We start from the raw sequence: 114476 nt of genomic DNA, 5'->3' as shown, positions 1-114476 counted from the left end.
AAAACTCAATTCTACTTGAGCTCGAGGTTCTCCGGTTATTCCAATACGCTGGACATACAGAGAGATGGAGTTTGCAAACTTATTTAAAATAAAGGCTCTTTGCTTTTACATATGGGACTCTGTCTCCTTTGTTGGCTTTTGTGGGGATTTGGGCATAACAATAAACAGATTAAAAAATGGAATAAAGGGAGTGGTAATCTCAGGGCAAGATCCCACCCAGTTAAATTTCCAGTTAATGAAAAGGAATTAAAGAAATGTTTAGGGCTGAGTGTAGTGGTGCATGCCTTTAATCCAAGAACTAGGAAGGCAGAGGCTGGTGGATTTCTGAGTTTGAGGCCAGCCTATTCTATAGAACAAATTCCAGAACAGCTAAGTTTAGGCAGTGAAGGAAATTATTGAAAACAGAAAAATGGTGAAAATGTAATTGAATGAGGGGACCAGTAAGCAACAGAACTCGGCAGCTTCAGCTGTATGGTTCTGGCTTTAGAGTTAAGGATAGAAGAAAGGATTATGGAATACTTTTCTGAGAATAAGGAAAGTCACTGAATCCAGGCATAAGTTAGAGGTGTTCCTTTATGGAGGCCTAGAGAGACCACATATGAAGCTGTGAAATTGAGGTCTGGGTTGCCTTGGAGACTCCAAGATGGTGGAGATGCCAGAGTCATGGGATATCTGCCAAGGAAAGCTACAAACAGGGAGTGAAACCACCCCAAGATAAAGAAGTGTGTAGCAGGCAACAAAGTGGAGTTGGAGATCTTGAGAATGCCTGGATAAGACTTGGAGATGTGCCCAGGTGGTTGTTGGTCTTTCTCTGGTCCAGTATTTCCTCACTAGGATCTCTTCCTTATGTTTTGGAACAGTAACATATATTCTGTGCTATTTTATGTTGGATGTATGTGATCTGCTTTTTCATTTTGAATTTTCATGGGGTTACAGTGTTAGGGTCTGTGAGGAGTCCCCATAAAAAACCACCAGTCACATATGCAATAATCAAGAACACCTTATTATAATTTTAACATATTAGGGTGCCACAGATCATTGCATTTTTGCATTATGATATGGTTTTTAATCCTTTGTGACCCAGGAAATGGAATGTCGTGGTTTGAAAGAAAATTGTACTCAAAGGGAGCATCACTATTAGGAAGGATGGCCTTGTTGGAGAAGGTGTGGTCTCTTTGGAGGAAGTATGTTACTGTAGAAGTGGGCTTTAAGGTTTCATATATGCTCAAGCCACACCCATTGTAACAGACCACTTCCTGTTGTCTTTGAAACAAGATATAAGAACTCTCAGCTTCGTCTCTAGCACCATATCTGCCTGATACTGCTTTGCTTCCTGACATGATGATAATGGACTGAACCTCTGAATTGTAAATGAGTTGCCCTAATTAGATATTTTCCTTTTTAAAAGTTGCTGTGTTCATGGTGTCTCCACAAAGTAGTAAAATCCCTAACTAAAATACCGCACAATGCATGCTTTGTCATCCTAGCTTTGGGGAGGACAAAAAAAAAAAAAATCCTCAGTGTTTGCTGGCTAGTCAACTAGTCTATTAAAGTGGTGAGTTTCAGTTGCAAAAATAAAAGTGAAATCACTTGAGATGTCTCATTGGGTAAATGTTCTTGTCAAACTTGACAATCTGAGTACCGTCATCAGGACCCACATGGTGGAAGGAGAGAATTGGCTCCTGAAATGTATCTTCAGGTATCCACACATGTGCTACAGTATGTTCATGTCCCGACATGCATACACACATGTGCAAATACAAATAAATACATAAATATAATTTAAAATTAAAACAATGATGAAAAGCAATTCAGGAAGACACTTGATCTTGAAAGATTTTCAACTATACCCAAACACACATGCACATGCTCACATATGCACATACAAAAACATAGTACAGTCAATGCTAGACTATATGAATTTTATATTATTAAGTATTGTATTTCATTTCACTCAAATACCATATTCTATTATGTTATTTGAAGAGTCTTCCTTTGGAACATGGTATAGAGTCATATTTAAGTCAAATCCATAGTAGTGCTTAATGTAGGACTGAGTATACTATATTTGCTGTCACCTGCTCACTTTTATCATTTAATATTCTTTTTTTTTTTTTTTTTTTTTTTTTTTTTTTTTTTTTGTTTTTCGAGACAGGGTTTCTCTGTGGCTTTGGAGCCTGTCCTGGAACTAGCTCTTGTAGACCAGGCTGGTCTCGAACTCACAGAGATCCGCCTGCCTCTGCCTCCCGAGTGCTGGGATTAAAGGCGTGCGCCACCACCGCCCGGCTCATTTAATATTCTTATTTGGCCTACTGTTCAATGTCTAAACCAAATTTCTTCTATGCATTTCTATTCTCATTTCTTGTGAGAGAGCAATGTCAATTATTGTTAATACCTTATAAACTGTCTCAAAGACTCAGACTTTATTACCAAATCAACATATCTATAGTGGTTATGCCCTGTGCTATGACAGCTGAGAGTTTGATTTTCTGTCTTTTCACATTAGCATATTTAGTGTTTACACATTAAACAAAAATTTAGCAGGAAATAGTGGAGATTACAAGTTTAACAGAGTAATTATAGAAAACTCTTTAGCAATATAGGACCATAATTTCTAGATGATCATGTTCCCTCAAAGAGAAAAATCGTAAGCACAGTTAATATTGTAGAGGAAACATTGATCTGTCATTAAAATACAAAAGTACAAAACAAAATGAAACACACAGACAACATTGCAATCAGACAATTACTTGAAAGTCCTATTTAATAATGCATAGACAGTATGTCACATTTCCATTTTATATTGAGTATTTGCGCAAAGGTCAAGAGTTTTGTACATGCAGTGTATTCGCTAACTATGGGATCACATTTTTTTTCATCCTAACCAATAGTGGCAAAAGTTTAAATAATCGTGCTAACTGATATATATCCACAAAGGTGTGATATTTAAAATCAATACATATCCTTGATTTGAAAAATAATGTTCTATAATTTCATCTTTAATAATAAAAAATAATATAATTATTCTGAAGATACCTGATAGTTATTTCAGGAAGGTGTTTGGAGCCACTTGATATTTCTTGTCATTGGTATTAAGAAAATAAATGAGCTTTCATGCTGCTTCATCAGACATACCTCAGGCAGGACTGAATCCTGCTCCACATTCACTACCCCATTATAAAGCAGGTTCATGCTAGCTGCTTTGGCTTCTTTCATTCTCTGGAGTATTACTGTGGATTTCTGAAACTTCAAAAGTTTCCAAATTTTGGTTTAGTGTTGCATTTTTTGATAATTGCTCCAATATACAGCAGCATTCTGCAGAGAAAAATGCAGGTCAACTCAAGCTAATGCACATGCAATCAATGCCTTCCTTGCAAAGCTTTTAATCACACCTTCTTCCTGTGTAGATCAATAGCTAATGAAGGCATCCAGTTACTTCCCTCAGAATGTATTTGGGAAAAGCTTTAAGTGAAGAGAGCACAGAATGGCCACCTGTTTATAACTACATTATTTATGAGACAATTTCTGTGTCCATGAATGTTACTGCAATGGATGGGGCCACAGAGACCTTGGCTTAATGAACTTAGGCCACATTTCAATAGAATATTTGCATGAATTTTCTAAATCCAGAGCTTTCTTGAGCAGAAATTGAAGTGAGGTCATTGCAATATATTTAACCATTTTGTAGAGAAGAAAAAACAGCACCTTAGAGATAAATTTTTGCCACTTCCCGTGACTTAAAACAGCATGCCTCCTTTAATTAAACTAGCATTTATGTTGAGGAATCTTACTTGTCCTAAATATGTTAGAGTTTACCTTGATTTGAATGTATATCATGCAGTTGGAAGAACAAATAATTTTTCTTGACTTGAACTACCAAGCATGACTGAAAGAGCAACTAAAAGTAATTATTTAACAAATCCTAGAAGTTCTTTCACATATGATAAGACATCGTGTATTCAGGGATCAAAGGATAGTATTGCAGGGGTAGATAGGGTGTCACTTGGAAAGCAGATATAGGAAAACAACCTTCAGTTCAAGGCCTACCTTGGCTAGGTAGATTGCCACCACTCTAACTGCAAAGGAAGATCCTGTCTCAAACATAACAAACAAAACAAACAAATGCACAAACAACACTACCTGTGGGGTAGGATGGCAATCCTTAGGGCATGTTGAAAGCAGTGATACAACTTTGAAGATTTATTATTGACTTAAAAAAATTCCTTGCTAATTTTCAGAGTTGCCATGCCAATTCATGCCAGGTTCTCTCGCAGAAAGGGCAGGGACAGAGCTGGGTCTGCCAGACTTTCTCTGGAAATGAGTGGGATGGTGAGTGTTGACAACCCAGACCTTCTCCCTGGCCACTGGGGAGAAGCACACACTGAGTCAGGAGTCTGTCAAAGGAGGCTCTCTTTATTCATTGTATTAGGCAGGAACTTGTATAGGTTGTGATGGGGGTGGAAGTCTTGGGTCGGGGTGAGATGGAGTAAGAATAAGGGCCAATAATATTCTGCCACATCAGCAGTAGCTGGGCAGAGGCAGATTTAGGTTGGGCTGTGGTGAGTCACTCACAGGTGGAAATCATGGCCAAAGACAGTTCTCCAAACTAGAGTTTGGCTCAGGAAGTTACACTGGGCCTCACACCCAGGTCTCATGAGGACCAACAATTTTATAATGCAATTAACAGTGAATTAGAGTTCCCTCTCCTCACCTCCTCACCAGCCAGCATTTGTTGGTCCTTGTTTTGTAGGTCTTGGTCATTCTGACTGCAGTAAGATGAAATATGAAAGCTGTTTTACATTGCAGTCTCCTAATTGTTAAGGTTAGTGACTGCTTTAAGATAATTCTTACCCATCCTGTCTTCTAGTGAGCATTCTGCTTGGTTCCATAGCCAATTTTTAACTTTAAAGTTTTATTTTATTTTCTAAATTTTAACTAAAATTTCTTCTCCCCTCTCTTTCTCCCCTTCCACTCTTCCCATGTCACCTACATCGCCTTCTCAAATTCACAGCCTCTTATTTTTAATTACTATTGTTACATCTACATACATGTAGCAATAACAATATTCATACAAATAAATGCATAAATACAACCTCCTGAATCCATTTAGTCTTGCCTGTATTTTTGTGTTTCTAGAACTGATCACTTGGCACTGGGTAACTATTAGTAGACTTAGTAGACTCACCTCTGGGGAAGGTTAGATTCCACCCTCACCTGTTCTCAGTTGCCTATAGCTCATTATGTAAGGTTGAGACCCTGTGGGATTTCCCCCATCCATGCTAACATGGCAAAGGATGTGACTGTGCACATCTTTTTAATCAGCCATGTTGAGACTCCACGATTATAGTTTCTCTGTCGCATCTAGAAAACACAAGCACAGTAGACTTCTTGGTCCTCTTCTTCTAACAACCATTTCATCTCTTCTTCTTCAGTGTTCCCTGTGCCTTTGGAGCATGTGTTGTTTTTTAGGTAGATCAGCTGGAGCTGAGAACCTCACAGTCAACTGCTCTTTGCATTTTGTCGAGTTGTAGCTTTCTCTAAAGGTATTTGCTGTAGAAAGAAGAGTCTTGGATGAGAGCTAAAGATACAGCAAATACCTTTATAGAAAACTACTACTCTGAGTATAAAAGGTATTTATTTATTTACTTACTTACTTACTTACTTACTTACTTACTTACTTACTTACTTGGTTTTTCAAGACAGGGTTTCTCTGTGAAACAGTTCTAGCTGTCTAGGAATTTACTCTGAAGACCAGCCTGGTGTCAAACTCACACACATCCACCTGTGTCTGCCTCCCAGTGCTGGGATTAAAGGTGTTGCCACACAGGGCAGGGTAAGTATTTATAATTCATAGAGGAATATCCTGGTTGAAGAAAGTGGCAGTAGTCAGTTCTCCTTTAAGATCCATGTTCTCACTTGACATGGGAGGGTGGCTGGGTTATGGTTGAGGATACCCTAAATCTAAACAGATACCCTAAATAGCAGTTGATTACCTCTAAGACATAAGTGCTGCTATTGCACTTTTAGTGACCTTTTGCCATGCTTGTCATTGTTGTGGCGCACAAGCATCACAACTGGGTAAAAACATTGGTTGCTTTCCTCCCTTGGCAGCATGGATATCAAGTTCTAAGAGAAGAAGCGCTAATCCTCAGAGAGGTGGCTTTGTATCAGCTCCATTCCTCCAATGTCTCTGTCCTGAGTGCTTGCTGTCTTCAGCAACAGGTACCTACCTTCAACTTCTAGGAGGTAACAAAGAACACCAACAATAGCCTATATGTTATGAGTATCTTGGGTTCCCATCACCAACAATACAAAAGCAGGCTTGCAAGTCTGGTACTTGGGATTTTTTGTTAGATAATCTACAGTTCTCTGAGAAAGCATTATCACCAAGTGGCATAGCCTCATTTGGCATGTGAATTATTGATAAATTGTAATTGTATGTCTTATCAGGGAGGCTTAGCATATTCCCTAGCATCATGGCACCCACCTGAGAAGCAGGCTACCCCTAGTTCTACTAGGTTAAAGCTTTGAGAGCATTAAGATTCAATCAGTGTTCTTGATAAGGTTAGTCATGTATAATGAATAATGTTTCAGAGTAAAGATTAATAAAAATTAATGCTTAAAGCACACACACACACACACACACACACACAAATTGTCAAGTGTGCCATCTGGGCTTTTGCAATAACAAAGCGATTTTCTGAGGAAAGGATTTGGAAATTAGAAATTGAAGTGACAGAAGAAAAAGATTTGGTGTAAAACTTGTCAAAACTATGTTCACCTCATTTGTATATAGATGTTTAGGATGTGGTCAAAGACTGGGACAAGTTCAATGTGTTTCCAACACTGCAGTTGTAGTATGTTTAATTTTGTTAGTAATTAAGGTTGAACTATTTTCTATCACTTTCATGAGCTGTTGGCTTATTGTATAGCGACCTTTTGAGGTGAGAGAACTTGCTGTTCATAGGGTTCTGCTTGTTGTTGTTCTTGGTTTTTTAAATCAGGATAATATCTAGAAGTGTGGAGAAGCCAGAGGGGATTGAGGACACCAATAAAATAAAGCCCTCTAAATCAATCATGAACAACGTTCACAAGAACTCACAGAGAAGGAGGCAGCAGATACAGGGCCTATATGGGTCTGCACCAGGTCCTCTGCATATATAAAATTGCTGGCAATTTGGTATCTTTTAATGGAATTCCTGAGTGTATGCAAAAGAGTGGGTCTATTATTCTGTGTCTTCTCTTAGGCTCTTTTTCTTCTGCTTGTTTTTCTATAACTCTCATATGTTAGTTCTTGTTTTGTCATTGTATAGTATAGTCTTTTAGAAGCTCGTTTATTTTCTTAAGAGAGATAGAAAGGGAGTGGATTCAGTTGTCAGGGGATGAGAGAGATTCTGGGAGGAAAAAGAAAAGGTAAATTATAATTAGCTACATTATGTAAAAAAACTATTTTCAATATAGAGGAAATATATTTTTTAAAAAAATAAGATAAAACAAACCTTTAAAAATAAATCTCTAAAAATAAAGTGTTATTTCCATTATAAAATATAATAGCAGGTAGACTGATATGGGTTTCATTGATTCTATTCTATAAACATTTTGATACAGAAAGTTTAGGACAAACTCTTCCATGGTGGTCTTCTACAATGAAGAAGTAATAATAATCCTTTGTAAATGCTTTTTAAAAAACTAAGTACAGCAAATATTGCCAAATTTATTTAACTCTGCCAACATTTCTGATATAAAAATCAGGCAAAGAGTACAACAAAAGAAAATTATACATCAATGTCTGCAATTAAAAGGAATATAAGATTCATCAATGGAATACCGGCAGCCTTAGAAGGACAGTCTACCCTAATTAAGTGGAGTTTAATCACTGAACATCAAGGTCAAATCAACTTTTAACCTTCTATCATTAAGTGTGGTGTTGACTGCCATTTTGTCACATGTGGTCAGTATTCTTGACATTCCCACACATTCTTTTTATACAATTTATTGAATATTTTATGACAAAGGATGTTGAATTTTGCCAAATGTTTTTTTTTTTTTTCTGTATCCACTGAGTTAAAATGATCATAGTTTTAAACTTTGTTCTTTTTATGGGGGAGAAATGGTTCTAGACAGGGTTTCTCTGTGTAACAGTCCTAGGTGTCCTGAAAGTACCTGTTGTAGACCAGGCTGGCCTCAGACTCACAGAGATCCCCCTGCCTCTGCCTCTGGAATGTTGGGATTACAGGTGAGCACCACCACTGCCTGGCTAGCTTTTGTTCTTTTAATGTGGCATGCCATATGAATAAAGTTATGTGAAAATCCAATGGTATCACTTCTGAAATCCCAATGAAATGTTCCTCCAAACTTTGTAAAAAAAAAACTTTCAAAATTTCTATGGGTCCACAAAAAATATTGAAAATAATCTTCAAGGCTTTTGTGTGCAAAATTCTAAAAGCTAGAACATCATATTAACTAATCCTAATGCCTACTTGAAAGCTGTCTGCAAGGTGTTCAACCTTTTCCACTGTAGCATGACATTGGGTTATATGTGATTGACCACAACCACAGACATTCTGGGATGTATTCAGTTCATAGGTTGTGTGTTAGACACACCTGTTAGTGACAAAATACAATCATATTTGCTGTAAAAATAAGACTAATCGGCCAAAAAAATTATAGCGAGCACAGAAATAAACCCATATACTTATCATCAATTGATTTTTGACTAAGTTGCCAAGAACACACAGGAAGTCAGAAGAAGAATATGATCTTTTCTTAATTAGACTAAGTAAAATATTTCTCTGTGATAAGTGTGATGGGGTAGCTTATTTCTTTGAAAAGACACAGGAATTAAAATTTATATATTGGATAGAGATTCAGCATCTAGAATATATACATAACCAAAGAAAAGTGAAAATCAAGAAAACAAGTATCCATATTAAAATGGAGTATAGAGTTTAACAGAGAGTTCTCAAATTATGAAACACTAATGGCCAAAGAACAGTTTATAAATGTGGAGTTGGGTGGATGAGGAGGTGGAAAGGATCTGGGAGGAGTTGGAGGAGGGGAAAGCATGATCCAAATATATTTTTTCAGTAAAATTGTACCAGACTATATTTTTTAATAAAAGAAGAAACAAAAAGAAGCCGGGCGGTGGTGGCGCACGCCTTTAATCCCAGCACTCGGGAGGCAGAGGCAGGCGGATCTCTGTGAGTTCAAGACCAGCCTGGTCTACAAGAGCTAGTTCCAGGACAGGCTCTAGAACTACAGGGAAACCCTGTCTCGAAAAACCAAAAAAAAAAAAAAAAAAAAAAAGAAGAAAAACTAGCAAGCTGATAATGTCAATCTTCAGTGCTAAGAGATCTATAGGTAAATGTTAACAAGTCAAATACAACAAGCCAACAAAATGCTTCTTATAAGAAACTTCCAACTGAATGGTTTAGGAAATTGGCAAGAAAAATGGTCAAAAGACACAAAAAGATTTACTAAACCAAACTTCTAAAAAAGTAGCACTGGTTATATCATCTGAAGTTAATTTTAGAAGAAACAATTATGAAGGGTATTATACAATGATGAAAAGAAAGCTTATCAAGGCAAAACAGCAACCCTTAACATGAACGTGTCAAACAACAGTGCTTCAAAATGAACCAGAATTCATTGAAAAGAATAGTGTACCGGCAGGCACCGGCGGAAATGTACATGAGTGTAGGGAGTAGCAAGATAAAAAACTTTTTTTCTTAAAGCATATTAGTCATGAAGAAAGCATACAAATAAACAATTTTCTACTGGACAAAAATGAAGAGGAGGAATAGAATGATGTAAAGTGAGCAGAAGGAAAAAAATCATCATCATAATAAGAAGAAATCAATTGATGTGGGACTTCCCTTTATATGGTGTGATTATCACAAAGGAACTGCTTTGGGCCTATAGCAGAGCTATAGGGGAACAGAGCTAGGTGGGGAAAACTAAGCTGAATGCTGGGAGAAAGGAGAGGCGGAGTCAAGAGAATCCATGGAGCCACTGCTGGAGACAGATGTGCTGAAACTTTGCTGGTAGGCCATGACCTCGTGGTGATTCACAGATTACTAGAAATGGGTTAAATTAATATATAAGAGTTAGCCAATAAGAAGCTAGAGTTAATAGCCCAAGCAGTGTTTTAAATAATATAGTTTCTGTGTGATTATTTCAGGGCTAAGCGGCCGGGAACCAACAAGTGGCCTTATAACAACAAAAATAAAACTCACTAAAGGAAACAGGGAAATGAATAGAATAAAAATTGTTTTCTAGAAAGCCCTTACAATTGATAAGCCTCTAATTAAAACTGAAATACATCCTGTGTTAGTAAAACAGAAGACTAAATACAGAGATTATAGTTAATGAATCTCAAATACAGTATGAGTCAGTAAAATTCTAGTTTGTTCTTTCACAGATTTGATAGCTGATCATACACTGTGACATAAACATCAGAGATCCACAGGCAACCTAGTGATTTTCAGTCAAGACATGAGAATGAACAAATGAATAAATTACTGTGTAAATATTACATAAACATACTAATCAAATTTGCCAATCTGGCTTACAAACCTATAATATAAAAATGAACAAAGCCAAGTGTGTTTAACAGGTGGCATTTATTATGTTCTGCAGTATCACAAAAGTAGAACATATGGCAACTGTCCTTCACATTCCTGCAATTTTGGATGATTATTGCTTACCATTCTTTATAAGTAATAGCAAAATGATATTAAACTCAAATTAGTGTGTTGTCTTCATGGGATTTAAGGAAGCAAGTCACAATTCAGTTTTAGTATCTGCAGCAATTTCCATATTAAGGCATTCCCAGGAATTGGAAATCCGAGAAGTTGAGATAATACACCAGCTGTCACCAGTTAAACCTCCCACGCCTCTCTTGTCTCCACATGACAGAGAGTGAACCATGAAAAGGAAATACTTTTGTCAAAATAACCCACCAGACTCTGAAATTACATTTACTTAGGTGATTGTTCAAGGTATGTTGATAAATTTACTAAGTTTCTGAGGATCAGAAGTGAATAACAGATGTTAAAGCTGAAGACCGTGCGTTAATCACAAAATACAATCTCCAGGACATAATTGCACCAAGTGTCATAAAACACATTTAAAGCTTGCTTTGTAAGTCAACAGAGTATGTATTGTTTTCTGTCTAATTCTGAAGGACTTCATAGGCACAGTGAGATCAGTTTTCATATAAATGGAATAAATATCAGAGTCTGAAACTACATGAAGGGAAGTAAACAATTTTATGAATAAGTAAAAATCAACTGTTTATATTGATAATGTCAGTAGTAAAAATTAATCTTTTATTTTACAGATTCTCAAATATAAAACATTTTATGAGCACTTATATGTATGATAAGATATAAAACAAATAACAAGGGAAAGATAAATGAGCAATTAAAATTAATTTACATACAATGATGTTATAAAATACCAACTCAGTTTTGTCTATTATTTTATAGTCCTTATTCTTTTAAGGATCACTTTCCTTTTTAAGTTACAGGAAATACAAAGTGCAATGAAAGACCTTTCAATTGACCAGTTTCCTAATTAAGGGTTAGGGCACTGAAAATCCCTAGGCACGCTGATTGCCTTCAACTCTTCTAAGATATACGATAGCATGCATCGGCTATGGATAAATGGTAAAAAAAAAAAAAAATACATCAGTTTTTATAATGAGGTGAAGCTTTAGTCCATTAACCTTTATATCTATTATATCTATTTAGTAAATGTGTACTTTTTTTTTTTAAAAAAAGTATAAATGTAAAGAAAATACAGAAAATGTAGGTTCAATGTGTAGATTCGTCTACGCTTCTTGCTCTGTGAATTTAACCTGTTGCTGAGCTGGACCTCATACAGTGTGACCTCATACAGTGTGACCTCATACAGTGTGACCTCATACAGTGTGACCTCATACAGTGTGACCTCATACAGTGTGACCTCATACAGTGTGAGCCAGAGTGGTGAGGGACCAGGAGCCCAAGAGCAATGAAGCAACACACTAACCAATGAGCCAAACACACTAATCAGAACTAGACAACCGTTGTGAGACCACCACGACCACCACAACAGAACCAAGCAAGCAAGCATACGAAAAGCGAAGAAGAAAGAAAAGCAAAAAGAGCTGTTCAGCCAAACTTAAGAAGTATATGTTACAAATTAGCCCCAAAGTCTATGACTGAACTCAAAGGCACTTTCTGAAGAACTGCATTTTCCCTTACAGCCAGAAGCATCTATTTATACAAGTTTCTGATTTAATCCAGCACTTCCTATTTCTGAAGCACAATCTCATTTTAAGGAAGCATCACATATTTGAAACTAAGTTCCAGGAGTGGTGACCCAGCCTGTAAAATCACATGTAAGATAGAAAAGGAAAAGTATTGAGCGCTGAATTTTACTGTCATTTCTCCCCACCTTCCACTGGAGACAACACCAGACAAGCCATGTAGAAAATAACAGCCAAATGGCAATAGAAATCTACTTTAGCTAACTGTACCACTATTGAGGTGCTGTTGGCCCTGATGTATAGGGCAGACTGAACATGGACATGAGTTTGGCCTGGAGATGAGATGTGTGGGCACACAAACATGTCATCATTTTCTCTACTCTGCAATCAGTACTCATACTTAGTTAAACTTTAAGTGTTTGGGAGATGTGGGAAGAAATCAGAAATGAGAAATGAAATTAGATGTGGGTTTGAACAGATGTTTTTTCCTCGATTTTGTCAGAACGGACACCTTTAGAAGCAGAATCATCTCTGTCATCATCTATTACAGGGATATCGGATGCATCTTTGTCCGTTTGCCTTAAGCGGTAACTCTTATACGCACGCTGGATGATGGTTGCCGAAACGGCCTCCTGTTTGCGTTTCAAAGTGGTTGTAATTGGTTCGTATGTGATTTTGAAAGGGTTTGCTAACATAAACCCCGACTCTATCTCTGAAAGAATTTTCTCCACTCTCTCATCTTTTCCCATCACTCTTTTTGTAAAGGCAAGTAAGATGTCAAGGCAATGAATTCTGTCTCCTGCAGCCATAGGGAGATCCATAGCCACAAGCTGGCCCTTGTTCGGTTTTGCCATAAAAAGAGGCGGATCTAGAGCAGCTGCAAAATCTGAAAGCTTGCTAGAGTCTATGTACTGGGTCCTATCAGGGTCAAACCTGTTCCATACCTGGAAGAATTTCTTAAAGTCATCTTCACTCAAGGTCCTATTTTTTTTCTTAGAAGGAATGCTTAGAAACTCCATGATCAACACAATGTACATATTAATAATGATCAGCCATGATATGAGGATGTAACTGACAAAATAAAAAATCCCAAGAGAAGGGCTCCCACAATCTCCCTTGACCTGAGTGCCAGGATTAATTTTATCAGGATCACAGTCAGACCATTGACTGCTGAAAATTGCATATAGCATGCCATCCCAACCAGAAAATATTGTAACTTGAAAGAGACAGAGCATACTGCTTCCAAAGGTCTCAAAGTTGGATACATCATTAATTCCAGCTTCTTTCTTAACATAGGCAAAGTTGTACATTCCGAAGATGGCATAGGTGAACATGACCAGGAAGATGAGAAGACTAATGTTCAGCAATGCAGGGAGTGACAGCATCAACGGTAGCATCAGATCATACAACACCTTTGGTCCTTTCCCGGGACGGAGGATGTGGATGACCCGAGAGAGAAGTATCAGTTGCACAAATGAAGGAGGCACAAAGTGTTGTCCTATTGTCACAGGCAGCAACAATCCTTAGTGTGAGAAGAGATACAAGTAGGCAACAAAATTACCCAAATGCAACCATGTACAGAAAACATCATTTATTTTGCAAGCACTCTATTTTTCTATGGCTCATGAATCTACTGTCAATCCCTCACTTAACCTAGCTCACGTGACAGCATGTTGACACTGGGTGAGCTAAATATTAACTGTAACAATGACTAGGCTACTTACCAAATTCTAAAGACATTTTTCCACACTGTCATGATAAGGTGCTTCTGAAATCACAGATGACCAAATGTAAACTTTAGGTCAATCATCAAAATTTTTCTGAATATTGCTGGATTAAGGAATTTTGCTAACTTTCATACTGAATGCGTTAAAAATGTATCATGTAAATATTGGGAGATGCATAATATAATTTGTCTCAAAGATTTCATAATCCATTAACTTATGATAGCTATGAACGATGCAAGTCAGGAAGACATTATTGATAACTACAGGTATAAAATGTGTAACATTCAGCGAATCATAAATTGTAATCTATTTTGTTTCTTTTACAAGTAGTATTTCAGGCCAAAGAACTTTAAAAATGAGTAGAAGTTGTAATCATTTCCTTATAACGTCACACTGGGTTTTGGTTGAGAAGTGTCATGAGGCTTTGCTCTGGTTTTCGAGAGAGGGGATCATGGCTGACACTTTTGTTAACATGCCGGCTCAATAAGATGATATTTTAGTGAGGTTCTGTCATGTCTATATTCCCTCTAAAGTATGTTAGTGACTCTTTCACCCTAGCCAAAATCCCCTTTCTTCCCAGTCTCCCAAGCTCTTCCTTCCATTATTCAAAAAGCATCTCCATGTAACCATGCGCAAATCATCCACATGCTCATCACCAGGAAATTAAACCCCTTATCTAAAATCTGTTCTCCTGATGACATGATTTTCCACGAAACACTGTCAAGTGAAGAAGGCATAATCTCCTTCCCTCTACATTTCTCAGGCCAAAAGCGGAATAAGGATCTTTGTACCTTCTCAGTGGGACTCGCAGGCATATTTTGTTCAATCTTGTTTATGAAGAGGTCAGATTCTGACTCTCTGTGGATCGTGCTGCTCCACTCAGTCCTTTCGTATGCCCTGGCTCTGTGAACCACACAATCCTCATCCTTTACACCCAGACGAAGGCTTTAGTAAATGGCTCCAGCCTGTTCACCTCAGCCTCTCTCAATAAAGGACTCCTCCCAGGCTTCCACAATCTCAACTCAACCACTCTTTACTTGACTACAGATGCCTGCATCAGTGCCTGGGCCAGAAGAGTGGAGCATCAGGCTTTAATCGCTTTCTCTAGGGCTGACTTCCCCTTCACTGTCGTTCTGTAATTCAGTTGTCTTCTTCCTGTTGCCTCTTCCAGCTCTATGTGTCTTTCTATCAATCTTTGCACAGTCTTCTCTCAGTAGTCAGTGGCATGAATTCACTATTCTACCGAAAGAACTGACAATTCCCAAAGTGCTCATGTGCTTTCAGGTGGGTAGTTTGTTTTCTGTGATGAAAGTCATGGTTAATATCATTAGACCTTTAAAAGTTTTTTTTTTTTTTTAATTTTTGAGGTTATAATCTAATTGTGGAGCCCAAAACTGTGAGCCTATGTCAACAATGACCAAAGGTCAGAGTTGGGACTTACTTAAATTCCTTCAAGGTTATTGGGTTTCTACCTCAAACAAAGGTCCTACCTAGATTTAGACCAGAGAGTTCTTTTCCCTCAAGGGTATTGTCAACAGGTGTGGCTAATAGCCAGAACTTGTATTTCCAGAATAGAGAAGCAGATGGTTCTACTTCAAACAAAAGACTAAGGTTCACGTTCCTTTAAGGAGATAGCATTGGATTCCACTCAGGGAGAGGTTTGCTTACAAAATGTTTTGGTCTAGGGTGGGAGTGTGAATTGTTTTGTTCTAGCAACAGAATGTTTAACTATGGACATAGCCGGTGATCTTCAACTGGTCTATTCATTTCCTTGTATCCTGTTAAAGCACTTTTTTGTCTTACTCCTACCTTTTGTGGTAGGGGGACTTTAAGAAATTGGAATTAAACATGGGTGATTTCAGTATTCACTGGAATTCCCTCCCAGAATTCTATATGTTTCTATATGTTTCTGTTTTATTATTTTTAAATGTGTCTTCATATTCTTTACCATATTTCTAAATCCCAATGCCCCTACCCTGGCAAGAAGTATTTTTGTTGAGGCTGGTCCCTGACATCTAATCACATCAGTTTCTCTTCTCTTTCCTTCATCTAAACACTCCCATATATATTGCCTTACTCTCTTTCAAATTCATGTCCTCTTTTTACATTAATTGTTACACACACACACACACACACACACACACACACACACACAAGTAAATAAATAAATATAACCTGCTCAGTCTGTATAATGTTACTGCGTGTATGTTTTCAGGGCTGGCCATTTGGTATTGGGTCACCAACTGATGTGCTCTTCCTTAGGAAAGACTACTTCACTCTCAACATTCCTTAGTTGTCTGTAGTTCTTCCCATAGGATCAAGATCTCCTTGACTTACCCTCAGAGCATGTCTAGCATCTTTGTTCAGCCATGTTTAGGCAGTCACAGTGGGGAGACTTTATGACATTTCTAGGAGACACAGCAAACTTTCTGATCCTCTGGCTCTTACAAACTTTCTGCGCCTTCTTCTTAATGATCCCTGAGCCTTAGGTGCAGTAGCTGACATCATTAACTCTTAAACGTTATCTACTCTCATGGAGTTCACATTCTGGTCATACAGAAGCAAACACTAAATAAACTTTATTCCTGAAATAATTTTGTCCTAAACTCAGTGACTGTCTATGTCCTTACCTAGTATGTCTTTGTTTAAATTTGCTTCTTATATGATGTTTTCTCTAAGCATCATTTACTGACAAGGTATCCTTCCCTCTTTATGTGCTTTAGCACTCCTGCTTCTTACATAACAGCAGTATGAGAGTGTACTGCTGTGCAAATGTATCCTCTGAAAGTCTGTAAATTATGTACATATACAAATTACAAATTCTAACCTTTACATCCAGAGCCCAATCTATTTGGCAAGAGGATTAATCTCACTCAACAAAGAGTGAGATTTTCCAAGGAAGAGAAAATTAGAGAGAAGTTCATTAAACCATAAAACTATGCACTAGTGACAAAAATCCTTTAAATCCTAAAATTCTAACGCTGCAAAGGTTGGAATTTTTTTTTTAATTTGGAAGCAAGAAATCTTAGTGATTGCCACTTTAATACACAGAGCTCCTTCTCCTTGCAGCCTGGACTGTCACAAACTACAGATTACCAAGCAGGTATCATGTGTTTGTGACAGCTACTTTAAGCTTTCTAACACATGAAATATATAAAGAAAAATATATATTACAAACAGTAATTCACTCTTTTGGAGAAGAAAATAGTCTCATCATTTTGCTTCTCAAGGGACACTATCTTGGTAGGCATTGTGATTGACTGAATTAACTCTATAAATAAAATTTGACAGAAACAAACTCACCTGTAATGGAGAAAACAATCACTGTAAAATCATGAACATTCCACACATTGGTGAAATAGTGGCAGTGGAAGGCAGTGAGCTTCAGTATGCATTCCAGAGTGAACAGCACAACAAAAACGGAGTTCATCCAGTAGATGGCAGCTTCCATTTGTGGACTCTGCTCATCATTTTGTATCATAATGGTTGTTGCTTGGAAACAGATAAGAACTATGATGATAACATTAAAGACACGATGTGTTACTAGGTCAAAAATGAAGCCTTGGAACTTGTTCTGTAGGTGAAAAAAGGTGCAATATCTGTTAACAGGTTACTTATATAAGTATATACATAGTTCTGGATTCTACAAGTTCCCTCTCAAAATAATACAAAAAGGAACACGTGAATTCTTTGTCAAAGAATGCATTTTATAATTGTGTCAAAAGATTATATACATATACACTGTATTTATCTCTATATTTTGAGACAGGATAATGTGACCCAAGCTTGTCTTAGACTAGCTATGTTGTGAAGACTGGCCATGACCTCCTCATATTCCTGCTTCTACCTCCCAAGTGCTGGGATTACAGGCATGCCCCACTATACTTAACATATTTTTTAATAAAACACATTTTTAACTTTTTAAAAAAGATAATGAATAAACTTATATTTACTTATTTTTATTTTTTGGTAAAGAGGTTTACTTATTCATGCTGATAGGGATTGAGCATCATGGTGATAGGGTTAGTTAGGAAAGCACTCTATCATTAAGATATATGCCAAGTCTGATTACAATGAATTTTTTAAATTTATTTATTTAATTTAAAATAATATTTTCTTACTATGGGACGGGGTGCTGGTCTCTGAGAGTCTTCATACAGGAGCTTCTTGAGTGCCCAGTACTGTTTTTTCTGTTTTACTGTTATAAAGATATTTGACCCTCCCTGGTAAAAATATAAATAAATAAAATATATGAAAATCGAATTGCATTTCATCTAATTCTTTCCTTTACTGATGTGTACTTCAGAGACCTGGACATCATTCTTTACTTAGTCAACTTTTGATATTTTTATATGAAAATTCATATAAAATACATTAATTCAATCATATATGATGTTAAATCATCTGTATTACATTTTTCTATTTTCTGTTAGAGATAAGAAAGACCCACTGTAAGAACTGACTTCAACAAATAACATTTGAGTCTTTTAACAAGAAGGAATAAATAAAATTAGAATTGGATCAATTTGCATTTGTATAAATTCAGTTATTGTCATATTTTACAAATGCAACTGAAAGATTCTTATAAATAATTCTGAAAGTATAGCACTCTTATCTAACAGCTGATTCATTTTTGTGTTTCTAGTGCTAATTTCAGTATCTCATAAAAATATATAAAGTAAAGAGTATCTTTAATCTAGGAATAGTCATTGTTTATTTTCTGAGTCAGAATCTCATCACTAGAACTGGCATGTACCACCATCATGAAACCCAGAAATAAACCCTAATATGTTGTCCCATTGGGAAGACAATCCTAGGCTGCTGCAGCATCAAATCAAATCATATGTTGCCATTTAGTTTTCTGTTCCCCCGAGTAGCAGACCCATCTGCTAAACATGCCTATACATCAGTTTTATGATCTGCAACTTTCTCTACTTACAAAAGGGCTTTCTAACTTAGGCTGTATCCATGCTAGTTATGACTCTAGAGGTTTAGAACACATTGATGTACGGAACTCTTCTAAGGCTAGGGAGATGCCTGGGGCAAGGCGCTTGCCTTGTAAACAAAGGGATGATTCTGAGATTCTGAGAACTGACATAGAAAAAAGCCTGCATGAAGACCTCACAGGTAATCTCAAGGTTGCAGGCAGAAGCAGAGACAGATCCCTGGAGTGCACTGGCTAGCTTGGTGAGCTCTGTCAAAGTTAACTTTTGATTTCTATATGGATAGGCAAATGTGGGTACATACATAGGCATATACATGTACACACACACACACACACACACACACACTCTCTCTCTCTCGCTATTTGGACAGAGCTGATGATGACTGTAGGTAGAGAGAGAAGTATCTTGAAATTGATCCAGTTTGGCCAATTAGAGCTCATTGATTTTGTATATTTCTGGAAAGATTTCCGTATTTGTGCAATATCAAATCTGAAATACATTTAATCACCATAAATCATCATTTGTGTCTTGTACTTGATCACAAAAATGACAATGTATCTTAACAATGCTTTGAAGACTATCAGCTCCTTATACCAAACAATAGTCAGACAGAATTTATTTCAAAAATACGACTTTTTTTTCTGGATGTACACATATATTTGTGTATAGCCATAGTAAGGTCATTACACTATTATTTATGAACACATACATAAATGTAGAAACTTCTTAAATTTAGCTCTTGTCTGACTACATTTTGAATACTGCATATACAGTAAGGTTGGATGTTTTATAAAGTTTACACTATATCAGTACATTAGTTATCGTTCACTTATATTTTTAGCATGTAAAAATGACATAAATAAACCAATAAGACAATTCTTGAAGTATTTTGTAAAGCTGTTTAATTTTAAGCACATACAAAGAATATTTATACTTATCTTAATTTTCTGCTTGTTGAAATTGCTAACAATAACACCAACCAGCATACTCAGAGGGAGAAATAGTCCAAAGATGACAAAAATGATAAAATACATGTACATGTATAGGTTGTGTTCATAAAGAGGCTGCATATATACCTAAAATTGAACGTGAACAAATGAGTAAAACATGCGTACTAATTTTCTAAAACATGAGACAACTGATGGCAAGAAACCCAACCCCAATACATAAATCAAATGCTTTCCTAGCTTCTTGGTGTAAGGGTATCATGGTTTTATTCATGGCTTTGCTCATTTGGGCTTTGAAATGTGTTTATTTAGTCCAGTTATTGCGAAGAAAAAGATAACAATCTTTCAAGAGAAATAGCTGAGACTTCACTTGCTGATGTGTTATTGGGAAAATATTCAGGGCCCATGAAATGCCAACTCTGAAATTCTCAATCCTTATAAATTTACTCTTGTGATCTGTGCTTAAGTTATCATCTTGATAATGACATTGTGAATGTCAGCTACTTACATCAACAGAATCAACTGCTGAATACATAATTCCCAGCCATCCATTAAACGTTGCCTGTCGAAAGTAAGATAAATATGGATGAATTTTATAGAAAACTTTTTATGGTAAATAAAAAGCAAACCTTAATTTTTTTTTTTTTGCTTAGTGCTCTAAAACTCTGAATGATGAGGCTTGCCACACTTCCATAAGTTGTGGAACTAAGACACTTAACGTGTCCAATTTATTTACCTAATTATTAATATTCATAAACTATTTAACATGGTTTCAGTAGAATAAGAGAGGCAATAGGAACTAATTTTGAATATATGCTAATAATTACTTTTGGTCTTATTCACATGACATGTGAATGGTGGACCCTTCGTATTTGTTGGTATCAGACAACCAAGTACCCATCCCTCAGCATGTTAATTAGTATGAAGACAATTTAGCAAGCCAATAGACCAAAACGCTGTGATCCCGTTCCTAAGTGAGCAGTGGTGGAAAGAGCCAAGTCCTGCCATTCCTTGCTTCAGTCTGCACTGCTGTTCCCACTTCCTCTCCCACATGAGCAAGGACTGTGTTTTATTAGATCTTCAAAGAAGGCTAGAACAGCATGAATCTCATTATTGCTATCAGTTAACAACTGCTCAGCTATTTTATGACCAAATCTATAAATTACCCAAATTCTCTTCAAAATACAAGTTTGAACTCTAGATTGAAAGTAAGTTTGATTTTCAATAGTTCAGAAAGTATACTCACCACTTGGAACAGAGAAAGAAAACCATTTCCAACATTATCAAAGTTCAGTTTGTCATTCTCCCATGGCATTGATTCATTAAATACCAGATTTTCACACTGACTTTTATTCATAACTTCATGTATAGGGAATACTTCTCCGCTTGTTGGGTCTATGCATTTGTAGAACTTGCCAGCAAATAAGTATACTCCCATAATACTGAAAAGTAGCCAGGTCATTAGGCAGATCAGAAACACACTCCAAGTGGGTGACGTTGTTTTTATCAAAGCTGTCAGAACCACCTGGAGAATAAACAAGTGAAGGTTTTAGATCAGGAAGGGAAAAACAGTCTTAATTTCTAATCACATTAAAACTACTCATTAATATAGTGCCATAGTGAATCATATAAAATGCATATCCAGAGATTGAATAATTCATATACAAGTGTTGGAATTATCTAAATAGTTGATTTTAATAAAAATATACTAAAAGGCCTTAAGCATAAAAAAATTGGTACATCATTGATAGGCAACAAAACTGATTAGTTCAAATACTAGACTAAATTTTTTACTCAGTGACCACACTCATTCAATGAGATTGTATATGATGTTAGAATGGCTAAGATAACTTAAACTTAATGCATTAATTAGACTGTGTAGAAAGTATATAAAAAGTGATAGGGAATGGACTGAGAACTGACTTGAAGCTTATGATCTTTGAAAGGATGGACTTACAAAGGAGACAATAAATGAAAGGCCCAGGAAATATGAAGCTGAAATGGATATTATTGGTGATGGATTGCCTCACTGACCATGCAGCCCTAACTCCCATAAAATGAAATTATGGGATGTCTATGTAAATGGAGTGGGCAGGAAACACTGTGGTGAGTGAGGTAATCCGGATCTAGAACTACCAGCATTACATGTTCTCTAATACTTTTATGTGATCTTAGCCTGGAATCTTTGCATTGTTTAATTTGAACTAAAATGGGTCCATTGGTGGTAAAGGAGAAGAAGGACCTTAAGGGAATGGGGGAGGTGACTAGAACATAGATGATAAGAAGAACGAAAGAGGCGTAATTGGGATGAGGTTTATGTGGATAGGAGCTGGGGGAGGGACAATTAACACATAGGATGTTTCTAAAGCCATATGGAAACCTACTATTTTACAATCTCTCTCTATCTATATATATGTATATATTCATATACATATTCATCTACACATATTCATTTAAAAGTTTAATTGCAGACACCCTACATAGGGATTATGCTTATTCAAGAAGCTATGGGCTGCTAAACAAAAAGCCTACGGCATGTGTGGGATACCTCCTCTTGAGTAATTGGACCCTGAGGGCCCCAGTATTCTCATTATTTTTTGTCTCTCACAAGAATTTGATGAGGAGACCCTATTGCAGAAGACACCACACACACTGGTCACAGGATCTGGAGAAATCAGGTGGGCACTGAAAACTGCTTCTGTACTAGCTTTCATCATTAAATCAGAGTGTGCTACGCAGACTGCTGGGGGGAGGGAAAGTCTTTAAAAATCTTGAGAAAAAGCTGCGAGTTCTGGGAACTGCAGTCATGAATGATGAAACAAGATGTACCCAAGGTGCAATAGCTGTAAGCATTATGGGGATCATTGCCTGATTTCTGGTTGGATATCAGGTATCCTCCTCAGGAGGAAACATGGTTAGTGCTGCAAAGCTGCCTGACCAGGTCCTAGATGTAAATCTGCTACTATTATTTTGTTAAACGAACACTGTATCAAACTATCTTAAAAATTTGTATTTCTCTTGCTGTAGATTAGTCCAATTCATAGACATGGCCGAAGAAGTCTCTCCATGCCTCGGATAACAGTTAATGCACACACAACAGGAGAATGTGAGGAGAGTGGCTAAGTGACTGTGGCATGTTCAGCCATGAACGGAACATTCAAACCATTCTTCCTCCCCAAGGCTCAGGAACCAAGGCTCAGGAACCAGGGCAGAAAAGGGGCAGAGGGGCTCTAAGATCCGCTGGTCAGGAAAGACCAGGGTGAAACTGATTTTAAGACATGATAGGACACCTGCACTCAGGAACTGATAGCAGCCACTGTTGCCACCACAGAGTAAACAAGTCAACATTCTAAGAGGGAGTGGAAAAAGGATCAAGGGGTTCCTGAGCCCGTTACTGAATGGAGAGCTGTGGATAGTGATGTCTTCCGGTGAATGAGGGTCAGTTTTCTTTTAAGGTGTGGCTCTTGGTGGGTCAGCAATACTCCCGTGGATTTCTCACACCCAGAAGTATACACAAATTAGAGTCAATGAGTTATTAAATAAAACACAGGAAGAAGACACGATATGGGTAGGAGATGTAAGGAGATAGGGGTGGATCTAGGAGAAGTTCAAAGAAAGAGTTGTGGGTGAATGTGATCAAAACATGCATAAAATTAATAAAGAATTCATTGAAATATTAAACAGTTAATGAACTGACTGAAGTTTTATTTCCTGGTAGTTACAAGCACACACCACACACACACATACACACACACACACACACACACACGGGATATATATATATATATATATATATATATATATATATATATATAGGTTAGAAATACATTGTTTCTGAAACTGTATTTAACCTGTCAACTTTTAACTTATCTTTATTTATACTGTTAATTTTGTATCTTATTATCAACTACTAAAGTCTTTAAAAGAGTCACTAACAGAGCTAGAGCTTCTCTATTTGCATGAAATGTGATATGTTATTTTTCTGTTTTAAAAGAACCGTTAAAAGCAATAATAATGTCTATAAATTCGTGGAAATGTAGTGGTCCCAAATGAAAACTCCCGGCCCAGTTTTAAACCTTCTGTCATACCTTCATCCTTTCAAACTGAGAGAGAACTCTGAGTGCTCGAAGGAATTTGATGGAAGTGAGTGGTTTCAGATCTTCTCGAGTTTTGCCTATTAAGCTAAGACAAAACACCTGAAAAACGTTAAAAAAGAGTGTGATCATGAACTTTGTGCTTATAATAAAAGACACATCAAAACCTACCATCCAACCTTTAAAACACTTAAATATACATTTCATAATATCTTAATAATACAAACTGTAAGAATATCATTTTCATTAAAATCTTTTTAAAAACAATTTGACAGTAATCATTTCCAGAAATGAATGCCATTGCCTATATAAAAATTTATAAATTTGATATTCAATATAATCAAGATTAATATTTATATTGCTTTCAGTTTAAAATAAGATCATCTTCAATATGACAATGAAAATATATTCATTAAAAAATATAGAATATACTTACATATTCACCTCTGAATTATTATGGTTAAGGCAACATATAAAATAAGAATTCAGAAACCAGATATGAAGAAAGATATAATTTAATTAAACAAAAGCATAATTATAAAATTATAGTTATGAAGTTACATGATTTGTAAATTTATATTCAGAAAATCATCAGGACTTAATATATGGGACTTAGAATTAAACAAGATCGGTATAGATATAATCAAACTTTTATTATATCTGTATACTTCTTATATTTTCAATACAATATAGAGAAATAATATATTTTTGTTCTTAATTCTGTACTATAAAGATGGTTCGAAACACATATGTACATAAGCGTACAGGGAGCATTGATGTGCAGTGTGCAGATGTGCAGTGTGCAGATGTGCAGTGTGCAGATGTGCAGTGTGCAGATGTGCAGTGTCTTTTACTGTTGTTTTATGGAGTATAAGGCTAATGGTAAGAACTGACTTCGATGACACAGGTTGCGTACTACAAATCATTAATTATAAGTAGAAAATCCTCCATAGTTGTTCATAGTATAGACAGTAATCTAGTCATTGAGTAAATGTTATTAGCTCTATGGAATGCCTAGAAGACATTGGAATAAAGGAGGGAAAATAATATTCAGAAAAATTCTGCCCTAACAGCACTTATTTTTTAGTGTAAGAAGACAAACTGAAAATAGAAACAAGAACAAAAACCAAAAAACAAAGAAGCAAATAAACTATATAATACTCCGAAGTTTTATTGAGATGAAAAAAAAATGACAAAGAAAATACTGGGGTGGTTGTAGTTTTAATTAGGTAGCAAAGGATGATGGGACTTCAAAGGTTTCATTTTAGCTGTAACAAAAATGCTACCAAAATCCCAGATTGTGGATGATTACCGGCAATAGGACAGAAGTCACACTGGCTAATCTGAAGCGTTTCAAAAGGCAGTGCCGGTAGATGAGATGTCAGGGGTGGAGAATAATAGGGTGGACGGGAAGTAGAGTAGCAGGTGAGCTCATCACACGTAGGGTCTAGAAGAATATTTGCTCTGAGGAGGATAGACTGTTAGAGGGTCCCACAAACAAGTGCATTGAGTGACATCCACCTTGCACTTTCACTTTGATTTCTGTGCAGAAAACAACAGAAGCTACACCTTGACCAGAGCAAGAATGTCAGCAAAGAACCTGCACGAGAAACCCCAACACCTTGAAGGAGGATGATGACGACGCAAAAGTCAAAGTGTGGATATCGTATTTAACAGCCAATTCAGTAGAATTTAAAGGTTTTTTTAGTGATATTTCCAATATACTGTTCAATAAAATTATTCTCGCCAGTAATTTGGCAGGTGAATTATTAAAATGATCTAGAATTGTATTGTTGAATATTTCAGGTTGTGTGCAGTGACAGGATATGAATAGGCATTAAATATTACAGATGGGGAAATTATAGAAAGTGAGATGCTGATGTTGAGGCTGTGTGGGGGGAGAAGGGTGGAACAAGCAGGTGAAACAATGAGAATGAAAAGAAAACAGTTCTTAAAAAATACATACGAGGACGACCATGAAGTCCAGCTTGTACCAGGTGTTAGAGAAATAGGCTTTACAGCCATAAGCCACCCACTTGAGAAGCATCTCCAGAATGAAGATGTAAGCAAAGATCATGTCTGCATATTCCAGTAAGATCTTAATGGTTTTTCGCTGATCAATATATATATCTTCAAGAGCCTGTAATTAAAATTTTTAAATGTTAATATGCAACAATTCTAGGAACTCTGATTATTAAGAATTAAATTCAACTTCAAGTGCATTGAGGCATAAACTAAAGGCATTAGTAAATTGGGAGCATGGGGACATTGGGAGAGGGTTGAAAGGGGAGGACAGAGGAAGAGAGGGGAGCAGAGAAAAATGTATAGCTCAATAAAATCAATAAAAATCAAAAATAATATATAATACATTAAATCTAGTTTATCGATTTCTACTTCCTTTTCCCATTACAATATGTAATTTTGAAATCATTGTTTAATTTTGATACTTAAATTTAATATCAATGTTTGTACATATTATAAATATAACATTTACCATAGGTAGACCAGTGATACAAAATTCCATATTATAAAATAGTATTGTTATTAAATTTAATATTGAATCATTTGTACTCATTGTTTAATAAAATGTAGGATATTTTCTAGTGATAACAAATTGCAGAACATTAAATCTGGAGCTATATGAAGTGTTCTGGACAAAGCCATCCGGCATAGTGATGATCTTGAAATGATAATCTTATAGGTTATTTTCACAAGACGTCTACTGAGGCAGAGTGCTCACCAGAGTGCCTGTACTGAGCAGAGTGACCGTGCCAATGAAACACGTGAACCAGCTGTTTTCCACTATCTTGCAGCAAGTTTTCCTTATGTTCTTCCAAATATTTCCATTCCGAGATTCCCTACTGACATGACCTGGTGAAGATTTTCGTTCATAACCTGCCAAGAAGGAAACTGGTAGAAGTAAATATATAGAAACTCACACAGAGCAAATGTCTCAACCTTTTGATGCCTTATCAACGACTTGTTGACTGAATCAGATAGAGATGGGGTGTGATTTACACACAATAGACTTTTTACTGCTGCTCAGTGGCCTGTGACCAGTGAAGAGCAAAGAAAGAACTGAACTTGTGGGTTTGGAGGAGGAGGAAATAACCCAGCAGGTAGATATAGCAGAACCTCCTTCAACCCTACACAGAAGAGAACTAACACAGATCAAAGCACTTCCTCCATGCTACCCTAAAATTACACATACATGTGGTAACTTGTGAATCACACTTTGAACACTCAGTGTCAACCTTTAAGACATTTACTTATATTAACACATATCATATTAAGTGAACTAAATTTCTCTGAAACTGATTCTTAGGCATGGTGGAAATAGGAAAGTTGAGTGAGACAATTTAAAGAGACAGTCAAGAATGCCAAGTACTTCATGGGTTGAGTATATGCAGCTGCAGCTAGCCTGCCTTTTTGCCAGAAAGAGCGAGAACAAACGAAGCTGTAGCTTGACAAGGGGATGGTTACTGGAGGTGTTGAGTATATGAATGTGAGTGGAATGTAAAGTTAAAAAATCATTTTAGTAGTTTTTTTATTGTCAAATTATGTATCTTTCTAAAAATGGGATATATATATATACATATATAAGAATAATGTACTCAGTTGCACAACTATAGTATGAAATTAAATATGAACATTAGATATATTCTTAATACTATGTATAGCAGGAATACTACAATATTATTCTAGTAATAGACAAGTGCTCAGAGTTCCTTTCTCTATTATCTATGACAGTCACTACAGGCAGAATCGGTGAGCTAGGATAATGGTGATACTGATGACATTATTCAGTGTTTGCATGGGCAAGCACACACACTAACCTTTTAAACCAGATTATGAAGTGTGTCATTGTTTAGATTAAGGAGCAGTGAGAGGAAGAGAAAACAGACAGTAAAGAGGGAGGTGAAATCAAACTTGATGACAGAGACAGCTGTCATATTAGACGATACCAAACAGACTCTCTTTTCCCAAAGATGGATTTTTCCTTTATACTTCTTGATCTATTAAGTTATGGGTCGGTGAATGACTACACGTTTCAACATGAATACAACCCTTCTATAATTAAGGCTAAAAGTAAGTATTTAGATTCAGAGAAATTTAGTCTAATTTTGAAAAAAAAAATACCAAAGAAGCTTCTACTTGCCATTTTTGTGAATCTTTGGCTTTTCGTGTTGATAGACCATTTCTTCTTCTTCAGAGATTGCAATATCAACAGTGCTGCATTCAGATGAACTAGATTGCTTTATTTTCTAGAAAAATATAGCCCCCCCCCAAAATAGTTACAGCCAAAGTTTAAACTGATAATTGTAGGTTTATTTCATTTTCAAAAGTAAATATCATATACAGTAATATTATCAAAGTTAAAAAACATCAAGTTAATTTGGGAGCTGATACTGAAACTCATTTTGTAAATAAGGATTTGTTTTTTAAATTGGTTTGAAATACTGAGTGAATAACATTAGATAAAATCAAAGATTAGCTAAAAAGAACTTTAATCATAGTTTAAAAAAATAAGGGAGTTTGAATTTTAAGGTTTTCACTTGGGCTACCTAGATGAAGTTTTAATTAGATAGACAGCATCACAATAAGTCATTATATGCTAATGTTAAGCAGACAAGAATGCTTTTCAATATAATGTTAAATCCATTCTGAAGAGTCTGTGTTCACCAACTTTGGATGTGAGCTTATCATGATGGGAAATGAGAAAAACACACAGTGATCAGTGCCCAGGACAGAATGGGGCAAATGGACAAGCCCTGGAGGAAGATCCTGGGGAAAGAGAGGGTTCTTCCTTCTCCTTGCCCTTGACTGAATGAAGCACAAGGCTGCTGGGTCAAGGTGACATTTGCTTTATTCATCTGACAAATGCTTCAGTTTACCTTATTTTAATATGGACATATCATCCTTTAACCTTGATAGGATCCTGTGAGTAGCATCAAACAATATTTCCTAATTAACACAAATCAAACATGAGTATATAAAAATAACTTTATTGATGTAGGCTTATTTAGGTAGAGATTGGAAAAGGACCTTAACAATGTTTAGTCACTCCTTTTGATCATGTGCAATCAGTATAATGGGAAGCTTTCTTTGCTTTAGTCTTTACATGGCCAGTTGTCATCTCAGCAAAAAGTGTTGCTTGAGTAAAGTTACAAAGTGTGCAGGAAATATTACACACACACACACACACACATATATATATACATATATGTATATGTATATATATATATATATATATATATTACTGAAACCTTTCCTTTTAAATTTTATTTAGTTTGGTGAAATAAAAAACTATACCAATACATTTGTTTGGTTAAAGGCACTAAGCAATGGAAAATTAATGTGCACAGACTCAGTTGCTGAAATAATAAACCAGATATTTTTTAATATTTCAATATGTATACACAGTCTATAAATATGATATTTCAGCAGCTTTACTTTATTATATAACAAATAGAACAAAATATAAGTTATAGTAACAATTTACTTTTTAGATTATTAAATATAATGAAAAATTGGCAAAGAACTATATTATAAGTGTTATAGTCTTATACGTAGTTTATAATTTGTACACAACTAAATATTTTAATGGAAGGATAGATTGAAAAATAAAAATATTAAACCTTTTTAATTAATGCGTTTTACATAATTCATTTGTTGTATTTTTAGATGAATGTATACTAATATTATTGGACTACATAATAAAGTACCTGACTAAATACATAGCTAAACATATACATCCTGGAATAAATCTTTGAGAAGTCATTTAACCAAGTAAAGGCACAAATAATTATACACTATATTGACAGTTTCTGGAATCCAAATATTTACAGTTATTTTACATAACTGTTTTACTCTATATTTTGTGCTCTAGACAATCTAATGATATTATTAAGAGTTTCCAAGGATCCACTAGTTAGAACTAGTATGGTAAATAATGATTTTATCTAGAGATACATGAAAGCCAAGTCTTCAGATAAGACAGAGATGTGTAGATGTGTGATGAATAGGAATTTCCATCACCCATTGGATAGCTATTCTCATATTTTTAAAATGATAATGCATAAGGAATTTAAATCTGCCAATCACACACATCGGTTTCTCAAACTTAGGTACCTTAAAGGGGTTTTTCATCACCACAGATTGTCTTGTTTTTAGTTTATAGAATTTCACAGTTATAGCATGTAATATCTCCAACATGATAACTAAATACTTGGCAAATTCTCTCCACTACTATGGTATTTTTCTTGCTTCTTACTTCCAAACGAAATTTATTCTCGTTTTCCAATGAGGAAACAACAACTTGGACATTTAAGTAGTTTGGTCAAAACCATGAAAGACAGTAGTTAGGGACAGTGGAGTTGGTGTCAAATGTACAATCTTACTCTGTAATGTCAATATGGATTTAATTCTTAAACAGAATCACAAACCCATACTGAATAATGAATATAAAAGAACTGCTTACCTCTTTACTGTCTCCATTCCCAGACTTGCTTCGAGTCTCCTTGTTATTCAGATTTTCCATATCAGATTCTCCTGAAGCAATTGGCACAGTTTCTGAGACACTGGGACTGGCAATCAGTGACTGACTTTCAGATTCAGTTGCTGGGGTTTTCTCTGTGCTACTGTTCTTTTCCTCATATCTCAGGAACGTTTGGGTATCGCTCAGTTCAGAAAGAGTGTGGCCAGAAATATCTTTAACACTTGTATCACATAACTGGTCTTTTGCTTCAGTAGGAACTGTTCTTTTTGTGCACAATATTTTAAGAAGCACACAATTTATTCCTTTTTTTATCCTGGCCATGGCAAGCTGAAAGTTTTTGGCTTCTTTGTTTACCTCTGCTGTTGTAACTTCATAGGAACTGAATGAGTACACCAATGCCACAAAGAGGTAAAGTACCTTTTAAAAAAAAGGAAAATTATACTTACTATATTTTGATTGTTTCCTTTAATACAATAAAAACAGGCCTCTAATAATCCCGATCTGAGATATGAAAACATAAACACATCACAGGGCTCAGTGTCAGGTGTGGTGCTAGCTCGCTATGTGTGGGTTGGCATCGTTGAAGTTGTTTTGGTGAGAGAGATTGAATATGATGCCTTGTGACTGCTAGCAGACATTTTGCCACTCCACCAAACAGAACTAATTTTAAGTTCACAGCACCATCTATGTGATTTGATTTGTTTCCTTTTTTTCGAGTGGAAAAGATAAGGCTTATAGATTTCAGATCCAAAGGCCACTCTAGTTTGTCTTATGCCAAAGCTTGTTTCATCCTAGAGCCAGGTTTTTTCAAAGTTAGAGAGCAGACACTATCTTAGAAATACCTAGTGTCACAAGTGTTACAGCCCAGTATCAGGAAAATGCACAAAGACCCTGCAAAACAACGGGCAGACTCCAGGGTGTTAGCCTTGGTACTGAGTTCCATATCTAACACTTTTTAAACCACAGAAACATAGTTATTATGTAAATTATTGTCTCATAGTAAATTGATACACTCAAGTTATAGAAAGTAACTCAAAAATCATTGTATATTAATTATCAAGGCAACAATATCATGTGTTTTGACTTTACGGTCACTGAGAAATATAATCAAGCCCTATTTAATTTGCAGAGAACAATATTTTAATTCTGCTTTCAATTGTTACATGTATATAAAACTTTTAGATTATTGTTTTTCCGCTTTTTTCCAATTCTTTTGGGAAGCATAATTGATTTTCATGACATATATGACAAGTAATTCAAGTCCACTAAGTCCACTTTCATTCTGCAAAAAATACTTTGAAAAATTTCATGCCATATCATTTTCTTGGAAGCCGTAAAGATTCCTTATTCAATTTATTTGGCAGCAGTTCAACGATAAGGACATTGAAAAGTAAAGCTTTCTCCCTTATAGAATACAACTTGTTTACCCATTGTTTTACAATAATTGCTGTGATAAAAAGGTCATTCTGATGATCAGGACGAAACTACTTATCAATAACCTCAGAATCTCTGAACGTGGATTCGAGGCACGAGTACACCATTAACAATTCCCCAGGTAATGCCAATATGCAGGTAGATTTGACAGACAGCCAGTGTTAGATTTAAGCGCTCTTGAAAACCTAAACAAGCAAACAAATCTTTGGGAATAGAGTTACAAATGAATTATAGTTCCATATGCCTGCGTGGAATTGGAGACTGCAGATCTAACCCTTTTCCACATGACGTCAAAGCTACTTTTGACCAACAAGATTATGAACTAGTGCAAGTCAATAGAAAAATGATGGAAATCACTCACACATGCATTTATAAAGGATATACTAGTGAATTTTATTAAACTACATCTATTTTAATACTATTAAAACATAAATATAAAACTGCTAATAACATACATTCTTTTGGATAAAACTTCAATTGCAGTTTGTATTTCTCAGCTACTGCATATGTCATATTGGGTCAATAGTATTTCAATTGATAATCACCAACTACATACTCTGTTAGACAAGCAAGCTATAAATCCCTGGATCCCATCAATCCTTCACATACAAATACATACACTATACCAAGTGTTTTTTTAAGAAAAAATATAAAGGCATGAAATACTTACCAATAAATTTCCAATTAAAATGACCATCATGTAGAAAGGAATACACCAAGACAGGCCTGCAATCTCCATACAGTCCCATAGCGTCTCTATCCACTCTCCACAGAGAATTCGGAACACGTTCATGTAAGCATGGATGAAGTCAGTCATGTGCCAACGGGGGAGTAGACAGTCTTCGTCTATTTGGCAGACACAATCTTTGTAACTTTGACCAAACAGGTTCATGCCGAACACAGCAGAGAAGTAAATGAATAAGAACAGCAACAGGACCAAGTCTTTCAGGGCCATCAATGTGTTACCAAGGATACGTACCAAATTCTCAAATGGTGGACCATATTTCCCCAATTTAATAAATATCAACTAATAAACAAATGTAAAATAAAAAAACAGCAACAAAGATCAGTGTTGATTATAATAAATACTTGCATACTAACATGTTTCATCAGAATTATATAGTCATATATATATATCATTTCAATTAATACCAGTTTCATTAATAATAAAATCAAGTGACTATTTGACACTCATAATTCATCTTACACACTTTATAATTTCATGCCCTAATTCTATGCACATGTTTTTAACCTACTTGTAAAATCCCACCCAGTATTGCACACTTTATTGGGACACTCAGTATTGCACACTTATTGGGACAGGCTTGAATTTTAATTTCTGGTAGGGCAAATAAATATACACTGTTCATTTTTTATATATAACATATTGGATTTTCATAATATATTAGATTTATCTCACAGTTAGATACACAGAAAGCATTAAAGACTAATTTTATGATGGAATGACTTTCACAAAGGATCCTAATATTTCCCTTTTAGAATGTTTCAACTGTTGTCATTTTACGTTCAAGAAAATAAGATAGACTACGATGAAATAAAAATTAGTTCTTAAATTCTACTTACCGGGTATAAAATAAAAACAGTTAGCTCTTCAATACTTGCTAGGAAGATTTCTGTTAATCCAAAAAGGACAATGATACTGTCAAAAATGTTCCAGGTTACTTGGAAATACCCATATGGATGCATAGCAATTATCTTCAAAATCATTTCTATTGTATAGATTCCAATAAAAACCTAAAAGGAGACCAAACAGAAGGTAAGAAGGCTTCCCCACAGCTGCACCTGACACGCGCATACAGAACTGTGAAGTGGAGTGAGCTCTATACTCTTGCCTGCTGCACAGCTCTTCTCAGATCCTAGTTGGTTTCAAGGTCTGTAGTATGATAAATTAATACATTTTATTTGGTTTTCAGGACCTAGTTTATTGAACAAGGTTATTTAACAAATGCTGTTCTGAATAAAACAGAGTATTTGAATAAAAGTGGCTCTATTTTAAATGGTTCCTTCGGAGATATAGTGTATATATTAAGACAACCATTCAACGCATGAAAGACTATAAGAAGTACATATGCATGCATGTGCATAGATGCATGCAATAACGATTGCTGGAAAAGGAAGAGGCTGTAAAATTGGTGGAGGGTGAGAAGGGTCATTTGGGAGAATTTGAAGGGGAAAAGGGAAAAGGGAAAAGGGAAAAGGGAAATGCTGTAATTATAGTATAGTCCAAAACAGTACATACATGATATAGAAAAACTCCAGAATAAATTTATGGAAATGATCTTTTAAAGGTTAAATTAGATGTACTTACTAAGCTATTATTTTAACAATTTCATTAATTTTTTTAAAAAATGTGTGTGTGTGTGTGTGTGTGTGTGTGTGTGCGCGCGCGCGCGTGTGTGCAAGCACGTGCGTGCGTGCAGAGACCAGAACAGGCAGATTCTTGCTGGGATTACAGGCAGTCATGAGCTGCCTGATGGGGATACTAGGAACTCTAGGAAGTGAACTCGGGTCCTCTAAAAGAGTAGTTTGCACTCATAATTACTGAGCCAGCTCGCCTGAATCCTGTAATTGTTTTAATATCAACAAAATATTTAGTTGGAAATGGCCTGTCGTTTTGTTTTGTATTTAGTACTTAGCAACTAAATAACAAAAGGAGTTTAGAAATTTAGGCAATATACATGTGCTTGAGTGTTAACATGTTCATAAATCCATAGAAATCTATTTTATCTTTTTGTATTGTTATGTGAAAAGCCATACGTGAATATCAAAATGTGTTGTTAAAATGATAAATTCCAGTGTAAGATGAAGAGAGGCTTTGGAACAAATGGGGCCTTGTACTGCTGTGATCACACACCCTGCTCTATGTTCGTTATAGGATAGCGATACCTAGAATGTATGCTTGGGAATAAAGAAACAATAAAATAATGAAACCCATTGAATTTCATTGCCGGGGGCAGGCCAGGATTCCAAATTTAAATAATAGAATTCTGAACTCTAATCATAAAAATTCTGATGAAAACAATATTTACAATGTAGGGACTGGATGAACATAGTATGAACACAGCATCTAATTCAAAGCAATACAATCTACAGTTAGAAAAACAGAAAAGAATCAAAACATTGTGTGATGAGGTCTTACCAAGTTTCCAATGCTAAGGAGAGACATGATTTCCTCGCTCATTGGAAAATGTGCAATGGCCAGCAAACATATGTTTAAAATGATACATATGACAAGGAAAAGATCAGCAAATGGGTGTGCTATAATCCCATCAGCAAACCCGCTCAGCTTTAGCCAACAAGGGCAGCAGTCCCAGATGAAGCAGGTTTTAGTAAACTTATGCCAACACAGTGGGCATTTCTTCCTGGATGTTTCTGGTTCTGAAAAGAATGATAAGGAAAGCTAATATCTGAAAAATTGCTAGATTCTTGATAGTCGGCAAATTAAACATTTTCATGCAAAGGGCGCTACAGAACTTGATTTTGTATGTGGAATCAGCAAATAGAAATAGTCTATACTAACACATAACAAAGTATAATTCATGACCCCTATTTTGTTTATGATTATTGAGCTAAAAATGTAAATGTAAATGAAGCAAACAACTTATTAGTAGGAAAGCATAAATTTCTAATAAACAAATTATGGGTGAGAATAACATGATTTTCAATTTCTAGATTTACATGTTTTACATTATATTAGCTTCCGAAGTCATCGGTGATAAAGAACCATTGGTTAGATATATAAACAAAAATTGTGGTTAGATCTAAAGTACCCTGAGACATCATGATTATACAAGCAATCTTTGAAGACCATGGTATTAAGGCAAAGACCTCTGCAAAGTCCAGATATAACTTCTATTGGGATCAAAAGAAGTACTAGCAATCGGAAGTTTCCCAGAAGCCTTTCTAACAGAACACAAGCAGTCAGTTAACACACTCATTAGGTATTGTATTATTTGTGAGGAATATCCGGGAACCATGGAAAAATGCAGAAAGCAATTGACTGAAAAGACAAACTGCTTCTGTGGCTGTGATTAGCAATGTGTGGATGGACTTTCAGAAGATCTTCAGACTTAACCCATTGCAACAGCAACAGGAAGTGGCTACAAAATGATTATGTTAAGTACTGAAAATAATACTGTACACCTGGAATTTAGCTCTACCTCTTTACACCTGTGTCTTTTTCTCTCAACTTCAACTGGTACCACATGATGTTTGGGGTTATTTCTTGGTACATTTTAAATGACACTTTCTAATGTTGAAGACACCTTATTCTGAATGTTTCTATATTGCTCATTCTAACAGACTCATGTTATTACTTGTATTTTGCTTGTTCCCACCTAGATTTAAAAAAAAAAAAAACTGTGCAGTGATGTAAGAACAAGTTTTGCAAGTAGTTCCTTCATTACTGAGTAGAGTTCAGGTAGTTTTTCAATTTACCTTCTTTCCGTCCAACGGTAGTCTCTTCCAGGATATCCAACGCTGTGCTCACAGAAGTTGGTGATCTTTTCTTCATTTCTATTTCTGTCGTTTTCATCTGAAAGAAGTTCAGCAGGTTTTGTAGTAATTAGTTCCTCCCCCATACACACACACCTTTAAAATGGGGCTCTAAGAGAATAGGGAATTTGACCTTTCTACAGCTTCCTGCCTCCAGGGGCCTTCCGTTTCTACCACTACTCATTTCCTATGGCACTGGCTGTATTAGAATCATTTAGAGTTAGTTGGACAATAAATGCTAAAATTTGAAGCCGGTCAAATTTTCTACTCTGAGCCGAACAATAAATAGGGCAGAGTTGTAAAGGCTAGCAGTGGTATTTATAGATAAAAATAATTTAATAAAGATTACAGGATGATTATGGAATGTCGAGTTGTCAAATATTCTAAGTGATTAGAATATTTCCTTAAAACTATAATCCTCTTGCTCAGGGATATACTAATTTCCTAACTTGGCCAACTCTCTCAATACAATTAATACTATTTGGGAGTATGATTAAATAACTCTTAACAAACCCAAGGTAGTGGACTGGACTCGAAGGGTTGTTTGAATAGAGTATATATGAAAGTTAATGAGTGGAACTTGTCTAACTCCACGAAGATATCATTTCTTCCAGTGTCTCATGTACCTTCAGTAATGTTTTCAACATATCCTCTGCTATGGTTACCTTCTGTGTGTTTTTGGTTTCTTTATTGTGTATTTGTGTGTGAGTGTGTGTGTGTATGCATGTGTGTGTGTACATACATGACACAGCACACATGTGAAAGTCAGAAGACATTATTTTTCTGGAGTCAGTTCTCTTTCTGCCATGTGGGTCCCTGGGATGGAACCACTGGTCTTGCTTGTGTTTTGCCAACCTTTGAAACAAATTTAAAGTAATTTTTGCATTAGGAAGCTACTCTAAAATCCCAGGCTTTGGTATGGATTCCTTAGTTTTACCCAGTCATAACGAGAGCAGGATGAACCAAAGAAATCTTCTGGGATGGTATGCCGACGTGCATACACAGTACTGTTAAAGCCATCATGGGGATGCCTATTGCATAAGTCTACTGATATAGCAGACCCTGCTTGGCAGAGTCTGCTCTTTGACAGATTCTGATATTGTACATCTGATGCAGCTAGAGATTGCAGAGATCACTGCATTCACTTCAGTATCTGTTATGTCTCCCCAGGTTTCCCAGTGCGTAGAGGCAGAGGACGTTAAGAGCAACCACATCACACGCCTACCTTCATCCAAATGAGACTCTGCAGAGCCACAGAGCATAATCCTTACTTCATAATTGGACTAGAATGTAAACTAAAATTTAGGATGCCGGGTTAGTTGTTTACTCAAACTAGACATAATTTAAGGAAATACTTCACCTGAATTGCAAGGTTATATAAAACTGATGTTATGACTCATACAATTTCTAGGAGACAAAATTCAAAAACAGAGAGAGAATTTCGTTTTGTCCTGGAGATAATTCTTGGTTTCTGACAGTTTCATAGATTTTTCTATTAGGCCAAGAGTTTCATGCAAAGATAATACTGCTAGCTAGCAGGGGGCAGCAGATTAGAGGTTACTGAAGATGAACGACTCAAACATAGAGGGTTTTGGACTACATCCCAGTTCCCCCAGTAACCATAGAAAGGCCAGCTTCACAAATGCCCCTGAGATCTTTAAAATACCAGATGGGAAGGTGGATTAAAGCTTCTCTGAGGCCAATCAGTGGAACATACTTCTACCTGGTCAAAACAATGGAACTTGAGTTCTACCTCTGCCTCTAGATGGGGATGTGACATTCTGAGTGGCCTCCAAAATTATAACATTTCAAACCTTTGTGTTCTTCATTAAGAGCTATGTTTCATAAAATTAGCATTCTATACTTATGAACTAGTTTACCTATAAATGTGAGGTATTTTTTCCCTTATAAATGTCATGTGTTCCATCTGAGTGGGGTTGTTTATGCCTATGGAGCCTTGGAAAGGAGGATGATTTTTTTTTTTTTTTTTTTTTTGGTTTTTCGAGACAGGGTTTCCCTGTAGTTTCTAGAGTCTGTCCTGGAACTAGCTCTTGTAGACCAGGCTGGCCTCAAACTCAGAGATCCGCCTTCCTCTGCCTCCCGAGTGCTGGGATTAAAGGCGTGTGCCACCACTGCCCGGCTAGGAGGATGATTTTTATGATCATCTTGGGCTAGCTACATGATTGAGTTCTAGGCCAGTGTCATGTACACTGTGAGACTCTATGTTAACAGAAAAACAAAAAGCAAAGATCAAGCGTTATTGATAGTTTGCGATAACATGGCATAGTTTGCAATGCTGATTATAATAAATCAAAACAATCTTTTATATGCTCTATGAGACTGACATTGACCTTCCCGACATTTATCCTCATAGCATGTAACACATAGCCTTACACAGTGTTATGTGTGTGTTTCATTTGGGTTTTATACCACCTCTGTAATAGGTAATACATATGATCCATATTTTATTGATGAAGAAGCCAACGTTTCTCAAGACTTATAGATTTGGTAAATAGCATGCATCTACTGTGTCGCTAAAGTTAAGGCCATGTATATCTGGCTGTACCACTGTGGTTTTAGTCAACAAAATTCTCAGAATTCCTACAATATGAAAATCTGTCTCGTGTAGGCCATCTCTTTGCAACCCCATCTTTAGAACTGAAACTTGACCCATTTTGAAAGGTCATTTAGTTATTGAATACTTCTCTTCTGGCATGTTATTATGTATGAATACAAAGGAAAAAGAAAGGAGATCTTATAAAAATGGACTTTATTTTCATTTGCTAGCAAACTCTACATTGGAAATGTTCAAGGATTTTTCAAGAAAAGAAATTCTTCATAACTTGATGATTTTAATAAAAACCAGAAAAGCTTTCTTAAAAACAAATTTTACCAAAGTAAAAAAAGGTAACTGGGAAATACCAATGTTCTTTCATAATCAGAGCTATTTCATAATCATAGCTAATGGAACACTTCATCTAGGAATAAAAGAAGTATTGTTAAGTTGTTGGGTACATTGGGATGTAGTGGCAAGCTCTTGAGATTCTTAAATTCCACTTTAAAACAAATTACACAGTCAACATTTCCTTCAGACCCTATGAGTTCAATCTGAAGTCTTGGGACTTGGAGAGACAGAAAGCTTTTGTCATTTTCTGTCACTTATGAGTGATAATAGCCTTTTTTGTACATGTTTTGTTCATACGATCTATAATTGCTTCTTGTTCGATCGCATGCATGTTATGGAAACAAGAGTCTATGAAGTCACTGGGTACATTCCTACTTCCTGTTATTCAAGTCCCATTTAGGGTAACTTCCCAGAGACTGTTCAGTGTTGATCACTACATGTATGGAGGGTCTAGTCTTCAGCTGCTTTTAACTCAAAAGTGATTTTTGTAATAATGAAGCTCTCAGCTAGTCTTCCTAAAATTTCTAGTTAGTGTAAGACAATTTGTTGGCCTTCTATTTTCTGCTACCTATTTTTCTTTCTATAGAAGAATTCACAACTTTTGTTTTCTGTCTCAATTTTGAAGAATTTCCATTCTTCCTAAAAAATATTCAAAGGAAGAGGTGTGATCACTTGCAATGCCAGCATCTACTTGTTTCATTCTCCAGTCCCCTCATTCCTATTCATAAATGTATATTCGTTTTCAAAAATGATTTTATACAATTTCCTTAACATCACTCCAGCTAATACTTTCAGATACACAGACTGAATTTTTGTAGGAGGCTAGCGGTCTGGGAAATTATTTAATTATGAGACTAGTGAATTTAAGTTTATAGTCAAATATTACTAGTTTTAATATCATGGATTTAATCAACCATGGAAAAAATAATTTCATATATCATGATATCACTTGTTTCTTAAGCAGGCCAGAGGTTAATTTCTTCTTTTGCTTTTCTAACTTTGGCACTTTACTTTTTAACCATTATCTTAAGTACTTTTTAGCAAAAATTGAGAAAGTCATCATTTAAAATTGAGCACACCATTTAAATCTAATTCTGATGTGTTATCTGAAGCTAGTTTGTATTAATAAATTATATCTCTACCAGGAGAAGTCAAGTTATAAGAAGGCAATATACCAAGGCTTTCTCAATATTAGCAATGCAAATTTGGGTCAACAGTCACACATATGATACATTCAAACACATCGATCATTCTTGACACATATTAAGAAAAAAATAAGTACATAAAAATAGTGATGTAAGAAAGCAAAAGTGAATACTTCTTAGTGAAACCACATTATGAAATACTTATTTTTTTTTAATGAAGTATTTGTGAGTTCATATGTGAGAGTATGGGCATTTGATTGTTCATGTGTGTGTTGTTTGTGTGTATTTTTGATACTTGTGCCTGTGGAGTCCAAAAGAGAATGTCAGAGTCACTAGGACCTGTAGTTTCAAGTCGTTGTACTGACTGATATGGATACTGAGCATCAAACTCACATCGGCAAGAGCAGTACATGCTTTTAACTTATTTATTAGCCATCTTTCCAGCCCCAACAAAACCACAATTTTTCCCTGATAGTATACTACACAGAGATATGATCACATGTCAGAAGGCCGAATACTCTAAGACTTTGAGAAGTCCTTCTAATATTATGAGTCTTAAAATGACAAACTTGTACCTCAGCTGCTTCATTTCCTTCCTCGTGTTCTTTCGTGGTCTGCTGAACATTGGGTTCCATGTCTCTGGGTTTCTCGGAAACTCTCTGCTTTTCCTTTTCATAGGTCATAGCAAGTGTACCCAAGAACAAACTTGCCATATAAAAGGCAAACCAGAAACTAATCACAATAAAAAATACCATGTAGACCTTTCCTGAAGCATAAAGGATCTGTGGAGATGCGGGGCACAGAAGGAAAAGAGAACTATTATCAATCCTTTTTTTCCCATATTTTTCTAATTTAAGATGAAAGATTAACTTTTGTTATAAAAGTAATTTAGTCATGAATTCAAGAAAAATCAAAACCTAATTTATTTCTTTAGGTATTACCTGAAGAAATAAAAATTGCTTCAACTTTAAACATATACATATGCTATAAAATATATGTTATCAAATTAGGACATGAAATAAGGAATGCCTTAATTTAGGGTAAGTATTTGATTCATGTCTTTATTACCAGAGTAAACACACCAAGGGAAAAAAAGTTGATCCCATGCAATAAAGAAGCTAAAAAATATCAATACAGAAAAAGTTTTCTGCCCTTAAGTATAGGAAAATTTCAAAATGTGTTGCAAAAATCATTTTCTCTGATCATTAATTTATGGGAAATTCACAATGTGCAATTCCTGGCTGAGGGAAGAGGAGTTTCTCAGCGAATCAGAGCACCATCTCTGATGAAGTTTTTATAGAAAACTGATTAGAATACATGAAACTAATGTGACATAATTACAAAAAGAAATATTTATGGATATTTGAATAGTGAATTCTATATTTTTGAACTTAACATAATTATTTTTGATTTCATAATAATTACATATGATAGATCAAAACAAACAGAAAATGTAGGTAAAATATACAATAGAATTATGTCCAATGACTAAATGTATATGAATACAACTGAGACAATTTTTTGATTTCTTAAGCATACATTTGAATAAATAAAGATATTATCTAAAGAAAATATTCTAAAGGCTAAGGAGGATGGTTTATTATTTTGAATTATAAGAAGTTCCAAATTCATTCTAGAAACAATGTCTTATTTATTTAGAACATTCTAGTCTTTAAAAGTGATTTTTAATAACCCGTTGGTACATTGAACCAATTATTTATGATTTGATTAGATATTTCTACCACTTAAGTAAGTAACTGTTAATACACTAGTAACACTAATACATTCAAGTGCCAGGAGTGAACAGTCTAGCATTTGCAACAGGTCATGAATAGTAAGGACCATAGATTTATCTTATCCAGTAACACATGTATGTAATACATGTTATGGAATTCTATTCTTCAATCATAACTACTGTCATTTTTTACCAAAGCATGAGTGACTATCTGCAATAGACCCTCACTATCAGACCTGCTGACTCTCGACACTGTAGATAGGGATGGTAATTGGAATCTCACCTGAGACTCTATACATTCTCTATTGTACCGCACACAAGCACTCTACGTATAATTCTGCCATAATGTGTGTGGCCTAGTAGACTCTGGAGGTTTTATAATATATGAACTGTGGATTTTGGTCTATCATTGGCAGCCTATTTCAAGGTTGTTTATGTTGACCCAGTGAAACAACTCTCTCAAAACAACATGTTTTTAAAAGAAGAATATTCCCAAATTAAAAAAACTTAGAATTCGTGGTAAGAACTCCTTGTTCTATTGTCTTTTGATATTAACTTTACTGCTTTAGTAACAACATCATTTAATTCAAGGTAGTGGGGATGAGATACTGCAATACAAAAAGTAGCTGTGAAGTCAAATTTGGATATTGTGTTTATAACAATAAGACTTCTGTCATGTCAACTGGAGCACTGTTTAAGTAGAAAGCATAAAATAGAATAAAACTAGAAATTTTCACTTAATAAATTATTACTTAATTTGTACCCATATCATAGGCTAATAACATTTGGATTCAACAATTATCAGCTAGAAATGCTCTTTGTATATATCACATTTATCAAACAAGTCACCATTATGGCCTTTGGGGCAAGAAAGTGAGCTCCAGCGGGTACATTTGAAAATTTAGAGACGTTATTCAATCCATTCAACTTTTACTTTCTTATCTAAAAAGTAAGTCAACAGATGTTCTCAACAAATTCATGTTGGAATGAAAGGGTGTGCATTGCAACTGTGCTTACTGTGTCTGACCAGACAAATAACATAGCTCAGTATGAGGCACACAGCAAAGCAGATGGCTGCTTCCACTGGGCGTGTCTGGCTGGTAGTGCTGGGGCTGCTGTCAGAAGGAAAATTATGAGAATGCAAGGGGCAAGATCAGACTCTGAAATCTAAGGTGGCTACTATTGAGCTCTATCACTTTGGCTCCATTCTAAGGCTGGGATGTCCAAAGTGAAATGATGTGGGAGTCCCCTCTGTGTACTGTGATTACCATTAATGAATACAGAAACTGCATTGGCCTGTTGATAGGGCAGAACTTAGGCAGAGAGGACTGGACTGATGCTGGGAGAAAGAAGGGCGGAGTCAAAGAGACGCCATGGAGCCGCTGCTGGAGATAGACGTGCTGAAACTTTGCTGGTAGGCCACGACCTCGTGTCAATGCACAGATTAATGGAGATGGGTTAAATTAAGATGTAAGAGATAGCAAATAAGAAGCTAGAGCTAATGGGGCAAGCGGTGTTTTAATTAATGCAGTTTCTTTGTGGTTATTTCGGTTCTGGGTGGCCGGAATGACCAAGCAGGCCCTCTTCCTACAGTGAAACCCTTGTAAAGCAGCATCTATGCCTTGATCTTGGGACAGCATTGTAGATATGAACTATTAAAGGCTAAACACGGAGAGGGTACAGGAGTTGATGGAGAGTTTCACATTTAGCAGCTCTGTTCTTTGTTTTTGCCCTTGAAGTTTTCTTCACACGAATCCCCCCATAAACACCTCCCCCCCTGTGTGTAGTCACGATTTCTTTTTAACAAATAGACTTACATTTGGGGCTGTATTTTTCAAGGGTGTCTTTAACATCTGCAGTTATGTTACCTGCAGAGTATCTCAAATTAGCTGTCTTTACCTGTTGATAAAGCAATTCAGGATAATCCTGGTTCATCAATCGAAACAAAGCAAGTAAGGCCCAACCAAAATTGTCAAAACTTGTGTAGCCATTGTCAGGATTTGTGCCCTCTTTTACACATACGTAGCCTTCTGGACACTGGCTAAAGAAGACAAAAAAAGGGGAGGGGGGAGAAATGTTCACTATCAGGCAACTATCACTATCAAGTTCACTATCAAGATAGATAAATACTATCTACCCTCTGCCCAAGAGCAAAGAGCTATTCCCTGCACAAAGGTCAATAATTGTCTTTTTAGATAAAACACTAAATATCAGTTATATTTCAAGTTGATACACATGAAAAGTGTTGAACAGGAATTATAACTACTCTCAAGATGACTTTCAAAAAGTTGTTTTAAAGATTGATTTAATTGACAAAAATGTATATATTATTCACATATATACTTTAAAGGTTATACATTATTGAATGGCTAAATAAGGCTAATATATGCATAGTTCACATATCTATAATGACTGGCACGAATACTTACCAATTTCAAGAAAGTAATGCAGTGTTATTATTCATAATTCTGCTGTTCAAAATCAAACTGGAGATGATGAAAGTGTGACTCAGTGGTAAACTATTTATTTAGCATTTTGAGTCCTTAAGTCTAAGCAATAATACCATAATAGTAAAAGAGAAAGGGGGAGGGTGAAAGTATAAGTATAGAAAGTATAAATAAAGAAAATATAGTGGGAGTATAAATATTGGAAAGCAGCACTGATAAAAATAAACTACAATCTTTGAGGACCTAGTTTTCAAGTGATCTCACCTAAGACCCTCAGTTCCCATATTTGAGGGTGAGAAAACATTTGTCACATTAATAATTGAAAAGCAGAGTTAGAACTTGTAGAAAAGAGCACATTAAATATTTATTCCCTTCCCTTTCAGGGAGTTCTCCAACTTATCTTTGTAAGGTTGGAGCGATGCGGTTCCTTACGGTATTGGCTTAATAAATGCTATTTTCTTCTATATAGCCTTGTGTAGTTTCTCCCCGACACTATTTTGGGGCTGGTAATGTTGTGTGCTTTAGACAAACAATGGAACAATCAGTGGTTTAAAAACACTTGTGCACCGAGGCCTGCTAGTCCTAAGAGTCAGAGCAAAGGCAGGCTTGTTGTTACAGTCATCTACTAAATAGGGGTACCTTACCATGCTGATGACTATGGAGTTAGAGGTGAAACACAATATGGTTTTTATTTCTTGCCTTGAAATATAGCATTATTTGCTTAATATTCATAGTCAGATGCCTTCAGAAAGCATCTGGATTATATTTGAAGTGGAGGATTCCTTAATAAGATGCTTTAAAGAGAAAGAACCAAAAACTGGATTTGAGGATAGAAGGGAAGCTAAGTGATAAAACTTCTGAATTACCCAAAGTTATATAAACTGTGCTGGTGAGATTTCTCTTCCTTAGTGCTTTAGTCCAGTCCCCGAATGTAAGGGGAAAGAAAGAATAAAAAAGGAGCCTATGGATGGGTGGCACATCTCAACTGAGAGCAAAGCAACGAGGACAATGCCCAAGTCCATATGGCTGACAGTGGCTTGTTACTTTCTTATTCGCTCCATTATAATCTACGGGACACAGCCAGTGAGATGGTTATGTGGGTAAGTCACTTGACTCCCGGCCTGATCACCTAAGTTTAGTTCTCTGGACTCACACAATCGAAGAGAGAATAAGCTTCCGAAAAGTTGTCCTCCATCTCCATGTGTGTCATGGCACACCCCCCCCATATATACATAATAAAAAAGGAGTTCATGTTAGCAACGCAGGAGAATTATGCTACCCTGATGAATAATTATGTACTAATAATTTAAAGCAATTTTATTAATGTAAAATGCGTATAGACACAAAAGAAGTAAAATAACAGTATGTCTTTAATGTTTCTCTTCTTTAAAAGCTTACAATCATATATGCAGAGGGCCTAGGTCCCACACAGGCTTCCTGGTTGTTGGTTCAGTTTTTGTGAGCCCCTATGAGCCCAGGTTAGTTGATTCTGTGAGTTTTAATGTGGTGTCCTTGACTCCTCTGGCTCCTACAATCTTTCTTCCCATCTTCTGCAGGATTCCCTGAGCTCAGCCTAATGTTTGACTGTGGGTCTGTCCATCTGTTTTTTTTTCAGTTGCTGGTTGAACCCTTTCTATGTAACTATGTTACAGTTGTGTATCTTGGTCTTCTTATGGGAACCTGACAATGGAAACAGGGAATGTCTCTGATTCTTTTACTGGCTTTGGTACCCTACTGCTCATACTGGGTCTCTTTGACCAGCCTTAAGACATGCGGAAGTACTTAGTTTTATTGCAACTTAATATGCCATATTTTGTTGTTGGTAATGGTAGATCTGTCATTTCCTGAACAGTAAAGGAGGAGGAGTGGATTGGAAGGTGGGAATAGAGGGTGTGGTGGGGGAAGGGCTGGAAGGAGAGGAAGGACGAAAACTGCAGCAAAGGCATAAAATAAATAAATAATAAATAATTTTACCAAAAAGACAAATACGTTATGTATTCACTCATAAGTGGATATTAGATATAAAGCAACTAGAATACTATCCAGTTTCAGAGAAGCTAGATAACAAGGAAGACCCTAGGAGGAACACATGGATTACCATGGGAAGGGGAATTAGATGAGATCTCTTAGGTAACTGGGGGGAAAGGGAGCAGGAGAGCATGGGAGATGAGAACTTGAGGAAACAGATGGTCAAAGGGGAGAGAGACGAGTGAAAGAGCAATGAAAGAGATATCTTAATAGACAGAGCCACTATGGGGTTAAGGAGAAACCTGGTGCTAGGGAAGTTTCCAGGAATCCATAAGAATGACCCCAGCTAAGACTCCTAGTAATAGTGGAAAGGGTGCCAGAACTGGCCTTCTCCTGCAATCTGATTGGTGAATAACCCAACTATCGTAAAAGGGCCTTCATCTAGTAAGTGATGGAACCAGATGCAGAGATTCACAACCAAGCAACAGGCTGAGCTCATGGAATCCAATCAAAGAGTGGGAGGAGGGAATATATAAGCAAGGGAGGTCAAGGTCATGATGGAGAAATCTACAGAGACAGCTGAAATAAGTTCATGGAAACTCGTGAACTCTAGACTATCAGCTGTGGAGCCTCCATGGGACCAAACCAGGCCCTCCATATATGGGAGATAGTGATGAAACTTGAGTCATCTGAGAGGCCTCTGGCAATAAGACCAGGATCTATCCCTGGTGCATGAGCTAGCTTGTTGGAGCCCATTGCCTATGTTAGGATGCCATGCTCAATGCTCAACCCTAAATGCAGGGAGGAGGGGCTTGGTCCTGCCCAACTTAATGTGCCAGACTTTGTTAACCCCATGGAAGCCCTGACCCATTGGGAGGAGTGGATGGAGAGTGTGGGAGGGAGATGAGGGGACAGAAAGAGGGGTGAGGTGGGAAGACTGTGGTTGGAATGTAAAATGTAATTTTAAAGAAAAAAATTAAAATTAAAAAAAATGAATAAGTTACGGGAAATATAAAATTTCACAACTTATGACCTAATTGTATATTATCCTTTGCTAATTGTTGATGCTGGGACTCACTGATAATAAATCAGATCTTCGCTGGAGTTCCATCCACGCAATTTCCTAGTTTCTTAGGCTAGAAGAAGTCACTCTCTTCATGTGCCTGTTGCTTTTCTTTAATTAATGGTATTCCATAACCACACACTTCTGCTTTTGTTTAAAGTCATTATGTTGGAATTGTGCCTTTCAAGGTGATGGTATTAGGGGATGGGGCTCTCGATGACAGAATGGGTCAAAATGAAGTCTCCTGTGTATGGCTACTACTTTTACAAAGGTGATCAGAGAGACTGTCCTGCTTCAGCTATGAAGATTCAGATGAAAGGCACCTTCTAAAAGTCAAAAGAGCAAGACAGCAAATTTTCAGGAAATTGGACCTGAAGATTTAGGTCTGCCTGACTGAGCAATACCTTTCTGTTGTCTCCAAGATATGTAATCTACAGAATTTTGTTGAAAACTTCTCAGACAACATAAGACACTTCTTTGGCATAATGTTGACAACAAAGTAAGGAAATGAAGTCAACTGAGGATAGCAGGAAATCATATATCATTCAATGCATATGTGATAATTTCATGTTACAGGAGAACATTACTCGCGCCTACCCAGCGTCTGTCCTATTGCCGCAGAGCAAAGCATATCTCTCGCCTTCCAAATAGTAGAAGTTCGCTCTTTCTGAAAAGATAAGAAAGAAAGGAGGGTCTATGTTTAATCCCAGGTCAGTCACATGTAGCTCATCTGAATTTCCATAGGATTCGTGCATTTGCCCATGTCCAGATAATTTGTAATTTTGATTACAAAGAAAGAAAAACAGATTCAAATTAGTCCCTGAGTATAGTTATAACGTTTATAATTATCCCAGAAATGGAGGGTCCATTTCTCTAAAGATTTCTCCAACATTTGATGGAGCCCCTCTCACCTGGAGTATAATACTGGCTTCCAGTTCTGTTGTACAGGGTTTCATTTTCATTCTCTTGCGGCCAACGCAGACATTTGTGCTTCAGATTACCCATGAAGAGACCCATCCCCAGTAGAGAAAATACAGTCAGAGAAAACAGAGTTAGGACAATAGCACCAAATAGTTTCTTCAAACACTGGGCCAGTGTTGCCACAATTGACCGCAGGCCTGAAAAAAAAAAAAAAAAGACACATATTTATAACCTAAGAGAGAACGTATTTCCAACCAAACAGTTACAGCAAACCTCGTGGCAAATATCTGTCTCTTTGAAATCATTTTCCTTCATTCTACTTCCGATTGCCTGAGACTAACAAATATTGGGAGTTAAAGTAATAGCTAGAGGGTCCTGTGACACTGGTAGTTATGATACTCAATGAGATAATGTGGAGATAGTATTTAAAGTGTACGGCTGTTTGAACTTTGTCATGTCGTTGCCCAGGCTGTTCATATAGAAAAGCAAGACAAATCGTCTTTGATTCAAAGGATTGTGTCTGGATTATCTAGTAAAACTACTTTTCTGTTTCTAAAGGTTTCTTTTTGTTAACAACTCAAAGAAGCAAACTCTAATATTTTTGGAAAGCCTATATCTCACATTTTCTCGGTCTTTTTGAGGGTCACCAATCATTCAGAACACGGAATGTGGTTTTCTAAGTTTTGCTAATACACCTCATTATCAGCTGAAACAGAACCTCTTTACTGTTCCCTCGTACTGTGCCTTTGTTTGCTGCACTGATAATAACACATTTTACTTATATGACCATGCAGTATTCATCCAGTATCTTATAATTCATATCATTATTCTCAAAAATGTACATATATGTCTGTTTTGTCTAATTTTCATTTTCTGCCTGAAAATCTAGGCTTTTCTTCTGCTGAAATTCTCAGAATCAGAAGACGGGTCCAGTCGATATATGTCTTGTGCGGTAAGCAGGGCTTCTGTGAGTTGATGTGCGCAGCAGCCAGCAGGTGCAACAGCCAGGCCATGCCCCAGTGAATCGTCCCACACTCAAGCATTTGAGGGCAGCACTATTAGATTTAAAGGGTGAATTAACAACACAGACTATGTTGGCCACTGGGATGGAGACAGAATGGGGTTCTAGAGTTCACTGAAGGGAGGGAGCAGTGGTCGAGTACAATCATGAAACACTAAAAGCGAAACAATTTTTAAGTACTGAAAATATTAGAATTGAATAAAATACTCCAGATGCTTTTTTTCTTATTTCTATTTAATGCAAAAATGAAATTGCTTTCTTTCGATCGGTGCACTTCTCCTCCTGTCTTCTGCTATCTGTTCACGTAGTGTACAGAATCCTACTCTTCTTTTGTTGGGCAAGGAGGAGACATGTTTATCTTGAAAAGACTAAAACCTGCTCATCTTTCTTAAAAATCCCTCTCGGGAAGATGAAAATGCTGCCATTTTATGTTCTTACTCTTCTCAGGAAACAAATGAAGTTAAAGTTGTTTTGTTCTCACCAGGGCAGAACTACTTGGCTTCATCCCTGGCTTGGGGTTGCTTGCCATGCCACAAACTACTTTTGTTAAACATATTTATTGGGCTGTAATTCAGAGATCCTAAAATACCCATGCTTAATATATGCAACTTGATGTTCTAAAATATTTATAGGTTGGTTTTTCATCATATCACTCTCTTGTCTACTTGTCTTTTTTTTTTTTTTTTTTGCTCAACCTGGATTTCAAGTTCATAATGTGGACACATCTGTTTTTCATAGTGTTCTGACAATAAAAGTTAAATATAAGTCTCATTATTGATATACTGCATCCACCTTGAGTGTTCTTACTATTGATTGCATCATAATGTATATAATTTGCTGCATCCCAATGAACTTGCTCTACTCTACTTGTTTCTCTCTCTCTCTCTCTCTCTCTCTCTCTCTCTCTTTCTCTCTCTCTCTCTCTGTGTGTGTGTGTGTTTTGTTTTTAATGAAACATCATATCAAAAGATACAGGTAAACATTTGCTTAACTTTCAGAAATGGAAGCTGCAGTTAGTCCTCACTACCTTCCATTGTGAGGATCACAGCTCTGTTTTATCTATCTGTGAAAACATCCCTGAACATGGTGGCACCATTTGTAAGTACTAAGGAGAAAGGCAATCTTACTAGTTGAGATCATGCTATGGCTTACTCTAAACTATTCAAGGTTATGTAAGACGCTTGTTTCTAAAGATGTACCATAGCCCCGAGAGACTCCATTCTATAGGCAGCTTTTGATTATATTTTGAGAGCGCAGATGATAATGGTCATGGTAGGACCTGAAAATAGTGCCAACTGCCTGGCACTTAGAAAAAAGATGACCGTCCAGAAAGCATAATGTGTATTGGCTTTTAAATTTAGTTGGGTAAACTGAGTCTGTACAGGTGCATGAGCATATTAAAATCATTTCAGACAACCCAGGTCTAAGATTAGATTGGACAGGCCAGACTGAGCAGAGGGTATGAGCGACTCTTATCACCTGAACCCAACAAAGTGATAGAAAGTTAGCGTGGCAGTGTCATGGATACCTTGGTAAGGACCAAGAGTCAGAGCACTCCCGATGATGACTGCTGCTTCAGCTAGGCTCAGTTCTTCTATCGCTGATGCAACACACGCTACTGGCATCTTCCTGTCTCCAGGCTCCCCTGCTAAACCTGAATCTGCAGTTTCTAATCTGACCTGATTTCTGTCCTTTTACCTCACAGCAGAACTTAATTATGCATCTTCGCTCTCTACCTTGACCCTTCCTATGGCTCCGACAGCAGCTTCTTCCTTACATCTGGTTTAGGTTCATCATGTTATCAATACACACTCCATATACATTTTCTCAGCCTATTTCCAAACCTCTTAAGCTCTGCTGTGTCCTTTCTAACTTGTTTTTATTATATTTATTCTGGAAACCCTATAGATAGAAGACAGAGCTATTTTTATTGTGTGCTATATGTTGTGTGACATGAGAATTAAAACCAGCAACTAAGATTGGGCTAAAAAAAAAAAAAAAAAAAGGTCTGTATTTATTTTGACCAGACTACGAAGGTCGACAGGATTTTCTGGCAAGCTTCTGAATTGAAGCCTTTCACCTTCTGAATTCACTGTAATTGCCTCAAGTCTTTCTTTAACTAAAGTCATAAATTTGTTTGACTGTGTTTCTTACATAGTATTGTTGATAACCACATTGGTCTATGTTCACTCATTTCAACTGGTTTTTTGAAATGAAGAAAATAAGGAGTCAAAAGTATTATTTTAGAATCTCTGCTTTCCTTGGAATTTAAGGAACCTTTATAAGTTATTTTACAATATAGAAATATAACCAAAAACATAATCACAATTTTTATTTTGCATCACAAGTATTGAAAGCCCCACCACATAAACAACAGTTACGTGTATTGCTTTTCCTCCCTTTCCTGGTTGACAAGCAGATTTAAGATTTACATGGCTGAAGATAGTTTTCAAAGTGGAAATAATGTTCAAATTCACATACTTTCTGAGTAATAGCAAGACAGTTCAAATGGATCCACAGATGCACAAAAAAATCTCAAAGAAGAAAATAAATCCAATAGCATTTCTTACCTTGGTGCAAAGGAATAATCTTCAAAATTCGCAAGGTTCTTATAGCTTTAAGCATTACAAGAAAGTTGAGAGGCGAAAATCTTGTGATAAGCCTGTGGGAGAAATTGAAGTTATTTAGAAGTCATCGGATCTATGGTCTTTGAAATCAGGTGCTAGAAAAACTATATTTCCAAGAATTTCCTATGCTCCCACTTTTCCATTCTAGAAATTGTTGATTGGAAGACAAATTTGCTCTGAAGAAGGGAGCAACTATGTGGTAGTAGTTCACCTATTCAAGCTTTGAGATTGTAACTCTTTCACTCTGTGCCAAATTTCATGTGGAACAACAGTCTATAACACATCTATAAAATCATGGGAGAGGGTAGAAGTGCGGAGCAAGGAAGGGTGCAGAAAACATATATAGATCAATAAAAAGGAAACAAAAAATAATGTTATCTTATTACAAAACATGAGAATGAAAATAAAATCTACTAGCTGGTTTTAAATATAGGAATGCAGAGCCAGGCGGTGGTGGCACATGCCTTTAATCCCAGCACTCGGGAGGAAGAGGCAGGCAGATCTCTTGTGAGTTCGAGGCCAGCCTGGTCTATAAGAGCTAGTTCCAGGTCAGGCTCCAAATCCTACAGAGAAACCCTGTCTTGAAAAAACAAACAAATATGTACACACACACACACACACACACACACACACACACACACACACATATATATATACATATACAAGAATGCAATTCATCTTCAGTATTTAAACTCCTGATGATGATTATCAGGAATAAGAGCAAAAGGCAGGATGTATACTGTGAAGAGAATCTACTCTGTAGCCAGAATGCCTGGGTGGAAATGACACCCACTGATTACTAGATGTGTGACAGGAAATACGGCTAATATTTTGTGCCACAACTACCTCAGTTTTAAAGTGGGGGGTATTTCCTTAGTCAGAGGACTTTGTGGGAATTTCATGGAATGATATATTCAAATTTCATAGCTGTGTATATTCAAACAAGACAGGCTGTCTGTTACCAAGGTTAGATGAGTGTTAGCTGGCAGCAAACACAACAGAAATGATAATGGGAATAGTAATGCCAATGATTATAAAGATAGCAGTCATTACATTTCATTTTTACAGTATAGTAGACACTTTTTCTTTTTTATAAAAACTGTTTTTAAGGAAAAAGTGGTCTGTTTCAAAATTTTAACATAAATTTTACTCTCTTGACCATTTTCATATCCATAAAAGAGAATACAGTCAATACAAACAATGAAAAGTTAGATAAAAACTGACATTATACATAACACTCACAAACTGTGAGTGCTTAAACACTTTATTCAGATATTTGGCAAATTTACTGGTCTCAAACCATGGGGCTAAAGGAACTGTTTCAATACTGAGCCTCAAGTGAATAGGAACCTCCTAAATTACACAAGTGTGTCCTGAACTCAAAAACAAAAATAAAAACCACTCACAATATGTTCTTGTAATACCCTGTTTCTACAGGACAGCAAACTACCCATTCCTTTCATTTGTCATGGGCACCCAGAAACAGTTGTCTGAGGAAACCATGAAGTGAAATCATTAAAATATTTGCAATGTAAAACACTACTCACTCAAACAAGGTCACACTGAAATCAAGCCAGTTCCATAGATTCCCAAGGAAGGAAAACGACCCTGCCCAGACACCTCTTGCAATGACTTTTACAAGTATTTCAAATGTGTAAATCCCAAGCAGAGTATTCCTGTAGGAAAAAAATATCACACAAATATTAACTCCTGAGAATAGTATACTGTGAGCTCTAAAACTGTCTCTGACAGCCACCCACTATGGAAATCAAGTTGTCAAGAAAGTAAAATTCTATCTCTTAGTAGGGTAGGAGCAGTCATTCAGACAAGGATCAAAGATTCTGTTCCCTTTGGACATTAGCAGAGATCTGTAGAGAGGCCTTCAGTGATGCTTGTGTGATAGCATTGCTTAATAATTTGATCACTTCTTCCCAATGAAACTTCTTCACAACAGTCCCGACTCAGAGGTTATATATAATCTTTATGTAGTACCTAGGTAAATTATGAAAATATCAAATATACTACAAATAAAGACTTTAGCATAATTAATTATCATAGGATTTAAGCCCAAATTTAATACATATATGTTCAAGGACACACACACACACACACACACACAGAGAGAGAGAAAGAGAGAGAGAGAGAGAGAGAGAGAGAGAGAGAGAGAATTGTTTTGAATAGAGTTAAAGCTCAAAGTTAATGTCAAGAAGCCTTACTTCCTAAAAACAAGAATCAATGCAGTTTCCCATTTGTCTACTCAAAACCAGACTCTTCAGATATCCAAGGACAGCGAAAAGTTTAAAACTGATGATTTATTAATGACTAAAAATAAATAAAAATTTGAAGAAGAGAGAAATCAAGCATGAGGTGAGACCCCATGCATATGATACCATGGTATGTATAGATAGCAGTTGTAATCTTAATTTTCTGGCTGCTTATTTCTATTTTCTCTTGAAGAGAATAAGCCAAATAAAGCCCTTATATTCAGAAAATCAGATTTTAGCGAAACTAGCACTACTGCATGGAGACATCCTTGCAGTTTCACCCCAGGGGCTTCATAAAAACGAGGGCCATAGCGACTCTGGATCTTGTTTTACTTATTATCATTATGTGAATGTTTAGATTTATTACATATTTCACTTAGTTTTTTCATACAGTCAGTTTTGATCATATTCTTTCTCATTCTCAACTCCTCCCACATTGTTCACATTCCCTTAATTAAATTAAAAAATTTAAAGCAAGTTAAATTGTATTATGTTTCAATCCATAATGCATCTTATAACTTAGTAAAATACAATAAATTTAAAATTCTGAAAACCATAACTATAGACTATTTTATGTATATAATAAAAATAAATAACTTACTGGACTGCCAATATCCATTCTGGTGGATTAGTCATCGACAAAAAAAAGCTGTCAGTGAGTACACTAATTAAAATCAGCAGGCGAAAAAGGGTAAGGCAAGGTCAAGGAAAAATAGATAATAAATTACACTAGAAAAGACCTATTATTATAAATTGTATTTATAGATACAAGGACAAGGGATAAGATCCTCTTATAAATATTGAAAATCCATGTTATTTGTATTGGAAAATAAGAATTAACATTTGTTAACTATGATTACTATTTTATTAAGTTCTATTTTCCATGTGTTTTTAAAAACTAACCCAGAAAAATTAATATTCAATATGATGACATAAAGTGCCAATGGGAAAACGAGTTCTTCAGCAGCGGTTTAAGAGCAGAACATCTGGACTTATTAGCGTATTGAAGCCAAAGCCTTGTTGACTAAGAGAACATCCGGACTTGTTATTAGTGTCTTGAAGACACAGCCAACCACCCTTAGGAGGATATGGATTCACCAACACCTTGACAGCTACTCTTCTGAGAGAGCTGAATGGAGACAACGTGCAGAAGATGGAAACGGCATTGAACCTGAAGATTACTCTGTTTCTGTTTAAGACCACGAAAGTCTGTAAGAAACCACAGAAAATACAGTTAGCTAAGAGTTGCCATCACTGCTCAGCTCTCTGATGTTTGGGCATAATTACCTTGGCTTTGATATCTAATCATAGTTGAAGTAAAAAGAAGCTGTTCTCACGGTTTTCATCTATATTTAGTGTTACCTGATTGCTCACCACTTTGCTTTGTTTTGCTGGTCGGACACATAGGAAAGTCATTGGCAATGCTATCACAGACAGCCCTGTCTCCCAGCTGAACGCCAGATGGTGCACGGATTCACACTTAGAGGTATCAGAGGGGCAATACCTCACTAAATGAATGGGGAAATGTTAATTGTATACCAGGGAAAAATCAATGTAGCATTACAAACGCAAAGAGGAACCAATGTTTTGAAGTATCACGTCAATTGTTTAAATTATTTATGAGGGAGGATCTGAAGGAGGGACAAGTAGAGGGAATGTGCTGCGATCATATCTTGTTCTTTCTTTCTCAAAAAAGGAATCAAAAAAGGAAATAGTAAAAATAAATTAAAAGAGAAAAACAGACAAAAATAGCAGAACAATACACACACATAAAAAAATTATAAATACATGGGGTCTGTTCTGTGTTAGCCAAAAATTCCTGGGCATAGGGTCTGTCACGAAGTACCTACTTTGTTTTTTAAGACTTTGGTTTTATAATAAACAACGAAGGTCCTGCTTTCAACATGGCTGCATATATTACACAGTTCTCAGACCACTGCTTCAGTAACAGCTGTTCACTCCCAAGCTTACTGCCCATTATGACCCAAACATGCCACAAAGTGAGTGCTGAAATAATTCAGACAAGGACTCAATTTTCATTTTAACTCAAATGTCATCAAAATAATTCAAATGACAGTATTTTACCATGACAGTATTACAGAGGTGTGTTTTTGTGTGTGTATGTGCGTATTCTTCACAGATTTTCATTAAATTTGATTTCCCCTATTAGATAACTTCAGTGAATTATATACATGACTATCAAAATACTAGTAGATAATATTCCCCTAATTTAATGGATTTAATTTCTGTCAGTGGCAACTTCACTCTTCCACATTGTAAATATTGACAGTATCTGTCAGTCATATCTTGCTGTTCCTTTTCTTAATATTATATAGGACCCTGGACAGCAGGGTTTTCCTGTTCATCTCTCTTTCTCCTTCCTTCTCTCCCTCTCTTTCTCTCTCATAAACAAAACATTGTACGATTATTTTAAAAACAATAATTAGAAGACGATAATCATCATATTTCCGCGAAAGTCATTTATATTAAGGAATATCAGTGCACACACTGGATTAACTAAAGTAACACACTTATCCCTCTCTATCCCTTGCTCTGTTTCTCTGTCTATTTCTTCCTCTCTTTTCCTCAATTTCACCCTGTACTCTTCTTCCTTATCACCTTCTCTCCCTTCTCTCGCTACTCCAACCCTTTGCTTTCTCTTCTATCTACTCTTTGGATCCTTTCTCTTCTAATTTGGAAAGCTGCTTGATTAGTTTTATTGAACTGCCACCACCATGCCATGTGTCCTTTGATCACTACATCAAGCCCGTGTCAAAATCTCCATTATCTCATCTTTGCCACCTTTGGCAACATGACTGAGTTTCCAGGAATAGCATTGCTCTTTCCAACCCCTTACAGACTTAATCTTGGCTGTTGCCTGCCCAAGATTCTATCTTGCTTTTATTAGAATTCAAGTATTCTGCAAGCTGTAACTGAAATGCTACTTTTCTTCATTTGTATTATTGTATGTGTAGAGCTGTTTTGTCATGATGCATTCATGAACCACATGGGTGTCTTGTGCCCAGGGTGGCAAAAATAGGTCTTCAAATTCTCTGGAACTAGCGTTACAGGAAAGAGTTAGTGTCGTAAGCTGCTGTGCAGGTGCTGGGACTCAAAATTGTGACCTCTGAAAGAGCACTCACCGTTCTTAACCATAGAGACATTTCCCCAGTCCCTGAACTTGCTTCTGAAATATTCTTCCAGTTTCACCAACCCACATATATTTCTGTATTTTCTAACAAAAAATCATTCTCATACTTAGTATTTTTGTACTTGTTCTGGTAGTGTGTGTGTGAGTGTGTGTGTGTGTGTGTGTGTGTGTACGAAATTTGTAGGTTTGAATATGTGAATACATGAATGAGTGCAAATAAAAAATTTATTTTAGCCGGGCGGTGGTGGCACACGCCTTTAATCCCAGCACTCGGGAGGCAGAGGCAGGTGGATCTCTGTGAGTTCGAGGCCAGCCTGGTCTACAAGAGCTAGTTCCAGGATAGGCTCTAAAAAAGCTGCAGAGAAACCCTGTCTCGAAAAACCAAAAAAAAAAAAAAAAGAAAAAAAATTTATTTTGGATGCACTATTCTGACTACTGAGTAAATTATCAAGGTGTCTGAAATTTCTGCCCATATTATAATTATTTTATGATTATTTTAAATTGATAAACAGAAAAATGTAATTAGTATATTTCCACAAAAAGCCGTTCATATTAAGAAATGTATTACATTAATTAATACATGTATTAAATTAATTAAGATTAGTATATTACCCTGATGTCATATCAGGTTTATTAACTATCTTGAATATGCTAACCTCACATAAAATTTATTATGAAAGAGCTCTTTTTCTATTACTTTTATTATGTCTTATCTCAATTATATTTTAAGTGGCTGAAAATAAACTAATTAAAATATAGTTTCCATAATGATAATTAATCCTTACATTTCTCTTAACATAGTAGTATGGATCCATGTCTTCCAAGGGCTCTGCCACCATTCCTTTGGGAAGGCTTCCATAGGCAAACGGAAGCTGTTTGCCAGCTTCCAAACAAGGGCTTGGCTTTAAATCTTCTTCTTCATGCTCTTCGTTGCATTTTTTCGCAACATGATTTTCTATGAGCTCAAGCGACTCTGCTGTAAAGGGGACAAGGCCCTTTGGCTCAGGGGAAGTCAACATTTTCAATTTTGCACCTGTGAAAGAAGAACAAGTATATAAAATCTGGTCACGTGTAAAGTCATTACATCAGTAAATTGTCTCCTGATCCTTGAACTCAGAGAGAAGCTCTGGGAGTGGGTCTGTCCCCTACCACTTCAGACCCAAGCAATGCTCCAGGGCCCTATCTGACGGCCTCAGTTACCACACTTGCTTTCTGCTGGATGTTGTAAGCCCTTCCAGTGATGTGATTTTGTTTTTGTTGCTATTTTTTCATTTTAGTGAAAGTTTTACCTGAGTCACTGCTCCACCCAGGACTATCAATCTGTTACTCCAGCTGACAACTTCAATGGGGCTTCTCCGGTTGATCTCTGCTTCCTCTTTTGAGCATTTGATTTGATTTAGTGATTCGCCAGTCTCTCTCTCCTACTATCTAATTATTCATATCCATCCACCCCTTGCTGATATTTGTTCTTTTAGTTTTCCATTCTTTTTTTTTTTTTTTTTTTGGTTTTTCGAGACAGGTTTTCCCTGTAGTTTCTAGAGCCTGTCCTGGAGCTAGCTCTTGTAGACCAGGCTGGCCTCGAACTCAGAGATCCGCCTGCCTCTGCCTCCCAAGTGCTGGGATTAAAGGCATGGGCCACCACCGCCCGGCCTAGTTTTCATTCTTATATACCTCCTAAACTCATCTCATTCAAAATCAAAAATAAGAATGCTATGGATCACTCTCTGAACCATAATGTAGTTGTGGTCTCCAAACTAAAATTTATAATTCAAGATACAAAAAATAGAGACACCCAAACTGAGTAGGTACATTTAGAGATATCATACCTCAATTTTATTGTGTTAAAAGGTTTTTATTTTATTTTTTAATTTTTTTAGAATTTTATTATACTTAGTATTATTCTGATTTGTAACTCCATTTAGTCTTTTCTGGGATTCTTTTAATTCTATAGATTTATTTTTATTTCCCTTTATCCACTGTAACAGAAAGGGATCTTTTGATGATTAAATATAATTATTTCCTGTGTGTGCACTACATGTAACCACCAATAGTTTTAATTTTTTTAATGGTCTTCATTGACACCGGGCCCTTTTGTTCTTGTGTTTAGATTTGGATTACTATTTTTGCCTTCATTCCTGCACATGAGTTATTGTTATCATTGTTGCCTTTTAGTTATGCAAATCAAAAACAAGAACCCTGCTCATCCTTGGAAGGTGCTTGTCTATTGAGATATATCTCCAGAGGTATGGTCAAATTTGACCATATTTTAAGCCTGATACCCTTAAAATGCTGCCTTTCTCCTATGTCATACAAATACTCTAGGTGAATCCACAGGCGTTACAGCACTCCCTGCATATCGATATCTATCAATTACAGTTATGAAATACTTTCTTCTCTTGGAAGTTTTTGTGGGAATTTCTCCAATAAAGCAACATAAAAAAGTTTTTATTTTTATTTTTGCTTTAAAATTATGGCAAATACTCTTTAATAGCTTGGTCATTTTTTGTATTTTTAAAGAGAAAGAAAAAGAAAGGGTAGAGTTGGGTAAGTGTGGAGGGTCTGGAAGGAGTTAGGAGAAGGGAAACCAAAGTATATTATATAAAAACTCTAATTAAAAATGCAGACAAGAGAAAATGCAATAAATAAATAAATAAATACAAAACCACAAATTTGTGAGTATAAGATTATTCATGACTTTTCTGTGTCATAAACCCCTCTCTGAATGACACACTTTTGTCATATTTTTCATTATGATCTTGAATACTGTTCAGTTACACAGCTGCCTGAAAACATCTATATCTGCCATCCTCTTATTGACATGCTTGAGTAAATGTCAGGTTTCAACTCTGCTGTTTGCCTATGTTAGTCCATCCTGTCAGACTTGGCAAGTCTTGTCCTTCAGTACACAACATCAATTCACTGCAAAGTCAGTGTTCCACCTATGAAACTTTTTCCTTGATGACACATACAAACGTGTTATTTAAAAGATGTATTTCTTCTCACTTCAGGTGTATGGAAGCTTGCTCTCCTACATGTACATGCTACATAGTGCCTGAGAAGGCCAGAAGAAGATCTTGGATTTCCTAAAATTAGAGTAATAGATGGCTGTGCACCTCCGTGTGGCTGATGGGAACTGAACCTGGCTGGGTCTTCTGAAAGAACCCCAGTGCTTTTAAACACGGAGCAACCTCTCCAGCCCACAAATGTGTTCATTTAATGTTTTGTGATAGTCTAGGTCTTATCAAAACCTTAGTACCAGAAGACCTATTTTCCAAGTCTTCCTCATTTGCCAGGACTATCTTTATAGTTTATTAAGGTCACAAGGACTAAAGTTTATATACTTAACAAATGCCACATTTTCTCTCGTCATATTTTGCCTCCCACTGGATAAATTCCTTTCAAAATAATTTTAGAAGATAGAAATCACATACAGCATTTTCACTTCAAATATTTTGTATATGAATGAATTACTACTGTGGCACATTACTTACCAACAAGGAGAGGGAAAAGATGCCATAATTAGTATTAGTGGTATAGTACTCACTGTAAGCATCACATTTCCAGTTTAAGCCAATGCTGAATGTATGACCGTGTAAACACAGCGGACAATCTCAGACTTCTAGAGAGAAGGTGTAAAGTGTGATTTATGTTGCAGGTAGTAGTTTTCTCTTGAAATTTTTATTATATAGTACTTAATAGGTTTTGTAAGATTACACTTAGCATTGGCATCTTTGTACATAACTGGTTTATTACTGGCTGGTGCTTACAATATTAAATGTTAATCACTATTACTGTATCATGATATGATACAGCTTGACCTCGTAAGGAATAACTGCAGCATCTTTTGTAATTTTAGTGTTTCTTTCTGCTGTCAAGTGTTATCTGTTATTGTTTTGCTATTTCTTAATCACTCCTTTTATTTATAAAGTGAGGAAGTAAATTTGAAGGGTGAATGATTGTAGAGTTCCATTATTTAGAATAAATGAATCAATAAATAAGAAACATGTCAAGGACTTTTGTTTTACATTCACATACACTGATAAAGTTTGTGCTTTAGATTTCTGCCACGAACTTTGCTTATTTAATAATAAAAATAAAATACTAAAATGTATAATAAAATAAAATTATAAAATGACTCAACACATAAAAACACGCATGAGAGAAAAATATTACAATATCATAGGCCTATAAGGATTTCTGCCAAAACTACTTTGACCAATGACTGTGATCCATTTATCCTCTTATTATTTTTTGTGACTTTTAAACTGATAACTTAGGCTGTGGTGGGAAAAGCTTGGTGGAAATAAATGAAACAAATAAAATCACAAAACCTGAAATTGGATAGATTGACATTCAAATTTAAAATTGTTCCTATTGTTTAAGGACATCTGAGTCAAGTTAATTATATATTTACATTTTATTTTTCAGTTATGCAACTCAGATTCCTCCTTGAATTAAAGATAAAATTATACACATTGACAAAAAGTCCCAGTACAGTAATGGACACATATTAGATAAGAAATCACTATGAATTTTTCTGAAATTTAATTTTTACTTTCATTTTACGTGTTTGAGCATTTAGCGAATCTGTGTATCTGTGTACCATATGCATGTATTTTCTGTGGATCTTTTGGGCCCTGGAACTCCTTGCAGCTGGAGTTATAGATGGCTCTTTGCCACATGATTCTGGGAATCAAATCTGGGTCCTTTGGAAGAGCAGTTGAGGAAATTAACAACTGAGCCATCTCTCCAGTTCCTTAAAAAGAACTTTCTTTGTGATAAAATTTGGAATGTGAATCAAATGTAATAGAATCATCAATACTGACTGTGTGTATAAGACTCGCAACTCCGTACAACATGTATCCAGCTGCAACAGCACAACAGGGAAGAGATAGGCTTGGTAAGAGAGAAAACTGCCAATGTGCCTTTCTTAACATCAATAACACTATTAATATCAAGTCAATACCAATTTCTCTTGCCAAAAAAGATAATATAACCCTAGCCTGTGATGACAGAAGATGGAGAGGGCATCCTCTTCTGTTCAGTATGGGTAAAATGGAGCAAAACCTTTTTGATTAAAATAAAAATGACTCTGCGGAGAGTTTGACTAACGGATGGACAATGTATCATAGTGACACAGAAAAGGCACAATGTGGAACCGCATTGCTTCAAAGCATTTCAAGTATTTCATATGAAAGGGAAACTAGGTTCCTGTATTATCACAGAGGAGGAACTAGAATTAATGAGCCAATAGAAGAACAGATTAGCTTTTAAGATTAAGTGTTTTCTAAAGTTGAATGAGTTGATGTGGGCATCATGCCTCAGCTTAAGTAGCAAGAGGAAGCATGCAATTATTGATAGTTGGGCGAGATGTTTGCAATGGATACAAACATTGATTGACAATGTCAATATCATATAATCTTGGAACAATCAAATGTTGAGATATTATTGATTTATTTTTTACTTTTGTACAGCACCACAGAATAAAAAGGTTAGCTGAGAGCAAAGGATTAGGAATTCAGAAAGCTGAACTTACAGCACCACCACACCCATCCTAAAATATTCTTATATGTATTGATTTTAGAAGCACATAGAAGGCTAGCCAATAGTTTTAAACCCATGTATATTAAAATTGCATTTATTAGCACTAAACATGAAGGAGATGATTCAAGCTCATTATACAATGCTGCCATTAATGGAAATAGTGTAGACACACTTTACTGACACCTCAAGATTCAATTTTCCAGTACACTTTCTTATTGCACAGTCCAGATATAACTTACCTTTTCTGTATGTTTTTTGATAAAAATAATACAATAATTCATTGTTTTATTATCTAACAGAGAACATCGGCAAAATTCTCAGTATTTGGGATCCTTCATATATATGCAACTTAAAATGCTACAAGATTAAATCAGATAAGAGAAACCTTGAGCCACCTTGTAGCCTTTACTGTGACTCATTGTCTCCCTCCTTGCAGCAACTTGTCCCCCATGACTCCTTTAGTGAATCAGACACTGAAAGAAACTATACCAGATTGTTGACTAGAGAAACGAATGGACAGCAGGCGTTTGTCTTTTATGCACTGCAAAACAATGCAAACATTTGTCAAATGGAACTGGCAGGCCTCTGACTTTTAGATGGTAGAGTGCAGACTGAATTATTAATCATTTAAACATAATTCAGTAAAAGCGTTTCTGTGGGAAATTTATATAATATGCTCCAGGCACTATGCTTTCTGTGGAGCTATCTTAATACAGCATCAATGCCTAAGAAAACAAAGATTAATAGTTAATCTGTCCATTAGATGGCCTTTCTAAAAAATTGAATAGCTAGAGTGAGCTTTGGGAGATAATAATAATATCACATTCAACTCACAGTTGCACTCTTGACAAGCTGCAGTTGTATAACATTTTAGATTGCTCATTAAAATGGAATCCTTTTCTCTGAGAATCAGAAAGGGTGTGAAGTATATTCTCCCAGAAAAAAAAAAACAAGTTATTGAATTTAAAATTAAATAAGGACAAATTTATCAAAATATTACAGTAACCATAATTATGGACACTCTTGCTGAATGACTATCATTTGGAGATAAAAATGTTAAATTATCTCATTTTCTTTCACAGTTTTCTTGTATCACTTTACAAAAGAGTGGGTGTGTCTTGGTCTCTCACGTGACTGCTGCATTATGGTACAGCTGGGTAATTGATAAAGACCAATGCTAATTCAGTTGTGCTTCGATCTACATTTGGGTGAGCTTAAATGAAACCCCGAATAAGGACAGGAGGACAAGAGGTTGCTATCATGCAATGCACTTGCACGGATTTGCACTGGGATTTAGGGAATTTGCAGTTCTGTCATGGTAGGAGATTCCCCGAACAAGTGTAAAGGAAGGAAGAACTAGATAACCTGGAGAACAGTTTACCTGGTTTCATATAGTTACCAGTAACGATGTGCTTGGGGGAAATCAACCAAATGTGTTTTATGTACAAATCTACATACATAAACATTAGAACAAGTACATGTATAGTATATGATGCTACAGATGACTGAAACCAGGTTCTAACAAAGGATTATGTGTTGGCAAAATGGATGAAATTCTTTTTCTTACTTTTTAAAGTGTGTGTCTGTGTATGTACCCGCATGCCTGTGTGTGATGTGTGTGCATTTGGTGTGTGTTCATGTGTTTGTGTGTGTGTGATGTATTTATGTGTCTGCACATGTGTGTGCAAGTGCTAGTGTGGGTGTGTATGGACGTCATAAGATGACGTTAGTTTTGCCTGAATGCATTCTGTGTACCACATGTGTACAGTAACCACAGAGGAAAGAAGAGGGCACTGACTCCCCTCGCATTGGAGTTACAGACTATTGTGAACTGCCATGTGGGTACTGGAAATTAAACCTGGGCTCTCTAGAACATCCCATTCCTATGCTCTTAACCACAGACCCATCTCTCCATTCCTGTATTATTATTATTTTAAAATAGCATTTATGCACTTGTAAATGATTATGAAATTTATAAAACACACTTCTTTTGTCTTTGATCTTAGACAAGGTACTTCACATCTTGATGTGTTGGTTTTCTCAACTACAAAGTGGAAATGATAAAAGTGAGAATAATTTTAACAATGGTAAGAAATGTAAAGCACTTAGGACAACACCTTTCAGGTGTTATACACTACCCTAGTTATTATATCCATTATTATTACTTTATCTTTTAAAGTGTAGTCTTTTATGCCTATTAATCTTTTTCAATCAAACAGTCATCTAATATATTGAAATTTATAAGGACAATATGCAGAAGAGAGTGTAAGTCCTTATGGGTAACCAATAATGTTGGTTACAATAAATTACAGTGATCAACTGCAATACAAAGACATTCTTGAAGAATTTCCAAAAGACAATGAGCTTTCTTCTACTTTATTTATATTACTTCTATGATTGGACTTTGATCATGTTACTATTTTCATAGTGTTTGCTTCTGTTTCCTCTTCTAACAATTGCCTCTAACTCATTACAATTGGATATGATAATGGAAATAACAGGCTATAAAAAGCAGCCTGTGATAGCCTGTGAAATGGTCAACCATATTATCAATGTTTTGACTCTTTATATTCCCTTCCTTCCTGTGTTCAACCACACCCAGTGCTTTATTATTTTCCTGTACTGAGCTCAACTTGAAATGGATGGAGGATGAGCCTGGTCTATATATAAATCACTGCATACATCTCTCTAGGTTTGAAGTTCCTAGTCATACTTAGAAAGAGCAAATGATACTGCAAGCATAATCTAAATTTGTCACAATTATGCCTTAATGGCTCTAAGTCTCAAGGGTAGAAAACCTTTCATGTGGGGATACTGAAAAAACCCAGCTGCTCAGACCTACAGCGAACAGGAAATGGTCACGTCCATCTGCTGGGACAGACTTTCTGCTTCCGAAGTTGGCTGCTGTTCAGTCCATCATTGCACACTTAGTTGGCACGCTTGTCTTCTTGTGGCTTCAGCTCCTTAGTGCTACTTCAACTTTCTTTATTTCAATTCTTGTACTTGCTCCTGAGAGCAAATACTTTATTTTGTTTTATTCTGTTTTTAACATAAGTCACTGCTGATACGCTTACAGCTCTTATTTTTCTTACGGTTCCTTGAAATTCAGCAAATTTTGGCTAATGCTTCCAACTTAACTTCCTGGACAATAATTAACCTAATCACACTGGGAACAAATGTGGTTCACATTTCCTGGCTTCATGTTTCCAGATTGCTTACATCTGTTATTCTTTATTTCTTTTGCCTTACTCAACTCTAACTTTATGGAACACATTATTGGAATAGAACATCTCATAGAGAACATTTGAAAATAAAGGAAGGTGTCTACAATAGAGTCTTATTCACTTTAAAGAACAAAATAATTTTTTGTACAAGTTCTCACTATAGCCCAGGTTGGCCTTGAAATTGATGTATTTCTATTTTAGGTTCCATAGGTCTGCTGTTGTTACATGTGTTTGCTACCAGGCTTGGCCCTTACCTTTTATTATTATACTGCAATATTTCTGGATACATTAAAGGTTTACAGCCTTTTCAAAAGACTGTTCATCAATTTAATAATCCTAAGTGACACTAAAATTAGTCATACTGTCATATATTTTATATATTATATTTTTAAGTTATACCCAATATTTGTACATACTTAATGAATGCAATACAGTGGTTTGATTTGTGTACAGTGGGTGCTTTGCTTTGGATCTTCATTTATGGAACATGTACATATAAGATGCTAAACACCAATCATGCATCAATGTGGCTAATATAGAATAAAGGAAATCAATAAGTTAAGGAGAATGGGGTACAGCCTTCTAAACAAATTATAACCAACTTTTGCCTTGTTCACCCTTGAAAATGATTAAGATTTCAAGAAGAGACCAAAATTATTCCAAATACTTATGAACCTGGATTGTATCAGTGGTCAAACTAGAGTGGACCCTTGAAAAAAATGAATCAATGCCTTTCTGATGTGAAAAATGTCACAGTCAGTGGTCATCATAAGCTTGCAAGTGTACAGCGTCAGATAGCAAGAACAAGAACAAAACCCCTCTAATTGCAATATTGCAAGAGCCATGAGGGTGAAAAGAGCACAGTGGGAGTGAACAGCAGGAAGAGATGTAGTCAGAGTTTAATAAAATCTTCTCAAGAACCTCTCAAAAATGCCATTATGATCTATGACTATGATAAAACAACAGATAATTTTTTTCTATCAATTTTACAATGCATATCTGGTTCTGTCTTAAATGTTCCTTTTTCTTCTCCATTATTAGTGATCTTTCATTCCCTGCCAGGGTTCCTGGAAAATGGGTTTAACCCAGTATTTTAAGTTGCTTGATTTATCTATAAGATAAATAAATAAATCTATAAGGAATATTCTCTAGGTGTTTATAACTTTTCCAATGCATTGTGAAATCACTAGAATCTCTGGGTCGTCCCTTATTGAAAAATGAACCCCATCAAAATGATCAAGTTGCGAAATAATCAGGTTTGTCTTAGAGTTCTGTTTGATAGATCCATTCTGTCAGATCCTTCACCAAAAATTCCTGGATTGTGATTACATGAGAGATCAGCCACTAACAAAAAGGTACCTTGTCGTTCCTCACAGGGAAACAAAGGTCTCAATTAGGCAAGCAGACTCTCTACTTAGGCTCTTGTAATCCTGGTACAACTGGGTGCTGTGAGATGGATGGCCTGACTGATGTCTATGGAAAGGAAATCCCAGAACTAGAAATATCTCTAGAATGCCGGAGAAGCTTTTACGTTCAGCTGAGTTTGTGTATCTCTCTGGTATCTTGATTCTGCTAATTTCCTATCCCCTTCACTGCTGCTTGCCTTCTCAGCGAAGGAAGTAAGCAATATGCTCTAAAACAATATTCTGTGACAAGGCGGATGAGTTTGAAATAGTCTTCGCAGCCTAAACCTCTAGTATATGCTCTGCCCTTGTTAACTTGACACGGGCACAAAGCCTTCAGCAATGTGCAGTCAATGGAAGGTTTCCAGTTCGTGTTTCAGAAAGCCTGTTGCCTCTGAGAGGACAAATCGAAAGTTTCGGCTTGTGCATTGTGGAATGGCACAGACCCATCAGCATTGCGGAAGAGAATATTAGCTCCTGAATGACGTCAGAAGTCTCCATGGCCTAACTATCAAGAAGGAAGAAACAGTGGTCCAAACCAGACCGGCTCAGAATATTTGGGTGGGGTGAATCTGACATGTACTGCAGACAAAAAGATACACTGATAACCATGCTCTACTCAAACGTCTTCCCACATCTCCACAGCACACATCACTAGATTTCTTCTTGTTTTCATCTCAATAAGCATACCAAATAAGACGGATCAACCATAAGCCAATGTCAGTGAACGAAATAACTAAGAACACCTGGGTATCCAGAAGATCACATTCTTTTCTCCTGTTTAGGACTCCACTTTCACTCAGCTGCAGTTCCTCCTTCTCTGAGTACTGGGTTGATGATGACCTGGTCAAAGTGGTACTCAGGTAACAGAAGATGTCGGACATTAAAGCCTTGAAGCTTGAAATTAAACACATGGAGACCTCCTCCATCTTACCCCATGACTAATATTTGACTAGTTTATTTGCCACTTTTCCTTTTCTTTCTATTCTCTCCACTTCTTTCTGGGGAGTCCTAATTTGCCTTCAAATTGAACAGCCAAAAGTTCTCAGTAGCTGGTGATAGTTTGAGTGTACCCCAGCTGTGGAAGAATGCTACCAACAGCATACTCTTTCATTTCCCACAAGGACCTGATTTAGATGATGAATTAAATGTCCACTCAATCACTTGGCCAACGATAAGCTACTCCAAAATCAGCTCACAAGGTTAAGCCAGCTTCAGTGGCATTCTCTGCCCCACAACTGCTCTTTTATTTTCTTAGAAACAATGAACGAAAAAAAAGGAATGTTGCAGTCAATGTTTTCTTTCTTATTCCTAATCACCCCTATTTTTTCAGTTTGATATCTAGAACAGAATCTGCAATAATGCAGCCAAGCAGAGCAGCTAAAATCTCCAGAGATTTTTAGGTTACCACCCATGCCTCTTCATGCATATTGCTATTTTGGGGAATTTAATGTGCTGAATGTAAATAATTAATCAGCAAACTTATGGGGATGCGGGAAAATCACCAAGAAACAAAGGTTTAGATTAGTTTGACAGAGAAGTGTCCTATACACCACTTGTACACATCTGCATATGGATATACATGGGACCATTTCCAAGAAACTTCCAAAAAGTTTTAGACCAGCAAGTAAGGATATAGAGCACAGCAAAGAATGACACAAATGAAGAATAAGGAAAAAGAAAACCACAGGGTTAGTGCATCAATTAAAGGTGGATGCTTAGATGCCAATTTCATGCAGCATAATATTATAAAACTATTTCTCATTTAATAGTTGTCAAACTATTTTGGATGAGTAGTATTAAGCATCAGACACTGGCAATGCATCAAGCTATTGCTCCGGTGCCATTTAAATAATTGGGCTTTTTTTTGAACAATGAGAATTATAAGTCTACCATAATATGTTAAACTAGGTTTACTCCAGACACAGGCATAGCTGAAAGTCAGAGGGAAGCAAGCATTGAATAGGTTATAAATTTTTGAGAATACAGGAAGCTAACTGCTAATCAATTTAGCCATTTAATGGTCAATTTAGACTGACATCTTCTTTGGTTGTGGCTGGCTCGCTGCACTTAGTGGATACATCGTAGCTTATATTTCATCTTCACTGCCTTCCAGGATGACTCGCAGCTGAACCCGCTGGTACATTCTTTCCTCTGGAATCTCTCTGACTAGAATCTATTTTCCCCACAGAGTATAGCCAAGTGATCATATTCAGTGCACCGATCTTTTCTCATTTTTAAATGGGGCTCTATGAAATATAAAATCATTGATTTTTGAAAGTAGATGCTTACAAGGAAAGATGATTGAAGTTAATAAGATTTTGAGAAGCCTGAATGAAATTAACATAATCAATAATTTTAATGGTGAAACTCTATAGAGACATAATGGAGACTTATCTCAGTGAACGGTCTTTGACTGGCATGTGCAGGGAGGCACTGTGACACGCTTGAGATCAGAGTATGCACTTCCTTTTTTCTTCACGGTAACACAATTTGCAGACAGTATGGATTGTTAAAATTTAGACATTGAAATGTCATACTGTGAAATTTTGAGACTAAAGGGTAACTTGACTGAGATTACTTCCGTTTGGTGTTTTCCTTTGCATTGATTCTGGACTGGTTACTGTAGGTACTGATGCTCAGTCTGTAACTTGTCTATTACAGACAATCCATCTTGCCTGACCTATGGACTTTGCCTCACCGTCTTAGGACCTACGCTTTTTGCAGCTGTTCTTTAACCAGGGCAAGTAATTTTAGCTTTAGATTCTACTTTTCAGTATAGCCCCTATTTCTGGCTCATTTCTTTCACTCTGACAGTTTCAACCAACTCACTTTCTTTTTCTATTTTTATAGATTATTTGGGAATCTCACATCAAGCTTCCTGATTGCACTCACCTCCCAATATTCCCTGGTTCAACCCTCTCTTCTGTCCCCTGCACCAAGTCCATTTTGAGTGACCCATATATTCACTGCAGCATGGTAAAATTCCTAGTGGCTAGCACCCAAGTGAGGATGAGTCTTTTTTCTCTCTGCATCCATCCCAAAAGTCATTAGATGAAGAGATTCATGCAGTAGCCAGAGTAAGGCAGGGCTAGTTCTCTTGCACCCACATCACCACATGCAGGGCAGTGCTCTGGACCCGTGAGAGACAGGTTCAAAGCTCAGTGCCCATGTCACCATTGACGCTGCCACGTGGCAGGATCAGTTTCGCACTGGCTGGTAATTGGATTCCCCAGCTCTCCAGCAAAGGGCGGGACCAGCTCTCCCACCAGGCAACATACGCTGAGGAAGTGTCATTTTGGGAAATTAAAACATTAATATTATTAACATTCTAATAATTATATAATTACAATACGTAATAATTAATAAATGACTTTTTGGAAGAATGTAAGAATACACTAATATATTTTTAAAGTTTGCTTTATAGTGAATTAACAATTACTTTAGGGTACAAGGCAATGCTAACACAGAATATATGCTGTGATAATTAAATCAAGCTAAGCAGCATATCCACCACTTCTTATAGGTGCTCATAGTAGGGAGAATGTTTACCATATAATCTTTTAGCAATTTCGAAATGTATATACACAGAAATATTTTTGATTGCAATTACTGTACCATAGGGCAAACCTTTGGAACATTCTTCCTGCCTTACTGAAATTTTAAATTTCACCAGCATCACCTCCTGCGACCCACGATCCCATCCTCAGGTCGTCGTCATATTCCGCTCTATGTCTACGAGCCAAATTATTTTAAATTCCACATTATCTTATCATTTTGTATTTTATTATTTCCCTTAGAATCCTGTTTTCTTATGAGAGACGAAAAAGGAACGAGCTGTATGGGACCAGAGGTAGGAAGAAACTGGGAGGAGTAGAAGAAGTGAAAATAGTAATCAGGATACATTAGGTGAGAAAAAAAAATCCATTTCAATGTAAAGAAAAAAATTCTTCATATAAATGACCCTAGAATATGGCTGGTTCTCAGTATCTATGTGTTAAACATTGAGGGATTCTACCAAGGATGGAGAAAAATTATTCACGAAAATCACTATCTATTGCTTTAAATTATATAAATATTTTCTCATTATGCTGTGAACAACACTGTATTTATATATGCTGTACATATAGCGGTAATATATTATATGTTGTATTATGCAGTGACCTTATATTATATGTTGTATGTATATGTATATATATATATATACAGTTGCACTATATAAGATATTGTATACACACAGTGCACTCTATTATATGTTGTACATATAGAGTGGCACACAGATGCACACACACACATGCTCGCTCTCTCTCTCTCTCTCTCTCTCTCTCTCTCTCTCTCTCTCTCACACACACACACACACACACACACACACACACACACACACACACATATACACCATGGCACACAATTACACGTTGACATATACATCAGCATTATATTATATGTTGTATATGTACAGCGACATTATATTAGATTTTGTATATATACAGCAGTATTATATTATATGCTGTATATTACATTGCCCCTATATTATATGTTGTATATATAGAGTGACACTATATTATATATTGTTTGTAGTCTAGGAATGACGTGATATATCATCTATAGATGGGGAAAGATGCATAGATAAATGAAAACATTACATGACTTGATATAAGAAATATAAAATTGTACAGATTTGCAAATCCTAAGGAGGTCCTAGAATCAATCTATGAATGGCAAGGTGACTAGATTTATTTTGTATTAGTTATGTTAATGTTGTATAATATATCCTAGGTTCATCCACAGTGCAATGAATAGTGCATGTAGGAACTGAAATCAGAATCTTTGATTGTCATCATGAACTTATTAATTGTACCATATTTACCACAGTAATGATACAGAAGCAGCCTGAGTATCTATCAATAGAAGACTAGATAAAGCAAATATATAAATTTCAGCCTGAAGAGGAAGAAAACTCAGTTATGTGTGCATCCATTCCTGTTTGATTATAATCCAGGTTTTTCTATGAATTGCAAACTACAAGGTCTAATACTTGAAGAAATGTCAGGAAATTCTAAAGTAAAGAGTCCATCACAGTTTTAAGAAAATATTCACCTTAGTCTGGCACTAGTTCTTTGTTTCTCAAGACAATGTTACTCTGTGTAGCCCTGGGTGCTGTGGAATAATTCTTTGGTATACTGTAAATATTTGTTACTTGAATTAGTTCAATAAAAAGCTGACAGGTTGGTAGACAGGCCAAGAAATATAGGTAGGACAACCAAACTAACAAGGCTGAAATGAAGAGAGTAAAGTCAGAAGAGCCGCCATCAGACACAGAGGAAGCAGGATATGTAGAAAATGAGGTAACAAGCCAGGGGCCAAATGGCAGAGGGTAGATAAGAAACGTAGGATAATTTAAATGTAAGAGTTAGCTAGCAATAGGCCTGAGCTAGCAGCCAATCATTTACATTTAATATTAAGTTTCTGAGCAGTTATTTGGAAGCATTGCTGGGATTAAAAAACTCTGCCTAGACCTGGCTGTACTGAAACTTACTCTATAAAACAGGATAGCTTCAAACTCAGAGATTCACCTGCCTCTGCCTTCTGAGTATTGGGAATCAAAGTGTGTTCCCCCATTACCCAGCTATAATGTGTCAATTTTATAATCAGAATAGATGGTCTTTGAATATGCTTTGTACAAAGGGAGGAGGGATTAATGTCACCCACAGTCTGAGTAGCAGAGTCAAGTTAATTATAAGAGCACACAGGACAAATCTTGAGACCATTACCAGTGCCAGATGTGGGATACTACCCTAAGAATTATTGCTCAGAAAGGTTCCAGAAACTCCTAAAGTAACATAGACTATATTACTCTTGATGGCACATTAGAATACATGATAGGAAACTATTGTTAAAAAAAAAAAAAACCACATACTTTGGTTGTAGAACACAGAAAAATCAATGTCAAAATGAAGTGAAAGCTTCCTCTCTGCCAAACAGAAGATGCTTGATAGGCAGCTGGTAGAGAAAGTCATTAGAAGTAGTCATGGTATCAAAGAAAATAACACTATTAGGAGGTGTGGCCTTGTTGGAGTAGGTGTCATCATGTTGGATGAAATGTGTCACTGTGGAGGCAGACTTTGAGATCTCATATATTCTCAAGTCACCTCCAGTGCCTCAACTGCCTCTAAACTCCAAAACCATGTCTGTCTGTATGCCACCATGACACATGGTAATGGACTGAACCTCTGAAAATGAAACCATCCCAACTAAATGCTTTTTATTTGTAAGAGGTTTTTTTTTTTCTTTAATAAAATCATGTCTTTTCATTGCAGTTGATACCCTAAAACAGAAGTCTTTCCCAGTGGTAGACTTTGAATGCTATAATTTTGACCTAACTGGCAAGATCTACCTACTGGTTCAATAGCCAGTAACAATTCTTTATGGTTAGATTATATCTGAGACTAGAGAGCTCCATGCCTAATGGGGAGATCATATACCCTAGGAGGACACTTGCTACTATTGTTTACTAGATAGATGTGATACAAAACTTTCTAAATATTGAATGATGTGACGATAGATAGGTGTTACTCTCATCCTGAATCAGAGAACTGGCTTGCTTTTCCAGCAAATAATATTGAACGCAGAGACCCAGGGTTGCTCAAGCTTCAGAGAGAATGAGTAAATAAACGGTGACTGACTATGACCATAATACTCCGAATATATTCTGTGTCACTTGAGAATAAATGACTAAATAAAACATCCACATCACCCCTTCCAAAGCTCAGGAACATCACAGAAGGGACAAAAAGAATGTTAGGGTCGGATGATATAGAACAGGACTGTAAGACTCCCTATGCTTATGAGAGGTTCACTAAAATCAGGAACTCTTTTTTTGTTTGTTTGTTTTTAGAGACAGTTTTTCTGTGGCTTTGGAACCTGTCCTGGAACTAGCTCTTGTAGACCAGGCTGGCCTCGAATTCACAGAGATCTGCCTGCCTCTGCCTCCAGAGCACTGGGATTGAAGGTGTGCGCCACCACCACCCAGCTGAAATCAGGAACTCTTAGCAGGTATAGTTTCCTGCGCTGGGGTTCACAAGACAGGGCTTGTAAACATTCAGTCACAGATGTTACATCCATCAGATGAAAATATTCTCCTCAACCTCAAAGAAGCCATCATTTACTGTTGTGTGTGAGAGATGTTACTTAGCTGATATCGTATCACCCGAGAAATATAGAAGAGGAAAAAGGTAGAGAAATTTAGAACTATTTCTACAAGTTAATTTCATGTAAAGAAAGATACTATTGTAGCTTAGAAACTATTGGGTCCTGATAGGTGCTGAGAAATGGGGAAGTCTTTTTATTTTTCTCCAGTGGTGTAGCTACTGGTGACTCCACCACGCTTCAGCAGATTGCCTCACAGGCTTCCTTACAGACAGAACCTTGGTTAAAGGTGTGAGTCAAAACACACACACACACACACACACACACACACACACACACAATTAAATAAAGATGTGACAATGATGGGAAGGAGAATTACAAGGAAGAGGGGAAATTGATGGGGAAAGGAAGAGGAGTTGTAATGGAAGGTGAGTATTCTCAAAATGGACTGTATATATTTAGGAAACTGTCAAAGACTAACTTTCTTTTTTTTTAAAAAATGGGGGGGGGAGAAAAATCCAATGAAAATTAAATATAAACTAGGATGCCTGGGTGATACACTGTGAACAAGTTTGTAAAAGATGGTGGGTTCAACACAGTGAACTTTCAAAACTATCCAGACGGTGGAATTAAGGGAGGACCCTGGGTACCAGAATGAAGGCCGCTTCACTTGATTAACGGCCACTTGAACTTCTCTATGCCAATTACATGGTTCCCTATAAAGGTCTTCCACTGAGATGGTGAAAACTCTCATTCCGCGCTTCTCTGGTCTACAAAACAAGTATGCTGGGAAAAGCCAAAAGCTTTCAGAAACAAATATTCTTACAAGCCTCGTCTGTCGGACCCTTGGCCAGAAGAAGCTGGCCAGATGCCACTTACGACCTCAAGGGGGAGGAATGCATTCTTGTCTCTGTTAGAGAAATACAAAGGGAGTCCAGTAATGAATGGAGCTTGCACAGTACCCCAGAACCCTGAGACCTTTTGGACAAGAGTTTTAGATGCCACTAGATCTACGAAATGCTCTTCTTAGAACCAGAACTGTGACATTTCCTGAAGGCTTGACAGCCTTTGGGAATTACCTCTTTACTTCTCTATACAATTCCCTAGTCCGTCTGATCGTCTAGGATCCATGAGTCCCCCAAAGCCTCTCTAGGTTTTCAAACATGAAAAAAACTAAACACAATGGATGCCCACCCTTCTCAAATTGGAGGGCAACAACAGGGAAACGTTTTAAACAACTTTGGCAAATGACCATAAATTAGTCTCTAATCTCACTTTGCATTGGGCAAAACCATAACTATAAAGGGCTATAAGGTCAGGAGAAGGTAGTGTCCGTGGGCCAGAGCCGAAGTTGCAACCTATAACTCTATCACCCAAGAAATACAGAAGAGGACCAAGGCAGAGAAAATGAGAAAAGATGGCATCATTGTGGACAGCCACTGGAGGGGAGAGGAGTAGTAGATAGTCTCACAGTGATTCACTCTGATATCAGCTCATGGAAAGAAAAGGTCACACTCACAGAAATACAACAACAATGAAAGAAATAGAAGCCATGAATTTGTGAGAGAGCAATGGGGTGGGGACAAAGGAATACAGTGAAAACTGGGGTAAACAAAAGGGTAAAATGAAGTAACTGTATTATAATTTCAAAAATTAAAAATGTGTTTTTTTAAAAGAATGTCTCTTTTGCACTAATGTTTCTGCCATAAGCTTTGAAGACAATGTTTAAGTGGTGGAGGAGACTTGGGGGTGAATCTCCGAGCACTGCTCTGCCATCTAGAGCTTATTCCAGTGAGGTCTAGAGTTGGGAACATTAGCATAATTTGTATCCAAAAAAAAAAAAAAAAGGTTGGGCAAAGGATTGACTCTACATTTCTACTCTGATGAGACATGACTTCACCTCACAGTATATATCAACTACCTTGTCCATGTCTTTAGCACATGAAAATCAGGAGACAGAATGTCCAGTTGCCAAGTGTTTACTTCTTCCTCCAGTTCTCCAGGTGAGACTGACAAGTGGCAATAGTGCACAGGTCCTCACCATGTTATCCAAGGCTTGCAAGCCTCTTTTCCTGAGCCGCATGGGCAATTTCAGTTGATGCTATTTTTTTTAAACACATCCACAAGTAAAGGGGAGGTTCATGGTACCCCTTGGTGTACTGCAAGGCTTAATGGATTTCTGTAGCTGAGGGTTTTATGCCTAAACTTGATTACACCCATATTAACGGCTATAGCAAATCAATTCCCCCACCATCTATTTACTATTCTTGATTATTTTAACCCAGAGAGCAAAAGTACACAGCAAAAGCAAAATTTTAAACTGAAAAGAGAAAAAGTCGGAATCCCCAAGGCTGTTAACAGTATGACTGGCTCTCATTTGCAAAGGGTGGACTCTCACAGGTCATAACACACTTCCAGGTTTACCCTTGCCGAGAGACATACTTGACTTTCACTCACTCTCATCTTTCTAGAAAGACGTCTCCAAAGACTCCCTTTCTCCATAGTACTGCACTTCAAATGAGACACACTAGTGAAGAAGACAAAAACACAGACAACCTCCTTGTGGAGCCAACAGTTACACATACGATTGCTTTCCAAAAACAAGCCGTATTGTCTGTATTCGTCCTTTGCAGAAATTTGTGATACATCATTTACAAAACAGGAGAACAAACTGCAATGAAGTTAAATATTACTAGCTAATTTTGTTATGCAAAATGAAAATAAAGCTTTATAGCTCTGCATCTCTAAAATTTCATGATAGGGATTCTAGTTCCATTATGGGGCAGTTAGTAACTCGGGAAGTTATTATTTATAGTAATGAAAGCAGGAGTCAGCCATAAAGTGAGAGGAGGGAGCCTATAGGGAAAGGAAGAGGGCCAGTTCTCCTCATGGGTCTTGGCTGTGTTGCTTGCACAAGTAGCAGTAGCTCTAGCCTTAGAGATAGCCATGGCAGGCATGGAGCCAGGACTGGGATCACCCCACAGCAGGGCCCTCCTACTGTTCTCTAAGTTCTCCCCAAAGTCCACCAAAATACTGCCACACTTGTATTTCAGACTTTCTTAGCCAGCATCTACAGGGCACATTGGCAGGGTCCATCAGCTGAGAATTCTGCATGGATTCAGCATCAGTACTGATCTGACACTGTCCCAGTTCCTGAAGATAACATGACCAGAATAGCATCAACACTCTAAAATGAAAACAGTCTCTGAAAGAATTTGGGAGACTAAAACAATACAATGAACAAAACATAAGCCACATTGAACCAAATACACTAAACTCCAAGCTGTTCAAAATAAAGACATCATTTTCAACAACATGTTTCTCCTCTATTACTGATGTTGCCACATCCAAAGTTCTACTCTTACATGCACAAAATTAGCGAAAATACAGAGACTAAATTCCTTAACAGTATAATTGAACTCACATAACCTCCCGTAACGACTATTTTAACCATCACATCTAGGGGGGTCTAGAAATTTTACTGTAACAGAGCATCTCTCGGCTTCAGTTTACCTGGCTGGGTGAGATAACTAACCACATATGCAGAGAAAATACCCACCTTGCAGCTGTTAGTCCTGATCTAGATTTTAACGCTCTTTCTGGTTCTCAAACATTTCCCAAAGATTGATCAGAGGGGTAGGCAGGTGGAGTGGGACATAAACGCAGGGCGCAGTCGTGAGCTGTCCACGTAGTGGAATTGTCACTACAAGAAAAAGAATGCACTTACTTCTTGCCAAATGATAATCTTCACTGGAGCCCCAGCAAGAGCCCCAGAAGCAAGGCTCCTGAGAGCTCTTTGCTCTCCTGGGCTTCTCTTTCTTCTCAGATCTCTGCTCAGGAGGTTTGTTGTGCTGTGCTCCCTATCTCCAGCTGCTGCAAGCTAGATACTCAGCCACCTGGGTGGTTCCACAGTCGCAGACCTAGAGACCACCTACAGACAGAAGCCCAACAAGCCTGGTAGCTGTTTTTGTTTCCTTTGCTTTTCCCCTCCCTTCTCTTGGCCACTCCCCCACCCTCTAGCCTGGCCAGCCTGTGACTCTAGAAGCCCAATAAGCGTGGGCGGGTGATATTGACAGAGACCCAGCTGCAGAGGCAGTAACAGTGGCTTTGCATCCTCCTGCAGCCTGGGAAGGAGCCAGTCAGACAAGTGGGAGTGGGATTTAGTGAAGAGAGAGGGAGAGAAAACACTGGGCAAGGACGTGAAGGAGTGAAGGATCCAAAGCCTGGGAGAAGAGCAAGAGCAGGGTGGGGCTGACTTGTGTTTGTGTGCCACTGGAGTGTGTGAACAGGGGGAAGAGACGGTAGAGGAGGAGAGCAAACTCAGGGTCCTGGCCTTCAGGAAACTTTCCCTGTCGTGCTTTGATTGGCAATAGAACATAATGCGCTAAATGTCAGATCTAATCTACATGTGAAGTGCAAAAAGACAAGATCTCCTGAGTAAATTGGGATTGTGGGACCTTGGGGGAAGAGGAGAGGCAGGGAGGGGAGCAGAGAAAAATGTAGAGCTCAATAAAAATCAATAAAAAAATAAAAACGTCAAAAAAAGGGAAAGACTTGATTGGAAGACTAAGAGCACCGTGTATTTCTGTCCCAGTCTGGTTAGTGGACTATGAAGTGCAGAAGAAAGTGTTATCTGTGTTTTAAAAATGTGGCATGCTCTACATCTTGGTTTGAGGGGTATAGGGAAGACGTTCTAGACTGTTTTTTTAATAATCAGGACAGAAATGGGAAGGTTTTAACATAGCATAGACTATTCATTGCATAATCTTATTTTGTTCATATTTATCATAACGTTCTATTCAAAACTTGATCAGCATACCTTATGAGTAAAAACATTTTATGGAATTTAACCCAGTACTATTGTCATACCTAAAAGATGAAAGTAGCACTTTTGCAATGCCAAATATCCATTTGATTTTATTCCTCAAATCTGGCACATGGATTTCCAGCTTCTCTTGCCCAAGTTTCATAGTGTCACAGCAGATACATTTCCTAGTGCTGATAGCTTGCCTTTGGACAGTCTTCCACTCTCACCAAAGTGACTTTGTGTGTCTTTTAGTACATTCATACATAAGGTAAGTCTAACAATGATGATTTAAAAATTCTCAGATATAGGCAAATACCATATGGAAAATTATTATTGTAGAAGCACATGTGTGCATGTGTGTGTGCTGTGTGTGTGTGTGTGTGTGTGTGTGTAAAGGGAGTTTGAATGGAATCATCCTATAATGGAGAGAAAATGCCTTTCTCAAGTATCATAAGCTTTCATAATGCACAGTGGCAGCTATGGGCTACCAATATTTAAGTTGTCCTTCAGGTTCTATAGACACAATTCCCAACTTTATAGACCAAGGTCATTTCTTTTTTTTTTTTTTTTTGCCCCTCAGAATTTGATTGCAGATTTTATTGCTGAAGACACCACATACTTGAATCAGGATGTTCTCTGGGACAATGGTCTTTTATCCTGTCACTTTTATTATTTTTAATAAAACGATTATTGGCCAGTAGCCAGGCAGGAAGTGTTGGTGGAGCAACGAGAACAGGAGAATTCTGGGAAGAGGAAATGGCAGTCTGTAGTCATCACCCAGACGTAGAGGATGCATATGAAAATGTCTCACTGAAGAAAGGTACCAAGTCATGTGGCTAACACAGACAAGAATTATGGGTTAATATGTAAGAATTAATTAATAAGAAGCCTGAGTGGCTAACACAGACAAGAATTATGGGTTAATATATAAGAATTAATTAATAAGAAGCCTGAGCTAATAGGCCAACCAGTTTATGTTAACCTCGGTCAATAGAAATAAATCTGGTATTGACCTTGGAAGTGTTCTTCCTACTGGTTAGCTTTAATAGTGCTGGAGGGTCCTATGTAAACCCTCCAAGCTACAAGAATAACTGTCTGGGTGTCTGGGCAAGATATATATTCTTTTGTATAGTGGTACAAATGGCACAAATGTTACTTTATGATTGGACGTAGAACCCAATACACAAGACAGAATTTATACCTGGCATTGTTAACTGGGCCCCAGACCAGTGTCCAGTTAGATCACAGAACCCTAGAAGAGAACCTTTATTATTTTATTATGCCAAATGGGCACAGTAATAAACTACACTCTACGTTCCTATCTTTACAAACATAGATTAGTGCTTTTCTCAACCCTCATCAAAGAAATCCATGACTTACAACTGTTCAACGCACAGCGTATAAGAGGATTTGGAGTACTTGTCTTTAAAAGGAGGTAGGTATCATGTCCCCTCCTGCTACAGCTCAGGAATCATTATGGGAAAGAAGGCAGAAATAAAAGATCCAGAGGTGGTGGATATCTGCAGGGAAATACTCTTTGCCAATATATTACAAGACTGTGATACACATGAGTGCACAGCACTGTAACTTAAATGGCAAGACTTTTGCAAGATCAAGGCAACCAAAATCCAAGAACAGTTCTGGGAGGAATGCAGAAACTTACTTCTTTCTGAGGAGTGATGGAGGATTGACAGCGATTTGGAGAAACCCCCTGTAATATTGTCATGGTCATATAAGGCAGCACAGAATGGACCTACAGGATTAAGAAAAAAGACAGATGACAGAGAGAAGAGCATGCAATGTGAAGGGTAAGTTGTTGGAAGGGGAAAATGAGGCATTAGAGGGTAGACGGTGAGGTGTGTACTTGCTCAAAACAAAATTTGCATGAAATTCTCAAAAAATACTAACCTTTCAATATCGTAAAGGTTAAATAAGTTACTTGATAGGAGCATAAACAAGGACTATTCTCTATATTGTGTGAAAAGCAGGCAGCTGAAAACTTGTGATCTGAAAAATCAAGTAAAATAGAAACACTTTGTATTGGATCTATATTGCCACATAGAAACTTTTACTTATTCTAAAACAAATACCCTGGTAACACTGTCAGATAATGGTATTATCTGAAATATTCCTACACTTATTATATTCTTAGGAATATGCTAAATCATCTTTCCATTTTTCTCAGCAAAAAGAAATGTAAAAAGTGGACTTGGATATACATCTTGTTTTGGATCTTATCTTGTTAAAATATAAAATGAGCCATCTTATTATATTTTCTAAGTTATTTTTCTTCAGCATATTTGAAAAATACAGAATCTGTGGACCTATGTGTTCTGCCTTATCAAGAAAAGCATACTATTTTAAACAACCCCTGACATGGGAACAATACTTTTCTTATAGCCCCTATAAACAAAGGATGTTTTTTATAATATAAACATGCCCGTATCGGAAATGCAGATGTATCCGGACTTCTTTTTGATCTATCTTACCACCCCAGAATTTACATATCTGTGTGTAAAAATAAACACAACAAAATATCAATTAACTCCACCAAATGAATGTATATTCTTATTTCAAAACTATGCCTCGGACTTTACCATTCTTGTCTTCTGATAACTTCACCTGAATTTATTGGTATCCTTATGTATTTAGAACTTATTTTGTATATCTTAAAAAGTCATAAGGAATCATATTCTATCTGTTTCCCTAAAACAACACAGAAAAAAATGTTTAGACATTTACAGTGTAAATGGAAATTTCCCATCTGTGTTGAGAGTTATTTTCTGAAGAGGCACAGATTATCTATCAATAATAATACAAATAATGGGCACGAGAAACTCACTTTAGAGTTGCTATTCAGGGTTGTTCAGGAAAGTCCCTCAGTAGTATAGACATGGGCTGTCTCCCAGAAGTGGAACATAAGTCTCTAATGCTTGGGATATCGTGTACTCCAGAAACAAGTCCTGGGAGCTCTCTGCTGGATCTGACATGAAAGCATTCTCTCTGAGGACTATCTATCACAGTCCTATAGGTGCTACACAGGCTCCCATCTGGCAAAGCAACCAATAGTCTCACACAGGTGTGATGCCTATGAGCTATAATAATGTCCAACATTGGAGGATAAACCTAAGAGTGCAATAGTGGTACGCATAGCCTAGTGATAATAAACAGCTCTTTAACTGGACTTCAGACCCATCCAACAAGAAGGGAATCATGCCTGGAACTTAGAACATAGCTAGCTACAGAGGCCTTGTGCAGTCAAGCCTCTCGGAGGAGAATCTACAAATACCACTTTACTAAATGAGTATAATTCTTAACTGCATCATTAATGCATATCCTTATACCAATAGGTAAATGTACGTCTCATTTGTTATCAAAGAAATGTCTCTTTTTAACATTCAGAGACCATCAGAGAAGAAATAGCAAATGAAGAGAAAAGGTGACTTTTTTGTGCCTAATCCCAACTGATAATCCTACAGCACAACTCATGAATCCAAATCTCAGGAATCATAACAGAAGAAGGGATGGGAAGTTTGTGAGAACTAGAAGAAGAAGTTTTCTTTGAGATTCTGTCTCCTAGACATGCTAGAGAAGCTACACCCATGAAGTTTCCCCAAGATGACTGCCTGTACAAGACAGGAATCCCATCCACATCAATAGACTTGCTAACAAGGATGAGGGAAATCTCCTGGGGCTCTAACCTTAGACAAGGAACTATAGTCAACTAAGGAATGTTGAGAGTAGGAGAAACAGAGTCTTGTGTGGGGAATAGTTGCCAGTTAATCCAATACCAAATGGTCAATTCACATACAGAAAAACAGGTAATAGTATAAGAACTGAGAAGATTGCATACTTATGAGTATATATATTCACAGTTTAAAATAGAAACCATAAATTTGAAAGCTGGGAGGGAGGGTGAGGGATGTATTTGGGAAGGTTTGGAAGGAGGAAGGGGGGGGAGATATAATTATATTTTAATTAAAAACACATTTAAAAAAGAATTAATTTTGTGATTAATAGTCTTTTTTCCATCTAAACTTTTGCTGCCACTCCTAACAACCTTTACATCATGTGCAGGAAAGATCCAACAGAAGAACTCTGACTTCTGTCCCTAATAGAGGATTCTTTTCTCCATACCACATCAGCTACTGAGTCTCAAAACCATTCCTTTGCTGCTGCCTTTAGTTGCTTTTCAAAGACTGAAGATACTATTCATTTGGTCAGAGGATTTGGAGTATCTGCATTTTATCTCACCTAAAGACTAACTTTCATAGTATCAGGAGATCCTATGTAATCTGCCAAGGGAGGGAAATACCCAATAGTCCTGTCCAACTCTGTCTTCTATGAATCACAATGGATTCACTCAAATCTTGGTGATAACCAACAGTTGTCTAATTGAACTTAAAATCCTATCTTCGGGAGCGAAATTGCATCTGGTACTGGAATCCTAGCCAACTACTCGAGGCTAGTGAGGTCACTGACAGTAAAGGAGAGCTTATTTCACACTTTACTAAACCAGCATAGTTCCTAACTACAGTCTAAATATATCCTTATACCCTCGTATAAATATGTGTCTTAATCCTAATCAAAGAAACATGCCTTTGTAAGAGACAGAAACAATTATAGAAAGCCACTACTCAATAAATGAAGAGAACAACTGTTTGTGGGGTTCCAAGCCCCATTGGATACAACCACAATACAACTCTTGCCCCTAAGGCTCAGGAAATATACTAGAAAAAAGCTGGGGAAGTTTGCAAGAGCCAGAAAACCAGTAGTTCTCCTGAGGTCAAATCTCCTAGAAGCAACAGGGAAATGGCATCTATAATACCTCTGCAATACGTGTGACTAAATAGGTCCCAAATAGTAGCTACTCCGATAGGTACGCTATTGTGGAGAAGGAAATATTACCAGGGACAACCTATTGACAAAGAACTGTCCACAACTAGAAACTGCTGAAAGCAGAAAACGTGGTTTTCTATAGAAGTGAATCTCTTAAGTTTGGTATCCAATATGAAGTGGCCAGCTCTGTATGTTATCATATACATACTGGTAAAGATATTTGGTCTTAGCCAGTTGTATGTGTGTGTATTTATGAAATCATACAAACATACAAATATGTAACAGTAACAGAGGAAAAGAAGACATGAATCTGAGAGAGTAGAATGGGAGGTATTTATGGAGGGAGGAAAGGGATCATGGAAATAAAGGAGTCATATTTTTATTAAAAATAAGCAATATGTAATTATTTAAAAATGATAATAAAAACACTGATGGAGGTGCAGAAAGTAGAACAGCTCTATATAGTTGATTGGAAAGTAAATTAGTGTAGCTATTGTGGAAAGTTCTCAGAATATTAAAAATAGTGTTATAATAGGATCTGCTATTGTTATTTCTGGGTAAAAAACCAAAGGAATTAAAATTGATGCATCATGTATAATTAGTATTACTCACAGGCTTCTTTCATTTCTTAGCTGCAGAGGTCCAACTATTTACCAATGGATAAAGAGAAGTAGGAATATACACACACTAGAAAGCTACAAGGCTGTAAGAAAAGAATGTTCTGTGATGTGCAGAGCGTGAAAGATTGCTTGTAACACTATAGGAACTAAGCCACACCCAGAAAGATAATTGCTGGAGTGATCTCATCCATATGTGCAAGCATCAACATCGACCTTAGCAATGGGTTTTGAAGAAGCTACAGCGGGAGAGGAGGGACAATGAAGATGCCACCCAAAGTGTACAGGCATTACAGTTATACTGAAGCAATAGGCTTTGACGACACGCTGTACTATATACTAACCAAGTCAATGAAATATCATTGTGTATTTCCAAATTGCCTAGAACATATTTTTAAAACTCTCACTACACACACACTGAGATGATTATGAAGTGATGAATATGTTAATTATTTTGACTATTTTCACAATGCATTCAGATGTCAAAACACGACAGTGTAACCCCACAAATGTGCTGAATTACTCTCAATTAACAATACAAGAAAGAAGCCGTTTTCTAAACATAAATTGATAGGGGTACACTCTGCCTAGTCAGCATCCTTTTTATCCTTGTTGAGGGATGATGAGGAATACATACTGCTTTTGGACTGTTGTCAAAACCAGGACACTAGCTTTTAAGCATGAATAAATTATAAATCGTACTGTACACACATGTCTTCCTGGGTGTTGCCATTTTGTCTCTTTTTATTTTGAAATGTAAGAGGTTGAATCCACGACCTCACTCATGCTACACTGACAAGTGCCATACGGCGGAACTACATTGCCTACCACAGAATGTATAATTCTTCAGAATTCACATTACTTCTTTTGCAAATGCTAATTGATTTTCAAGGTGAAATTTGAAATATCACTAGGGATGATGTCCATGGTTGAAGACTTTACACGCAAAGCCAGTGTTGATTTCTTATCATGCTTTTTTATGTGCATAGAACTCTATAAACAATTATGTTTATAAGCTTAAGCTTCTTGGCATTGCTTCAAGAAAACCTTATCACAATCTTCAGCCATGTCCTATGTTCTGTAGTTGTTAGGATGTGGGCCTGACTAGTGGATAAGGCAGCAAAAGTTGTTTGACAGCAGAGAGAACAATGTAAACAGCCTAAATCTCAGATTCTCAGATATGGAAGGACAACATGCTGGCATTTTTAGCTACTTGAACAGACATATAATAGTTAGGCAGAAACTATACTATTAACCATACATTGGGAAAGATTTTAGACTAATTCTAATTTTACAGAACCCCTAGAATATATAAACAATAATCATGTTATCTCAGAGTTTCCAAAAGTCTTCTAAATGTAGACAAAAATTTCTAAAAAAAATTACAAGAAACATAAATTAAATACTTAAAGTTAGGAAATATATTAAACACTTGAAGGGGAAATTTCTTTTCATCTAGGATTTTTGAGCTGTTTCAAGCCTTCCTTGGCTTTATAATATTACCTTAATTCTCAGAATCAGACTGCAGTGTACATCAGCCTGTCTGAAGCTCATGTTCAAAGTGTTTCTAACCACAATGCATTCCAATTTCAATTACATGTTCAACAATCAGCTACAAGTACTTCCCAGACACACTTGGAAGAGGCCCAAAGGACTCCAAGTGATAAAAATAAAATATAAAACATAATTGATAAGTTGCATCTTGTAACTTATTGGAAGTTCCATTTTTGTTGCCTGTGTATATGTCGAATTGTTGACATGTTCATGCCATGTACACAAGTCATATTGCACCACTTAAATCTCCTAACATAACAGTAACTTAAAGACAACAGAGTTTGTGTCTCTCAAAGAGTTAGGGTTTGAGAAGGGCCACAATGTTCCAAAGAATTGAGCTTATTCAAATCTGTTGTCTCTCCTTCGGGATTATCCCTGTCTCCAGGATGTCTAATGTACCTGCAAACAAAACATCCCGATACATGATAAATCATTTCTCTTATGCGATTTGGAATTATAAGGTGATGAGTTCAGGTATGTCAGTATAAGCAGTAGGTTTTTTATTAGTTGTGTGAAATCATTAGTTTTTCAAAATATATATATTTGTTTCCATTGACTTTTATTTACTTATTTATCCCTTCATGGGTGTATGTGCACATACACACACACACACAGACCTCTGCACACCATGGTATCAGGAGACAATTGGTGGGAGTTCAGCTTTCTCCTTCCTGTATCTGGGTTCTGGTAACAGAATTCTTGTCATCAAGTTAGGCAGCAAGTGTGCCTTCCCTTCCCACTGAGCCATCTCACTGGATTTTCCTTTTCTTCAACAACCTTATTTTGTTTAGATAAAATACCAGCTGAAAACTGTTGCTATATTAAATTTTTCAAGGCAAAGAATACAAATCTCCTAACCATATTCTCAGTGAAACCATGAAACCTGTATAACACTAATGCCATGTATATGGGTCGCAGCACCCCAGACTCATGACAAATGATTCCGTCAAGGAAAGCGAAGGAACGCCGAGTTCATTATCTTCAGCAAGTGATACTGGTGAGAATCAACTTAGGTTTCCCTTTATACAGCTATATGTCTCTCTTTGAAAAAAAATTTGGTCAGAGTGCAACTGGGCAAGCCAGGGCGCTACAAACGGAACATTTTCAAACAATTTTTAGGCCACCAGAAGTTTAATCCCAATCTTCCCTGTCAACTTCTCCTGCAGTCAATTTAAAATGACAAGTACACACTCTAGACACTTTTCATCACAAGATAAAAGGCTTGATTGGAAACAGCTTCTGGAACATGTTCTTGGAAATAAAACAATTCTTCCCTTTGTGGCAATTTTCTCACTTAGTGCTGAGAATTCTAGTTGTCATGTTTTGAATTTTACAAGGGCATGACATGTACCACATGTAAGCCAAGTGACGCTGGCATTTGATGACTTTAATAAGATAGTGAACTCATCCAAATACACTGTATGGAATTCTCAAATAATTAGTACAAATGTAAAAAAAAAAATGAAGGGTCAAGTGGTTAGCAGGTAAACAGAAGACAATGCATTTGAATCCACAAGTATGGATTCTCTCACCCTCACCCTCAAGCACAATACACAGAACATTATAGCCACTGCTCTAATCTGAAGAGTGCCTTCAGAATGCCAGGGAATAAAAACACAGAAGCACATGTACTAAAAATCTCTGAATCATTGGAGGTATAAAAGGGAAGATCATAAGCAAACTAAAATGACAGACGTCCCCTTTGTGGGGCAGAAATCTGAGTAGCTGCACATCTGAGTCAGCCTCAAGAATCAGGAGACATCATGACTGTATACTCTCTTGAGACATTGGATAATTCCATCCTTTCCATTTTATTGAAAATATATATCTTTTCAGATAATAGATCTTGATTGTGGTTTCCCCTCCCTCTACCCCTCCATTCTCCTCCCCATCTTCCCTCCCATCCTGATCCACTCCCTGTTTGTCTATTATTAGAAAAGAATGAGTTGTAATTAGATTAGAGAATCAAACAGAAAGAAAAAATGTCTACAAGTAGGTAAAAGAATCAGATAATCATTTCTTCTCCCACTCTGGAATCACATAAAAACACTAAACTGGAAGCCATGATGTATGCACAAAGGAGCAATGCAGACCCGTGCAGGCGCTGTGCATGCTGCCGCAGTCTCTGGGAGTTCATATGAGTTTTGGTCATGTTGATTTGGAGGGCCTTGTTTTCTTGGTGTCCTCCATCAATTCTAGCTCCTGTTATACTCTTTCTGCTTCCTCTTTTGCAGAATTTCCTCAGCCCTGGGGAGGGAGGTATTTGGGACATCCTGTTTAGGGCTGAGTGTTCCAAAGTCACTTTCTCTCTCTCCCTGCCTAATGTCTGGCTGTGGTTCTCTGTATTTGTTCCCAGTTGCTGCCAAAGGATTCTTCTTTGGCGATGGCATAACCAAGCACTGATCTATTTGTATAACAGAATGTCATTATGAGTCATTTTATCACTATGTTTGCTTGTTTTTTGGGGGGGGTATTTGTTTGTTTGCTTTTTAGATTAGTATTATTTGGTTTAACCCTAGTTCCCTGGGCTACTTAGTTTCTGGTTCTTCCTCACCCAACCTTTGTTGGGTATGGGTTTCATCTCAAGAAGAAGGCCTTAAGTTACTCCCACGGGCTTAGTGTCACCATTACCCTAGCATATCTGGCAGGCAGGACACCACCATAGATTTAAGAGTTTGGAGTTGGCTTGACCTTTATATTTTTCTTTTATTAATGTATAGAGTACCCTCCTTTGCCAAAAACTAGGGATGAAAGCTCTATGTAGGCACCTGTTTACTTCTCCATGCTCAGTGAGTTGTGTGACTGCTGTCTTCAGCAGCAGTAGGGTCTTTCTGTCAGTTTGTGGAGAGAAGCCTGTTGTCCTGGCAACAGCCGGATTCTTTGGGGGGATTCCCATGGGTCCCCTTTGGCCACAACGCAATTGATGCAACCCAATCCAGTACTGGAAGCTTCATTTGCTTTACTTGGTGACAAGAGACAGTCAGTTGGGGCTCTGTCCCTATGTTATTTGGAACTTTTTTTAATAAAAGAGGAGAGAATGGCAAAAGAGAAGGCTCAGGGTTTTGGAGCATTTTTTGCCCTACAGAAGACAGGTGCTCAATTTTCAGCAGTCATATGTTGGCTCAACATCACCTAAAACTCCAATTCTAAGGGATCCAACAACCTCCTTTGGCCTCTGCAGTCAACAAGCATGCATATAGTACACATATATGCACATATATGCACATATATGCACACAGGCAAACACAAATAATTTGAAATAAAATAAACAAATCTAAAAATAAGAAAAAATAGAAGAGGTGGAAAGAAATTACATATAATGTGAATTTTTAAATAACACCAGAAAAATAACTGGAAAAGCATAATTTATTATTCTAATAAAATTGTAGATTAAAAGATCAGGGGATTGGCTTGAGATCTGTCAGTATCAGTATGGAAATCCACAGGAACATAGATGGGTATGTTCAAATTCCTAAAGAAAATTATTTCCAATCTAGTGTTCATACCAAGCCAAGCCACTAGTCAACACAAAAGACCAGAGATCCTTTTCAGATGGAAAGTTTCCAAAATCCATTCTGCATGCATTTAAAATATTTCAGGTAGAAGAGGAGGGGGAGGGAAGGAGAGGGTGGAAAAAATGTATAGCACAAGAAAAACAATGAAAAGATCTCATGTCCATTCTTGCTTAAGAAGTTATTTAAAAGATGGGTTATGTCCAGGGAGAAGCAAACACACAAGTTCCTGAGCCTAGGGTGATACTATGGACAAGCAGACTTTCCTAAGAAGTAAGTTTGGGGCTCCATAAAGCAAGTACCCATGATCCAATAGGTGTGTGTCACACACAGGAAGTCCAAGGATTGCTTCCTAATGATCATAATGGATGGACCAGATACATTACATTTTTTGAGGATACACAACTCAGGCAACAGAGAAAGTATACTCCTCAGAACAATTTAAAGCAGAAGAAAATTAAGAGTTTAATTAAAAATAAATTAGAATCCCTTCTAATGTTAATTCATGCATACACACATACACACACACACAAACACACATGATTTTTTTTTTTATTTAGAAGAATCATAACTGCGAATCTAGCCACTACGAATTAAACCAGGCATCTTCTGCCTCATTGACGGTGTGTTTGCCTGAAAGGAGAAGAAGCGTGATGATGATCAATTTTCACCTTAGAAAACTGTGGAACACCGTCAGAAGCTATGGGTCAGCACAGGTCAGCATCAATGCTTCGTGTGTAAATAAATAAGATAAAATAGAACTTGATTAATTTCAAGCTAAATGACAGCTAAAATAATTGAAAGAGTATTCAGGAAGAATGAGAGTTTACTGAAAGTCTAAGCTCTTAAACTATGCTCATATTTTGCCTTAAAAAACAAATTAAAAATAATCAACGTACAATTTTAAAGGAAGCGATCAGCAGCTATGGAGCTGCTAGTGTCCTACCTCTTACAGGGACCACTGGCTTTGTCTAATCTGTTAACGAAAAACAATGTGGAGTTCCTTATTTTACACAACACTTACCCAAGGAAAGACTCTAAAGAGATGGCTTTCCGTGTCTTTCCACCTGAGCAGGATGAGGGGAATGTCTAGAAAGGCTGCCAGAGTACAGTCTGTCTTGTGCCTTGTTATATAACATTATAACATTGCAGTTATGATTGTAGTCAGAGAAACCCTAGCTGGCCTTTCACAGTCTCCCAGATCTGCAGGAAACCCTCTAGACAAAGGATCTCTGTCAGCCATTCTCACAGACAAGATGGCTATTTTTCCTTTCAAAAACAACGAGAAGGTCCTTCGAGACCCATCCATCGGAACTGCAGCTGCAGCATGGAACAAATCTTCAAAGAATCCACAGTGAGTCCAGAATGGAATGTTCCAGGGTTGAGGGGGCGGGGCAGGGGGCAGTGCGGTGGCCCCTGTGCACAGCAAATCTGGGCTAGAGTGCAAAGTTAATGGCAATGAACTGAACAGGAAGTGAGGCAGGAACCTGGAAAGTATGGCAATGGTAAACAGAGACACAAGACTCTCAGTTTACTTCAGATTTTAACACTTGGCAGTTTTTCCAACGTTCTTTATACGTCAGTTAGCTACTAAAGACACAGCATTTGAAGCAGGGCTTGGGCAAATGATCTCTTGGACACCACCCATACTTCTCCATCCTTATGGTCTTGTTTTGCCCCTGAGGACATTCTTCCTAGGCTTTATCTAGTCCCTACAGTTTTCCGAAGTTGGCATCTCAGTCACATAGCTACAGTTCCGTCAGAGTTTGTGCCTGAAGCAGAAACACCGAACCTTCAGACAAGCTGGAACCCAATAGATGATTGTCAAAATTCATCATTTCGACAAGTTCACAGCAGAACATAAATAATTCTGTTTTTCTTCTGCATATTATATAGCTTGGAAGAATTAGTCAACACTTGTGAGACAACTACTTCTCCAATAACATCTGGTTATCATGCCTCCTGCTTTATCTCCCTTCAGCTGCTGTTACCAGGCATATTTATGAGCTAGAGGATTCCTTTGTTTCCAGTTACTAAAACCAGTCACAAGCATTCACATAGCCTATTCTGATTTCTATCAATGATGTCATTATTTACTTGACTGAGATCTTCCTCCCAGAAGACAATTCCCAAGGAATCTGAGAACACACCTCTTTTTGTGTCAGATGTATCAGCTTCTTAGAAACCCAGAAGTGTTTTTGTCCTCTTTGACTGCTGAGCAATAGGAGCAAATAACAAAACTAGTTATTGCCTTTAATTCGCTACCTGGAGAGTATGATAGTGCACCCTTATACAAAGTTACAGAAGATTAAATTATTGCCCCAACACAGGGCTTTTGAATGATAATTACTTAATAAATGCTACAGCTCTGAGGTTTATTGCAGAAGAATTAGAGCAAAACTATGATCCGGGGTTTACTTCCACATATCTGTTTGGAGTCAAACCAAGATGAACAGCTTAGAGGGAATGATGATATCACATCACAAACAAGCACGCTTCCTAGGAACTTAGAGCCGAGTAAAACAAGGTCTCTGGAAATGCTGGAGAAAGGGGTCAAATGAATTATGTATCATGAGTAGCAAACATAAAGAAGATTCCCAGATGTACTAAATATTTAAAAATCGTATGAGTAATGCTGCATTGCGGCCTTTATGAATATTTCTGGTCTTGGTACAAACAGACATGCACAAGAATAATTTTAAAAGTACCAAACACTGTCGTCAGCTTATAGGGCTCCACCTAATAAGTGTTGTTAAGTTAGTCAAAAAAAAACCCTGTCTCGAAAAACCAAAAAAAAAAAAAAAAAAAAGTTAGTCAAAAAAACCTAAGTTTTAGCAGACACATTTTTCTTCACAGAGACTCTCTTAACAATGGTGTGTGGGGTGGAGTAGGAAATGGAGAAGAGACAGAAGACCTCGAGAACAATGTTGCGGGTTTTTTTTGGGGGGGGACTGATCACTCAGTTTTTCTCCCAAACTGATACCTCCCATCCCATTAGTGTGAGATCCTGTGGTTCTCCGCGGAGTTTTTTCTCACTTTTTGATTCCTTTATGAATTTTTGGTGGCACTTTTTTGAATCACTTTTCCCATCTATCTTGATTTCAAAATTCTTCCATTCAACTACAGATATGCTATGCACTATCTCTACAGAAAAAGGATACCTGTACAAACCCAGCAAGCTTGATATTTTGTTTCACAAGGTTTGTGAAACAGCCCATCAATTCTTTAGGAAATGATGCAAGAAACTCAACCTTTGATCTTCTATGGACTCCTGCCTCTCCTGTCTTTTTTCTCCTAAATAGCTTCTGTATGACATTTTTTCATCTCATTCACTCTTTCATAGGCCTAAATTTGACTTTAACTAAAGTTGATGCTAGGGTCAACTAACTATAAGAGCATCCTGCAGGAATAAAATGCCCTGCAGAGGTACATGGGAGTAGTCCACCCCATCACACGGTGTCCTCCTGATTTATTTTTTCTTTTGTTTTATCTTAGAAAATAATTTTCACAGCTTAACAACAAAACATGAAAATTGGAAATGGTTTTATGATAGCTACTTGATGACCCACGATTCATTACTCCATTTACTTGAAATATTGGACCTTCTGATGATTTATGACATCACTTTGTAATATGGACACTTGGAGACTTTGTATAACATGCAGAAGAAATCCCTTCAATGACAGAACACAGTGCTGTTGAATCATTCCTTTGGTGAAAACTTTACTTTTCTTTGCTGACACCAAACTTTTCTGGCTCATTTTTTTCTGGCACATCTTCTCAGAAGATATGGTTTTACATTACCTTTGGCTGTGGTATCCAAAAAAACATTCTGCAATGATGGATACGTCTGACTAACAAGGTAATTAGAAGCTATGTGTAGCTGAGAATCATTTGCATTATAGAGAGTGAAATCAAATTTAATGCACTTTTAATGCCTCTGATTTATAAATATTATTTATTAATGGACTTCCTCAACATATTCTCCAAAAATCTGCATAGTGGCATTTTCTAAATGTGAGTGATTGAAAATTTTACGTTGAGAACTCCGAAGTTGTATTTTAACCATGAAAATACTCTACTGCCCTCTGGTGTTTGAAAATACCTTGTATGCCACCCTGACAAACCTCTGTATAATTTGATCATGGAAGTCAGGTCTATTTGAATTGTAGCACTAAGTTTTAGTGGGTTAGTAATCACACCCATCATTTTTCAATGGTTAAATTTATACATTTGTTTATACATTTGATTTTTTTCAATTAAAAACTAATAGTCTAGGACTATAGATTCAGAATGGTGGTAGATCTATCCTAGTAGACACAAAGGCCTGAAAATAATAGCACTTCAAATTAATGCATGATATAGTGGCACGCACCTTTGATCCTATCACTAATAATGTTAGTACAGGAGAATATTGATTTCCAGGATAGCCTGAGCTACAGAGCAAAGTCTTATTTTTAAACTAAGCAAAGAAGTAAACAAAGCAGGAAGCTGGTAGGTCTTGTGATTTGTACTCTGTGTAAACTAGAGGCCCAGGGGACTTGAAGGTAGGACTTTCCAGTTTGAATCCACAAGTAATGACAGGGGAAGAAAAAAGCCTCAGCTAGATGTTCATTCTTTTATTCTAAGATAGATGCATGTTTTTCTTGTTCATCACCCAGCACTTTAGATGAGGGCACTTTAGACTAGGGAGGGCTATTTGCTGTGTCAACCTACAGATTCAAAAGTTAACCTCATTCAGAAAGAGCCTATCCAATCTTTCCCTAAATATCCTGGCTCCCTGTGCCCTCTCCTCTTAACATGGAAGTAGCTCCATACTTAGTTTATACAAACACCTAAGAAAAATCTGCAAGCTGTGTCTTTTCCAAATTATAGCAGCGAGTAGAGCAAAAGGAAGATTCTGTTGGACGTTTAGGGTCAGCAGCCATCTCAGGGCAACCACTGTTTTGTCTTACTTCAATCCTGGAGAAAAATACAATAAGTAAAATCAAGAATAACAGACATCCACGATAAACACAATTGCATTTGTTACATCTCAGAACCTTTATATATATATATATATATATCCCATTGGCAGCAGGGATATAGTTTGCTGCTACTTCCTATAAACAGGTATTTGTGAAGTGCTTACTATGTACCATACATTGTGCTATACATATAGCAATACAGCACACAGCAAACCATAATGCAAACACTGTCTACAGTTTCATAGACGGTAGATATAAATATGACCCTACATTAAAAGAATAAATAGAAAATACAAAAGGGGATTAAAAGTGGACAACTCAGGACTGGAGAGGTAGCTCAATTGTTAGGAATATGCATTGCATTGGCAGAGGACTCAAGTTTGATTCTAAGTACCTAGGCCAGTTGGCTCACAACTGTTTGTAATTCCAAATGCAGGGGATTTCATGTTGTCTTCTGCACTTTGAGGCTCTCTGCATACGTGCTTGTGCTGTCTCACACATGGACACATACATATATTTTTTAAAAAAAAAACTTAAAAAGTAACCTAGACAATTCCAGAAGTGATTATGAAGCTTTGGATAATGAAGGAATTTCAATAATGAACTTTGGCCTATAAAAATTTATCATGAAGCATAAAGTATGGAGAGTCCATATTTGGTGAGAAAGGAAGATTAGTGCTTAGAGAATAATACAAAAGAAATAATACAGACTCATTCTTTCCTGATATTAAGCCTGCTCTCTTAACACAGTCATAAGAAAGATTAGGCAAGTGAAATAAATAAGTTGATAAGAAATAACAGCATAGATACTCGGTTGTTTAAAACTACTTTGACAGGAAGCACTAATTTTGAAGGGCTTCAGGGAAAGAATACTTTGGAGTTCCAGGTAAGCTAAAAGGAACAAGCATGAAATCCATGTTAAAATTTTATTTTAGTAAGGTAATTTGTTTGGAGAAGTCAGAATAAAAGAAAATCTTTGCTGTACTTGGAGGGGGAATGAGTCTTTGAAAGCATAAAAGAATTTTTATATCGGATCCGAAAGGGAAAAAAAGAGAATGGCATATTTGAGACATTTCTTCTTATTATTAAGAAACTTGCTTTCAAAATTTGTATTTTGCATTTGACTAATAATTGAGAATTTACCTTCAAACACAATGAGAGCTTCAGATCTTAGAACTTCTACAAATGCTATAATTATAACAAAAAGAACTTTCTACATATAATCGATTGTAATTGCTTTTTGGCTTCCACACCGAGTCATTAAGAATAAATGTCAGTATTTATAATGGTACAAAAGTGCGCATTGCTGCAATGGTAATGATTTCCAATATTCTAAGAGCGAGGAAGAAAAGCTGAAAATGCACTTAGAGAGTGAAGAGAAACGTGGAAAACATGCTACCACCACCCGACCATTTCTGAGCCCCAGTGGCCCTGAGACCAGAGGGACTGCTCTTCTGAGGTCTCAGCAGCTGTCAGGAGAACCCTGGCATCATTTGTTTAGAAGCAATTGTTTAAAACTCTTCCTTGTACCTTTGAAGTTTTATCTTTAATATTGCATGCATACAGGTCACATTCAAAGTGGTGTCATTTGCTAAAGTTAGGGATGCTCCAGAGCTTGTGAATAATCCAGGGCCTGGGACTCTTGGATTTGCTTCTAGAGTTTTATTAGTCACAATTATTATTCAGGCCCTCCTCTTCCTCCCTAATTCCTTAGTCCCGTGATAAGCCAAGATGTCAATTACTCGGTTATTTTGAAGCCTCAGTAGCAGTGCTTACCTAAGTACCAGTTATTTGTCAGTGTTCTAGGAGATTCAACTGTCAATCTGGCACAGCCTGGGGTTATCCGAGAGAATCGCAGTGGAGGGATGACCTATATGAGATTGGCATGGGGCTATGTCGGATATAGGTTGCCATAACTGATGATGGGGTGGGGAGGGCCCAGCGCACTGTGTATGGCATTATGCCTAGGCAAGTGGATCTGGGTTGCACTAAAACTCAAGCTGAGCATGAGCCAGTAAGCCATGCTCCTCCATGGTTGCCACTTCACGTCCCTGCCTTGAGTTCCTGCCTTGGTCTCTCTTGATGATGGCCTGGAATCTGCAAGATAAAATAAAGCTTATCCTGCCTAAGTTGCCTTTAGTCAGAACTACAAGATTAAGTCACTAGGACAGATGCAGATTATGTTCCTCGGACACTTATCACAGCTGAGCAGAGGTGCTCCTTAAGGGTTGGGTTATACACTTTCTCCTTTGTTGGGAAACCTTACACCATGATAAAACTGTATCTCAGACCCTTGGAAAAACACAGAATACTTTTCCCCCCAATGAATGCATCTCCGGTTCTTTAGATTCAAAACCCAGCTAACCTAACCATTCAGAGACTGGCTTAAAAGATCATACGAGAGTCTCATCATGCAATAGACAGGGATCTTTTAAATCACACCAAAGAGTAAAAATGCTGACAGTGTTGACCTTAGACCGGGCAGTTCAGACATTCAGTGAGCATGCTATCTGCTAACATAAAGGTACACGGTTAAAACATGCTATCCCAGAATGACTAGCAACTTCAAACATCCTTATTCTAAGGTCTGGGCCCTGCTCTGCAGGCCATAACCCATGACCCATTCTATCCTAATGGCAGTTTCAGGCTTCAGTTTGCTTTTGAAATTCTAAAAATCTTGATGCAAATCTATGGTGCCTGTGGAGCAGGGTCCAGGGCTTTAGCACTTAACTGGAGAAAAAAGCAGAAGTTTATGTCTACATAGTGTGGTGTTAAGCTGATTCACCATACAGTAAACAGTGTAGGTTATGTAACTAACAGTGGGGTGATTTGTCCAGAGGTGCCTGACTCTCTTGCTAGTATTTTGAGGTTCCAGCTCTTCATTCTTTACTTTCTGTCCCCAACTAGCTGCCTCTTGCGTGGTTGTCCAGCACCAGCTAGGCCAGGCCTCCCCCAGGGATTTCTCTTTACCAAGGAGAATGGCAGTAGCCTCTTTCAACTACGTTTCTAATGCAGCTGCTTTGGCCAAGCACAGACATCTTAGAATTTTAAGAGCTGGAAGAACATAATAACCCTCTTGGCCCATTGGGATTGCAGAGTGCAGTGTTGAAAAGAGAATCCCTCCTAAGCTTTCCTAAGAGTCAGAAATGTAAGTCAGTTTTGTATCCATTTTCTGAATACCACCCAATAGAGACAATAAGAAGAAACAGCCATCTTTTGTGGCAGTAACAGAGTTTCCAGCCTTATTGTGACTTAGATATAAAAAGACAAATCTTAAAATGACCTGAAAAGCAATTATTGTGTTGCTCATTTTTTTTCCCTGGCTTATTTATATCTACTCAGCATTCAGCCTTGGTTGATTTAAATATTTATTTCACAATATTTAACATAAATCCTGTTTTAGTTTACCACCTCAAGTTTTATATTGTATGAAAAGTGCACAACATACTGAAAAATTAATGAGCGTGTGCAAAGGCTATATAAAAACAACCAAGGGTCATGTGGGTAAAATTGTTGGTTTTGGTAAAAATGACCATCAACATGGTCTGCTGGAATTTCTACCTGTGAGTTTTTTCTGCAAAATTGATTACTAGGGATATTGAGTGGACATGCTAGACAAGAATGAGTGCTAGGATCCCAAATACTAAGGGTGTAGCAGTATGGAATTATTATAAAATGATGGCACAGGGACAGTTTTAACTGTTTTAAGCACTAAGTAAAAAAATTCAGCAAATAAATTTATTTTATTCATTAATAAACCCAAAGTAGAAATACTCAGTGTATCCCAGGAGTTTCTGGGCAAACACAGATTACATTAATATATCTGTAATAAAATATTGCTGCATATGTCATTATTATTTACTAGACAGGGTCTCATTATGTGGCCTAAGCTAGCCTCGTCCTTGATCCCATCCTTGGTGCATCCTGGGATTACAGATGAGAGCACCATGCCCAAGGTGTTGATACCTATTGCCAGCTCAGATGTTTTCTATCTCAACTGCCTTTTCCAGATCAGTTTTTAGCTCCAGTTGTTCCTTTGCCAACTTTACATAGCTTTTGTAAATCTTCTACCCTTAACTGCGGCAGCATGAATATTGCTACTTCCACTAGTCTACACTTAGAGAAAGTTCTCTGTGGCATTTGGTGAGACTGGACATCACCGTCTAGATCTGAGATAGTGAGATGAGGCACCTGTGAATGAATGGAAGTTCACTTTCCATGGCGAAAACAAAACAAAAGAACCGACAAAAAAAAAATAAAATAAAATAAAACTAATTTGACCAGGGAAGCCTCAGAGTCCAGCGGTAACTGAATCAAAACCTCTCCCTGTATAACCTTGGATGAAGCTATTTGCAGAGCAGTAGACCCCAGAGCTTCTCTTTGAATACTTGGACAGACAAGACAAGCAGCAGTCACTGTGGCTACCCTGCTGAATCCTCCTTGAGGTACTTCTTGTATCTCAAGCAAATATTTATTTCTTTTGCTTTACGGGTTGGTGATTTTCATCGCTCAGAATTGCTCTCCTGGGATTGCAATCACCAATAAAAACAGGCACATTATGTCTTAACTTCAAATTTATTTTCTGTTATTCTTGCTGGAGTCAGTGTGGCAAGATGGGTAGTGTTTAATATTTAATATAATTTCAGTCCTCATGTAATTTTCAGTGATGTAGGAGTTTGTCCATTTTCCATTAGCAAAGCCATGGAAAGCCTTAAAGGACTAACTTTACCAAGAATCTTGAGTTTAAAAATTCAGAAACTAGTCCAGCAGGGAGCATGGTGTGCCCAGAACAGTTCCCTCATGTGTTGCTACAGGAAGAAACATTGGGAATTAGAGTTCACCGATTCCATCATTATAGGATTAGGACTCCTTCTGAAGACAAAATAAGGACAATTTTGATAAGATGCAAATGAAGTTGGAAAAAAATCAGGAGGTGAAATTTGTGAGTGGCTTGTGATTCATTTGAGTGAAGAGTTTGGTCAAGGAATGGGAGGCTGGTCCAGGTTGCTTTAATAAGGTCACACCAACTCCAAATGTTTGGTCAAGGAACGGGAGGCTGGTCCAGGTTGCTTTAATAAGGTCACACCAACTCCGAATGCTGCAAATGTAACCACACAATCATTATACGTTCTCCACATTAAAAACTGAGTCTAGTTTTCCATAAAATTCTGTCATGTTCTGTATATATAATCATGAGACACACTGACATTTGTATTTTTAAAAATTACCCTGGATAGTTGAGTTCTGCACCCTAGGGAAGAAGCCAATACTATTATTCTGCTAAATGGACATAGAATCAAAGTGGCTTCTAATGATTGTTGCTATGCTCATAAATCAGAGCATCTCTCAAACTTCTTCAGAGAAGCTTCTCCTAGCAGTAAGCAGGACTCACACAGAGACTCCACCAGTGGCCAACGTGCAGAAAATGAAAGCCTGTAGAGTACTCAGCCATAAATCATTCATTCACATCTCACTCCATGTCTTAGCATCCTTACATAAAAGAGGACAAAGGGACCATAAGAGCAAACTTCTCATGGTGGGCAACTCTAAGGAATCTGGTTTCTACACAGAATAGGAAAGATGAGCACATGAGCTTGCAGCAATTGTGACCGCAGCCACAAGACCTCTTCAAGCTCCAACCAGAAAAACAAACAACATCAACAACAAAACCCAGAAAGGTGGTGGGGGAGGTGGGTACAAAATCCCATCATTAACTCAGGAGCCAATATTATTAGACAGCTGCTGGGAAAGGAAGTCAGGTTTTAATGATGTGACCACTGATAGGCTAACCCCACACCAAGCCCCACCGCCAAGACAATCTCATCAAAACCTGGACTCTATGATGAAAGAAGAGAAAAAAGAAGTAGCATTTACAACCAACAATGAAACCAGGCCAAGAGTTTGTGGGAGAGTTCAACATTTCTTTACAAGAAAAATAACTCTTTTCCATGTAGAATAAAAAATTATTAAATAGAGGGAGACACATGCACATTTTATTGTACAATGAAACGTGGTAAGGCATATGTGTGTGTGTGGGTGTACACATATATAGTTTACTTGAGGAAGCAACATGGCATAATAAGAAAATATAAAGGTTTTTTTTCCTAATTTGAGCAGAAAAGGGTGGTTATTTACTTGCCATGTCATAAAATCTGGATTTTATTCTATTTAATCTGAAAATGCAAGACATTATGACATTGAATTTTTTAACAATAAGTTATGTCTAATATATTGGAAATGTAATTAAACAGAAGTCATAGATGTGCCATTAACTGCTAGGATTTAATGATGCTGAAATTCATAAATTTGAAAAGGAGGAGGTAAAATCATTTTAATGTGTGTTTATTTTAGGAATATGAAGTAGGGCAATTTGAACCACTTACTGTAAAACATAAGATGACAGGGTGGAACAATTGGGTTGTCTAGTAGCACAGAAAGAATAATACCATTTCCATATATGACAAAACCAAAATGAAACAGACTATTATAATAGCTGCAAAAAAAGGAAGTCCAAAAAGATGTGTTCAAACTTATATGACAATGTTGTGGGTAAAAGATGCTATGGTGATATGAATTCTGTATTAACAATTTCAAACAAAAATCAGTATGCTAAAAGATATATATGCTATACTTTCAAGATCAACGGACAGATATATTACTATTTCAGATAAATACCACAGATTTATTTATTTTTTTGAGATTTCAAACTAACTTTTAAATGCTTGCATTCAAAATGAGTGAGCAGACAGAGGAGGGTAACGAAACTGTCTCCAAGATTAAATATAATATAAAATTAGAGTACTTATGTAGCTTGAAGAAAACAACTTTAAGATTCAATTGGTTTTCTTCAGTTTTCATTTAATTTTCTGCATCAATGCATGTTAGTTTTGTTTATCTGTTTTTATTTAGTAGTTTTCCCCTCTTGCTAGCTCTGAAATTCATTTATTGTTCTCTTCTTAATTTCTTAGTTTGTAAAGTGAGGCTATGTTTTTGAGATCTTTCGTATGTGTGTGCTTGTGTGTGTGTACATGTCTGTGTGTGTGTCTGTGTAATTGTAAAACCTTTGCTTTACTTTTTGGAGCTTACTCTGAACTATTCTGTTCATGCACTGCAATTCCACAGAAAATCTCTATATAACATTGTTTGTTTTGTATATAACAGGCAAACAAGCTATAAACTTAAACAGTAGTTAATAGTCAAGAACAATAAAAATTACAACTTTGACAAGAAAGGACTAATGCTTTCAGACACAAAGACTTACTTTAAAGCTATAAAATCTTGTGATAACAGACAAATCAAATAATCTATCATAATAGAACACTGACAATTGTAGAGACATGTCTAAATATTCAAGAATTTATTCTGAAATGGATTATAAGGAGCTGCATATAAAGAATAGTCTAGTAAAAGAGTGATGTTGATTTAACTTCATATACATATGGAGAAAATAAGTATTGTTTCCCTAACACAACATACACACACACACACAGAGAGAGAGAGAGAGACAGAGACAGAGAGACAGAGAGATACAGAGAGAGACAGAGACAGAGAGAAAGAGAGAAGCCCTAAACAGGATGTCCCTATTAAATACCTCCTCCCCCAGGACTGAGGAAATTCTGCAAAAGAGGAGGCAGAAAGAGTATAACAGGAGCCAGAATGGATGGAGGACACCAGGAAAACAGTCATTCAGTCCCAAAGATAAACACAGAGGCTTATATTAATTATAAACTGCTTGGCCTATTGTTAGCTCAGGCTTATTTTTAACTAGTTCTTACATCTTAAATTAACCCACAATTCTTATCTATTTTTAGCTGCGTGGCTTAGTACCTTTTCTCAGTAAGGCATTCTCATCTTGCTTCCTCTGCATCTGGCTGGTGACTCTCTTTGCCTTTCCTTTTCCCAGAATTTTCCTAGTCTTGTTCCCCTGCCTATACTTCCTGACTGGCTACTGGCCAATCAGCATTTTATTAAACCAATACAAGTGACAAATCTTTACAGTGTACAAAATCATAATCCCATGGTAGATACCTTTGAAGACAGTCACAGCCAATCAAGATATGGGGTTATAGAGTTCAGCCCCACTAGGTACATCTGCAGAACAGCTCCCAAACCTAATGTTCAGAGAACATTGCATAGGAGGGAAAGGAAGGATTGTAGGAGCCAGAGGATATCCTGTGGTAATTGTTGTTGGAGTCTCACCAACATGACTGCCTAAACCTGAGCCTAACAAGGACAACAGCAATGGGCTTGTCAAAGTGTATGGGAGAAGGCCATGGGGCTTCAGCCTGATTCAGAGAACTGCAGGTAACTAAGGGATGCTCAGAGTGGGAGATGTGATCATTCCCATTGGGATTTTTGTCCAATGCCCAATGGCCATCAGTGAAAACATATTCACAAAAAGCATTATGAAAGTAATATTTATGGATATGCATATATATATGTATACGTATATATATACATACTTATATGCATGTAACAGTATGTAATTAATGAGAAGGACATAAATTTGAAGGAGAGTAAGTGGGGAATATATGGAGTGGTTTGGAAAGATGGAAAGGAAAAATGATGCAATTATTTCTATAATCTTTAAAAAAAGAACCACAGAATAGTGGTTTATTGGGAGAAGATGATAAAAAGATTGTTGGGTATTGGTTTGATCTGTAAGTTAGTTGTCTGTCTATAATATATCCACACTGTGAAAATTCACTGAATTATACATTTACATACATACCTTTTCATGGATATGATATACATATGCCTTAGTAATGTGTACCAAACCTTACTAGTGTTTAAAGGAAATCATAATTTTAACCATGTGGGCAAGTTTCTCTGTTCTGAGTGCAAAACAACCCCAGTGGTTCAAATTTCACTGCTTATGCTTTCAGCCCTTCTAAAGTTCTCTGAACCATGCCAGCTTACCCAGCAACTCTGCCATTGTATCTTCCGTTCTTCACGGAAGGGTCTATAAAGAGTAGGTCTGGTATTCTTCTTTGATCACAGTCCCCACTGCCCACCCACCTGTCAGGAGAAATTGTCAATAGTGTACTAGGCCATTCTGTCCCATGTACCGTGTTCTGGTACCAGGGATAGAATTGGCAACCCTCACAGACCTAACACGCCTTTCTTCAAGAAGCCCAGGCTTATGCGATGCCTTCCTTGCCTAGGGTCATGCTTCTATCAGTGCTAGCATGTTGTGTTTTCATCTTTTCTGCTTCATTACACATCATTGTTACCAAGTGCCCAGATGTGTCCATAATAGAGTCAAGCAAGGCAATGTTTTCTATATGTCAATGAATAATCTTTCACGCCTTGGCTCAACATGTATAGATTCTGAATTTAAAACTCTAAAGTTACTTCTCTCAGTACTCATGGGTATCTCTACCCTTCTTGTTTGAAAAGTTGCTTTAAGTTATCATGCAAATCCAAGTTACTGTCCTCCCTTTAGTGTTCGGAGAGCCTTGTCTATTGAAACAGTGGTCTACCAAGACCTGGTGCTGCCATCCTTCACATAGGAAACCATGCTTTGGGGCTTCTGTAATCCCAAACATCTGTATTACTATATAGCAACAGTGTTCCACTATAATGGAAATCCTTTTGCCTTTGTTTTCCACATAATCGTCTTTGAGAAAAAACACCCTTCACTGCATTCAAATTTCCCATCACCAGCTAAGTCTTGGGTCAGAGGGTGCAATTTCAGGCAGCGGGGCATCAGTGTGGTATTAAATTCATCCAGGCTTTTTTCAACACTGACTTCTTTCTAGCCAAGAACAATTCTTAATGCTTGAAATACTGTATCTACAAAGGTTGCATTGAAAAATGTTGTTTCTCTTATAATTTGGACGAGAAGATTTCTTTGTTTTCTCTGTTCAGTGAAAATAAACCAAAGGTAAAAAGAAACATTACCCATCAGACTTTTTATGATATCTGTCTTGATAAGCTGTCTCCCCGAATTAAAGCAAACAGTGTTGCCTTGTATTGTCACCTGTAAATCTCACTACCACATACTTCTGTTTGGTGTAGTTTATACTCAAGGAAATCTATGTTCAGATCATAAAACTGTGTACACCTACTTTTCATATGTTAAAGACCCCAATCTTAAAATGGCTTGTACGGCTCTTCATAGTGTTCACCATCCCCAAACCCCCTGGCATTCTAACACCGACTTCAATAATCAATACACCCCAGTGGCTCTCTTTCTTGCAGTTCCTAGAACAATCTATGTTACCTGCAAGCATTATCCTTCCCATCCCGCAGAAATAGCTATTGACTATCCTGAACAGCTCAAACTCGTTCACTTTCTTTGCCTTACAGCTGCTCCAACAGTCATTTTTACATGCATAGGCTTCTTTTTTCATTTATGCATTTGACCTTTGGGGCTCCCCTAAGTCCATATTAAATGCAGATAAAAGCCCATTGTTTTTTTTTTTATAATATCGACACCCCATCATTTTAGCTCGTTAGGAATTTGGTGGATGAATGAATGAAAAAAATACTGACATGGCAACTTTAAGATGAATGAAGGTAACACTGATACAGACACTTGCTTCCAAGCCTGATGACACAAATTTAATTCCCAAAACCCGCATAATGGAAGAAAACAACTCCCTGAAGCTGTCCTTCTACCTCCAAACACAGTCAGTGCAATGCCTCTATGTCCCTGCAAATACATAAATAAGTGTAGTACAAACAGAAAAATAAAAAATTAAAAATGAGAGAAATTAAAAGGTAGAAAGGGTTGTGAGTCAAAGAATGCTGAGGATCAATCCTAGCTAGAAAAGCAAGGAAATAGGTTCTTCCTTAGAGATTCAGAAAGGATGCTGAGGCTGGGAATTCTGACAAGCTTAAGTATTGGGGACAGTCCCTAAATTTGTGGAAATTAACCACATAAGCAATAGGAACGTGATGTCTTTATGATATAGCTGTAGGGTGTTTGTTGGTTGGTTTTCAACTGCAAGTTTGTAAGGCAGCAGGAATTAACGTTGACACCCTTGAAAGATGCAAATACTTTTCAGCTGCTGAGGCAAGGGCTAACTTAAGTTCTTCTTGCACTAAAGAAATTCTTCTTGCACCAAAGAAATCCTGTTTTGCTTTGTTTTAGCAAGATTTTTGTTTTTCAAAATAGTTTTAGACCAGGGGAGGAAGAGAAAGAGGTGATTCATACAGGTACAAATACATGATGACTTACTGATTTTGAAAGGTGTTTAATTTCAGCAGCATATTTTTTTACATTGTATGAGATTGTTGGAAGAAAGATAAAAGCATCATAAATTCAAAAATCTTACAATTCTGATACATAAACTCCACTACATAAGAGGCAATGTGAACTCAAATCATTCAAACTGAATGCTTGTGATAAATCAGAAGCAAGGCCAGCCTAATATATGGGCATTCCATTCACATCTCTAATTTCAGAACTCAGGAGGCTTAAGCAGGAAGACTATGATTTCCATACATTGCAGAGAAAATAAACAATAAATGAAACAAAAATAGCAAGGTTTACATTTTCCACTGTCAATTGTTCCCTCTCACCATATGCTAAATTAAAATTTGTGCCTCAAACTACATGTTTTTCCACCACTGTGTTTGTGTGTATGTATAAACTAAATATTTACACAATTGAAGGATATTTTTATTTTTACATTTGTTCCACATATTATCTCCGGGCCAGAGACTTTGCCAAGATGACTAAAGGCATATTTAAATAATAGTGATGTATTCTTGGTATAGTCTTTTATCTAAAGGTGATAAGTTATATACATTGTATTTCTGGTACGTTATCACTGATGATGCCAAACCACAAACTGCGGGGAGCGGGGATGTCCACAATGACATTTGACTATGTTTGTTAAATATTGAATTAACAAGTCTTACTCCTCAGAGTAATCTAAGAAAAGAGCTTTCAACTTGGCAAACATCAATCTCACAATAGCTAAACTTACAGAAAATTCTCACAGGCTAATGTTTGGCTTTCTCAGCTGTGGAGTGTAAACTCACATGGTGGAGTGTGATCTCACTAGATGTTGCCAAGAGAAGCTATTCCTGTCTGATTATACAAACACTTTGGCTTATAAGGGTCTCAGTTCACCCATTTAGGCAAGGTCTGCAGAGTCCAGAGTCTCAAAGGAGAAGATACCAACTTTAAATGTCATTGTGATATCGGAGAGTTAATTCTTCCTCCTCACTGTGGTCACTCATGGGCCGACCACATCCATCACGTAAAGATTGGACCTGTGTGCTTGACCTAAATGCTTTTGACAAAGGGATTTGCACTGGGCAGAAATAGAGTGGGCAGCTATTCTTCTCTTATGTGGCTGCTCTCCCATCAATCACCATTTTGTAGTTGAGCTTCATTATGTCTAGCCATTCATTTCAGTGATGACTATCATTGACCCTGGCAATTCATTCTACAGTTCTTTGTGATTTCATATTGTCTCATTAAGTTCAGTTCTGGATCATTTCAAGGACAAACTGCAACTTGCTAACCTTCCATTAACTTCAGCATAGCCCACCATTTAAGGACCCTCCACGGACTTATCAAATGGGAGGGGGCATCGGCATTCTTCAGACTTACGCTGCCTTTGAGTATAGTCTAGGCAGTTGGTGATATTTTTAAAACAACCTGGACTTGCTATCAATCAGGCTCAACACTTTCCTGTGATTTCTTTGGTCCCCATGATCAGGAAGGTTGAGTGATTTTAATTAATTGCTCGTTGCATCTTTTGGAACTTAACAAGTGAAGTCTAGATAAAAGGCCAGTAAGTATAAAAATTAGGCTCCAAAATTTTACCAATGAAGTTGAATTGAAGATTATGATAGGATCTGGTTCTTTGATTCATTTATTCATCAATGCTTGGCTCTAACTAGAGTATACAAACAAGTTCCATAAAGTGTACACCCACAACTTGAACATGAGTTTGTACGGGAACGGTAATGATCACTTTTGGTAGGTTCCGTAGCTGAATGTTTACTTATGCATTGTTAGGTAAAAGAAGTTTGGCCCCTTCCTGACATCTGTGCAGACAGGGGACAACGCAGAGCCCCAGCCTACATAATAGGAAGTACTCTCAGCAATCCAAGATTAGATGGGAGATCCAAGCACTGTGATAGACCCACTGATGGAAATGTGAGCACACCTTATATGAAGATCTAAGAAGCATCCAGACTTTGAAAATTTCTGGAATGCCTGATGCTCCCTCATGTGTTTGGACCCTCCAACCACAGATGAATATCTAGGATATAATTTTCTTTTTATATTTATTTGCATTTTGTAGTATTTTATGGTAAATGCCAATTGCCCCTTCTATTTCTTTTCACCTTAACAAACATTTTTGTATCCTACAGTATAAATTAGAAATTTTCTTTTTTCTTTGTAATTTTAGTTTCATTTTCTTTAATTTGATACTTATTTGACTTTGTTCTTTTATTATTTTGAAATAGCTATGAGATTTAAAAAATTTATCTAGTTATTTTATCCTTTGAGATAAAATCCTTATTTTCTAGATTTAAGATAACCATCTCCATCTGACAAGGCAGCCAGGAGAGGGTTCTTGCCTAAACACATACAAGCACCTGACTGGATCCCCAACATTTCCTTCCCTACAAGGAGATACTCATTTTAGCTAAGTGTATGTTCAATATCCTACAAGAATACAATAAAGCTTATTCTTTATTTAATGAAATTAAGATTCTTTCTCAATATTTCATCAGAGATATGTAATCACATTCATTGGTTGCATTATTCATAGCCCCCATGTCTTTTCCTTGTGGTTTATTTGGTAGGTCAAACACTGTCAAAGTGGGTATATTAAGATCTACTTGAGTTTAAACAATAAGAGGAGTAGTATGACCTCACTCATGCATATGCATGACTATTCTTAAACATGTTCGGTTTCTGTTTTTCAGGTACCAGTGCCACCCATACCTTACTTAATACATCTTATTTTTATTGCCACCAAGTCAGAACTTCTATTTTCTTAAGTCTTTTATTTATTTGTATGTGTTCACTTATGTTAGCACAAACATGTGTGTGTGTGTGTGTGTCCACATAAATCTGTATAAATTTGTATGTGTGTGGCTGTGGAGGTCAGAGATCAAGGTTAGACAAAGTCCTTCACTGAAACTGGAGCTCACCCACTCAACTAGACTTTCTAAGCAGCAAGCTGTCAGTGTCTTCCTGTGTCTACTTCCCCAGAGCTCAGATTATGGGCTCACGCTGCTATATCGAGCCTTTTTATGTGAGCTCCAGAAATCTAACTTATGTTTTCCTCCCTTCCCTGTATACACTATATTGACTGAGCCATTTCTCTAGGCCCAGGCCTCCCTATTTTTAAAGCTGACACATGACTGACTACTTCCACTGAGCGTCCTTCTAACTATTTGGCTGCTCCTTTGTTATGAAAGAGACTTCTCTTCCATTGACGTGAATCAGAACAGTTATCTAGAAACACAGGCATCGTCTCTGAACTGACCTGCTGTGAATCAGTATCCAAACTTATGTGAGGCGCATAACCCTCTATGCTTTACCCATCAGATTCCCAGTATCTGATGTGATTCCATAGCCAGACGCTAGGTGCCGCTACGATCTCACTGACTACTATAGTACAGTCCAGGGCTCTGCATTTAACAAATCAAACTCAAAAAGTAAGATGTCCTTTTTGTGTGTGTCATTTCTTGAGCATTTTATAAAGACCAAAGTCTACAGAGTGCTTGTAACGTGGGCCGTAGGTTTTTGTTGCAAAACGCTGTGTACTGCTGAGGGACCGAGCCAAAGCTGCTATGATGTAGCCCAGACTGGAACTCAAGCTAATGCGGAGTATGAATTAACTAAGGATGAAGCTCACACTCTGCCTAACAACCACCAAATCTTCTGGCTAGCAGGGAGCAGAAATTTGCTAAAGCAAGGCAAGATTTTGTTCTGGATAAAATTTCACAGGATTCTTTCAGAACAAGCCAAATTCCAGAACAGTGAACCAGTTCATTGGTTTGTTCGTTCATTATCTACCAAGTACAATGCAATTTAAATATTACTTATGAATTTTGTAGGGGATTTGGTTTAAGAATATTTCCCTTTATTAGATTATTATTATTATTTTCTAAATTTTAAATTGCACCCTATCGTAAATATATTTTCTTTAACCTGCAATTCAACCAACCAAACAAAACACTAATAAACTGAAATGAGAAAAATACAATGAATCACACCCTACAGAACACCCAGAAATAGAAATACAATGACTAACACCATAACAAGCAATGTGCTATGTCAAATACAGAACAAGAAAGGGGAAATGAAACATAAAAGTTATTCTAAACAAAAGTTGCAACATAACTTGGAGAAGGATTTTAGTCACCAGTTCAGGAAACTATAACAGAATTCTAGGTGGTTTTACCAGAATTTATTTTTATCAGTTCTAGATTCTGAAAGGTCCAGCCCAAACCACGTGGTGTCAATTTGGTGCCCGCGGTGAGGATTCCATCTGGCCAGCAGAGGGAAGCCTTCTTTCACGGTCTCACATGATAGATATAAAGGAACAGAGACAGAGGGCTTTTTCTTGTAGAAGCTAAATCCAACATGACAGAGATAAAGGAGTAGAAATTTCTGTTAACTAAAGAAAAGACAGGAAGTCCAATGGAGAGAGAGGGCCAAAAAAGCATTGAAGAAGTAGAGTACCTACCGTGCTGCTGACCAGTTTGCTAGACAATGCCCTGCGGAATTACAGGAATGCAAATCAAAATAGCTGGGCATTGATCTTGTCAGACAGATGATAATTAAACAGGATGAAAATATCAACTCTCTCTCTCTCTCTCTCTCTCTCTCTCTGTGTGTGTGTGTGTGTGTGTGCGCGCATTTTGCATATTGCTGACTATATTTGCAAATGACACTGTTATCTTCAGAACCAGTACTAGCATGCCTATTATAACTGGATCCATGCATTCCATAGAGTTTCCAGGTAATATTGTAAAGATAAAGCTTTCTTTTTCTTTCTTTAAAACATTTTCATGATGAAGAGTGATCCTGTGCCTTTGTAAAGGCTACAGAATAAGAATATTCACTATGGATTGATTGGACCTGGTAAGCTACAATTCCATTCTGCTCCCAAATCCTTCTATATCCATGATCTCAGAGGAACACTGAAGAATAGGCTGCAACAGCACAGAGAGTATCAATAGGTGAGTGATCACCCATACAGTGGAGCACCCCACTCTCTAGGTCCTCAGTACCTGGGGAAAAATCCCAGATTCCTCCACCTTCCCCCACCTACATCAGCTTTTCTAGCCAGCCAGCAGGTAAGCTTCCTGCAGATAGATTGCTATAACACCCTTACCCCATCAATCAGACCCTGTACGCTACAACTCCCATTTTGCCCCAAACTCTCCTACTCCCCCACAGTCTGCCTTATGACCACAGAGGAACTCTAAAGCACAAGCTGTGACTGCACAAAGTGGACTGGGAGAACAGACCAAGAGAATGGACCAAGAGAGGGGACCATGAGAGACCTCAGTGGCTCCCTGAGGCACAGACAGAGCAGTAGAGAGCAGACGAAGAAGAACTCTCTAAAACACAGACAGCCTCTGCAAATATTGGACCAAGAGGCAAAGGCACTGCTGGCACCAACTGGGGAAAGAGATGGGTAGGTGCCAATGCAAGAATTCATTCAACAACCTAAAAGCAACATGGTAACACCAGAACCAAATGGTCATACAACCAGAAGACTTGGTTATCCTAACCTAGAAAAAGCAGAAGAAAATGACTTTAAAGGTAACTTTATGCAGATGACGGAGACATTTAAAGAGGAAATGAAAATTTTCTGTAAAGAAATGGAGGAAAAGACAAACAAAAAGTTGGAAGAAATCAATAAATCTCTTAAACCCCTCCTTAAAAAAACCCAAGAAAAAAAACATCAAACAGGTGAAGCAAACAGTTCAAACAGTTTGAGACTTGAAAACTGAAATAGAGGCAATAAAGAAAACAAACTGAGAAAATTCTGGAAATGGAAAATCTGGATAAATGCAAGCATAACCAACAGGACATGAGAAAAAGAAAAGAAAATTACAGGTGTTGAAGATACTATAGAGGAAATAGATTCATCTGTCAAAGAAAATGTTAAATTCAACAAATTCTTAACATAAAGCATCCACTTCCAAATCTGGCATATCATGGAAAGACCAAACTTAAGAATAATAGGCATAGGAGAAAGAGGCATAGAAATTATATTCAACAAAATCATAGAAAGAAAACTTTCCCAGCCTAAAGAAGGATATCCCTATGAAGGTACAAGAAGCTTACAGAACACCGAATAGATTGAACCAAAAATAAGTCCCCTTGCCATATAATAATCAAAATGCAAAACATACAAAATAAAGAAAGAATATTAAGAGCTGCAAAGGAAAGAGTCCAAGTAACATATAAGGGCAGACCTATGAGACTCACGCCCAACTTCTCAATGGAAACCATAAAAGCCAGAAGGCCCTGGACAGATGTGCTGCAGACACTAGGAGACCACGGATGCAAGACCAGACTACTATACCCAACAAAACTTTCAATCATCATTGATGGAGAAAGTAAGATATTCCATGACAAAACCAGATTTAAACAATACCTATCCACAAATCCAGCCCTACAGAAAGTCATAGAAAAACTCCAATGCAAGGAAGCTAATTGTATTCACAAAAACACAGACAACAGATATCCTCCTATCAGCAAACCTTAAAAAAGTGAAACACACAATCAAACACTACCACTGAAAATATCAGGAATTAACAATCACTAGCCATTAATATATCATAATATTAAAGGTCTCAATTCACCCATAAAAAGACACAGGCTGTCGGGCGGTGGTGGCGCACGCCTTTAATCCCAGCACTCGGGAGGCAGAGGCAGGCGGATCTCTGAGTTCGAGGCCAGCCTGGTCTACAAGAGCTAGCTCCAGGACAGGCTCTAGAAACTACAGGGAAACCCTGTCTCGAAAAACCAAAAAAAAAAAAAAAAAAAAAAAAAGACACAGGCTAAGAAAGAACCACACATCGACCTCAAAGAGAGACATTACCTCAGACTAAAGGGTTGGGAAAAGGATTTCCCATCAAATGGATCTAAGAAACAAGCAGGTGTAGCTATTATAATATCTGGCAAAATAGTCTTCAAGTTAAAATCAATCAGAATAAATGGAGAAAGATGTTTCATACTAATCACAGGAAAAATTCATCAAGATGAAGTCTCAATCCTGAACACCTATGCATCAAATACAAGAGCACCCATATACGTAAAAGAAACATTACTAAAGCTTAAATTGTACATCAAACCCCACACGCTAATAGCAGGAGACTTCAACACCCCACTCTCCACAGGTCAACCAGATATAAACTTAACAGAGAAATAAGAGAAATAACAGATGTCATGACTCAAGTCGACATCACAGACTTCTATAGAGCATTCCACCCAAGCACAAAAGAATATTGGTAACAAAGAAAACCTCAACAGATATAAAAAACTGGAATAACCTCCTGCATTTTATCAGATAACCATGGTCTAAAGTTAGAATTCAACAACAATACTCATTCCAGAAAGCCTACAAACTCATGGGTATTGACTAGTGTTCAATTGAATCACCCCTAGGACAGGAAGAAATAAAGAAAGAAATTAAAGACTACCTAGAATTCAACAAAAATGAAGGCACAACAGACCTAAACCTATGGAACACTATGAAAGCAATGCTCAGAGGAAAGGTCCTAGCCCTAACTAAGTGGCTATATAAAGAAAGTGGAGAAATCTCACACTAGTGACTTAACAGCACACCTGAAAGTTCTAGAACTAAAAGAAGCAGACTCACCCAGGAGGGATAGATGATAGGAAATAATCAAATTGAGGGCTGAAATCAATAAAATAGAAACAAAGAAAACAATACAAAGAATCAATGAAACACAGCTGGTTCTTTGAGAGAATCAACAAGATAGACAAACCTTTATCCAAACTAATCAAATCAAAAGGCAGAGAAAGGCCATCCAAACTAATAAAATCAAAAATGAAAAGGGGGGCATAACAACAGACAAGGAGGGAATCCAGAGAATCATTAGTTCATACTACAAAAAGCTGTACTCCACAAAATTGGAAAATAAAAAAAAAAAAAAAAAACGAACAATTTACTGGATAGGTACCACATACCAAAATCAAATCAAGACCAGATGAACAATCTAAATAAGCCTA

General features: G+C 37.0%; 1 protein-coding gene across 1 annotated transcript; it reads right to left on the bottom strand.

Annotated features, from left to right (window-relative positions):
* Window positions 1-12539: 12539 nt before the first annotated feature.
* On the bottom strand, window positions 12540-78740 carry Scn7a (sodium voltage-gated channel alpha subunit 7). Its single transcript, XM_038337285.1, has 25 exons — window positions 78707-78740; window positions 58448-58695; window positions 55602-55720; window positions 55113-55202; window positions 53795-53923; window positions 52191-52282; window positions 48590-48796; window positions 48276-48345; window positions 44100-44241; window positions 41041-41247; window positions 36359-36455; window positions 35061-35299; window positions 33485-33655; window positions 32571-32927; window positions 30449-30883; window positions 28127-28232; window positions 26708-26862; window positions 25934-26107; window positions 23962-24069; window positions 21120-21398; window positions 20382-20435; window positions 19865-20002; window positions 18102-18206; window positions 17284-17554; window positions 12540-13775 (listed from the first exon to the last, which is right to left on the bottom strand). The coding sequence occupies exons 2-25, from the start codon at window positions 58679-58681 to the stop codon at window positions 12712-12714; spliced, it is 5043 nt and encodes a 1680-aa protein (XP_038193213.1). The 5' UTR covers window positions 58682-58695; window positions 78707-78740; the 3' UTR covers window positions 12540-12711.
* Between the last annotated feature and the right edge of the window lie 35736 nt (window positions 78741-114476).

Source organism: Arvicola amphibius, chromosome 7 (assembly GCF_903992535.2).
Source record: "Arvicola amphibius chromosome 7, mArvAmp1.2, whole genome shotgun sequence".
NCBI classification, from domain to species: domain Eukaryota; kingdom Metazoa; phylum Chordata; class Mammalia; order Rodentia; family Cricetidae; genus Arvicola; species Arvicola amphibius.
The sequence above is the reverse complement of the archived record's forward strand: the minus strand, read 5'-3'. Positions and strand labels throughout refer to the sequence as shown.

Bases quoted from the DNA above. Each gene is read 5' to 3' on its own strand.
- Scn7a (XM_038337285.1), bottom strand. From the start codon at position 58,681: ATGTTGACTTCCCCTGAGCCAAAGGGCCTTGTCCCCTTTACAGCAGAG. The intron at 55,721-58,447 runs GTAAGGATTAAT...GGTTTCTTACAG, and splicing joins ACTACTATGTTAAGAGAAAT to ACTTTCGTGGTCTTAAACAG. The intron at 55,203-55,601 runs ATATCCTCCTAA...ACCTTGCCTTAC, and splicing joins GTCAAGGTGTTGGTGAATCC to CCTTTTTCGCCTGCTGATTT.